We start from the raw sequence: 116172 nt of genomic DNA, 5'->3' as shown, positions 1-116172 counted from the left end.
TGTTTCTCAACATGTTTTACAAATTGAAGAATGTTGACCTCGATTCATGCCGACTTATTCTTTGCAATGGCGACAGAATTCTTAAAGTGACACTCTTATTCAAAATCAATACATACACAAGTTTAATAAAAATAATTGTTGAGTGATTAACCTTTAACTTCTCACAAAATAATGCGTTTATGGAAAATATTAATAACTGATAACAAGATTGTAACCGTGAATTAAATAGGGGAAAGCACAAATATATTAAATGATTGGTGAATGCTAAAAGATTTACTGTAATTTACTATCGTCTTATAAGGTAGAACTATCGTGTTTTCTGCAAATTTCTATCAAATTAATCTATTCATCCTTTTTTTGTATTTTTAAAACAATTGTATAAATTATGGTTAATCTTATTTGGGAGTAAGAGTGCATCTTTTATGAACGTTTTTTCATTTCTTAATTATTTTTTTCAAATATAACAATCTCTGATAACTGCCTTCTAAGTGCGTGAACTTAGCCTGATAGTGGGACAGCAGTATTAAACTTCCGGCTGGAGCAAACATTTTCGGGTCGGATATATTTACACCCAGCCGTGATTGTTTCGCTGCCTAACGAGTTTAACTGGTTCTGAGTACAATACACCTACGTACCACACATTTAAAGGCCACTACTGTAGAAAACTCATTTACTCACTACAGTGAAGTAGAAAAGCTCTTAGATTCGTTTAAAACACCCGCAGAATTGGCCCCAATTAGAAACAAACCCAGTTTTTCGGCTAGGTATGATACTTGATATAATAAAGTAGTCATAACCTGATGAAATCATATTAACTTTAACGCACATACTTATGAGTTTTGAGGTATATAGACACTGAACATCTAAGCAATATATTGAATAGTTTGCAAGTTTGCGATTCATAACATGTCGACCCTTATATTTCCATATTCTTTCAATTAAAATTATATATATATATATATATATATATATATATATATATATATATATATATATATAGATAAAACCCAACTTAACTTTTACACATGAATATTTTCATAATTATGCCTTAATCGAGACCAATTTTTATAATAAATTGATATCGCAGTTTTATAAACAGTTTTTCTATCCATACGCAAACACATTGAACAACTTGTGAATAAATTTCCTTTTTGGATTTAAATATTGTTATAATGAATTTCCTGACATTGTTACATTTGTTACATCTAGTAGTCATATTAAGTATCTCTTATTGTTTTTAGTATCTCTTAATAGTTCTTAGAAGCTCTAAGTAGCTCTCAGTGGCTTTATAGAGGACCGTTTGTAGCTTTTCAATTGATACCATTGTTTTACAGCCGTGTTTTATTAGTTAGTTTATTGTCTATAAAGCATTTACTAGAAAAGTTTGTGATAAGGTTTCTGTGAAATTAAAGTACTCAGAAATACTTGTACAAGAAATCAGACCAAACTTCGTCTGATACAAATAACTGTTCGTAAATCCATTGAGCAATTGAAGCGCTGCAGAAACATCGCAACTAAAGTAACTGTGCGCTGCAGTCAGCAGTTTAACTTACCACACAAGAAGATGCATTAATTGTACCTACAACTGATCTTATAAGATACACAAAATGGTTAACAATATGCGAATGTGCTAACTGCCTACTTTGGTAACTTGTGAGATCCACCCTTTATAGGGATAATTTGTATAACCAATATTAATTCCTTATTCAATTTAAGTACACGACTAATTTTGATACACACATCAAACTCGCTGCGAATGTTTTCGAAACACGACTAAAAAAAGCAGATGCAGTTCACCAGGATACCAAGTTTGAGGTATCTGGATACAAGCTTTCTTAATTGAACGAATTCGGACTTTCAGCTCACGGTCACCACGACCTTGACTCTTGACCAACTGACGTCAAAATAGTTAGGGTGCTGGTCATGTTTAAGGGACCTCTACCAAGTTCGAGGTCTCTGGGTCTAAGCGTTTTCAATTATTGATAGGAAACCGCGTATTTTCAGCTTACGGTCACAACGACCTTGACCTTTACCCCACTGACCTCTAATGCAATAGGGTTATATGCTGGTTATAACCAACCTGCCTACGAAGTTTGAGGTCCTTGGGCCATAGTGTTCTTCATATATTGATTGAAAACCGATTTTCAGCTGAAGGTAATCTTAAGGTTACCACGACATTCACCTTTGACCAACTGACCTCCAAATCAAACGGCTTTATCTGCTGGTCATGTCCAACCTGTCAACAAAGCTTAAGAACATGGGCCAAAGCGTTCTTCAGATATTGATCGAAAACCGTGGGGATGGACGGACAGACGATCGGATAACCATATGCCACCCTTGGGGGCATAAAAATCCCAGGTGCTGTTATACTAACAATTATTGGTGAATAAGGGAAAATTCTATACACTTCCAGTTTATAAGGAGTATGATAATAAAAACTGAGCTGGTATTCATAAAACATCTTAACTTGACTTAAGTCGATTTCCTTAAATGTTCATGGTCAAATAAAAAAGTTATTTTTAACATAAAATTATGTGTATTACATAAAATTTACACAATTAAAACGGTTGTTTAAATTTAATGAATAGAATAAATACATATAAAAAAGGGTCTAATGTAGGAAACCGTGTGAAGGTTGAAAGAAAAGTGCAGAAAACACTGTTTTTTCTACATTATTAGACGATAATAGATCACAGTTAATCTTTTAGCACTCACCAATCATTTAATATTTTTGCGTGTTCAACTATTAATTACACGGATACAATCTTGTTATCAGAAATTAATATTTTCCATAAATGCATTATTTAGTAAGTATTTAAAGGAGTATCACTCAAAAATTATGTTTGTTATAAATGTGTTGTAGTGATTTTGAATAAGAGTGTCCCTTTAATGAAAATAAAGTGTTTGAATTGAACGCTAAATTATATTAATTGAAGAAAAGGAAGGTCATAAGACAATGATACGGCCATGATTATTGTATAGCTGGGTTACGTACAGTTCTTACATTATTTAATTCATCTGTTAAATGTAATGAATTGTAATTGAATTTTCAAGTCTTCGCACTTATTAAATATGCAAAACATCCTCCGAAACAGTCCTACGTTTCGAAAACCAAGCTAAAAAAACCCTGTAACCTACGAGTTTAGAGCCAGTTATTTAAATGCCCTTGATACATATCCGAACGTTTGTAATAACGGTAAAAGACATTCGTTTTTTGTATTGATGTTTCTCTTTTCTTTTATCAGTTTATACAATTGGTTGTTCATAAAGGTTTATTTTTATCAAAAGTATTTTATAGTTTCATTTTACAATAATAATGTTGCCTTGTCCATTTTGATTTCGTGACCCTCCATGGTAATACATTGAAACCTATTCCACCGACGTCAATTAGACATTTGATCCGCCATATCTGAGGTGTCTAAGAATTAGGACAACATTAAACCAACATTTGCTCAAAGATTACGGCAGTTAGGTTATCTGGAAATATACAACTGAGAAGAGACAATACCTGTTAAAAATTCCCTGAGATTGCCGGACCGCTGGCACAGCGAGGCTGTGGAGGGGAAGTGACGTGAAACAACCCAGACGGCCCGATGCAAGGGGGCGTGAGATTGGTGGAAAACGAACTAGAGAGAATTAGAAATGCGCCCAGAATATGCACCATCGGCCGTCGTTTATGAAACAGCTGACAATCGCATTATTATTTGCGCTGTATTTTGGAAAAAGATGTATTGAACCCCTCCTCCTCTGATTTTTAAGGGAATCAACACCATAAGAAGCTTAATGAAGGTCTAATATTAGTTTGAGCAAACAAATATAGTATAAGCAACAATTAAAAAGATCAGAAAACTTTGACCCTAGGCAGTTTTATTTCATCTGCTGCCTACAAATAGAGTACGGGGACAGTTAGGTTCACTTTATCTTACGTTAAACTATAGAAAAATATGTATTGTACAATCAGTGTTATCTTTGTAAGGACCTATAATCTGTCACTCTACATCAATTACATCACATGCTAGGCAAAGCTGAGACACGCCCTGTGTTTTCAGGGAATTGTTTATACCAAAATAAATGAAATTGCTTATCACATTTCACATATAATATATGATTAAAGGGATTGTACGTTAATTTGGCGGGCTTTTTTTCTGGCACGTTGTTTTCGGGCGGTTAACCTCTACCTCAATCTCAACCTCAGTTAGAACGGATAAAACGTATACACCTACTACTAATATAGTCACGACATTATGTTTCTAAAACAGGTTCGTAAGACAACCTGGTTACCCAGACAGCCATAAGAGTTTTCCGGGCGAAGCATACATATTTTTCTAATCGGAGGTATTTTACTTCCGGACCAGTTTATAAAGTTTCCGTCCGGAACTAACAATTAATTATCGGTCAGGAATTTGTTCTTGCATAACTGGATCCGAGTACCACCTAGGACGACACGCTCACCTACTTCCCCGTACAAGTCACCAAATTCGATAAATAATCGACCTCGTAAACTCCTTTAAAGCAATCGCAATATTTTGGCCATGACGATAGAAAATGCTTTATTCGGCTGTTTCTGGTACTCAGTACAGTGAAGTAAGCAGAGTACTTCCTAGTGGGTAAGTAGCGGTCACGCCCACCTACCATCAAATATAGGTAGCATTCTGTGAAAACTTGTTAACTCATTAAAAATCAATAATAAAACTAAGTCTAACACGATGAAACACCCGTTTAGCGACTGGGCCATACCCCCTGTCAGCGTTCGACACTAACGGGAGTACGGTTCGGCTCGGACTACCGGATTTTCCGTCTAGGCAGTCCATCGGACTCCTCCATTTCAAAATCCAATGTACACAAATCGTATCCGAAGGTTAAAAGTATCCGAAAGCTCGTATGTATTTATTTTGCGACTCGTCAAATCGTTATCATTTGGACGCTCTTTAAAGTAGTAAGTGACGTCATAGACTGGTATTCATGTATCTTTTAATGTTGGCAATATGGTAACTAAATCGTTACAGCCCGTCAATCGGTGTTTGCAAAAAAATATTCCTCGTAGATTTTAGATGTAAACAATGTTTATGTCAACGGTAAAATGGATTTCGCCACCGGCAGCGAAAAAGAAAAGTACTGAAAAATAAAAAAAAATAACATAAAGAGTTTGTAATTTTTAGAGAAAGGAAATTCAGCAAGCATGGTTAAAACAATTGTCTTGCCTGATGTTTGAACTGACATCTGTATATGAGTATTATGCTGTTGGGAGCTTTGTCACCGTGTGCTCTTTTTTCAAGTTATATTAGAATTTATTAGACAAATAGTTTCAGTCATGTTCATGTTATTTGAATAAAACAATTAAAAGAGAACTTGAATGTGCTCTCAGAATACAAATCTCTAGTAACATCGAGGGGTGAATCCGAAAATGTTTTAAGTGACTTTAAATAAAGAAGGAGATAAAACCTTTTCACTTTCAACCCTCGACTGTTGGCCCTTCAGAAATGCAATTCCAAAGGCTTTGTGAAATCACTTTATAAACAATCATCAGTGCGCCAGCCAGGTTGTTGGTCAGAAATGACACTTTTGATGCGCATTAAATGAGCCTTAATGGGGCACTTGCAAGGGACACTCCTCAACTTTTTATGTAATGTGTTGCTACTTTTTTCAATACTAACAGTTTGTTACCTCAGCTGTTATCTAATGTTAGTGTAAAAAGTATGTACAATTTTTACTCATTTCTGGACATTGACTGGCAAACAAAAGGGCACAGCAGGGTGTAGTAAAAATGCAGCAGGGTACTGGAAAAGGGCAGCGGGGTGTCCCAACCTGCTATTTAGGGCTAGCTGGAGCATTGAGTCAATAAATTTGAATAAAGTTTATTATCATCCTGGACTCCTTAATTTTATGCCGGACTCCTTGATTTTGGAATTAAGGAGTCCGGTGGACTCCTTCTCCAAAAGTCTTAGTGTCAAACACTGCCTATTAAATATTGTTGCTGACACGTCCATTTACCATCCCCAATAGATCATTTCTGGTACAACTCGTTTAAAGCATTCGCAAAATTTGGTCCAAAACAGCAGGAAACCATTTTCCGACTTCGACTGATAATCACTTAAGTGAAACAGGCGGACTACCACCTATCAAGTGTTATAGGGGCCACATCCACTTACCACTTAATTCCACTTAATACTAGTTTAAACATATTTGTTTTACAACAATTTTGAAACAATTTAATACAACATTAAAGTAATCATTACACGACTGTGTTGTGGGGAAAACCGCAGTACCAGGAAGAAACCCACTTGCCCGGCATTGAAATCAAAAACCAAACTCATACGCGCCCAGGCCAAGAATCAAATCCGCGTCGTCTAGATGAGACGGGAGTTCGCTAACCACTGCGCTTAACAGATCACCAAATAAGGTTACCACTGTGGTGAAATTTGTTTACTCGTTTAAAGCACTCAAAACATTTGACAAGAATTGGCACAAAATAGACACAAAACCGGGTTTCCGACTAGGTCTTTACAAGAGTAAAGTGGCCGGCGTGCCACTTAGTAGATGTGTTAGGAGACAAACCTACTCTGCACCCCATTTAGGTCACTATTCTGGTATAACTCGTGAACTGTTTTAAAACACTCGCAAAATATGACATAAAATCGATACAAAAGGCGTTTTTGAGCTGGGTCTGTTACCCCCTTGAGAAAAGTACGCGGAGAATCACCAAGAAGGGATTGCAGGGACAATCCCACATACCACCAATATAGGTTTCTATTCTGGAAAAACTCGTTCAATTGTTTAAAGCATTCGCATAATTGGAACAAAATTGGCAAAATGTGGACACAAAACCAGTTATTCGGCTTGGTCTGGTATTTGCATGAATAAAGTAGGCGGTGTACAACCTACAAAGTGGTGTAGGGGACGAACCCATCTACCTTCCCTTGCAAGTCACCATTCAGGGAAAACTAAGTAAATATTTTACAACACTCGCAGAATAGGTTAAAAATTGGAACAAAAACGACGCAGAACCCTGTTTTGCTGGATCTGGTAGTCACTTGAGTGAAGTAGGCGGTGTACCACCTAACACGTTATAAGGGAGACGACGAACGACACCCGTCATATAAGTCACCATTATGTAAAAACTCATTAACTCGCTTAAAGCACTCGCAAAATAGGCATTGGGCCCTAATCCCCAGAATATACTTTAATATATATGTGTGTTATAACATTTTAAAAAGATACATGGGTCCTGTCAAAAGTAATTTAACGGTTACCTTTATCTCTTTTTTAGTTACAAACGACTTGACCCAATCAGCCAATCATTATAAAACAAAAACGGTTTCACATGTACTGGCTTCATACCGAGTTTAATCACTAGACGCCAATCATTACTAAATACAGTAGCGTAAACAATCATTTTGCCACTCGCTTGCATTCTAGTAAACCAGATTTCGTTTGAAGCCTGCCTTTTAAGAATCAAGAGCCAACGCAAAGGACAAGTTCAATATGTTAACTAATAAAGACCGCTTAAGATTGTTGTTTTAGAGACTTGCTGTACATGCACACTCGTGCGTTGGTTGAAGTTAAAACTTAACCGAGAGAATGTGATCACAAAACAGCATATAAACAAGATCCATTCGGTTGGCACTGAACAACACCATGTGTTTAATGCAATGGAAAGGGTATAAAATCAACCGGCGGTGCGAGGAGGCAAAACTAAGGATATAAATATCTAAAATAAATCAAAAGTAAAGTCAGCATTGTTCGTCATATTTCTTTTATTTAAATTTTAACAAAAGAGAATCTAATCGGTTTAGATATCAAACATCAGCAAATATTCAAATATGTAATGACCGTTAGTAACACCCCACCTTAGAAAACTATTATTAAAAAACGAGAGCAGGGCATTTATGGATGTTCTTAACTAATATAAGGGATACATCAAATGATCGTTTGAAGTTTATTGGAACGAAACAAAAACAACTCAACTCTAAATGAAAACGTTTATTATCCTTAACATTCATATTTTGTATACACCACAAGGACATTGCATTCACATGGTATGCATGTTTTAATTAGAAACACTATTAACATCATGCTCTAAAAATGTAAAAACATGCTTAAACAATAAAACATTTCCTATCTATCCTTCATACTTCCAAAGTATTTCTTTTGATCATATACTGCAGTACATGTATAACGCATTTAGAAGATAAACATTTGTATCGAAACCGTTTCTGATGTTCACATTAACATGCATTTGTATACACACTACAGTATATAATGGTTTAACCATGCATATCTACTAAGTAAATGTAATGTTTTGTCTTTAAAATAAGGTGTCGTTATCACGGACCTAATGCACCACAAAACACTTAATTTATATAGCACATTTGATAGATCTTATTTTTCTAATACACTTCACACCACTGACCTTATATCACTCATCATGTACTAGTATCAAATATAACAATTATGTTTGAACTTATCCAAATATAACGGATCTTTTACAGCACATGGTACATGACCGAATAATTATACAAAATCACCGATCTTAATCATCACATTCCACGAACTTAATTAATTCACAACATTTCATTTAGCTTATACAAGTCATCATTTCATATAATCGAATACACAGCATTTCATTTAGCTTATACACCCATTATTTCATATAATCGAATACACAACATTGCATTTAGCTTATACACTCATTATTTCATATAATCGAATACACAACATTGCATTTAGCTTAAACACCCATTATTTCATATAATCGAATACACAGCATTTCATTCAGCTTATACACCCATTATTTCATATAATCGAATACACAACATTGCATTTAGCTTATACACCCATTATTTCATATAATCGAAAACACAATATTGCATTTAGCTTATACAACCATTAATTCATATAATCGCATACACAACATTGCATTTAGCTTATACACCCATTATTTCATATAATCGATATATACATTTCATTGAATTAGTACAACAATGATACTACTGATGAATAGAGGAATTTTATGCCTTGATACTCATATTCAGTTTAACAAACACTTCTTCAAACCTAAATTAATTATCGAACAGATTCTGCTAATTTGAGATCGCTTGTACATCTTAATACGATTTGTACCAGGATCTTCGACGTAAAGTGAAACAATTTGTGTAGCATTTTCGTTATTTTGCTCTGAAATTGTGTCAATGGATGCTTGAATGCATTCAAATTGCAAACAAAGGCAGGTAAATAGATAAAATGTAAAAAAATGTAAACATTGTGAAATACCTTCGAAAAATATGGCAAATATCAGCCACCATTGACAACTGTTGTACAAGAGTTGGATTTGTTTTTCATTTTAACATCAAATATGAAACCGACGATTAATCGGGATGGCCTGTCTGATTATATCCGATAATCGAGTATGGTTTTTGTCCGACTTTGAAACAATACTCATTACCTTTGATTAGCTCTTTTGAAGGAGATCTCTCTTTCTTTAGAGTTTGACTGGTAACTCACGAAAAATACTTAAAGTCAACGACAATCCTTTCCCCATACTCACTGTAAACACCACTGTAAAAAAGCATAACGATGTCAACAATAAACAAATGAATCATAACTACTCGTCTACCTTTTATCCTAATATTAAATTATAATTGCATTGTCGTAATCGTGTGGCTTATAAAACTTTAATTTTAACCCTATAGTTAACAGGAACGTGACACTCTTTCAAAGTCCAGCAAATCCACATAAGAATTTCTTCAGGGTTTTACTTAACCTCAAACTTAGCTTAACACTTATTTTTTGAATGACATATTTTTTAATTACGTTCCAAATAGTTTTGTTTATGTAAACACTAATTGGAATACAACTACAATGTGTAACTGATTCAAACATACTGTTCATTATAACCCATACGGATATCCAAGGAACCACACAAACATAATTACCTGTTTATCATCCGTCCGAGAACAAACAGTTTCTCTATAGACGTTCTTAGACACTTCACGTTCTATGCAACTGTCTAACTTTTCAATTGCTGCTATAATAGTGTTCTGTTTAAGGGCCCACAGTGTGAAAAGCACAGTGTCCGAATCTGCATTTAGATTAATAGTTGACGTCTTAAGAGGTGGATACAATTCTGTGCCAACTCCTAAATAAGAGACGAATAGTCATATACTAGTAATACTATTTATTTGTATAAACAAATAACCACATACATGAACATTATTTTAACATCAGTAGGTTTTGAAAGAGATTTTTCTAAGTGTGAATTCTTTCGAAGAATGCACGTTCAAAACAAACAAACAATAAGGCAAATTCTCGGCCTAAACACTGTGGCTCTATTACATACAATCTCCAGGTGTATCTTATGTAAGATCCCAGCATTATAAGAGGCTGTCCGTTTTGCGCAAGCGCTTGTTATTAATGCGCCTCGAGTTCGTTTCCCGACCTTGGGATGATAGTTTGGCTTGTTGTCACCAAAACGAGTGTTTTTTCTCCGGGGTACTCCGGTCACCCCATTTTCACAAGACCGAATTCCCGTGCAACATCATATTAAAGAGAATGGCTCTGCATAAGTTAATGAAATTTCATAATCGTCTTAATCTGAATCTCAAATAGGGCAAAACAATTCATAACCATATATGGGTGGCTGTCTTAAAGACTGAACTATTTTAATTTAACAACAGTTATTTTTTTAAAGTTATATTTATAAAAATAACTTAGTTAATCTTATAAATATAAAATGAATTCGAAAAGCCAGTGGAATATTCCACTCATTTTTTTGCATTAACGAACTTAAAACATTCCACAGCAAATGGACAACAACCTTAGTTATTGTTTTATACACATTGAAAATAAAACATGTACCAGGTTTTCGACGTTGTGCTGCAATTGAATATCTTATCACATTCTGGGCACCCCATTCCATCTGTAGAGCTTCAGTAAAAGCATCAACTGTGCCATCCTTTATATCACATAGGTAGATCTCTTTCAAAGAGCTATCTTGTTCCACCCGGAAAAAGTTATTGACGGCCGCTACAATAATGCCTGTTGCTTTCTTAACAGGAAATCTGGCAACGAATTGCAATACAGATAACACTGGTTGAATTATACAGTTAATACAATTGAAACTACGCAGACAAGCCCATCGGCCATAACGTTAACCAAGAACTTGTTAAAGGCACAATCAGTGTGTGTACACCACGTGATAAATTGCGTCATAAATGCTACGTCGGAGGCTAACATTTGTTTCAAATGAATACTTGAAACAAAGATAACTTCACTAATTTTTTACCATTTTAAATGAAACATAGCGCACTCTACGCCGCTTACGGAGCCCCGCGTTCAGTTTTACCAGGGTTTGATTGAGAGTTTAATTTCTTAAAACACTTCGACAAACCTTTTCACAACGGCCGTCTGACGGAGCACTATCAAAAATTATGTTGGAAACAGGTTTGTGAAAGTGTTTGATGAAACTAATCACCTTATCAAACTCTGGTAATAAAACGAAGGCGGGGCTTTTCAAGCGACATAGACTGCTCTTTGTTTCATTTAAAATGGTGTAGTAAAATTAAAGTTATATGTGTTTTAAGTCTTCATTTTAAGCAAAACGACTTAGCAAAATGTTGGGTAAACCGCCTTTGCACAGTCAGTGAGAACTAAGTTGTAATTCAAAAAGGGCTAAATAATACAGAACACAGTTATAGGTCATCGCATATACAGCTAAATAGTTCAAACCGAATGTTGTTTTATTCCTTCAAGAATGAAACGAATGCCATTATTTAAATTGAAAAGTAGCTAACTTTTAGATTAAGGAAAGAACAATACATACAAGCTGTGATACATATCAATCAAAGTTTCAATTTATTTCCATAGCGCCACGGTACGTTAATTTTATTTAAAAAACAACAACAATCAATCCTCATTCACGACACAAGATATTTTGATAAGGTAATACTGACCCATAAACACCACAACTTATAGCAGGCATGGCAAGTGATTTCAGGTTTTTCATAGATGCCTGTTTCATTGCCATGAACACCACCTCTGTCAGCTTTTCATCCTCTTGGTGAGTACCGTCCTTCCAAGCCGGACCAACCACATGAATTATGTGCTTTGCTTTCAGGTTTCCTGCCGGGGATACAAAAACCTCTCCCTCACTCAGTGGGCCGTTGTTTTTGATATAATCTCTGCAAGGGCGTTCAAGCGCTAGTCCTCCTGTAATAGTTTTGTTGCAGTTCTGAATATAAATGTTAACACTTCATTCTGGAATGAAATTATGCAAGTGACATTTCATATTATACAACGAATATTACTCATGTTCGCTTGATATGCAAAAACACATTTTAAGACAACATACCTTTCATTTTTAACACTTTTCCTAGTCCTCCGGATAAACCTATTTTGTCATCAGAAGGGTTAACAATAACCTCTACGTGTATTTCTGACATATCACCAACGACAGCAAACATTCTTCTATTTTCATAACCAGTACAGCTTGAAATCACACAAATTTTGTCACTTCCCATGTCCAAATCGTCATCACTGTCGTCATTCATGGATATAGCACATGGAAACGCTGTTTCAACAGATCGCGTAATTTTACTTCCCTTCTCAGTTTTCATATATTCTCCAAGACCTGGTTTTCGGACTTCGTGCTGCTTCTTGTTTACCTTTCTCAAAAGTGCTTCAACTTGAGTCTTTGCCTGGTCCATTCCATCCTTTGTACCAGATATTTCAAAACCATGTGCAGCATCTTTTGAAAATATACGAACTTGCTCTCATAATAGCGTTTCATCAACCTATACACATTTTTGGGTACTTTGATGGTGTCTTTCAAGATGGAATGTGCCCTTAGGAATGACTGAATAACACTTTCGACTTCATTCGCAATATCATCTGTGGTCCCGAAAACAAGTTTGCCTAAATCGGTTGTGTCAAAAACAAGCTTGTCTCTATATTTTGAATTCAACTCGCTGTGTTTTTCCTCCAAAGAGTCTGTCTGCAATACATACATATTTGCTAAGGATAATAGAATAGTTTTACTCGACACTGATTCTCGAACAACTTTTGCAGCCATATCTAGTGTTTCCTTATTTGCAGACATTACATTTAGTTTGCTTCCCGTGCTTTCCCATACTGCTACTATGCGATTGTTTTTCAATTTTTTCCCGATATACTCCTTCACTGTTTTGTTGGATATGTCGTACAGGCAAAGCACTTGTTTCTGGATCCGAAACTCTTGTGAGCAAAGCTTGTCTTTCAGTTCGTATATTTTTAGTAGCACTTTTTTCACATCTTGATATATACCTTCGATAATAATTTCGTTCTTCCCTTGATTTATTTTAACTTTGATGTCAGGAAAAGTTTCTTCCATTTTTGTCGGAAATTTGTCCGCAAGAAGCATCCGTGTTTGAATTTGTTGTAGTCCCGTTACAGTTTCTCTTGTCCAATGTTCCTCTTTAACAAACTCATCTGAAGCCAAGTCAATGATGGCACCAATGCTTTCGATGAGAGGTTCAGCAACATGCTTCATGCCAACAACGGTTATTTTACCGTCTTCTTTTGATAAATAGACGGCAGCCGCTTCGGGATGCTCTACAGAAACTTCAGAGAGTTTTGGTGTGATTTTCTCCCAGATCTCTTGCATCACAGGTATGTCTTGTTCACATAAATTATTCATAAAACCATTGAAATTTTGTTGTACGTTGTGATTCCAGTTGGATGCCAATTCAATACAGTCTTTCATTTCATTCGTCAATGTACAAGTTATTTCTACTGATAGAGTTTCTTTTGACAAGGCAAATGCTGCAAAGCACATGTTCATCTGCGCATCAAGCGCTAATCTAGCAAATTGCGAAGTTTCGATAAATCGGATTTTTAATGGACTCACATTGATCACAATAGGGTCACTAAATCGATGTATGCAATGAACAGAATCTTCTTCTGCTCTCGCAACACATGGAATGTATCTTTTCACTTCTATTACATTTCCACACAATGTCTGCCTTTTGTTTAAAACGTATCCCACAGCTGTAAAAAGCATTGAACATATATTTTAAAGATATCAAAGAACAGATTATCAATACAATCAATTCAATAGTAAGTTGTCTTATAAAATCAAAGCACTAAATAAATATTGTAATTACTTTTGTAATCATTAAAGTAAACCAAACAAAATCCTTGGGGTTTGAACATCACGACTTTGCTTACTGGTCCACCATTGCTCCTCTGTGTACTTTCAAAGAAAAGTTTAATCATCTCTTTGGTGACATTGTCGGAAATGTTTGAAACGAGGATGCAGTTTGATATTGGAACAGAAAAGACATTAATGTATGAGCCTTCCAGTGGTTTATCTCTGCAAACCCGTTCCAATGTTTCAAAATCTAATAAGAAAGTTTTGTTTTATGAAACTCTATATGAACGTCAATGCTCAATAGCACAGTCTGAAGTGGTATTCTAGTTCAAAGAGTCATTAAGCCTTATTCTCGCGAAGGACACACACAACTACACTGTGGACAATGTTAACAAAAAACTATACATTCAATCATAATGTTGTTCAAAATATATTATCTGCACAGTACCTTTATCTTGCTCTATTGTTACTAAAGCAACATCATCACGGACAGCGTGGTAGGTAAGACTTCCATTTACAAGTGCATAGTTAGCTCTAGCTTCTAAATATAGTCCAAGTAGGCTCTCTGTTATGTTTTTGTTCAGCCCTTAGTATCTTGTTCATGTAGCAAGGCGTTTGAACGTCCGGAGAGTTTAGAGATACCGTAAGGTCAACTCCATCCACAACGTGATGTTCACGGTCTGCTACAGCTTTAGCAACTGAAAAAATAGCATTACTGTCATATGGACACATTCTAATGATTATATCATAATAAATCATAGCGCCTTGAGGTTTAAACAATCGCTGGAACATAGTGTGTTTATGATTCATCATTGTGAACTGTGTAAAAAACACATGAATTATTTTCTTTAAAGAACCTTTTATTCAGAAACAAGCATGGTATAGGATTACCGGTTTCCTCCTTAAATGTAATGTAGACTGTATCATCGTCCTCCCTATCTGTGTATCCCGCTTCAATATCTCCACCTCCAGACCTAGTACTGTTTTCGAAATACCTTTTGACAGATTCCCTTTTACTTATCGCCTTCATCCCACGGACACGTATCGTCTTATTCAGTTGTTTGTGTGGGTCACGAGTTAGTGTTTGACAGTTTGTAAATCGTGTTGGCCTGAATAGTGTGACATGAAGTTGTTTCTTTCTTAGGTAATGATTCTGTCGTGGAGCCACCCTCTCAGCAACTTAATAGAGCAACATCATCATTTTACTAATCAGACGTTGTTTAGCATCTGCACAATATATTTAGTAATGTTTACAGGTACATGCTTCAATTGCGTTTTTGATATACATGCTATAACCCTTTAATTAAAGAAAAGCTCAACAGCAAACTAATGAAATGACAAAAACATAAACTGCGTTCTGTTTTGATCCGATCAGTTTAGATATAGAAATTTAATTCTGTTTCTAAGGGGACAATTGCATTTTTTGGAATAAATGTAATGTATTTAATGTTAAAATTTTTATGGACTTACCTATTTGCTCTTTATATGTCACAAACGCAATTTTGTTTTCAGAGTCAAATGTAGTTTTGCTTTCTACGATACCGCTGCCTCCAGATTTGTTCTCGTTGTCAAAGTAAAGCTCTAATATGTCTAACGAGTTTTCGTTAACAACGTCGGCCGGCTCTTTGATCATGATCGTGTCTAGGGGCTTGGCTACGTAGATTTGAACCGACAATTCCTTGTTTCTCAGAAAAAGTGGACGGGATTCCAATACCATCTGTGCGTCTTTTTGGAAATAAAATATTGAAGAATAGTCAAGGGAATAACATTTAGGAAAAAATCTGTATCACCGTAAACTGTTGAGTAGTGGAAACAATCTAGTTATATGAAAGGCAATACAAATCTTTCTGGCGGGAGGAAAACGACAGGTCTCATGACCTTTGATCCATCAGTGTGGACTTGATATGCATGTTGTGTAATGAACATGTGCCATGTTATATTTAAATCCGTTAGCTAACAATAAAAACCAAATATTGGGAGATTAATTTCTTAGCGCGACCGTTACCCTGAGGGTACAACGTGTCGGAATGCCCTCTATGCGTCGGTTTGAAGAGGATAAAAGTGTTTTCTCAAGTTACTTGAAAAAGCTTAAAGCGCTTATAGAATTATAGGCATACACCTGTGATAGACGTACGTGAAAGAGGGTTAGATGGCTTGACGTCAAATTGATTTACCTTCGGCGAGCACTATAAACATCAAACACATTTTATTTTAACCGACATACACACAATTAACCTTTCAAACGATATTTATTGATCATGGCCAAAATTGTCATCCAATATGCAATATGAATCTTTTAAGTACACATTGATACCATCAGCAACACCGTACGAACTAGAATACTTCAGATTTATCATTATTAGGTACTGTAAACAGAAAATTTCAATACAATTCTTACCTTCTGGTTTTGCAAATCGGACGAGAGCATTTCTATCTTTCTCATCGAAATCAACATCAATCACCCCACAGGACTTAAATCTCTTTGATTCAAAGAACATCTCAACAAACTCCTTGTCAACATCTTTAGGAATATTTTCTACAAGAAGTTGTGTTTGTGCTTTATCGATTATACTATCAGCTATCATTTCGTCTGAACCCATAGTTTCATCTATCGGCAGCTTTTTTAGTAGCAATTGCCTTCCACGCATTTTAATGGGCACCGATTGACAACAAAAGAAGCACCTGCAACAGTGTAACCCGTTTAAATGTGCAAAAAATAAAGATTATTATCACCATACCGGCGTTAGTTGAATACGCGTTAGGAGAACGATGAAGCTTAAAATCAAATAAAAAGATCAAACAAAAACTACACGTGTAGTCGTGTTTCAATTGGGTTTTGCTATGTAATGATACCATCGATGATATTATTAAAGGTGCGATAGAAGCATAACGTAATTAACTACAACTTACTTGATTCTGTATCATATGTTAAAATAGCCGAATGATCCCCTTCGTTGAACTCAATATCCAAAGGTTTTATGTCTCCAAATTTGTGTCTATTTTCAAAAAACATTTCGACGTCTTCGTAATCTTCATTTTCAGGTAGTCTTGAGACAAGAATCTTTGGCTGTTCCATTGACTCATGTAATACGACATAAACATTTCCCCCGAATATTGTCAAAGGACTTTTTGCAAGTAGTGTATCAAGTACTGTCAGATGAAATGATAGAAAACACGTCGACATGTAGACTGAATACGAAAAACTGTATTTTCTGAATGCATAAGGTCAAACCGGTTTGAAATATGTGATCAAAGGACAACCATGTTTAAAATATGTTATAAAAGATCAACCATGTTTGAAATATGTTATCAAAGGACATACTCATTTCAAATATGTTAACAATAGAAAAACACACGTTTGTATTATGTTATCAAAGGATAGAAATATTACGAATAAGTATATAATAGATGTCATACTAATAAAATTTAAAATGGTGATCATGGGTTCGTCAATTGAGGTACACATTGTTTGCTATACAAATGCATTTTTAGTTTTCATCATTCGAGTTCTTAAGCTCTAAATATAAATGTTATCATTATATGGTTCTACTTGTTGAAATGTGAAATGAATATATATAAAGCATATTGGAACAATTAAAGAGACCGTAAATTATGAAAAACAAATCATTAAAATATAATTAACTATTCAATAACTTCAATCTAGTTCATATATCGGATGTTAAGAATTCAGTCAGAAAATCATGTTTTTAAAATGAGTTCCCAAGCCTTAAGTCATTTGTAAACATCGATTTAGTCCACATATGTAAAAAAACAAAAGTTGCATTGGTCAATTATAATAATAAATGTTAATTCAATTGATAAACGCTTTTGGAAATCAATCAAGTAAATTATCAACAGTTGCAGACAAACACTTACACTCCTGATTTCCAAGTGTCACAACAGCGATGGAATTATTGTCATTATAGTCAATGTCAACCACTTCTATATTTCCAACACGTTTCTCGCTACATAACAACATTTCTATATCCTCTCGGTCTACAGCATTGGGCAAATCTTTCAGAACAACTCTAGGCAGTTCCGTATTTTTTTCAGCTTGTGTTACATCTTGTGTTTGTTGCTCGGGGCGATACGATTCAATATGCACATTTGCACGCTTCATGATGATACATTCTTTTTCCAAAACGACATCGGCAGCTGAAGAAATAAGAAATGAAAGACATACAAAATTGGAGATTATACTTTTGCTACCCACTTTATTGAAGCACTTATGTACAACTTTTAAATACAACATATCTCATGTTCAACTTGACTTATACTAGAATAATAGTGAATACTTATATACCTCGCTTGTCCTTAAACTTGACTATAGCTGTTCTAGCATCTCTGTCTATACAAACAGAGTACACCGTTACATCTGTAAAGTTCTTGTTGTTCTCGAAGAACATTTCAATGAATTCCTCGTGAACGTTTTCGGGGATGCCTTTCAACAAAACTGCTGTGTGTTTTCCGTCCGCAAAATATGATAAAGAGTCCTCATTTGCTGATGATCTGATGATAACTGTCAGAAAGACAAACTTTTGATAAGGTATGTGTTAAAGTAATTCCAATAATACCATCGAAACTACAGGGACAAGCCCATTATGTATATTTCATAACCAATTAGAGTGGAGCAACGTTTTATGTGTATATATGATATATACTATTGAACATTTTGACAATAACAGTTACTTACCTGTAGCAGTTTTATATGCAAATCGTTTGTATTGTAACATATACGCTAGTTGTGTTATATGACAATATTTATAAGAAAAACAAACCTCCACGTCCCGAAACTTCGTCATCAAAAGACGCCGTTTGGCAACGGGCCGACGCCATGTTGGTTCAATGTTTCAAAAGATCTGTGTATAAAATAGATGATTTAAAAAGGTGAAGATTGAAATTAATAGAAATTGTATACATGAGGGATGATCTTATGTATTTCATGTCAGGGAGTTTTGCATACTTTAGGGACTGTTGCATGTGTTCTTCACATCGGGTATTTTTGGGGTTATTTTCCTTTATGTGGATATTATAATATTGTAAATATTAAATTGCAAGTAGTTAATGTTATGTGCATACCAGTCTATTTTACTTTCTTTTTAATAAAAGGCAACTTTATACACAACAATACTTGAGGCATAACAGGTCAAATATTCCCTGTGAAGGTAATGAATGAATTGTTGTTGTATATATTTTATCATTATCATAAAGAGATCTACGTACCTGTCTGCGAAAAAATATTTTGAAAAATCCCTTTTGTCGAAGCATATTTTACAACCGAAAGTAGATTTGAACATACTTTATGGGGTATCGGAATTCAAAAGTAGAAATAAACAAACTTAAAAAAATAATTGAATCAGTGTCTTTTTCTTTGATATTTCCATGAAAAACATGAATCTACTTACAAATGACTTCATTCTTTTACGCAATCCCTTAATTTATGATACACAAACACATTTGTTTCCAGAAAACAAGCATATCGATTCTAGACTTGTCTCATTTCGTAAAATGAATTGATCACATAATTTGCTTACAAACTATATTCACGATCTGTAAACGGGTGCACAATGCCGATTTACGTCAGTGAAAAGGGTGTAAACATTTTGTGAAATGTTTAAAGGTTTATCAAACACTGAACAATTGTGGCAAGTTTATGAGATGTGACATTGGTATAAATAAAGACACCTCAATGATTGAAAAGAGATTAAAGGTTTTACAGCAAATATTGCAGTATTAAACTAATACATGGTAGTTTACTATGGCTAAACAGCCAGAATTGTTTTGATTAAACAGTCAGATTAAAGGCAATATAAAGGAGCAATTAGTATACTTCATTATAGTTCAATACTAATTAACAAAAAAGAATATCAATTATATATTCATTCAGATCCAGAATGTTCAGCAAATGTTTTGAATCACAAACTATTCAGATTAAAAATCTGCAAACAAGTTGCACATGGTTTGGCAAGGTGTAACCATGCTTTTATTAACTCAAATGCGCTAATGGAAAGAGAAAAAAACACATATTTATCACTGAATAGTCACTTCCAAATTGGAATAATATGCCATTTAAGAAAACCCTTTATATTGTGTATTACAAAATGTTACTATGTGTACATTGTTTCAAAATAAATCAAAGTTGAAATTATATTATAAATAAATTTTAGAACTCCTCGCGAACAGTTATCGAACCATTTAAAAAATGGTATTTAAAGTCACGCAATTGAATTAAATATTTCAAAATAGCACTCCAGTTTAATGCTAATTACAACGGGCTTCTTTATTTTTACCGAAAGTGATAATATAACATATACGTTTCTAGTGTAAGGTACATCCAAGTTTAGTATTATAGGTTATAGAACACTAACTACGTTTTCTTTATTTTATGTATAAACTATAAAGTTATTTATTATACAACTTCAACTTACTAGACAGATTATATAAACATAGGATTTAAACTCTAAACAAAAGTCATTCATCAACAGTTTTATTGAATGCATGTATTATTGGCTTATAAGTGTTGATTTTTTTTATAACAGAACTTGATCAAGTTGAACGAGTTCATTTACAATTCTGTAAACGCCTCCCGGTGTAAAAAAGACGGCACAAAATGACTTAATTTCCGAATAGGTAGGGAGGCTTTTAAGACAATTAGATGCATGAGTATATTTAAATACTGGGTGAAACTGTTGCAGAGTAATAAAACTAAGTATTATAAAATGGTTTATAACATGCTGAACAGATATGAAACAGCATCCTAACAAACAAAATTGGTGTTCACTCACAAAAGACCTACTTTGTAGTTTAGGTTTATATTATTGGTTTTATCAAGAAATTGGAAATGGATATTTTTGTGTCCTGTTAAACAAAGGTTAAAAGATAATTTTATTCAAGATAGGCAAAGTAGATAAAACATGTCCAGTAGGGATATATTTTACAAAATTGTGTCAGGATTTAGAGTTCAAACATAATAAATATTTCTAAATTTAGAATGTCGGTGTCCAATCTGCTGTTATTTTCACATAGATTAAGCATTAAACCGGGCAGATGGAATAGGCCGCAATCGACGCCCCTAAATGATCGTATATTCACTGTTTGTTCTTTATTAGATGAATACCACTTTCTTTTCGAATGTACATGTTTAATGAACTAAGAATGAGATGTATACATAGGTATTATTGAAAACATCATAGTATATATAAAGTATATTGAAGCAATGAAATATAAGATTTCTATGTTATTTTTCCTTTTCATTAACAAAATATTTTTTTCGAAAGTATCAGGTAAAAGTTAATATGCACTGCATGTCTTCTTATTGCAATTTATACACCAAGTTTTCTTTCAATACAATCAATATTTTCGAAGACAATGGCGTGGTAGATGGAGGGAGGGACACAACGGCGACTATAGTTTCCTCCGTTCTGGAATCTTTAAAATCTAGCACGAAAAGTAAATCACATATATAAGACCTTTATCTTACGAAATGACACACCAGAACATAAAACAAAAACCACAAGAGATGTAAAACATAATGCCCTCCTTGAGCGCCATGTTGTCAGGATTATATGGACAATTGAATGATATATGCATGAACCGCATCGAGAGCGCTGATTTGTCAGTCACATTGGAAGCCGTGGAGGCAGTTTTAAGATTATGACAATTCAAAGTTTGAGGTTAGAATGTGTTTTGACCATGACCTTTGACTCTATGACCTCAAAATCCATAGGAGTCATCAGCTGTTCACCAAAAATCTAAATGTCAAGTTTGAGGGCCATGGGTGCAGGCATTGACAAGTAAACACACAGACAAGCTTTTTTTGTTCAAGGTCACTGTAACCTTGACCTTTGACCCGATGACCCCTAAAATCATAAGGGATCATCTAAATGTCAGACACAACTCCAAGTCAAGTTTGAGGGCCTGTAACTGTGACCGTGACCTTTGACCCGATGACCCCTAAAAACAATAGGGGACATCTACTGGTCAGGCCCAACCTCCAAGTCAAATATGAGGGCCCTAGGTGCAGGCATTGTTGAGTTATATCCCAGACAATGTTTTACCATTCAAGGTCACTGTGACCTTGATTTTTGACTCGATGAGCCCCCAAAACAATAGGAATCATCTACTGGTTAGGCCCAACCTCAAAGTCAAGTTTTAGGGCCATATGTGCAGGCATTGTCGAGTTATCACTTAAACAACCTCTTAAAATTCAAGGTCACTGTGACCTTGACCATTGGTCCGATGGCCCCTGAAAAATATAGGAATCATCTCCTGGTTAGGCCCAACCTCCAAGTTAACATTGAGGGCCATAGGTGCAGGCATTGTTGAGTTATCACTCGGACAACCTTTTACCATTCAAGTTCACTGTGACCTTGACCTTTGACCCGATGACCCCAAAAACAATATGGATCACGTACTGGTCAGGCTCTTCCTCCAAGTCAAGGTTGGACCTTGACCTTTGGCACGATGGCCCCAAAAACGAAAGGGATCATCAACTGGTTAGGCCCAACCTCCAAGTCAAGTTTGAGGGCCATAGGTGCAGGCATTGTCGAATTATTACTCGGACAACCTTTTACCAATCAAGTTCACTGTGACCTTGACCTTTGGCCCGATGACCCCTGAAATAATAGGGGTCATCTACTGGTCAGGCCAAACCTCCAAGTCAAGTTTGAGGGCCATGGGTCCAGGCATTGTCGATGTATCACTCGGACAACATTAAACCATTCATGGCACATGTGACCTTCACCTTTTGGCCAATGACCCCTAAAAACAATAGGGGTCATCTACTGGTCAGGCTCAACCTCCAAGTCAAGTTTGAGGGCGATGGGTGCCGGCATAGTCGAGTTATCACATGGGCAACCTTCTACCATTCAAGGTCACTGTGACCTTGACCTTTGGGCCGATGACCCCCCAAAATAAAAGGGGTCATCTACTGGTCAGGCCCAACCTCCAAGTCAAGATTGAGGGCCATAGGTGCAGGCATTGTCGAATTATCACTCGGACAACCTTCTACCATTCAAGGTCACTATGACCTTGACTTTTGGCCCGATGAACCCTAAAATCATAAGGGATCATCTAAATGTCAGACACAACTCCAAGTCAAGTTTGAGGGCCATTTGTGCAGGCATTGTCGAATTATCACTTGAAACATTTTCGCATTCAAGGTCACTGTGAACTTGACCTTTGGCCCGATGGCCCCTGAAAAATATAGGAATCATCTCCTGGTCAGGTCCAACCTCCAAGTCAAGTTTGAGGGCCATAGGTGCAGGCATTGTCGAGTTATCAATGGGACAACCGTTTACCATTCAAGTTCACTGTGACCTTGACCTTTGCCCCGATGACCCCAAAAACAATATGGATCACCTACTGGTCAGGCCCTTCCTCCAAGTCAATGTTGAACCTTGACCTTTGGCCCGACGGCCCCAAAACAAAAGGGATCATCAACTTGTCAAGCCCAACCTCCAAGTCAAGTTTCAAGGCCATGGTTGCAGGCATTGTTGTGTTATCACTCGGACAACCTTTTATCGTTCAAAGTCACTTAGACCTTGACCTTTGGCCCGATGACCCCCCAAAATAAAAGGGGTCATCTACTGGTCAGGCCCAACCTCTAAGTCAAGATTGAGGGCCATAGGTGCAGGCATTGTCGAATTATCACTCGGACAACCTTCTACCATTCAAGGTCACTATGACCATGACTTTTGGCCCGATGAACCCTCCCCCCCCCAAAAAAAAATAGGGATCATCTACTGGTCAGGCCCAACCTCAAAGTCAAGTCTAAGGGCCATTGGTGCAGACACTGTCGAGTTATCACTCGGACAACCTTTTACATTTCAAGGTCACTGTGACCTTGACCTTTGACCCGATGACCCAAAAAACAAAAGGGGTCATCTTCTGGTCAGGCCCAATCTCCAAGTCCAGGGTGAGGGCCATGGGTGCAGGCATTGTCGAGTTATCACACGGACAACCTTTTACCATTTCAGGTCACTGTGACCTTGAACTTTGGCCCAATGACCCCTAAAATAATAGGGGTAATCTACTGGTCAGGCCAAACCTCCAATTCAAGTTTGAGGGCAATGGGTGCAGGCATTGTCGAGTTATCAATGGGACAACCGTTTACCATTCAAGGTACATGTGACCATGACCTTTGGCCAAATGATCCCCCAAAACAACAGGGGTCATCTTCTGGTTAGGCCCAACCTCAAAATAAAGTTGGAGGGCCATGGGTGCAGGCATTGTCGAGTTATCACATGGACGACCTTCTACCATTCAAGGTAACTGTGACCGTGACCTTTGGCCCGATGACCCCTAAAAACAATAGGGGACATCTACTGGTCAGGCCCAACCTCCAAGTCAATTATGAGGGCCCTAGGTGCAGGCATTGTTGAGTTATAACTCAGACAATGTTTTACCATTCAAGGTCACTGTGACCTTGATTTTTGACTCGATGAGCCCCAAAAACAATAGGGATCATCTACTGGTTAGGCCCAACCTCAAAGTCAAGTTTTAGGGCCATATGTGCAGGCATTGTCGAGTTATCACTTAAACAACCTCTTACAATTCAAGATCACTGTGACCTTGACCATTGGTTCGATGGCCCCTGAAAAATATAGGAATCATCTCCTGGTCAGGCCCAACCTCCAAGTTAAGATTGAGAGCCATAGGTGCAGGCATTGTTGAGTTATCACTCGGACAACCTTTTACCATTCAAGTTCACTGTGACCTTGACCTTTGACCCGATGACCCCAAAAACAATATGGATCGCCTACTGGTCAGGCTCTTCCTCCAAGTCAAGGTTGGACCTTGACCTTTGGCCCGATGGCCCCAAAAACAAAAGGGATCATCAACTGGTTAGGCCCAACCTCCAAGTCAAGTTTGAGGGCCATAGGTGCAGGCATTGTCGAATTATTACTCGGACAACCTTGTACCAATCAAGTTCGTTGTGACCTTGACCTTTGGCCCAATGACTCCTGAAATAAAAGGGGTCATCTACTGGTCAGGCCCAACCTCCAAGTCAAGATTGAGGGCCATAGGTGCAGGCATTGTCGAATTATCACTCGGACAACCTTCTACCATTCAAGGTCACTATGACCTTAACTTTTGGCCCGATGAACCCTCCCCCCCCCAAAAAAAAATAGGGATCATCTACTGGTCAGGCCCAACTTCCAAGCCAAGTCTAAGGGCCATTGGTGCAGACACCGTCGAGTTATCACTCGGACAACCTTTTACATTTCAAGGTCACTGTGACGTTGACCTTTGACCCGATGACCCAAAAAACAAAAGGGGTCATCTTCTGGTCAGGCCCAATCTCCAAGTCCAGGGTGAGGGCCATGGGTGCAGGCATTGTCGAGTTATCACACGGACAACCTTTTACTATTTAAGGTCACTGTGACCTTGAACTTTGGCCCAATGACCCCTAAAATAATAGGGGTAATCTACTGGTCAGGCCAAACCTCCAATTCAAGTTTGAGGGCACTAGGTGCAGGCATTGTCGAGTTATCAATGGGACAACCGTTTACCATTCAAGGTACATGTGACCATGACCTTTGGCCAAATGATCCCCCAAAACAACAGGGGTCATCTTCTGGTTAGGCCCAACCTCAAAATAAAGTTGGAGGGCCATGGGTGCAGGCATTGTCGAGTTATCACATGGACGACCTTCTACCATTCAAGGTAACTGTGACCGTGACCTTTGGCCCGATGACCCCTAAAAACAATAGGGGACATCTACTGGTCAGGCCCAACCTCCAAGTCAATTATGAGGGCCCTAGGTGCAGGCATTGTTGAGTTATAACTCAGACAATGTTTTACCATTCAAGGTCACTGTGACCTTGATTTTTGACTCGATGAGCCCCAAAAACAATAGGGATCATCTACTGGTTAGGCCCAACCTCAAAGTCAAGTTTTAGGGCCATATGTGCAGGCATTTTCGAGTTATCACTTAAACAACTTCTTACAATTCAAGGTCACTGTGACCTAAACCATTGGTCCGATGGCCCCTGAAAAATATAGGAATCATCTCCTGGTCAGGCCCAACCTCCAAGTTAAGATTGAGAGCCATAGGTGCAGGCATTGTTGAGTTATCACTCGGACAACCTTTTACCATTCAAGTTCACTGTGACCTTGACCTTTGACCAAATGACCCCAAAAACAATATGGATCGCCTACTGGTCAGGCTCTTCCTCCAAGTCAAGGTTGGACCTTGACCTTTGGCCCGATGGCCCCAAAAACAAAAGGGATCATCAACTGGTTAGGCCCAACCTCCAAGTCAAGTTTGAGGGCCATAGGTGCAGGCATTGTCGAATTATTACTCGGACAACCTTTTACCAATCAAGTTCGTTGTGACCTTGACCTTTGGCCCAATGACCCCTGAAATAATAGGGGTCATCTTCTGGTCAGGCCAAACCTCCAAGTCAAGTTTGAGGGCCATGGGTCCAGGCATTGTCGAGTTATCACTCGGACAACCTTTAACCATTCATGGCACATGTGACCTTGACCTTTTAATCAATGACCCCTAAAAACAATAGGGGTCATCTACTGGTCAGGCTCAACCTCCAAGTCAAGTTTGAGGGCCATGGGTCCAGGCATTGTCGAGTTATCACTCGGACAACCTTTAACCATTCATGGCACATGTGACCTTGACCTTTTGGTCAATGACCCCTAAAAACAATATGGGTCATCTACTGGTCAGGCCCAACCTCCAAGTCAAGTTTGAGGGCGATGGGTGCAGGTCACTGTGACCTTGACCTTTGAGCCGTTGACTCCTTAAAACAATATGGGACATCTACTGGTAAGGTCCAACCTCAAAATAAATTATGAGGGCCATGGGTGCAAGCATTGTTGATTTATAACTCAGACAACCTTTTACCTTTCAAGGTCACTGTGACCTTGACCTTTGACCCGATGAGCCCTAAACAACAATAGGGATCATCTACTGGTCAGGCCCAACCTCCAAGTCAAGATTGAGGGCTATGGGTACAGAGGTTGTCGAGTTATCACATGGACAACCTTTTATTATTCAAGGTCACTGTGACCTTGAACTTTAGCTCGATGACCCCCAAATACAATAGGGATAATCTACTGGTCAGGCCCAACCTCCACTTCAATATGACGGCCATAGGTGCAGGCATTGTTGAGTTATCACCCGGCAACCTATTACCATTCAAGGTCACTGTGACCTTGACATTTGACCCGATGAGGATCGGCTACTGGTCAGGTCCAACCTCTAAGTCAAGTTTGAGGGCCATTGGTGCAGGCATTGTCGAGTTATTACTCGGACAACCTTTTACCTTTCAAGGTCACTGTTACCTTGACCTTAAGCTCGGTGACCCCAAAAACAATAGGGGTCATCTACTGGTCAGGCCCAACTCCCATATCAAGTTTGATGCCCATAGGTCTTGGCATTGTTGAGTTATCACTCGGACAAGCTTTAAAAATAATTACCATTAAAGGTCACTGTGACCTTTAGCTTTGACCTGATGAGCCCTAAAATCATTAGGGCTCATATACTTGTCAGGCCCAACCTTCATGTCAAGTTTGATGACCATACGTCCAGAAAATGTTGAGTTATCGCTCGGATAAGCTTTGGTCTACCCACGGACCGACCGGCCGACCGACCTACCGACCGACATGTGCAAAGCAATATACCCCTCTTCTTCGAAACGGACATAAATATAACTCCAACTTTCGGATATTTCTGGTAAGCTCAGTAACAAATGTAGTGCCAGACACTTAGACTCCTCTCCTTTTTAATTAATGAATAGAAGGCGTGTAGTTTTTTTAACACAGATCTTGACCTCACCGATCCCAATCTCAAAATGAGAGCTGGCTACACACACGAAGATTAGACACCACTCCTTAGTTCTAAAAAAGTTATAAATGGAATTCACTTTTTCTATTTTAAGCAACAGAAACCATGACCTTGGCCCCTACAACCTAAATATACTTCAATATATATCAAGTAGATTACTATACATGATTCCTGTCTTTACTAACTGTAATTTTTATCGTATTTTTATTTTTATTTTAACAATGACCCTGGCCCCATCATCCTCAAAAGCAATCCAAATAATAATAAATACGGGTCCATATGAACTGATTTAAACTCGAAAACAATCTTAACTGAAAAAGTAGCTGAAACACTCAATTCGACGCTAGCCTGCCTTCTAGAAACAAAGCTTTCGTTTAAAGCCTGCTTTTTAAGAATCCGTAAACGACATGTTCAATATGTTTGCTACCAAAATCCCATAAAAGTCGCTGTTTGAGAAAAATCCTTTCGGCAGGCAATAAAAAATACAACGTCTTTAAGGCAATAGAAAGGGTATGAAATCAGTCTGCGGCTGGAGGAAGATAAACTAAGGTTATTATTTATTTATTATATCTAAAAGTAAAATAAGCCTTTTTCGTCATATTTCTAGAAATGAATCTTACACAAGAGTAAATCTAAACTAAAAAACAAAACATTTAAAGAATATGTAATGATTGTTAGGAAATCCTCCACACCAACACCTAAGGAAATTTATTATAAGAAAAAAAGGGCAGGGCATCTATGAATGTTGTTGACGTGGATATAGATTACCTGATCGTTAAAAAAGTTATTGGAGCAAAACAGCAACACTGCAACTCTAAATGAAAACGTTTATTATCCTTAGCATTCATTTATTTACAAACCACACGGACGTTGCATTGACATGACAAACATGTTTTAATTTGAAACACTTTTAACAGCTTGCTCTGAAAATATACAAACATGCATGAACAGAAACACACCGTATCTTTCTTGTTTCCAGAGTATTTCATCATATATTGCTGCACATATTCCGCACATTATGTGTATAAGCGTTTGCAATGTAACCATATATAACATTCAAATCAAAAAACACTTTTCACAAAATACAACATATCATAATTAGGCCATGCATTCATAAACAGTGGCTACAGTTTGTTGTCTTTAAATCTTGATTGATCAAATTGTTCGAATGCACTCTTCATTGAAATAATATCACATAGCATGTATCTAATACATGTCAATATCTTTAAATTGCTAATCCACATATCACGGAATTTATACAGCTCATGTGTTTATCGTCAAAATAATACACACTATATCACTGATCAAATACCCGTTAGTTCACGAAATTAATACACCACATTTAATTAAGCTAATGCACCATACATGCGAATTTAATGCACAATGATAATACTTATAAAAGAGAAATTGTATGCCTCGATATTATTTATACAATTAACGTACTATTTTACTGACATTAGGGATCGTCTGTACTTATAATTAGTTTTTGACAGGGATCTAGTGTTCCATTTAATTGATGGTCTTAGTCTTACAGTGTAATACTGTAAATGTAGTGTTTTCGTTAGTTTGCTGCATAATTGTGTTAATTGATGTTTGTAGCATCAAAATTGATCACAAATGCAAGGAGATACAAACGGTCAACATGTTGAAGTCTGTCCCGTATCTACTATTGGACCATTTTATCGTATCATATATCGTTCACTCAATTTTTCAATTTAATAATTTTAGATGACTAAGCTATACTATATATTTAACTAGAAGCGCCGCAATTCGACGAAACCAGGTTTTTGTTATAGGCAATCAGAAATTATAGCCAATTACTTTGTTGTATGACTTTATCTTTACTTTTATCAAAAAGAGACGCAACTGAAAATTACTGTTGGCGGAAACCATTTTTCTATTTTTAGTAATAGTGACCTTGACCTTAGCCCCTCCCCATTCAATAGCAATCTCAAGCTAGCTCTTCACATAAGCTACATACACACTAAGTTTCATCAATATCTATCAATGCTAACTTATGTTATTGGGCAGAAACCAATTTTCTATTTTTAGCAACAGGCGACCTTGACCTTAGCCTCACCCCCCTCAAAAGCAATCCCAAGCTAGATCTGTACATAAGCTACCTACACACAAAGTTCATCAATATCGGTCAATGCTAACTAAAGTTATTGGGCAGAAACCATTTTTCTATTTTAAGTAACAGTGACCTTAACCATTTTTCTATTTTAAGTAATAGTGACCTTGACCTTAGCCCATCCCAACTCAAAAGCAATCCCAAGCTAGCTCTTCACATAAGCAACTTACACACCAAGTTTCATCAATATCGGTCAATGCTAACTAAAGTTATTGGGCAGAAACCATTTTTCTATTTTAAGTAACAGTGACCTTGACGTTAGCCTCACCCCGTTCAAAAGCAATCCCAAGCTAGATCTGTACATAAGCTACCTACACACTAAGTTTCATCAATATCGGTCAATGCTAACTTATGTTATTGGGCAGAAACCATTTTTCTATTTTAAGTAACAGTGACCTTGATCATTTTTCTATTTTAAGTAATAATGACCTTGACCTTAGCCCATCCCAACTCAAAAGCAATCCCAAGCTAGCTCTTCACATAAGCAACTTACACACCAAGTTTCATCAATATCGGTCAATGCTAACTAAAGTTATTGGGCAGAATCCATTTTTCTATTTTAGTAACAGTGACCTTGACGTTAGCCCCTCCCCCTCAATAGCAATCCCAAGCTAGCTCTTCACATAAGCTACCTACACACTAAGTTTCATCAATATCTATCAATGCTAACTTATGTTATTGGGCAGAAACCAAATTTTCTATTGTTAGTAACAGGCGACCTTGGTCTAAGCACCACCCCCTCAAAAGCAATCCCAAGCTAGCTCTGTACATAAGCTACCTACACACTAAGTTTCATCAATATCGGTCAATGCTAACTATAGTTATTGGGCAGAAACCATTTTTCTATTTTAAGTAACAGTGACCTTGACCATTTTTTCTATTTTAAGTAATAGTGACCTTGGCCTTAGCCCATCCCAACTCAAAAGCAATCCCAAGCTAGCTCTTTACATAAGCAACTTACACACCAAGTTTCATCAATATCGGTCAATGCTAACTAAAGTTATTGGGCAGAAACCATTTTTCTATTTTAAGTAACAGTGACCTTGACCATTTTTCTATTTAAAGCAATAGTGACCTTGATCTTAGCCCCTCCCAACTCAAAAGCAATTCCAAGCTAGCTCTTCACATAAGCAACTTACACACCAAGTTTCATCAATATCGGTCAATGCTAACTTAAGTTATTGGGCAGAAACCATTTTTCTATTTTAAGTAACAGTGACCTTGACGTTAGCCCCTCCCCCCTCAATAGCAATCCCAAGCTAGCTCTTCACATAAGCTACCTACACACTAAGTTTCATCAATATCTTTCAATGCTAACTTATGTTATTGGGCAGAAACCAATTTTTCTATTTTTAGTAACAGGCGACCTTGGCCTTAGCCCCCCCCCCTCAAAAGCAATCCCAAGCTAGCTCTGTACATAAGCTACCTACACACTAAGTTTCATCAATATCGGTCAATGCTAACTATTGTTATTGGGCAGAAACCATTTTTCTATTTTAAGTAACAGTGACCTTGACCATTTTTCTATTTTAAGTAATAGTGACCTTGACCTTAGCCAATCCCAACTCAAAAGCAATCCCAAGCTAGCTCTTTACATAAGCAACTTACAAATCAAGTTTCATCAATATCGGTCAATGCTAACTAAAGTTATTGGGCAGAAACCATTTTTCTATTTTAAGTAACAGTGACCTTGACCATTTTTCTATTTTAAGTAATAGTGACCTTGACCTTAGCCCATCCCAACTCAAAACCAATCCCAAGCTAGCTCTTCACATAAGCAACTTACACACCAAGTTTCGTCAATTTCTATCAATGCTAACTAAAGTTATCGGGCAAAAACCATTTTTCTATTTTAGTAACAGTGACCTTGATCTTAGCCCCAGCCCCCTCAAAAGCAATCCCAATCTAGCTCTTCCCATAAGCTACCTACACACCAAGTTTCATCAATATCTATCAATGCTAACTTAAGTTATTGAACAGAAACCAATGTTTGACGCCCGCCCGCCCGCCCGCCCAACGACAACCTCATTCTAATAACCCGGTTTTCGTTGAAAACCTGGTTAAAAATTAACAGCCTTATATATCAGTCTAGAAAATTCTGCAATTATTTTGCAAGTAAGATTAGTTACTCTCGTTTAGTATTTTACTGACATTCCTGAGCGTTCTATAGGGTGTCGTACACTTTTTTGAATTATTGTACTTAGCTAAAATGTTGACATAACTGAGTGAAAAAGTCGTTACCAGTTCATTGGATTATCGATACCATTTAAGAAAGTCATTATATACAAAAACCAAATCGTATGTAGCATCTTGGGAAAGCTGTATTCGTTCACTTCGTTACTGTAACTCCCTAAATGTAGGCTAAATTTATCATATCATTATTTTATTTAACGAACGTATTCAAATATCGTACATAGTTGTGCATATGACGTATTCCCAATGCAATTTCTAACACTCACTCCAACAAAACTGCGAACATGGCTGTATATTATGTAGTTGGATCAATTATGTGCGCTTTTCCAAGCCTTAATATTTGTTGTTGTTTTTTTCTAATGGACAACTCCTAATGTATTTTATAAAAATAATTATGACACATTCACATACTATGAAATCACCCACACTTTTTACTACCATTCATGAATATTACAATTATTGAAATATTGCATGCTCAAAATATTGTTTTCAAGATAAAGATAAAATTTTTTTTAACATATTTGAATAAAATATTTTTTGGAAAAACAGATTTTATTTCACTTATGATAATAAACATTTCTGCGGATGTAATTGACCTTTTGTCTGCACGTCTGTAAAACATACCCAGGCGTATGATCTTAAATTTGATAGACAGTGTATGGTGAAAACAACATCTCGGCAAATGCATACATGATATGGGACTTCATTAATCAAATAGAGACGTATTAACAGAGTCTTGTATAGATGCAATACATAACGAGGGAAGTCCCAATAGGTAAATTGATTTATAAATGATTACCTGTTACCATTCTTTATTAGGCGTAAATAATTAACAAACAATCGTTAAACAAAAAATTCAAATATAAGTAATAATACTATTAACATACATGCACGTTTTAACAAAATTAAAAATTTCAACGTCTGCTTAAATGAGTTAATTGTAGTCAAGCTATACAATAACGGTATTCCACAATAGCATGACTTGAATTACAGTATACTAAAGCAAAAAATGTAAATAGAAAATGTAAAGAACTCTTCATAAACGTTACATATACAATATTCATAATAATTTGTAGAGCGATGCATTTGTTACACCCACTGTATAAAGGTAATAAACGTAAAAATATAACAAAAGGTTTGAATATCGCTTTCAAAAATGTGTGTTCAACAGAACAGTTTACATGAATGTAGTAATAAACTCGTAAACATTTGGGCGTCTATTTAAGCACACCATGGTTTAATTATAGAATAATACATGGTTGACCATGGCTTGTGGTTGATAATTGCCCCAGTGGAAGAGAAAACTATTTTCACTGGGTCAATTATTAACCAAAAGCCATGGTTAACCATGTTTTATCCTGTATCATACATATGTTTTGTCATTTGTCAATGATTTCAAAAGGATTTGAAAACATGTGGAATAATGAAGGATAAGTCATATAAAAAGCATATAGTTAGAAAGTCTTAAAAATGAGAAATAACAAAATGGTTTTGAATAGCATTATCTGCGAAAAATAACGAGTGGCTGGAAATCAAAATAGCAAACCTTTTCGTGCGTGTTTTCAGAATAAGCCTGCAGTTTTTGCCATTCTTAAAATATTCCTGTTTTACATCGGCTGATTGTGATGTTAATTTCAATAGGTGAGCACAGCTAGGGTCGATCAAGCCAAGGAGAATCTCGGCTTGGATGACCCTAGCCATTTCGCTGGAAAAATTAACTTCCTCAGCGAATAAAGTAAAACAAAACATTTCTTTGTCTTACTGCTTTATGACCTTTACCGAATGAAAACATCCGGTATGGTTTCTGGTAGTACTCGTTACTGAAACACGGAAGGTGTCATTATTGGTAAAAATTATTTCACTATTCTTACACCGATAGTTCCATTTTAATCGCTTTAAAGCTTTTAGTGTTTAAATGTTGGCCTACCAAGTATATGGCGGCCATTTCTATTTTCGTTAAAATGACGTCTGTGCACACGTACTCGTCTTCGTCAGGCAATTATGCTATAATTGCTCTGGCGTGTCGTGATAATCTCACGGGCGGAGATGATACTCATATTTGCGGGAACGAATTTCTATAGTACATGTTACTATTTATAGTAACATTTGTATTATTTAACATTAAAATTGAAACAGTTAAGCTAAACAGAGATTGACGAAAATCCAAATACAATGGGTTAAACAGAAAACACAACAATAACAACAAGTACCGAGAATAGTCCAAGGAGATGGACACTACGACTATTTCCAAGAACTCTGTCCGATTGTCGTCAATAGACTGAAACGTATTCAAGTGATCAAGATAAATGTCTTTCCAAATACATCTACAGTGATTTAAATGTCACAATGTAGAGAGGGTAGGCCTGGGTGTCGTTGAAGATTATATGCAATCCCGGATTCCTAACGTTGTTAACCACCGAGTCGTACAGGGCATTCTTTCCTCCGTTAGGATTCGGCGGCGGGAAACGCATCCCTTGCTTTCCCAAGATAAACACACCGGTAAGGACAGCGCAGTAGTATACTCGTTTTAATCCTTCTTTTCCTGGTATTGAATATGTATTAGAGCAAGGGTCGCTTGCATGTACTGCAAAGTAAACACCATCTCCGTAGGCCACTCTAAAATTAGCAAAAACGTGATGCTCATTTATACCATGGCCTACAGTATCATTTGTTTCCAAGTTAAGAACTGATTGTTAGTGCAATTAAAACAATAGAATAACAATATTTCATGAATATAGTTTATCTAAAGTATAACTAAAGACAAAGAAATATTAAAAACCCAACAAGAATCATTTACTTGAATAGTACAACCAAATGCTGCTTAGTACGCGTTATACAAATAGTAATGTTGTTTGAAAGATTGTTAAGTTCATGGTCAATCCAAGACATTCTTTAACCTCTAGAGATAGTTTTATAATATTACCGTTCCTTCCACAGTAGCTTCTGTTAAAGCCATGAGCGTTGACACTGTCCACGGTGTCTTCAGATGTACCGTGCCACAGGAATTGCTCGCTTTTCGTTCCTGCAGGATTTTGGCCCTCGAGTTGTTTCTTTTTCGCCTCATACTGTAGCCATAGTGATTTGTTTTGAACTTTCTCGATCTGAAAAGGCTTGTTATATAAAGCAAACAAACCTTTGTTTACTTAAGATGGTGTTTAAAACTCAGATAATTTGATTAATTATTTTAAGTAAAGATAACAGGTTTAAGAACTGCCGTTTAAAATAAACCTTTTTATTGTAGATATACTAAAGGCCACACCAAACTAATGTTTCGTTCTACTGATTTTATATAAACAAATTAGAACTAGCGAGCGAAAAACAAATTAAAATACATTTTTGTCAGTTTCCATTGAACCGAAGCGAGCGAAGGGCAAACAATATTGTTTTCCTTATCATCAATATGAATAAGAAAGATTGTTCAATATGATTGCCCTTAAACCAATTCAAATGCAATCTTGAACTGAACCTCTAATGGACATTGGGAACATGTCGGAACACATACTATTTATCATCCGTGTCTAGTACAAACATTATATGGATAAATTAAATTTCTAATATAATTAAAACCTTTTTAATATGGCGATCATTATAATAAAGTAATCCTGCTTTTAGTATAATATGTTTGAAAAGACTTATATAAATCTACCTGAATCACTTTAAAATCATTTGCAACTGTATTTTGACATACTTAGGATTGATTTTGGATTTGTAAAAAATGATTTTTGACACAGGCATCATCAAACATCAGACTCCATATACATTTAAATTTCTAGACTTAATTTTGTTTTTATTATCACAGATTATGCAATGGTATATGCTTATCAAAACAAAAAAAACAAGGGTATTTTCAGAGTACTTTTATGGTCATTTAGACGTTTTCAATCATACAATATAATTAGTTTACCGACTTGGGGGTTTACCGAAAGTACCGGTTACCGTTTTTAAGGGAAGCCGCCAGTTTGATTAAATTGATTATTTTTCAGCCTTTTAAAAAATTGATAAACCTTTAACTACTTACTAAATGGTGCACTTATGGAAAATATTTATTACTGATAAGAAGATTGTAAGCCCTGTATTTAATAGCCACAAGGTTAAACGCAAAATTATCAAATAATTTAACTCGGTATCCTTCATAAGAACTACTGTTTTTGACATTTATTCACCCTTTCGGCATATTAAAACAATTGAATTATTTGTTGTCAATCTTATTTGGATGTAAGAGTGCATCATTAAAGAACGTTTCAAAACATGTATGATATAAACACAAATGTAGGTCTCTTGTTTAAGAAATCATACAATATTCAGCAAGACTTGCCACGTCTTTATAGGTACATTTGAAGGAATAGTGCACGAAAGAATGTAACAAGGTATGTTTTAGTAATTGGATAAAATGCATTTTCGACAAAGAAAAAAACATGATAAAAAGTTGGATATCTTGAAAATCGTTTACGTTTGCAAATACGATTTGTGCTTTTAAGCTCTTCAAACCAAATGCATGTATGTGAGTATTTATTTATCTATTTCAGGATAATTGAAAAATGGTGAAAGCAGAAAAATGACCAGCTCTGACTAAAACTGCCATTTAAATGCGCTAATGAACATCTCTTTAATAATATCTAAATACACTTAAGTCACATCGACGTCCAAATAGTATTGTAATTCACTCATATATGTTTCAACCTGAACTTACATTATAATAATAAAGCATTGATTCGCACGCAAACAAACATTTTATTCTGATATATAATATTCATCTGTATAACCTAATGTGTTTTTCTAAAACGAAGGAGATTCCATTCGATACACCATTAACAATTACATGGAGCGCAAGTTTAAGGGTCACAGCAAGTCAACCGATAATTGTAGTTGCATAGTGCGGGCTGTATATGCCTTTTTGGTGGCGGTACAGGTCCCCCCTTCCAAAATGTGCTCCAATTTTCGAAAAACGTATCACCAGCACAATTAATGATGTGTTATGTAAGTTATCATGATATCTGAATGTCTTTGCCAATGAAGTCCTTATGATCATTTGGAACTCCTCGGCCACTTTCTATCAAAAACAACCTTGGATGTTTGCCGGTACTTCGTAAAATTAATTAAAGTTAATTTAAGTTTGAAAAAATAGAATTAATTAAGTGAAGTATTTTAAGATATATTTGTATTTTTCAGTTGAGATTGCCAGTAAAGTGTATTATTGTAATCAAAATTAACATTTTATAGAGTTAAGTTATTCTGGTAAACTGCTAAATTGAAATTACTACGCGATCTACTTGCAGCTTAGTTGAAGTGTTTAGATTTCTGATATTGTAAACCGTCAATATATATCCAAGCTTCCTTTTTTTTAGAAAAAGGCCGGCCGGTGAGTTCCGAATGAATTTTGATATAATAAGAGACCATAATGTTTTGTAGTTTTACAGACTCATAAAGTATGTATTATGCGGCGTCATCCTCAACTGTTATAAGCAAAGCAATTTATTATTACCATTTATAAGGCAAACTGGCAAGGAAAATTATTGCCATGAATACTGATAGTTTACCGCATAAATAGTGAAGCCTGCCCCACTTGTAGCACTGAATTTCCCTGCAATATCCGTGTACTCCTGGGATGCAGGGGCCATCTTATAGTACAGTAAATTCCCCTTCATGGGTTTCCAAATGAATGGAACCTCTCCGCGAAATTCTGCAAGCAAAACAGAGTTCCAAGTGCAAAATTTTAAATCTATTGTCATGATTGACATTAACACGCAATGTATCATTTTGCGCAGATTGAATATAAAGCATTTGATGGACTCACGCTTTGTTTAATACAAAAAGTATATTATGATCGGACGCTTTTATGTCGTGATGTATCACGTCGATTTCCTTGAGACCACTACGGGCGGATGACTATTTAAACACCAAACGAAGTTCGAACTAAGTTAAAGCACCTAGATTTGACACAACATTTCTGAAAAATTCCAATCCGGAAATAACGCCAAAATTAGTTTGCGATTCCTTGAAAACTAACAAAGTTAAGCATTTTCCTTAATTTGGAAACGGATTTTTTAAGTAATACAGTATGTTCTTGACAATTGTCCTTTCCGATTTCTTTTTCTCATCTTCTACTGGAATACACTTGAACCGGGAGATTTAGTCTCCGGAAGTAGAAAAGTTGTATTTCAGACGTCATGCTTCAATTTTAGCTTATTTTAGTGTAGCATATGTTTTTATATCCTTCTTGTGTATATAAAAACATTATTTCATTTTCATGAAACTCAGTGGTCTCAGTTTGAGTCAATACTAGAATTTCTTGAAACCGTGGCCATGTATCGGCCAAAATGCCCATTGTCAATAAACAGGCAGCAATTGTATTATAATTCCGATAAGTTATTTATCTCTCCCTGAAATACTCTTAACCCCAGAAGGAGAAGTGAAATACATTTAGTTCCCAGAATAGGAAAACACATATATTCGAAATGTCTTGCTTGATGGGTGACAGCCCAAGTTTTTTTCCCCATAATTATTGAAATCCCAATAAAACTAACAGAAAAAGAAGCATAGGCTACATCCAAAAGTACCAAAATTTAAGCACGGCATTTATGATATAACTTTTCTAGTTCCGGGGACTTAAAATCTCCCGGTTGAAGAGTATTCAGGAGCAGTTGAATGAGTTATTGGAAAGGTCCTATTTCTACAATTATTTAAAAAATAAGTGTGGATTCGTTTTAATAATCCGCTAAAGGCAGCACTCAACAAATTTAGAAAACGACAGAATATTGTTAAGAACGGCATGAAGAATGAGATGAATAGATATTTAATAAAGATAGACATTGTTTCTGACTATGTTGGGTGGAGAGTATAACTGTAACCATTTCTTTAATCAAAAGTGCAACGTGTTTATGAAAGCAAATAATAAAGGGTATAAGCATGAAAATGGTAGCGTTTATGTACTCTCATATATACAAACAGAGCCTATAAGAATGCAAATAACAACGTTAAATACTACCTTTGATCAAATCTTTTCGAATAATGACATCCTTTTCATCAGGTTTTGACTGGCAATACTCACTATAGTCTTTAAAGTCTACGACGATTGTGTCACCCCGATCGCTGTAAAAAGACATGCGCTATGTTAATATTGACAGGTTAAACAATTCTGGCATTTTGTAAAGATAAGTACTAATGATACATATGCTATTTTCGTAATTATGTGGCACATTAAAGGTTTTATTTCAACTTTTAGGATCAAATTGATTAGGAAAAGGTAATATGAATTTGTCACTGAGTATTACTAACAATACAAAAGTCCCCAATCCTCTTTGTTGCCAAAGTCACACTAGTTTTAACAGATGTGCAAACTTTCTATATTGGTCATCTACCACCTGTACACGAAGTTTCATATACATTGATGTATATTTCTCGAGTAAAAGCAGGATATTCACACTATTTCTGCAATAATAGCAACCTCATTTTATCCCACACAGAAGATGACGTGCAATGTTTGTACTGACCCTTTATCCGTATACCAAGTTTATCCGAGCAGACGGATATGGACAGACCGATGAAGGATTACGTTGAGGCCCCTGCAATGAAGCCGGTCGGAACGACTGGAACCAACTAACGTTCGGTCAGTACAATGGCTGAAATCCAGCTTAGAAATGCTTACATGTAAGTGAACTTGTCGTTCAGTGCATTGAAAGCCTGCTCTATTTGAAAATTCAACATAGACTCGTAGGGTTTAAGATCATCATCCATTTCGGTCTGCTCTATCCAATACCACTGGACGGCATCCTTGAGTATCATCGCGGCATTCTGATCTTGCTCTATCTTTATAGCATCTCGTAAACAACTGTATATATACAAAATCATAGCAAGCCACTTTCTCTAGATTGTGTATAACAGTATATTGAAATGTAAAAAATAAAGTGTTTGCAAAAAATCAAAAGCATTGTAATCTGACATATCTGATGAATCAAACGGTATAGATACGTATAGCCATTATTGTATAAAGAAATGGAATTGAAGTATTTGTTAAATATTTGTGCAGCTTTCCTATTAATACTTTGAATATATATTTATTTATTAATCTATGGCCAGACAAATTTCTTAGATAAATTTCAAATCCATATACGTGTATATATCATCTGTAGCTTTGATCACATTCTGCATAACACCAAAAATCTGAATGGTTCCATCAAACAATTTGCACTCGACATGGTATTCTTCCACTTTCCGCTTGAGTTCCTTTAGCTGCAACCGAAATATGTATTTTTTTCAATATACACTATCCCAGTGTGATACTGTTAAGTTGCACATGTCCAAATTACAAATATATATGAAGACAATGTAATAAAAATCATACAATACATTCATATCAATTTACACTTATCAATAACTGGATTTCCCCGTTTATAAGAACAAAAGTTCCAAGTAAACTATGTTACAAATTTAAAAATATTGTAGATTATTACAGCTTACAGATAATCACGGAACAAACACATAAAGAAATACCTGTCTGTCATCCATCCTTAAAATGATGGAGTCCATAAACTCTTTCCTGGACACTTCATGTTCTATGTAACTCTTGAGCTTATTAATTGCTCCTGATATAGCTTTCTGATCAAGAGCCCACATTGTGAATTGCACAACGTCCGAACCTGTATTGCACTTACCAGCCGTTCGAAGGGAAGGCTGTTTAGATGGAGGCGATTCTTTGCCAATTACTGTACAAGAAACAATCAATATAATATCATGTGTTCGTGTGATGGTGGTTCCCGATAAAGATAAAATACAGGTTGGAGCTCTTGTCCCAACAGAAACACACATAGACTGGTGCGTGGTCAATTCAAGTTTTACAGTTGGTTTATCTGAAGCTGAAGTATACTGGTTCAGAAAAAGCGCTTAGCGACCAAGGGATAAAATATTGTTTTCTTCTATTTTTCCACATTAATATTTTAATGCGACAGTGTCAGAAATAAGCAATCATTGCACAAATGAACAAGCATTTCACAAATACAAACTATATTTAATGTAGAAATACAAATGAATGAAACTTGAGCATGTTGCATTTAATTTTACATTCAAAAACAATTTCACAAGATTTAAATTAACAAATATGGACTTATTATAGTGTGTATGCGTAAAATAAACGGAATTCTGTGTTCAGTGTTTTGTAATGTATATCTATTTACTCTCGTTTTCAGACTCTGGATCTTACGTTATTTTTTCGGGAGAGGGGGGCAGAGAGGGCAGCCAAAGGGTGTTTTGTTGTTGAGATAGCCAGTTAGTTTCATATCTATTGAAGTTAAATGTCACGTTTCCGTTATATTTTGGATTTTCGAAAACCCCAGAGGAAATGGCGAGGATGTTACCGAAAATGCTTTTGAGAATGAAGGAGCGCAGACTTTGGAAATTTTCTCAACAAAATGTCGGGAATCTCCATGACCTGGTTGGTTTTCAATCTGCTTTAAATTTGTATGGCCGATGATCTGAACTATTTGATAAGGCGAGACTCCTTTGTTTAACTTTAAGCCAAGCATTTTCGGAGCATTATTGTTATAGAAAAACTGAAATTATGAAAAGATAAAGGTAAACATTTGAAGAAAATTAGTCAAATTCAAAATGCTTATGCATACATGTACACGGTTAGAGTTTGTAGCGGGTAAATTGTAACAGTATGTTCCATGAAATAGTTAATACATAAAATGGTAACTTCATTCCTTTTTAATAGTGATTGCAAATCGCAAAAATATTTGTTTTATTAAAAATATTGCATTATGTGATATTGAAATGATCAAGTTGTCATTCACCAATAATTTTCATTCTTTTACCGATATGCATGAACTAAAAATATATCACATCTTGTTAATTAAGTAGCTTGGATATTTTGTGCTTACCTTCAAAACCTTTACCTAGGAGTGACGCCAACGACGACGCTCGGTTGGTTAGTATAGCTCCCCTTAACCTCCGAATACTCCAGCTTAAGACTACGAATTGCAGCCTGACTATGCATTATGAACCATAACCTTACTAACACCGTCGAATTCAAACAATACGCTCGTAATGGGGTTCAACCATGGCTGACATAATTTTATTTCTTGGCTGTCACGGTCAAGTGTAAAGATTGTATATAACCGTTGTTTTTTAGTAAATAATATTAAGCATTGCGTTATTATACAAAGTCAGGGTTGGCATTGATTGTTCTGTTAGAATTTTATAAATAAGTCATCAATATCAATAAGCTTCATTCAAGACTTTTATGGCATATAAAAAATTACACATATAATGAATTACCAAATTATAATACACATTCAAAGTGGCGTTCATTAAGAGTTAACTTGCATGACTTTAACTAGAATATATATTTACATGCATCGGCAATACTTTGACACGCTAACAGGTTTTAAAAAGTAATTTTGTTAAGGTATACTAATCATCGACATTGACTATGACCTATTGACCTAACAATGAGAAGGTGAACATATCATCAATGTACACACATAGCGTTGAATCTACACCAAATTCCTATATTCCTGGGATGCATTGCAATCGGCACAATAAGGTACAAATAGAACAAATAAAGAGCAATGCACTCCAGTTACCCTGTAAGCCTTTTGCCTTGCGAACTGCACTGTGAAAACTTTCAATCATCTCTTTCTGAAAAATTACTAATCTGATGTCTACTAAGCTGCCACAGCCATCCGCTGCAAACTCCTTTGTCGCCTGAACCATTATTTGTGCAGTTGCGGAAGCGACTCTAGCACTCATGCCTACAAGGGTCATACATGTAATACACAATGACACAGGTCTGTTAACATTTTAACATAATTGACATTCTAATTGAATAATATTTCTTTCCTAATTTTGCACTTGAATATCTGGAAAGATTAATGTAGGAAAATGACATAGGAAGTTAATAAAAAATGCAGTTTTTCATAATAGTTCGATAAGGGATAGAGACGTGCGCACCATAATATCTTTTATTTTCTAGAGTAACAGTTTTCAAGTTTCTTTGCGAGAAATCGAGCATTAAACGATATGGATTAAAATAATTCAATTATGATATCTGGCAGTAACATTACCAGTTCCTAATGCAGGGAATGCAAGGCTACGGAAGCCCTTTTTCTTGGCACGTTCTAAGCACTTGACGATAATCTGCTTCCAGGCCTGCGGCGACTCTTTAGCCACAAAATGCATAATATGACGGCACTTCAAATGCGGAGCTTTCGTTATAACCACTTCGTAATTCTTCATGTCACCCTCTGGAAAAAAACCAGTTGAGCAAACACAATAATGACAATTATAAAATGAATTTAGTAAGTATATATCGAACGAATAAACTGAATTAAGTACGTGAGTGTAAAAAATATTCGTTAGGAATCGATCATGTCGCGAATTTAAACCTAGCTACATTGTTTGCAAATTTTAACCTTAAAATTGCGGAGTCGGATGTTTCTCTTATCTTGAGCGCCAATCAGAGTTAAGCCAATTTTAAAATCAATTGAAATGGAAGGAAATAAAACCTGATTATTATAGCCAAAATTTGATCCACCTCATGCCGTAATGACTAATCAATAAGGACTTCATGGCATTATGTCTAGCAAATATGGCTGGTGCATTTGTAAAACCACATGGCATGATGTCTAAAGAACATGGCTAGTGCATTTGCATTACCCCATGGCCTTATGTCTAACCAATAAGGTTGAAGGACTACATGGCATTATGTCTAACAAATATGGCTGGTGCGTCTGTAAGACCACATCCATGGCTATAAGTGTAACCAATATGGCTGGTGCACTTGCTTTACCATTTGGCATTATGTCTACCCAATATGGCTTGTGACCTTGCAAGACCACATGACAGTATGCCTTATAAATATAGCTGGTACATTTGCAAGACCCCATCGCATTATGTCTTTCCAAGATGGCTGGTGAATTTGAAAGACCACATGACATTTTGTCGGTGCCATAGGATTGAAACGTATCTATGCTTGCTAACAATATAGTGCGGGTATTGCAAATTCGACACTGCCTTTACGTGTCAAATACATACATCGAGTTATTTCAAATTGCATCAGAACATTAAACTCCCACCAGTATTTGGCTAACCTGTCGAAATGTCATCCAGATATGACAAACACATGTGGCAAGTTATTTCAAAATTTGACCATACAAGAGAAAATTACAGCCATGACACGACCAAATATACTATATGTCCTTAAATGAAGCACTCCATGGTAAACAAACACTAAGTGTCACCCTTTTAAGTAGGGGCATAGATATGGGTCTTGCACGCATCATGCTGTCTTGGTTTCCCAAACACAAAATCTGTCCATTCATGAAAGGTAACAGCCCATAAACAACCACCTATGCGCTATGTCTCTTTTGCAGCCTTCCATTGTATTCAAACACTAAGTTTGACATTGACCTTAGGGATAGGGACACGGGTCATGCACGCGACAGGTCGTCTTGGTATGTCAGACACATGCCGCAAGTTATTTGAAATATGTCCCTACATCAGAAAGTTTCAGCCCCCAAACGACCATCTCTCTTCTATGTCATGATATGCAGCATTTCACAGTATTCAAACACTAAGTGTGAACTTGACCTCAAAGGTAGGAACAAAGGGCCTGTATGCGACACATTGTCTGTATATGCCGAAGACATGTTGCAAATTATTGTAAAATATGTCCATACAATAGCCCGAACACGGAATATTTCGGACACACGGACGGACGAACATTGAGATTTTGTAATATGCCCAGCTACGGGAGTATAAAAAAGAAAGGGTAAAGGCATTTACTCTTTGAGTGTGCCTCCTGCAAAAGTGACTTCCCGCACTTCTTCATCAACGCCTGTGAAACTTTTCCTAAAATGTAAATATACGGTTTGGAAATTAATACAAAGTGAAATATGTGTACATTGCAATGCTGATATGTTAAGAGTGGTTATAAATTATTCTTGGTTTTGGAGTTGGTTTTGAAATACATGCCAATTTAAACATGTTAACCTCTTTTGAAATCCAATTCCTCATTTGAACTGTTAACAATGCACTCAGCATCCTCAGCAGTAATGTCGCCTGACTTGATTGTAAGTCTTATGTTCCCAAAAGAATAAGGGTCAATGGACATTGCTCCCGGAAGTTCCTCGTATAAATATTCGGCATCTTCATTAGAATCCTCTGCTTTAACAGTATTGCAGTATTAAACACAAACATCACAAGCGGTTTTAAAAAGCATTTCTTCGGGTTTCTTACTTCACCAATGGGACATAATTCAATACATTTTATCCAATTTCATAATTAGAATATCTGAATATGTTTCCGATTGGCAATTTTGTTAATGTACGACGATAACGATCACGTCGATACTATAGGTCGTTGCGTATGTTGTTTTTTTATTGAAAACCAATGATAAATATTCAACATTCGATATCGATCAATTAAAAAAGCTGCAATTATTTATGATTTAGTTCATCAGCACCATCTTGTTTCTCTTCAATATCATCATCAAATATCCAACATAATTTATTACTTTATCGAGTGTTTCACACAAATATTTATCTAACATGGTATTTCTTGTACATATGCTTTGAAAAATGTCTTTAACGATTTTCAATAACTTCCATTGAGAGGGGTTGTCGAATAAAAGTTAACAAACACAGTCTTGATAAACGTAAAACGGAATCTAAACAAACGATGCGATTTAAATATTCCCGTCTTAGGGGGCATAGCAATTAAAAGACATAACTCAAACAGTCGAACTTGACCTATATGTTATGGTTGTATATATGTACTTAAATATTATTTAATCCGTCAACCCTTTCACGAATTATTGTCAGCCCACCGTATTTTTTGTTAATTTATCAGACGAAAAATGGTCCATAACTTCGTTAAAAAAATGAAAGTTTGTAACCGGAGCTTAACTTGTATTTTGTTGTGTTAAAGATGTGAACAAAACTGATCAAAATCCATCGACAGTTTCATGTGTTATTTTCTGGTGTCGTATTTCCACGTTGAAAACGGTAAATTACTCTATAAAAATGTAGTTTGTACGTGGAGCTTGTGCTGTATTTTATGGCGTTAAACATGTTACCCATACAAAATCATTTAATTGACCCATTCATGTCCGGACATCAAAAATTTTGCAAAATTTTATTTGAAACGAGGCTATTTCTCCATAAACAATAACAAAAGTGGAGCTTAACCTGAATTTTAAGCAAAGCGTATTTGTTCAAGTTTAATTTTACTGATTGATTAAAAACGAAAACAATCTTTATGCTACTTTTTCAAATACTAAATAAATTGAAATTACCAGATTTCCGACGTTGTGGCTTTTTATTCACGTTTTGAGCACCCCATTCCTTCTGTAGAACTTCAGTAAAAGCATCAACAGTGTCTTTCTTCATATCACACAGGTAGATCTCAGTCAAAGAGCTATCTTGTTCCTCTCGGAAAAAGTTCTTGACGGCCGCTACAATAATGCCTGTCGCTTTCTTAACAGGAAATCTGGAAACGAAGCGCAATACAGATAACACTGGTTTAATGATATACATAACACAATTGAAACTATACAGAAAAGCCCTTTGGCCAAAACATTAACCAATAACCTGTTGAAATGCAGATAATGAGTCAAAGGAAAATGTTGCTTAAATCGGAAACTTAAGTAGTAACTCAAAAGGGACTGAAGAATATAGATCATATATATAATTTCTAAATATCAACCATCGCATTTGCAGCTTAATAGGTCAAACACGATTTTGTTTTATTCCTTGAAGGATGTAACAAATGCCAATATTGTAATATTAAAGAAGTTAACTTTTAGATGAATGAAAGAGCAGTACATGCACATACAAGCTGTAGGTGTACAATCAACCAAAATTTCAATTTAAATCAATTGTGCCATGATATGTTAAAGTTAAATTTCTAGTAGAGTAAACACTCCTCATTTATGATACAATATATATTACTAAGGCAATACTGACCCATAAACACCACAACTTATACCAGGCATGGCAAGTGATTTCAGATTTCTCATAGACGCCTGTTTCATTGTCATGAATACCACCTCTGTCAACTGTCCATCCTCTTGGTGGGTACCTTCCTTCCAAACCGGACCAACCACATGCATTATGTGCTTTGCTTTCAGGTTTCCTGCCGGGGATACAAGCACTTCTCCCTCACACAGAGGGCCATTGTTTTTGATATAATCTCTGCAAGGGTGTTCAAGCGCGAGTCCTCCTGTAATAGTATTGTTGCAGTACTGTATATAAATGACATCACTTTATTCTGGAATAAAATTATGCAAGTGACCTTTCACATACACAGAATATTACTATTTTTTCCTTAAAATGCAAAAACATATTTTAAGACAACATACCTTTCATTTTTAACACCTTTCCTAGTCCTTCAGATAAATCTATTTTGTCATCAGAAGGGTGAACAATAACCTCGACGTTTATTTCTGACATATCACCAACGGCAACAAATATTCTTCGTTTTTCAAGACCAGTACAGCTTGCAATTACACAAATGTTTTCATTTCCCATGTCATCATTATCATCACTATCGTCATTTATGGCTATAACACATGGAAACACCGATTCAACAGATCGCGTTATTTTACTTCCCTTCTCAGTTTGCATATAGTCTCCAAGACCTGGTTTTCTGACTTCGTGTTTCTCTTGGTTTACCTTTCTCAACAGTGCTTCAACTAGAATCTTTGCCTGCTCCATTCCATCTTTTGTACCAGATATTTTGAACGCATGTTCATCATCTTTTGAAAATATACGAACTTTCTCTGAGTGCAAAGCACTTGCAATTCTTTGAATATCACTCCAATGATGAAACGTTATCAACTTATACACATTTCTGGGGACCTTAATGGTTTCCTTTAAAATTGAATTATTCCTTAGGAATGACCGAATATCATGTTCGACTTCGTTTGCAATATCATCTGTGGTCCCGATAACAAGTTTGCCTAAAAAGGTCGTGCCAAGACAAATTTTGTCTCTATATTTTGCAATCAATTCTGCATGTTTTTCCTCCCAATTGTCAGTCAGTAATACAGACATATTAGCTTCGGACAATGGAATAGTTTTACTCAACACGGATTCTCGAACAATTTTTGCAGCTGTATCAAGTGAATGCTTATTTGAAGACACCACAATTACTTTGCTTCCAGTGTTTTCCCATACTGCAACTACGCGATTGTTTTTCATTTTTTCACGATATACTCCTTCACTGTTTTGTTGTTTATGTCGTACAGGCAAAACACTTGTTTCTTGAACTGAAATTCTTGTGAGCAAAATGCATCTGTTTGTTCATACATTTTTAGTAGCACTGCATTCACATCTTGATTTATACCTTCGATAAAAATTTCGTTCTTTCCTTCATTTATTCTAACTTTAATGTCAGGAAAAGTTTCTGCCATTTTTGTAGGAAATTTGTCCGCAAGAAGCATCCGTGTTTGAATTTGACGTAGTCCCGTTACAGTTTCTTTTGTCCATTGTTTCTCTTTCCTAAACTCATCTGAAGACAATTGAATGATGGCGTCAATGCATTCGATGAGTGGATCAGCAACATGCTTCATGCCAACAACGGTTATTTTACCGTCTTTTTTCGACAAATAGACGGCAGCCGCTTCAGGTTGCTCTAGAGAAACTTCAGATAGCTTTGGTGTGATTTTCCCCCAGAGCTCTTGCATCACAGGCATTTCTTGTTCACATAAATTATTCATAAAACCATTGAAATTGTGTTGCACGTTGTGTTTCCAGTTGGATGCCAGTTCAATACAATCTTTTACTTCATTCGTCAATGTACAGGTTATTTCTACAGACAGAGTTTATTTTGACAAGGCAAATGCTGCAAAGCACATGCTCATCTGCGCATCAAGCGCCGTTCTAGCAAACTGCGAACTTTTGATGAATCGGATTTTTAATGGACTCACATTGATCACAATAGGGTCACTAAATTTATGTATGCAATGAACAGAATCTTCTTCTGCTCTCGCTACACATGGAATGTATCTTTTCACTTCTATTACATTTCCACACAATGTTTGCCTTTTGTTCAAAACGTATCCCACAGCTGTAACAAGCATTGAACACATATTTCAAAGATATCAAATTAAAGATTATAAATACAATCAATTCAATAGTAAATTGTCTTATAAAATCAATGCACTAAATAAATATTGTAATTACTTTTGTAATCATTGAAGTACACCAAACAAAAGCCTTGGGTTTTGAACATCACGACTTTGCTTACTGGTCCACCATTGCTTCTATGTGTATTTTCAAAGTACAGCTCAACCATCTCTTTAGTGACATTGTCAGAAATGTTGGACACGAGGATGCAGTTTGAAATTGGAACGGAGGAGACATCAAGGTATGAGCCTTCCAGCGGTTTATCTCTACAAACCTTTTCCAATGTTTCAAAATCTAATAAAAAAAGGTTTTTATGAAACTCTTTATGAAAGTCCATCAGTGTCAATGCCCAATAACACAGTCTGAAGTTGTATTCTAGTTCAAAGAGTCATTAAGCCTTATTCTCGCGAAGGACACACAAAACTACACTGTGGACAATGTCAACAAAAAACTAAACATTCAATCATAATGTTGTTCAAAAGCCTTTGATATTATCTGCAAAATACCTATATCGTTCTCTATTGTTACTAAAGCTACATCATCACGGACAGCGTGGTAGATTAGACTTCCATTTACAAGTGCATAGTTAGCTCTGGCTTCTAAAAAAAGTCCAAGTACGCTCTCTGTTATATGTTTGTTCAGCCCTTTTATTAGGATCTTGTTCGTGTAGCAAGGCGTTTGAATGGACGGAGAGTTTAGAGAGACCGTAAGGTCAACTCCATCCACGACGTGATGTTCAGGTCTGCTACAGCCTTAGCAACTGCAAAAATATCATTACTGTCATATGGAAACAATCGAATGATTAGATCAGAATAACTTATAGCGTCTTGCGGCTTAAACAATCGCTGATTACCTAGGTCCGCCGAGATAGTTTACCCATAAACATCAGAACATAGTTTGTTTATGATTGGACAAAACGTGGAAAAGTAAGAGAGTGAAAAATGTCAATGAGTGTCAAGTGCGCCAAACATGGTTGAACTCTAAATACGTCTAGTTTTTCAAACGGACGAATACGTATTGTAACCTGTGTAAAAAGCACATGATTTTTTCCATTTTAAAAATTCATTTATTCAGAAACAAGCATGGCATAGAATAACCGTTTTCCTCCTTAAATGTAAAGTAAACTGTATCATCGTCCTCATCATCTGTGTACCTCCCTTCAATATCTCCACCTCCAGCCCTAGTACTGTTTTCGAAGTACCTTTTGACAGATTCACTTTTACGTATCGCCTTCTTCCCACGGACACATATTGTCTTATCCCGTTTTGTGTGTGTGTCACGTGTTAGCGTTGGACAGTTTGTAGATCGTGTTGGCCTATATAGTGTGACATGAAGCTGTTTTTTTCTTAGGTAATGATTCTGGCGTGAAGCAACCCTCTCTGCAACTTTACAGATAAACATCATCATTTTACTAATCAGACGTTGTTTAGCAGCTGCACAATATTTTAAGTAATGTTTACAGGTTCATGCATTTTTGGTAAACATGCTATACAGATGTTTTTGTTTGAAAGCATAATTAAACCCACTAATTAAAGAAAAATTCAACAGCAAACTAATTAAATGACTAAAACATAAACTGCGTTGTGTCTTGATCCGATCAGTTCAGATTAAGAAATTTAAATCCGTTTCTTAGGGGACAATTGCATTTCTTCGAATAAATGTACTGTACTTATATTAAAATTGGTATGGACTTACCTATTTGCTCTTTATACGTCACAAACGCAATGTTGTTTTCAGAGTCAAATGTATGTTTGCTTTCTACGATACCACTGCCTCCAGATTTGTTCTCGTTGTCAAAATAAAGCTCTAATATGTCTAAAGAGTTCTCATTAACAACGTCGGCCGGGCCTTTAATCATGATCGTGTCTAGGGGCTTGGTTACGTAGATTTGAGCCGACAATTCCTTGTTTTTCAGAAAAAGTGGACGGGTTTCCAATACCATCTGTGCGTCGTTTTAGAAAATAAATAATATCGATGGGAACATTGTTATGCTCATTGAAAAATAGTGAAGGTAAAAACATTTAGGAAAAAATCTGTATCACCATAAACTGTTAAGTAGTGGAAACAATCTACTTATATGAACCCAAAGGCAAGACAAATCATTCTTGCGGGAGGAAACGACCAAGGCTCTCATGACCTTTGATCCATCAGTTAGGACTTGATATGTGTAAAGAACATGTGTTATGTTATATTTAAATCCACCCGTTAGCTTACAATAAAGACCAACTATTGGGAGATTAATATCATAGTGTGACCGTAACCATGAGGGTACGACGTGCCGTAAGTGCTCTCTATGCATCGGTTTAAAGATGATAAAAGTTTCTTCTCAAGTTACTTGAAAAAGTTACAAGCGCTTATAGAATAGGCACACACTTGGGATAGATAAACGTCGAAGAAGGATAATGGCTTGACGTCAACTATACGATTTCCCTTCGGCGAGCGCAATAAACATCAAACACATTTTATATTTTTTACATGGTGTCGGTTAAAATAAATATTATATGCATTTTTAACTTATTCTTTATTGTTAAACATCGTATACATTTAAACTTTCAAACCATATTTATTGCTAGAGGCCAAAATTGTCATTCCATATGCAATATATAAATCTTTTAAGTAAACGTTGATGTCATCAGCAACACCGTACAAAATCGAATGCTTCAGATATTATTAGCAAAAACAGAAAGACTAAATTGAATTCTTACCCTCTGGTTTTACAAATCGGACGACAGCATTTCTATCTTTCTCATCGAAATCAACATCAACCACATCACAGGACTTAAATCTCTTTGATTCAAAGAACATCTGAACAATTTCCTTGTCAACATCTTCAGGAATATTTTCTACAAGAAGTTGTATTTGTGCTTTATCGATTCTAATATCAGCTATCATTTCGTCTGAACTCATTGTTTCATCTATCGGCAGCTTTCTAAGTAGCAATTGTCTTCCATGCATTTTCAATGGGCACCGATTGACAACAAAAGAAGCACCTGCAACAGTGTAACCCGTTAAAATGTCCAAAAAATAAGATAATTATAACCATAGCTACGTAAGTTGTATGTTCAGTTAAAAGAAAGATGAAGCTTAAATGCAACTCAAAGATCAAACAAAAACTACACGTGTAGTCGTATTTCAATTAACTTTTACTTTGCAATGGTATCAACGTTGATTACAATTAAAGATGCAATACAAGCATAACGTTATTAACTACAACTTACTTGATTCTGTATCATATGTTAAAATAGCTGAATGATCTCCTTCGTTGAACTCAATATCCAAAGGTTTTATGTCACCAAATTTGCGTCTATTTTCAAAAAACATTTCCACGTCTTCGTAATCAACATTTTCAGGTATTCTTGAGACAAGAATTTTAGGCTGTTCCATTGACTCATGTAAAACGACATGAACATTTTCCCCGAATATTTTCAAAGGACTTTTTTCAAGTAAGGTCTCAAGTGCTGTCAGATAAAATGATCTAAAATTGTTTTGGAGTTAACTTTTAGATTAAAGTTAATCTGATCAATTAGTGTATTTTATTATTTCAGTTCTATTTAAAACAGTTCATAAATAAAATCAAAGAATAAATGAATTCTATTCATACCATATAACATGTGAGTGTTTCAAAATGTCCAGACATATTAGATAAGATATCTTAGTCGTTACGCTGCTGAAGAATGCTCATGGACACATGCTAATGTAAGGGCAGAGTCTATGCTATAAATATTCTTATATAATACATATTTTTTATTAAATCAGAGTTTACACCCAAAACGGGATAATCTTTGTAAATTCACGATCATTAACCGTATGATCTTTATCAATACGGGACCCAGACATTCAATCAAAGTATATAATTTTTATGATTCAGACGTTTATTATTATTTTCCGTATATGGAATGACATTTCGACTTGTATACTAAACAGTTACAACGTATAAAGGACAAAAATACGTTTCTCATTAGATAAAAACAATTGTTAAAAAGTAACTACTATGTTTTCGATAAAAGTTAAACAAATCCGCTTAGTAGTTCAAAGAGTACAGCGAAAATGTAAACAAGAAGGAAATCAATTCATTTAGATCCAGAATGTTCAACATTTTTTTTAATTACAGACAATTCAACTTTAAAACCTACAAGGATGGTAGCAAATGGTCTGATATGGTAAAACCATGCTTTGTATCACTCCATTGTGCTAATGAAAGGAGAGTAAAAATACTAAATAATCCATTCCGAATTCGAATTCGATAACCCTATACGATTCATTGTTAGGACTTGTCATTATTAACATTTGTACATAGTTTCCAAATAAATTAAGGGTACAATTGAAGGTTTATTACAGAGCTTTGGGAATTAAGCCACACCCATATTTAAAATCGAGGTTTTAAGAACAAAACCGAATATTGTGACATATATTCTCTCGAAATGACTGGTAATAGTATGACTCATCTAAATTTAGATATTAGATTATCGATTGTCAACATGGCATTACAAGTCACAAAATTACATTAAATCATGCAAAATAGCACTCTAGTTTTCAATCCTAGTCCCAATTGACTTTTATATTTTTACCAAACGTGGTAATATAATATAGAGTTTCCTAGTTTTAGGTAAACCCAGATATACTGTCCTAGATTTAGGTACACCCAGGTTTACACTCAGGTTTAAAACATCATCTAAATTTCCTGTTCTTTAGCAAAGTGAATGCTTTTCACGCACAATATTATAAGTGTTTCACAACCCTAAACATCAAATAAAGGATAAAAAATCCACTTGTGTACAACATATTAAACACTACTAGAAATCACGTTTCGATAAGAAACCTGAAATCGGTTGTACAAAGCCACTGAGTAGTCAGAACCGTATTGCCGTATTTTGCCCTATTGCGTTCTAAACCAGACGTTCAATCATTCTATATTCGTGTGATACAGACTACGTTGAAAGTAATTGTAAATGGTCAAAACTTAATCATACTTTACGTCGTCGATACAATCTGTTACCAATTGAAGCATCAACAAAAATCATGTCAATGTCAATAAAACATTTCAAATTCTAACCTTCATTTCTAAAAAAACAAATTTGCTTAACCGCTTTTATGTATCGTACATAAAATAATGATTTTTCAAATTACAACTTAAAAGACAATACATAATAATATATTTCCAAGCCTCATGAATGACATTTTGAAAATATTAAGTTAACTCTTTGTGACTCGCTCGCCTAACTCGGCACGCTCTTTTCAATCAGTAAGATTTCACATTACATGTTGATCGGCTTATAAAACATTCACTTTATGTTTTCAGGGTATGATCCACAGCCAAATTCTGTATAATAAATGGGAGATATTCATTGAATGCTTTCTATAGAAATCTGAACTGTTTGAATATCGGTGCAGGGATAACTCACACTAACAAGTCTCACTTATGAGCTTTTTGAAGAATATAGAAGGTGTTCTTATAAAAGGTCAAGTCAGTTATTATATAAATTCAATTTACTAGACAGGAAATATATATACTACTGCACTAAACTCTAAACAATAGTCATTTATCCAGAGTCAAGTCAATACTGTTGAGCATTGATACACATGACGTCATCTCAGAAAATGAGTCATGCAGAGGGAAAAGTGGCATCTTCATTTTTGCAATATATTGTGTCTCATTAGCAGGCAATTGCGCCTATTTTGATGTATTTTGTAAATCATTTCTTATTCAAATGTTACACTTCATAAAAGTATTTCCTTATTACCAGACTGCTTGTTAAAATCTATGATGATTTTAATATGAATGCATCCAAAAGGACTCATTTTCACAGACGATTGATTTGCAGTAAGTAGGCCAAAGGACTAGGTCAGAGCCAACACTAATTAAATATTTATTTTTTTATTTAAAAAATAATTGTACATAAAGGCATGGGAGCTTAGAAATATACAGTTTAACTTACATTATTTAAAATTTAATAATTGCAGTCACATGCAGCAATGTAATATCGTCGTCTACTTAGGTAAGATAAATGTTTTGACAACCATCTCCTATTAAATGTGCACCCTGACAAACATTGTGAGCATTCGGAAACAAGTCTTTACTCCCTTGCCATCCAGCAAAGCAATGTGTGAACCTCATATCTTCCTTACATACACACTGCTTAACGACATTGCATAGCATACACGATTTTATTTTTGTTTTATTTTTTAGAATAACAAGACATTCCTTTAAAGTTATCTGACAACATCTAGCACCAGTGTTGGCTGGGTACCAAACTGTCCGCCCGTCTGGACGACCAGCTATACCTGGTTTAAATCTAAATATGATTTTTCTTTGGTACATTGGCAGCCTTGAGCCTGTGTGTCGGATTGAAGAACGATTTTATGTAACAGAGTTCTCTGTGATTCAATTTTGTCGACGGTTGTGTAAGATGTTGTTAAAACATTTCAAGCCTAAATATTTCAAATGGCCACATGAACAACAGTGGTAATAAATGCATACAGAGGTATGTTTTTATCCCAAATGTAATTGGTGCATTAGATAGTACCCATATACAGTTAAAGCATCCTAAGGAACATTCACATACCTATATTAACCGTAAAGTTTACAACTCGATCATTTAGCAGTGTGTATGTAGGGAATATATGAGGTGCACACTTTGTTTTGTTGGATGGCCAGGGAGTTGTCACGAATCCAGAGTGTCAAAAACACTTAATTGTTTCAGAATACTCACAACCTTTGTCAGGGTGCACATTTAATGGGAGATGGGGCTTTTCTTTTTAAGGAGTTGTAGATGACTCCATACAGAGGCAATGGAAAGCTGACAGCGTAACAAACACATCACAATTACAGTCTTTTACTAACCCGCCAGGTGATCGAAATATCTTTCGGTTTTTTAAAGGGACGTTTTCTACGTCTGCAAAACATTGACATTTGTACTGTTGAGGTGTGGTGTGGAAGGTGTGGAAGACTGTATTTCATGCTGCTTTTTGCATTAATATATGTACACTTGAAGCAGACGATTTTGATGATCATGTCAATGACAACTAAGGCCAGATGCAGAATATATTGTTGAAAATCAGGACAATGATGCTGCATGTGTTCTCAAGAGAGATCGCGTATGTCGTTTGCTATCATTAATACATTAATATCATAGCGGGAAATTAATGTATTAACAATTAGAGTTCATGTATACTGTTTCCTGAACTAACATCAGAAAAAGAGTGGCTTGAATTTTAAAGCGTTCTTTCATAATTTGTGGCGCTTTGTATGACATATCATTTAAATTCCATTATGATAATTAACCTAAATATTGTGTGTGTTAATACAAGTTGTGTCATAAGCGTAACTGCTTATCTGTTCTCGTCAACACAAGGTTATAACCCAATAAAGCATCAATTAAAAAGAAGTAAGCTTGAGGTTTTGCATGCAGAAATAATCCAGTTCAGAAGTGCATTTCTTATGTAAAATGTAAGTGACCCACACCTTCAGGGTGGGAAATATATGATATTGACCACTGAAAAGCTTTGTAAATTCATCACTACACGCTTTGGCAGCTTAGGCTTGAACCCAATGCTCGATAGACAGTTTAGTTTTGCCCCTCATTTTTACCATAAGTAAAAAGGAGATGTTTATCAAACATTATGCTCCCTGAGCGCCATTTTGTCAGGATTATTTTTTACAATTGAATACCATATGCATAGATCAAAGTGCCAGCTGATTTGACATTTTACATTGGACGCCAATGTTCATTAAAAAAATTAAAAAAGTATATACGAAAAAGACACTGTTATCACATTCAATGTCACTATTACCTTAACGTTTGACCTGATGAGATCAAAATCAATAGAGTAAACCCAACTTCCATGTCAGGACCGTTGGTCAATGCGTTTTCTAGTTACACCCGGAGACATGCTTTTTGCATTCAAGGTCACTGTGACTTTGACCTATGGACCTAAAAATCAATTGGGCTAATTATTTGTCACCCCTTAACTCCATGTCAAGTTTGAAACCCATAGGTGCAGGCGTTGAACAGCTTTTCACATTTTAGGTCACTATGACATTGATCATTGACCTCAAAATTAATACGGTTCATATACTAGTCACCCCAACCTCCAGGTCAAGTAAGATAACCATATGTACCACCCTACCGACCGACATGTGCAAATCTATCTAACCCCACTTCTTCGAAGGGGGGGGGGGAGGGGCATAAATAATAAATATACTTATAAGCTTGTTTGTTTTGTTTGTATGGGTTTAACACATTCAAGGTTACAGTCACTTTTTAGGCCATTTCAAAGGCGAGCAGACTTGAACCGATTTACCTGGATGCTTGATCTTTACAAGCGACTATCTTTTCCTTATGCGCCTCTGATCAACTGTTCGTGATGTCTCCAGCAGGCAATCGTGGGGTTCGGGCCAATGACATTTCGACTCAGACTTTGCTGAGCCATTAACTGTGACAACCGTTAACATCACTTGACTCATCTTCAATATCATCAGTTGTGGCGCTACTCATTACGAAGCGAGGTTGGATGTTTGGGCCTCCTTTAAATTATTGTCCAGCTCGTTCTCATTAACAGATTTGTATTGTATTATAAGCGTTTTCATGCGTAACGCACACTGTACACCAGTAAAAAAATACTGGTTCTTTTTTGTATAACTTCAGAAATTTGCTCACAGGCCCTCTTTTTTCAGGCGTACTGTGTCAATACGCTCCTGCCTTTTTTTAAATTCTGTTTGAAGCATAATGTTGGAGCCCGGCTGCGTTGCAGCACTCCTTTTCTTCTTACTGTTTCACGCCTAGCTGAATTTCTTCCTCAGTTCTGATTTACACCGGTCACATCACTGGCTACTGAAAAAGAAAACTACTGTGTTAAATAACATGTAGCTATAGCTCGGAAGACCTGAGGCAGACAGAGAAGTGAATAAACAGAAGTTAAGGTTCTACACTTTACACACTGGTTTATGTTTGGTATAGGATACTATCGTAAACAAAAGACCCCTACCGTTGAAAGCCACTATCAATAATTCGTGACCTTTAGTTGAAAATATAAGGTCATGCATAATCTTTACATTGCCACTTACATGTATACAAGGATTCATAAACATATCTCAAGTATGTTCTAAGTTATCGCAGTATTATTTTTGTAGTACTAGTCACCTGACCTTTGACCTCATGTAAAATATAAAATACCGTACATGACTCTAAGTATATTGCCTTTATATGTATACCAAAGTTCATGGACATATCTTAAGTTATCGCAGGATCGAGTTTTTGTGGCGGACTGACGAACAGACGGAGGGTTAACCTATATAGTCCACTCTGGTGCAGCACAGGTTGGGGATAAATAATGAATTTAATATGTGTTTTACTGTTTTTAGTATTTTTTTTCTTTTTTTTTCTTTTTGAGACATCAATGAAGTCCCTTTTATTTTCCCCGAAACATATGTGCTACCAGGGATCGGGGCACCCCTGACAACACTTACAATTATACATAACAAAAATAACCAACCAGTGTTTCGACAAAGGAAATGTTTTAAAGAAATATATCAGATATACATATATATATTATCAGCACTACATCAATGCATGCAGTGGAATAAATATGGTGTAGTGTAACCCCCATTCACGGGTTACTTCCCTTATCTTGAACATTTCTACTTCTGTTAAATATACATGTGCTTCGAATTTATACATTAATCTTTTTGTCAAGTTCTAGATGTTATTTTCGTTTGTCATGCAAAGATTCAATTGGAATACGTAGGAATAATATTTGGATCTACTTCATCCATTAAAATCTACTGAATATCTTTGTGAGTAATGACTTTAATTGTAATACGAAAAGTATCAACATTTAACAGTTTAACATTGTCATAGAGAATGTACATTGTATTATTAAGACATTGATATTTTTCAAGCTGTAATAAAATATTTACAGAGTATCATAAATATGTAAGCTAAGATCAGATTTTGTGGTTTTGCATCATTTTAAGTGTTAAATTTTATTTTAATTCATTTTTTTCTGTCTTTCATTAGAGTCACAGGGATGTTTATCTTTGATTCTTTTCGCCATTGTGTTAGTTATCAAAAACAAAAGCAATGGTGAAATTATCAAATTTACTTCATGGAGTATTGACACTTGTCGCTGCCTTCAGGTATGGAACGAAAACAAAAAAAAATGAAGGCGTTGATGTGTGACTCTTAACCTAAATTTAATTGTGAGTATTTAAAGTATTACCAGTAAAGAAAGAATTTTACACTCATTTTTTAGAATTTATTTTTTAGCTTATGCATTTATCTTTTGTATGAGTGTACATAAATGAATTCTTTAATATTTGATATTTCGTACGACTTATTATGCATGTACAATATTCTAATAGTCCACCTTATTTTTTTGATACAGCTTCTTCTGACAGTCCTGTTGCCCCATTAAATTTACATTCATTTCTCTGTTTCCATATTTGCCATTTTGTTTCAAAAATAATTGTATTTCTAATGTCTTTTATTTAAGATTTTTCAACCCCTAGAACAATACAGTCATAGTTCAGTTGAATACTGTTTTCTTTGTTATATTTGAGTATCTGATTCACTAAGTTGTTAATTTTGTTCCAAATTATTTTAACAACTGAACAATCCCAAAAGAGATGAAATAATGTCTCTCTTTTCTTCAGACATATATTACATAATCCATATCTAATCTTGATACTTTCATAAGAGCAAGGCGATGTTCTGTGAAGATTATATTTAATAGGTACTTCCATTGAAATTGCCGGGCACCCAAAGATGCATTGGAGCTATAAATATGGTTCCAAATTGTTTTCCAATTTAGGTTTGCATGGTTTAAACTCGCTTCCCATTTTATTTTACTTGGGATTGTCTTACTTTGCCGTTGGAGGTTAAATTGTTTTATTATAGTTTTAACTCTAAGTTCACTTCCTTTAATGTCCTTATTTATTTTGTTTAGTATTTTAAGAGTATCCATGTAAATTTTTAGGAAAACATTCTGTGTTGATTCAAGCACCCCACATTTTAGTGTGTCAACAACTGCCTTGGGAATGCTCTTTTTTATCATTGTCCATTCTGCTATCCAATTTTGTTTGCTTTTTAGTTTACTGAGTAAATTTTCAGAAGATACATAATCACTTTTTGTTAAATCCCATACATCTTTAATTCTTTTAATCCCACTTTTACTAAAATTTGCAATAAAAAGTGGCTTTTAAATTTTATTATGTGATTCCCAAATAATGGAGTGATAAGGACTTCATCCGTAGTAATAGCTGTAAAAGTCTGTAAGAATTTTCCCCAAGATTCCATTGCTTCCAAGTAATATTTTGGTATATTTTTTTTTATAAACCTATTTTCTATTTCTGAGCATTTACAAATGAAAAGATTTGAATTGAAGCTTTTATCTTATAGTCCAAAATAATATTTCCCTTTGTTGTTCCATATTTCATTCTTTGAGTGAATAAATTTATATATCATCTACCTGCGGCTTTTTTTCATTCCAAATGAAATTATTCATTATTTGTTCTAAGTTGTTCGATTTTTTGTGTGAAATACCTCTTGTTTCTATTTCAAAGTTTATTGCTGAGAAGATATATGTTTTGACGAGAAGTAGTTTCCCTTGTAAAGTTAGCTCTCTTGACTTCCATACTTGTAAACAAGATTTTATCTTATTTAGTTTTTTGAGCCAACTGTCATTTTCATCTATATCATATCCATGACAAATCCCCAGTGTTTTAACATATTTTTTGGTCCAAGTTATTTCTTTAAAGTTTGGAACTTTATCTTTTAATTTTCCGATGAATAATCCTATTGTTTTATTTTTATTTATTTTTTCACCTGATGCTTTTTCATACAGGCTTATGTCTTGAAAGATATATGGTAATGAATTTTTATTTTTAGCGAATAGCTGCGTATCATCAACATATTGATTTACTTTTGCTTGTTGGATGTTATCATTATAATCGGGCATGCTTATGCCATTTATATTTATGCTGTTTCTAATTCGGCACGCGATTGGCTCAGCCTGAATTATATACAAATACTGTGTTACTGGAGCGTGATGGAGGAAAAAATCTGATACAAAACCATTTATTTGGATTGCTATTTTTGCGTGCTTATGGAGCATTGTATTCCATCCTCTGAACCCCAAATCCAAATTTTTCTAAACACATGTTTATCCATGGCCATTCAAATCTGTCGAAGGGTTTGGTCGGATCCAAAAATATTATTAAGCCTTCATTTTTATTTTGATCTGTGTATTCTATTAGATCTTGTATGTATCTGTTTGCTTCATTAATGTTCCTTCCCTCAACATACCCTTTTTGGTCAGAATGTATTATCTTTGATAAAATGGGTTTAATTCGGTTTGAAAGAGCTTTTGCGATTATTTTGTAATCAACGCACAAAATGCTTAATGGGCGTCAGTTTTTTAGATCCCCTCGGTCTCCATTTTTGTAAATTAATGTCTGCAGTACTCCTTTATACTGTGTATCACACAATTTGTTTGTGGACAAAATTTCAGTTGTTAATTCTGCAGTCATGTTTAATTATATACCAAAATTTCTGGTACCATTCTGCTGGTATTCCATCTATTCCTGGAGATTTTGATTTCTTATAGTTAAATACTGAATGTTCTAGTTCTTTTATATTTAGATTATTTTCTAAATTATTGCTATCATTACACTCCAATGATGTATTTACATCAGTCAAAAGTTCTGTTGCTGCTTGCATGTCAATGCCCTCCGATTTAAATATTTTTTTATAAAACCTTTTTTGCTCATGTAGTATATTTTGGATACCATATTTAGTTTCTCCTGATTCAGTCTTAATTTTTGACCATAATTTTTCTTTCCCTCTTATTTTTTTCCAAGTTAAAGAAATACGCTGTTGATTTTTCATTTTCTGTTATAAATTTAGCCCTTGACCTCATTTGGGCAGCCTTTGCCTGATTTTTATAATGATCTTTGATTTTTTTCTGATAACAATTGTATTTCTGAGCAAATGTCATCTGTCAGCTGTTTTTCTTTAACTGTTCCATAGTTTTTTCTAACTGTTTGATGCCAGTTTTACTTTTATTAAGTTCTTTACAGAAGTCTATTGATATTTCTTTAATTCTTATCTTTGCAATTTCCCTCCATGATGTTAGTGTTGAAAAGTTGCATTTCTGTTTTTTTCAATCTTTTCCAAAAAAGTTCAAAACGTTTAACATATTCAGGATTTTCAAGTATACTAGTGTTCATTTTCCATAAGCCCGGCCCTCTTGTTTCAGTTTCCATTACTAATTTGATTGAAATAGCATCATGATCTGAAAGAAGAAACTGTTCTATTGTACAATGTCTACTTCATTACCTATGGATTTAGATGTTAAAATATTATCAATTCGCGACTATGATTTGTTTCTATTAAATGTGTACATTTTAGTTTTTGGATGCCACCTTCGCCATATATCTTCTGATTCATTATCAAACATTATTTGATTCATAGAAAGGAGGCTTTCATCTTCTTTAATGTCTATGGATACAGTTTTCCTGTCTAATGTTACATTTTGGGTACAATTGAAATCTCCCCCAATGATATGTTTGTCATTTTGTATTGCTTTAAGTTCTCTATTGATTTCAGTGAAAAAAATTTTTTTTTATATTTTTGAATTCTATTCTTTGACAAAGGAACGAGCTGACTGGGGTACGCATACAATTTTTCTATTTCACCGGTTAAATATGGCGGTCATATATTAATTACATTAAATAAAGACATAAATAAACATATTGTATCATTTCCTACACATTGTTGTCGTTCAAAACCCTCCATTGACATGAAATATATTTTAAATCATTCACATCGGAACATCATATGCCTTTGACTACAGGGGCCCGTCATCTTGAAACGACGTCACACTCCCTAGTTCCCTGCCTGTTCGATGGAAAGTGCGGCGTAAACTTCGAGAAGTTACTCTAAGACTCTTGATTAGAATTCGGATGAAAAAGTACAGACTTGGTAAAGAGAGTTGTCCAATCAAGTCCGCCCATGAACAGCCGTGCGTTCAGTTACCGCAAACGTGAGCCGATAACAGCTCGCGTCGCTAACTAGTGTATTGACTGCCTTGTTCGCCGCTAACGATTTCAATATGGCGGACTCAGACAGCGTCCTTAGCATCCTAATCGACGAAATTACTGACGATAGTATACTTGAGCATGTAGAAAGGAATATTACTATCGCAACACAGTCAATGTCCGATTTTTCATGTAAGTTTATAGTTATGTTACGTGTGTACGTATGTTTTATGCGTATTTTCATGTTTTAGTATAAAAAAGTATACCCCACCCATATTTTTGTAAACATTATTTTACCGATAAAAGTTATATCGCCTGATACATATTACTTAAAGATTCAAAATAAATGCAATTGATTGTTAGTAAATGTAAGATTATTATACAGTTAAATTTGACATTATTTTAATAATACATTTTATAGTACTTAACGCTATACTGTAGTGTTGTATCTATATATACAATATCTATTTTGCTGAATTTGATTCCTCCAAAGATAAGCCCCCTGAAGAATATCTTTTGTCCTCAGGTGTAATTAAAGTTCTCTTAACCACAGATACTTCCTTGATGCTGACGTGTAGCAATCCTGCTCCGGTTCGAGTTGAAGGTTATGTTCCAGACGTAGTGTCAATGTATTCTGATGTGGAATTTCAGTCCCACTTTCGAATGCATCGGTCAACTTTTGAGGTAAAAAATTAGTTAAAATGTAGAGACTTTTATTTTTAAAACATTTGTCCATATGTTTTCAATATGCCAGTATGTCACTGGATGTGATCAAAACAGTAGAGAACTGGTATTCCAAATCGCTTACAAATGTCACATATTTGCAACTTTGGATTCGGTTGTCCGGTTAGCGCAGTAGTTAGTGCACTCGCTTCTCACTAAGGTGACCCATGTTCATTTACCGGCCTGGGTGCATGTGAGTTTGGTTAGTGGTCACCAAGGCGGGCAAGTGCGTTTTCTCCTGGTACTCCGGTTTTCCCCACAACACAAGACTACACTCTCGCGTAACATCGTGCCAATGAAAGTGAATGATAGTTGCAATAGCTTGTTTCACAATCGTTTAAAAATTTCAATAATTTTAAACTAAATTTTGACCTTTTCAATCAATGAAGATGCTTCGCAATCTGTGCTTGGATACCTAAATAACATATAGACACTAACTTCATTGGGTTATAATTATGGTGAACACAGGGATTACTGAGAATGTTATATTTTGAATAATGGTATTTTGTACAAAACCCATTTGTCTCTCTTTCCTAAAGTCCAACTGCACCAGCATCAAAATGGAAATCAAACATTAACATACATTTCGTTGTAGAATTGTGTGCATGTTATTAAAGCATATATATATATCTGTTTCTACTCACCTACATGTAAGTGTTTAATATACATGTATATTCTCTGTACTTTATCAATCTTTTAGGAGCTGTGTAAAATTGTTGCCCCAGATATGGCCAGGGAAAGATCCATTTCTTTGGAGACGAGAATGCTGGCAACACTTTGGATGTTGGGCAATATGGAGTGTTATCGGAGCGTAGCAGACAGATTTGGCATAAGTAAAGGTATATATTAAAACAGTTTCTGTACTTTAACAGGGCATGTTATTTTCAACTGACTGACACATAATTTAAGTCCATTTCAATTCCACAACATATTTTTAAACAAGCACTCTTACTCCCAAATAAGATGTCCCATAATTAATTATACCCATTACTGTTTTAATTTTCCAAAAAGATAGAAATAATGTCGAAAAAAATGGTTCTTATGAAGAATACCGAGTTTAATTTGAAAGAAATGAGCATAAAACATGATGTTTCTACCTTATGAGAATACACAATATATCAGGGCTTTAAAATACATGTTCACGGTTATAACCTCATTTATCCGAGTAATTAATTTTTGCATGAAAGCATTTTTTAATATTAATTGAAGATTTATTAGTCAAAATTGATGTTTATTATACATGTGTATATAATGATTTTGATGAAGAGTGTCACATTAATAAAAATCATTAAAATGTTCATTTAATTTACTGGTATTATTTATTTAATGTACATAATATTTCCATATGGAACTAACAATCATAATTTTGTTACAAACTTGCAATGTATATGTAATACTTTCAATGTCATCTTTCACTGCCAAAAGATAGCTCTCTTACATTCAATAAAAAGATTTGCAAATAACACATGTTATATTAATATTTATTTAATTGTCTATTGAACTTTATGTTTAAGGCACTCTCCATCTGACTGTGATGAGTTCTTCTAAGGCCCTTTGTCAACAGAAGAGCAATTTTATTAATTTTCCCACCACGAGAAGGGAGATGGATCAGGTCGCAGAGGGGTTCAGTGCCAGGTGTGGGATTCCTGGAATAGTTGGAGCTGTAGATGGCACACACGTTCCAGTTCCTGGTCCACGATCACAGCACAGGGCTTCTTTCATAAATAGGAAGGGCTATCCTAGCATTCAATTGCAGGTTGTTTGCGACAGTAAACTCCGGCTGCTGGATACATACACCGGTTGGCCTGGCTCTGTGCACGATGCAAGAGTTTTCAGGAACTGCCCATTACTAGATGTATGCCAGCAGCTCCCTGCACCTTACCACTTGATTGGGGACTCGGCATATCCGCTATCCAGGTATATGCTAGTCCCATATAGAGACAATGGCCATCTTGATGCTCAACAGAAGAAGTTCAACAAGGCTCACTCGTCAACTAGAGTTGATGTTGAACGTGCGATAGGGCTTTTAAAAAGCAAGTTTAGACGATTGAAAAATCTTGATATGCTTCTGGCTGAACAAATACCAGAAGTTATAACGGCTTGCTGTGTCCTACATAACTTCATTTTGGACAGGGAGGGCGAAGATGTCGTGGAAAATGTAGAATATGATTCTGCAAGTGTAGAGGAGGAGGGATGTAGCGATTCACTTAATGCAGCTGGAGAGGAAAAGCGCAGGAACATTGCTAATTTGTTGTAATATCTCTAGCTTAACATGTTGTCGATTCTGTGACATAAACATTATCTTATTTAATTCAAATAGATTTATGGAGCTTTTTCCAACATATTCCATGGAATTTGTGAATGTATATTCATTTTGAACCCATGCATTCTGTTTGATTCTTATTACTTTAACAGATGTAATTGAAAAATAAGTTGTAGTAATAAAGGTCAATGTATGTTATAGCAGGGATAGAAAGCGATAGTTTCTTCTTTTTGAAACCTTTTGACTTCTTGATCGATGGCCACATTTAGCTGTCAGTACATGTTAATTCAAATGCACACAATTTAAAGGCATGAGTTGATTATGTTCTATGAACCTAACAATAATGTTATGAGATCTAATTAGGCTCAAGTAGCTTAGTTTATTTATTTTTTAACTTTTACTTTAAGTTGTTTCAACCTATGAGGCCGGGAAAAATTACATGTAGAACATATTACCATCATTATGTAGCAATATGTATATGAAACTACAGAAACAAGCTAAATAGCCAAAAGTTAAAGCTGCACTCTCACAGATTTACTGTTTTTCCCACTTTTTTATTTTTTGTCTTGGAATTGAAATTTTTTGGCGTAAATATCTGCTAACCAGTGATAAAAGACTTCTGACAATTGATCAGATCGCAGATCTTCATATTTTCAATCCAAGTGTAATGTTATATGGCTTAAACTGTTACTAAAGGTTTAAGAAAAATGCATTAAACATAAATTTTGGGACAGAAATATGTAAAGCTGCGATCTGATCTTTTGTCAGCAGTATATTATCACTGGTTTGCAAATAAATACGCAAAAATTTGCTTGTTTCAAGACAAAAAATAAAGAAGTTGTCAAAACATTCAATCTGTGAGAGTGCAGCTTTAAGACATAAACATAAAGTTTGTTATAACAAACTTAGTATTTAACCACAGTAAAAGCATGACCTTCTACCATATTGACGCTATGCCCAAAGTGTAGATGCCTGAACTATCCGCTCGTTTTTGTTTTTAAATCCTGTATATGGACCTCGTATTGTTTCTAATACGAGATGGGTTACAATTAAAAAACAATAACAAAAGTTACAATTTCATAATTTTGTTTTATTTCACTTTCAATCATTTACTTATTAATACCTTATGAAATTAATTCATCATGCAAAATAACCTTATTTGCTACCTTTTAACATTCAGACCAAACCAGAAGTCTTTAATTGTTGGAACACATTTAAGAATAATGGTAATAGCCAAAGAGTCATCGTTCCGCCATTATCATCGAGCTCATTTACGTATGTAACAGGTGGACGCAAGTTCAACTGCAGACATAAGAGAAACTGCCTATATTATTTTACATTAACTATCAGCAATTAACACAAACATGAGAACAGTTCTTGTCTAAGGACACAAACAGAACTCTAATCTCAACCTCAGCATCAACTCATTTCACTTCAAAACATCTTAAGAAAATATAAAAAATGCATATGTCAATAATTTGCCAGCCTTCTTATTTAATAATTAAAATCAATAGGATAAGGTGTATTTGAGAAAAATAATTATCATTATCAATGAACTTGGTTCATGCACAGATACTGAACATAGTTAATGAATTTTTTAAAAGCATTGTATAATGTATTAATTATTTTAAAAGCATTGTTTAACATAAGAGTTGAGGTGGCTTTAAAGAGTCATAACATAAAGGATTTTGAGAATGGTTTCAGTTTATGTAATATAAAAGTTGAATTAGAGAATGAATTATTTTATATGATACTGGCTCATCAATGTTTTTCAAAAGAGAACATTTCCAAAGAAAACATTTACAAAAATTTATAAAGCATGAGACAAGATTGTTACAACACATTTTTCATAAGTGTTAATATTTGTTTTTCATTTTCAAGTATTACATTTATAATGCAAGAGCTGTCGTAAGACAAGGGGCTCGACTACGCCACTCTGACTGAGATGTGAATACAATAATAATAGATGTGCTTGTCATAAGCAATAAACAAAATCTTATGAAAGGTCTCGATAAACTCTTAATGTATACTAAGTTGGCTTTCAATATGTCGACCCTTACTTAAGTTATTCAATACCAACCATTGTTCTACAGATATTACCTTTGTCCTTGATCTCGATCCAAGGGACCTCAGATGCAATCCCATGAAGTCTCATTAAACTCTTCCTTTATACCAATTTTGGTCAGTACATGTGAAATCTACCGAAAATTATTTGAGCCATAAGGTTGCTTTGAGCTGCCTTCACACTAGACCGCCCAAACAATGATGCAAGACATTTTAACACAAAAAGGGCCATAGTTGGTATTAAGGGTTAAAATGGCCCTCAAACTTCAACCTGCAATAAGCTTGAACATAAGTTCCCAAGTCAATCAGGTGCCATAACTTGTATTAAGGCGGGATGGTATTGAATAACTGTGTGAAGTTTACAAATAAATTGAATGAAGGGTATAGAAGTTATAAGTATCCCAGCCTGCCCTAAAACGTGATTTTGTGAATAGAATTGAATGAAGGTATTAGACTTATAAGGGAAAATCCAAACTTTCCCTAATATAATAACAATATCATCTAATTCAAAAGACAGAGGGCCATAATATGCCTTAAATGCATGATAGATTTAGCTTACTTGCTTATTTCAGTTTGTATGATGGTTGGGAAGCATTGTATACGGTTTCAATGCAATACATCATGTAGTTTAAGAGATATGATAGAGTTGGTAGTTGCCACAAAATAACCAGGTGAGAAGTACAGTATAGCTCTCCATAATCTTCAAACAATCAATTTTACTTTACTTATTCTTCGTTAAATGATTTACAAGGGTTTTTAAAATGTCATTTCGTTCCTGTGCAATTTTTATCAGGGAGTTGTTGGCTGCTTCTAACCGGTCCATCCTTTCATTCTGCTCAGTCCTAAAAGCCTGAAACCATTCAGGTGGCTCCTGTTGAACACGTCGGCGTTTTCGTGTGTGAGGTGTTTGGTCACCGGGAGTTGATTGTTCATTGTGTTCTTCATTCTGCGGCCTTATTGGTGTAGCTGTAAATAGCTGCCTTTTTGGGGGACACCGTTCTGAATGAAACAATGTTCATATAAAGTTTTAATACACTTCTTTCAATGTAACAAACAAATAATTTTTCATTAAAGCAATAATAATTCAAGGAGGATGTTACTTAAAATACCATCACATTATTTGATCATAAAAAAACATGTTCAGGGTAAATGTATTAATGAATACAAAGGAGGTGTATGCTGAATGTTATAAACTAATGTCCAATTAACATAACTGAAATAATGAAAGACATTTCGTAAGAACAACACAATTTACACAAGCCGAAAACAATTATCTGAGCGCAAGTACTTTGCACTCAGGTAAGGTAAAAGATACACCATTATAAAAGTTCCATATCATGAGATTAGTAACATGTTTACCTATGTTTTCAAGTATTTAAAAAAACTAAATGAATACCAAAGAATTAACATGTGTATCAAAGGCATTTATAAACTACAGCTTGAAAACATGAGTACACCTTGAGCAGTCAATGCTGATGCCACAACTTTGATGGGCCTAACAGCAGGGTCTCCAGCCATAACCTCTTCCATGGCCTCATAGAACTGCCAACTTCGTCTCCCCCGCCCACTCTTGGCATTACTGTCAGTAATCACCTTATGTCTGAAATGAATCAAAATTAAGAATAGAAATAAAGAATTAAAATGTTTTTTTAATGAAATATATTAGTATCAATCAATTCATTACCATGAACTCAATCACAGTGCAGGAAAACACACAGTTGAATAGAAAGATATGTTTATTGTACACAAAATGTGTCATGTTTACAGCATACACAATAATGTAATTGAATAATTGATAAGTTGTGTTATAAATCAACAGAACTGCATGTTTCATTATTGTATATAGCATTTGTTTATAAAAAATAAAAAGTACCCACCGGACAATTGTCCTTTCCGATAACTCGATTATCTTTCCCTGAATACTCTTCAAGTGGGCATGCGCAAAAAGCGGAAATTTACTTCCGGGGACTACACAAACCAGGAAGTAAACAGCAACAAGTGAAAATGGAAAGTAAAGATTCAAAACTAATAAAGAAAACGGGCAGGAAAACCCCTAAGTACTGTTGTATTTGTAAAGGAATTTACAGAGGAAAGGTTATTGATGGGAGAAAAGTGTCATTGCACCGTTTTCCTCAGAACAAACGTTTAAAACGTGTGTGGGTGCAGCGATGTAAAACGGTCATGAGATCGTTCCAGTGGAATGAACACAGACGATTGTGTAGTGAGCATTTTGTTGGCTTCAGAGGACCTTCATTCCAGCATACACTTCCATCTATGTTTCCAACTGAGACTGGTGCTACCAAAACCTTCCAGCCAACGGTATTTTTTATTTCTTATATTAGTTTAAGTTCTTCCTTACATGCACCTCAAAATGAATTATGTTATATCAACGGTGCTTAAAAACAATGTCACAGCACTTATTTGTAAATTTTGTAATTTAAGAAATGATTAAAGAATTGTTTTCAAATACAGCCTGGAAAAATGTGTACCATATAGCCTGGCAGATTTTGTACTAAAACATTTATCTTATACAGTTTCATTTGCAATTTCAGCTCCTTGATGAAGACGTAGGTGATGATGATGATGGTGATACGGTCAATGACGATTTAGACCTAGAACTGTCAAATGATGATAGTATACAGCCACAACTGTCATTTGTATCCCCTTCCGGGCATGCCATTGATACCTCTGTCCACCTGCATGATTACTGCATGGGACCAGTACTACAGCCACAGAATCAGTCCTTTAGGTATTGTTCAATATATATATATATTGCTTCTTGTGCTATGAAATCGATCTGATAAGTTAATTACTTCTGATCATTTTTCTTCATTCTTTAACAAAAATAGGAAAATTTAAGTGTTTGTAAATGTTTAAGGCCAAAAAAACAAACATTTGGTTAGGGTTACCAGACTGTACATGTAAGATGTGGTAAATGGGTACATGATCAATTTGTATATGTTTCAGATGTTGTGACACACAGACTGAGAACAACTGTGCAGTGATGGAAGTACAAACTGAAGAAAGTTTCCTGGGAAAAACAGCAGACTTCAGTTCACAAACAGAACATTCTACTAGAGACTTTGGTGTACAATGTCAGCTACCTATGCTCACATATGATGACGTAAAATACAATGACGATTTGGTCAGTTTTTACACCGGAATCCCTAATCGAGTTGTGTTTGAAGCTTTGTTTGATGAAATCAAGGATGAAGCTGAAGTGCGGACATCAAGGCGGAAACTTAACTATAAAGATTCAGATGGAGGACGGCCAAGAACTCTAAGTGTTCTGGATGAATTTTTCATGGTGCTGATGCGCCTACGTCTAGGTCTGTTATTTGAAGATCTAGGTACTAGGTTTTGCATATCCACTTCACAATGTAGTGACATTGTTGAAAGATGGATCAACTATTTACATGTACAATTATCCTTTCTTGTTCAATGGCCATCTCGTGAGGTAGTGAAAAATAACATGCCTGAACAATTTAAAGAGAAATATTCTAACACTAGAATTATTATCGACTGCACTGAAATTTACAGTGAAACATCCAGTTCTCTTTCTTTGAAAAGTTTAATGTACAGTGATTACAAGTCTCACATGACTCATAAGATTTTGGTGGGTATAAGCCCAAATGGTGTTGTAACTTTTGTTTCTGACTGTTGGGTGGGCTGTACCAGTGACAAGAAACTCACAGAAAAATGTGGACTCTTGGACTTGCTTGAAGAAGGAGACGCCATAATGGTTGATAAGGGTTTCACTATTACAGACCTTACTACTCCAAGAGGCATTCATCTCATTATTCCACCATTTAAACAGAAAGGAAAACAATTCTCTAAACGTGAGGTTCTCCTTACAAAAGATATTGCAAGTTTACGAATACATGTTGAAAGGCAAATGGAGAGAATCAAGAACTTTCGAATATTGCATGGCAATATTCCTATAACACAGTCAAGGAGAATTTCTAAAGTGTTCAAAATATGCACATATTTGACAAATCTATGGCCACCACTTGTTCAATAATAACTCATGTGTCAATGAAAGCGTTTGTATATATCAAGCATTAGATTTAGGGATAAAAACTTGTATACTTCTAACTAGAACAATGAAATTACAATTTTGTTTTAAAATCATTTTTTCGAGCAAGTTATATGATAACATATGAGATTACACATTTGATTCAGGTTTGACAAAAATGGATAAGGAAATATGCTCATGTGAATGGATTTCAAGATTTGATTTGAAACATGTATGCATTAACTGATCAATTTATTGATATAATTTTTTGTTTGTGAAACATCTGCTTTGTATTTTGTGGTTTTATTATTTGTAACATTTCTAAGAATAAAAGTCAAAGATCACTTATTAAGTTTGGCTCTGAAATGAGTTTTTTTTTATTTGCCATGTGTAATTGATCTACCACGTACTTCAAATCATTAGTATTGAATTGCTTAAAGGATTTTTCAGTATGAACCATTTTCATATCAGTTTCATAATTGAACTAAGTGGAAATAAGAATAGGCAAGAGTGCCATAGATCAAACTGAAATGCCCGACAAATGTTAACTTTAAGATACATTAGATTAAAAAAACTAGCCCCATGCTAAATATGTCCCAATGTTTAAAGGGACTGTACACCAGATTGGCACCAATAAAGTTTTTTTCTGTAACAAATCTCAGGACAAATTATTTAATAAAATGTTTTACTCTTCTGATATGATAATGGTAAAGAAATACCAAAATGTAAAAGAAAATTGAGCTATGGATTGAACTAGTGTCACCAAAATAGCTGTCCAGTGTTGTATCCACTTTGCTACGAAGGCTTATCCGAAACCATATGAATGCTTAAGCTAATATACCTTACTTGGTTATATCCCATGATATCATCAACTAGCAAATCACGCATAAGAATGAATTCTACTAGGTATACATACCCAGTAAAAAAAAATTAATGGAGAAATATGGAAAAAATAATGCGAAAATAAATTAATTGTATACTACGGTATGTGGTACTTCAGTTAGTTAGTTTCAATGCATTGTACACATTGATACCAAGTTTATGTCAGTTTTTGACAAGTTTCTTTTTTTTTTCGATATTTCATCACACGGTGTATAGCCCCTTTAAGTTTTGCACCCTGCAAACATAAGAAAGTAACACTCATTTGTTGTTTTTAATTAGCAAGTCAGAAAAGGAGAACAACTCGACAGTCTTGAGTTATGGGCCGTGCAGTAGCTACATGCAAACCAATATTCAATTGAACATCTTCAATTGTTTTAGAGTAAAACTCAGCTACTTCTTTAAACAATGGCAATATAAACGCTATCACTATCCTGCACACAAAATGCAATAATAACACACTTGAAAGGTTAAACATATGTCCATTTATTAAGCTCAGAAATACATCCCTGAAAACTAGATAAATGGAAAGGAAAAGTAGAAAAGGTCAAACATAAAACAAGGAAATAATTAAAGTAGATTTACAGCATCGCATAATCACAATATGTTGACAAAAGTACACATACTTTCAAAATACTGCCCAAAATTTAGATTTACAACTTTTTTATTCATGGTTTCAAATTATAGTAACAATACAGTCATTTTGGAGTTTCATTTTGAATATAGTTATGAAAATAACTGAAAGCAAACAAGATATTCACATAAATTGCCATTATTGATCATTCAAATGTACATGTATAAACAACACATAACTAGACGATGTACAAATCAATTGAACAGACTCATTCCCCTTTTAACACGTTGTGCGTACAGTTCAGGAATGTATGATTCAAGGCAAAATCTGTCAAGTTGACACAACATTTTCAGCCAAAATGATTCACAAAATGCAATTCTCTGTATAGAAAGACCTACACATGTCCAAACTACAAAATCACACCATTTCCTCCCGGTGATTCCCATCTGCCCTTGGACCTGGTAGTAATATTTGTGTGTTTCCTTGAGTAACACCTTGCCATTCTCTAACTGACAAAAAAAATCATTGTCTTCACAGCATTCCTCAGGCGTTTGCATCCTCCATTTCTTAGAGGCAGGACACTTAATCTCAACCAGACCAACACTTTCTGTACAATGTGAACAGAACACAAGCCCATCTGGACTGGCACCAAGGTAGGGTCTGTCGGCACATACAACTAGACCACTGTCTTTAACTGCTAGTCCTTTGTGGTCAGTTTGCATTGCTTTCGCATACATTCTCTTTGCAGCCTTCTCATGTTTAATTCCATATTCTGTGTACTTGCTTGTGAAATTGGAATACAACATCTGCCGCAGGAGTCCGTCAGGTTCAGTTGATTCTTTCCTACGACAGATGCTGCCAAAGTTTGAAGCTGTTAGGCGTTCTTTTCTGGCCTCTTGCCATTTCCCACTTTTTTGGCCCCTTGTTAAGATTTCAGTTAATTGAATTTCTTCAGCGCTTTGCTTCAAAGAGTCAAAATGATCCAAAAACACTGTCTTACTAGAACTGTCCCTCAAGTTTACACTATCATGGTAGTTGAATGGCACAGAATGTAACACAGGGAGATCTGGTTCATTTTCAGTTGTTTCAATTTCAAAGTTTTTTAACCAGCCTACATTCAACTTCGAACCAACCAGTTTCTGCCTAAATCTGTCAATGTTAACAGTGCATCCATTGATAGAGTTCAGTTCATGGTTTTTGTTTACAGAAACTTTACGTACTGACACGTTGTACAGTTTCTTCTTTGAGAACATAAGATCTTCAGATTTCCTAGGCGACAGCTTACGTTTCCGTGGTGCAGACAGCATGCTGAAGTTGTTCCAGGCACAGGGTTTGGATGTTGGAGCAAGGGTTTTTTTACGCGTCAGGTCTTCAAGTCCATACAGCAGGGCACCAATATGGTTGCAGCATTCACCTTCACTAGATGAAAATAAAAAAATTCATTTACATGTGTGCCTTTTTACTTGTTATACTTACATGTATATTCCAAAACATTAAAGTTTGAAAATGGAGGTGAATACACAGTATTTTACACTTAGTATTTCCTGGTAGGCCATGAACATACAAAACACAAACAGTGCCATAAGTAAACACCAACACGGTGAAGGGAGTTCATTGAATCAATACATAAGCTCGCCTGTTCTTTCATTCAGAAAAAAATAGCAAAACTCAGCTAACCATGAAAGCCAAAATTATGACAGTTATAACATGTGCTTTTTTGTCTCTTGTAACAAGTGTACCAAGTTTGATAAGAAGATATGAAATAGTTTGAAGAATGCCCCAAGTTTAAGTATTTGATAATACTGACAAAATAGCCTAGCGTGTGTGGGTTTGACACCTTTCATCAATGCAGATCAGAGACTTTGATTTATCACAAATTAATTCAACTTACCCAGCTGGACAGTTGCAGAACGCGGAGTGTATGCAGCCAGTCACTTTCGACAGAAGGATCCAGGGTTGGTACTCTGGTGACTTTCTTTTGTCTGCAGTTGGAAATGATGGCAGCACGGAAGCTTGAACATAACAGTGGCTGCACTCTTCGCTTATGAGATGGACCTGAAGAATAAATTATAAATAATATTTTAATTTAAATGACAATAAATAAACAACATACATCATAGAACATATGAAAATTGTACAAAATACATTATTTTTTTTAAAATTAAGATAAGTATATAGTCAGTGTGGTTCGACACATACATGTGCTTGCATCCACCACACCCCCCTTAATTGTGGCTAGCCCCGCCTACATAAAAATGTTGAGTACATTTTTCACACCAAATTATTTTTATGTCCAAGTCAAAATAGTCCCCTTGAGCTAATTATATAACTAGATGAAGTAAACATGGCAGAAAAAACAGCCTCAGACTTATTATAAACTCACTATTTGACATACCTCAACTTTCTGTACATGTCCGTCCACATAATAAGTCCTCGCCTTCAATTGACGTTTCGAGTCTCTTTTCAGTACAATGTAGTTGTATATATCCTTTTCCTCTACAGCAGGAAACAGATCAATAGTGGACTTCCATGCCTTCAGTGTTGATGGCGGTGGAAGACCCTCGCCACATGGGAGGATAAAGCGTTCGGTTGCTCTTCTCTCTCTTTCTTCCCGATCTCTCTCCTCCAGCACGCGTTTGTCAGTTATAGAAAGTCTATATGCGCCTTTTATCCTCTCAATCAATTCGCATTTAAGACCTGATACATTCAATTTCCGGTTCGCAAGGTATCTTTTCAAATCGACGACCTTAAATGGTGTCAACTCATTGTTATTCATACACGCCCCAGTGATCTCATTGTCTACGTCGGCCATCTTGCAAAATGTATTCCCCGGAAGTAGGAAATGGAGTAGCCTCCCTTAGAAATCAGGGGAAGTAACCAAGTTATCGGAAAGGACAATAAGTATTTGATGTGAAAGTGAAGGTTTTTCTCAAGCATAACAATACATGAATAAATGCACAAAACCAAAATACATTTAACATATACAAAAAATGTAGACATTGTTACCTATACTTCAGGGAACGAAATTTCTCGTTACACTGAACGCCATCAACAGTGTGCCCACTGTCTTTCATTTTTTCAGAAATGCATTGCCAGATGTCTTTTTGTTTGAAGCAGGAAGATGCAAATTTATCCTTATTTTTGCCGAATAAATCAATCAGTAGCAGCACTGCTTCATGTGTCCAAGTATGACCTGAAATATGAAATCATCATGCAAAGTAAACTATCACTTTAAAATGTACTCCATTTTGTTCCATGCATATATTTGTCTTAAATAACATCCACATCTGTTTTATGACACCTTGGATGACCCTGTTGCATCAGACCTGCAGTTTTTATGACAACAAATCTATTGAAAGTCCATATTTCAAGTACATGGATCTATTTATGTCATACTGATAAAGCAATAAGTTAAACAGTAAGTGATAAAAATGAATAAACACACAAATTTAAATTTACTTGTTGCAAGATAGTAGAAAATGTTATAATTTTAAACAAGTTGTGTCTTTAATATAGAAAATAAAGCAAAAACATATTCTTAAAATGTAATATATGACAATTCTACAAATTCTAAAGAAAACACTTAATATTTAAAAAAAAAGAAAGTAATACCTCCAGTGCACTTCATGCTGTTGATCGGCTGATCATGGCTTCCCAGCTCATCAACCATTTGGCTTTCTAAAAGATATCATATCTTACAATGAAATGCATTTCAACATAAAAATGTGAAAACAACAGCATTATGATATATATGCAAGAAGAATTCCAAGAACTTCAAATATTGATGTTATTTACTTATACAGTACACAAAATGATGAACACAATAAGTAAATAACACATACATATTTTATAAATGTTTGTATTTTTAGTTTTACATCACAGGTAACAACACCCCAAATGTCCATAAGTAATGGTACAGGTGAAATCAAGCACATATAGGTATACACATTTTACTGTTACATATTATTTACATGCAAATTAGCCAAAAAAAAACACTTAAGATAATTACCTTCATCTACAACATCATCTATAACATTATTGTTGCCATCAACGTCAGTTACTTCACCAATGACTTCCAGTGAAACTATGGATTTATCTCTTCCTGTTGAAATCAAATATGCTGAGAATGATAAGCAATTAACTAATTGGCTTAAAAGTGAACTAAATATAGGTAATAAAATCTTCTAAAAGGGAATTCTTGTCTACTAATTTTCGCTAAAGCAAAGTGGTTCGAATCCTGGCCTGAGCACATATCATTTGATTCGAGGTCACAACTCACAAACATGGCCTACTTCATTTTAACCGGTTTCTCCAGCTGATGCCACATAAAATACCACATTCCCATGTTAAATGTTGGCATTTTAAGAATAGTACTTAATGTAATGTCCTAATAACTTGTTTCCAACAGCTGGAAAATTTGAGGTTTTGGTATAAAAGCTATCTGTTTAAAATAGGGCATTTTAGCAAAAAAATCATTTCAATGTTGTTTGATACTGTATATGCTTCATTTTGATAATGTGTTCAGTAATTCTATGCATGAAATCACTCACCATAGGCTTCCTTGTAACCGTCCACAACCTTTTTTGCAGTCCCTTGATCTATAAAAGAATATAAAATGAAGACGTTATGCATGCTAATTAAAAATTAAAAGAAAAGTAAAATGAGGTATATTTTTAACATTATCACGTTAAATATAGCGGCAATTGCCCTTACATAGGGTCCCTTGGTGCAGGGGCATTTGCCGGGGATTTTACCTTCAGTTTGTCCCCATAAGTCAAGGAGTTTACCTGGGCTATACCCCTAACCTGGGGGGTGGGGGGGGGGCTACAATTGACTGGTGCATTATCAATTACTATTTTGATTTTAATTTAGATCAATGTTCATCCTCACCTTGGTCATAAACTATACTTCGGTATGCCTCAGCATCAACCTGAATGACATCTGTTGCGCCATCATCTAACACAACCCTTAGTTTCATCCAGCCACCAGCAAAAATAGGTTTTCTGAAAGAAATAAACAACAAAATGTCCATGTAAATTACCTTTCGGACAATCACAACATTTAAGAAAACATGAAAATTAAAAAACATACCATTACTGTATATTTAAAAATCTTGAATTTTACGATGCATTATTTCTAGACGGTATAAGAAACTAATTATTGAAATTTAACTTTCAAAACAATAAAAGTATAACATAGCACTTTAAAAATGACAAATTAATATCATGATCAAAAAGTACAATAAAGAAAAAACATGAGTAATATCCCAAATGTCGCATTTTAACGAAATAAACAAACTCGGAATAACGTTTGACGGCATTATATACTATTTTGTGAAGTTTAATAACAGAAATCGATATGTTTACTTACACGGCAGCCATTTTGTTTTCTTCGCATACGATCCCCGATTGTAGGTAGCGACCGTTTGCGAACGTACACGGCTACCGGTGCGTTCAATACGACTTGTTTGCAACCGTTTGCGAATGTTAGCGACCGTTTGCGGTAACTGAACGCACGGCAGTTGGACTGAGTACCATTGAATCTATTGGTAAGTTAAGCAGTAAATAACCTTCAATGGTATAGGGTTAGCAGGACAAGAGAACATAACATTTCGTTTCGACCATCTTAATGCAATTAAACCCTTCTTTCTGATTTGAAAAGTGGTTATTGAATTTGTTTATAAATGTATATAAGTTCTGATATAGTTATGTAAATGAAATCGAAAATGATTCTTCTTCAGTCACTTGTAGTCGTAGTAATTAACTACCACAAGGACCATAATGGACATAAGGGATGTATAATTTCTTTATAACGATATCCTTTGTGTATACTGTTGTTAACATGGTCTATCGATTTATGTTTGTTGTACTCATAATGCTTTTACATGTCCATTTTACATCTGTGAAATAATACTCAATGATTAGCATTTAATATGATACTGGAAATTTAATCATGGGAGTCTAGCTCACCCAGACACCAACCCTGACTTCACACTATCGTTTTCAAGACGTTTCCATGAAAATTTAAACATATCCATAAAAAATTGCTAAATTTTAAAAGCAGGATTACTACATATACACTCTTTTCATAAGAAATCATTTGCAGTCATATGCAGTCAGAGTTTTTCAGGTATCTTCCTAGAGAAAACGTTCATTGCCCAAAGTTACTCTATATTGGTCAGCTCAACGCAAACCTTACATAAAAATGTAACAGAAACCATCAGTTTGACGCCCGCCTGCATAGTAACATAACTTTCATTTGAAGCCTGCCTTTTAAGAATCCAGCGCCAACGCAAAGGAAAAGTTCAAAATGTTAACACGACGGAATTATCTAGTCTAATTAAACATGCCGCTTAAGGTCGTTGATTTAGAGACTTTCTATACATTACACTCATATTTGATGCCAACACAGCAGAAAACATAAAGATCCTTTTGGAAGGCAATGAAACAACACCACCGTCTTTAAGGCAATGGAATGAGTATGAAATCAGTTCGCAGAGGGGGTTAAACTATGGTTATTATTTTCTGAAATATTAAAAGTGAAATACGCATTGTTCTTCATATTTTTCGTAATGAATCTTACACAAGAGAAAATGTTATTATTTAAGGAGTCACATATAAGTAAATATTTAATGATCATTAGAAAGTCCTCCACACCAACACCGAAGAAAATTGATGATAAGAAAACGAGAGCAAGGCATCTTATGGATGCTATTAACTTGGGTATGGATTATCTGATCGTTAAAAAGTTTATTGGGGCGAAACAGCAACACTGTATATCTAAATGAAAACGTTCATTACCCTTTACATTCATACTTTAACACACCACACGGACGTTGCATTAACATGGTATACATGTTTTAATTCGAAACACTTTCAACAGCCTGCTCTAAAATGTACAAACATGCACGGACAGAGGAACACTTCCTGTGTGTCCTTTTAGATTCCTCATATATTGATGTACATGAACTACACATTTTGATGATAAGCGGCGTTTACCTTATCTGTTGTTCACATCAACAAACACTATACAGTATTTCATGGTTTAATCATGCATCTGTAATCAATGGTTATAATGTGTTGTCTTTAAATGTTGGTGTCGTAATCATGGATTTAAAACAACACATAACAATGATCTAATACAGCACATTCGATTGATCGTGTGTTTGGAATGCACCTCACAACATTGAAATAATATAACAAATCATGTATCTCATACATTAAATAGCTTTAAACTTATACTCCACATATCACAAACTTCATACAGCACAAATGAACATCCCCGAATCAAAATACAACATATCACCGATCTAATACACCGCTTTCTACGAATTAGTTCATCAATTTTCATGGAACTAACTTATCCAAAAATTCCGAGCTAACACAACACATTTCCTGTATCCGAATCTAATACACCAAATTGCTAGAGGTCATACACCCAATATTATGGATCTAATACACTACATTGCATTGAGCTTATACACCCAATATTACGGATCTAATACACCAAATTGCATTGAGCTTATACACAAAATATTATGGATCTAATACACCACATTGCATTAAGCTTATACACCCAAAATTACGGATCTAATACACCACATTGCATTGAGCTTATACACCCAAAATTACGGATCTAATACACCAAATTGAATTGAGCTTATACACCCAATAGTATGGATCTAATACACCAAATTGCATTGAGCTTATACACCCAATATTATGGATCTAATACACCACATTGCATTAAGCTTATACACCCAATATTACGGATCTAATACACCACATTGCATTAAGCTTATAACCCAATATTACGGATTTAATACACCACATTACATTGAACTTATACACCAAATATTACGGATCTAATACACCACATTGCATTGAGCTTGTACACCCAATATTACGGATCTTATACACCACATTGCATTGAGCTTATACACTCAACATTACGGATCTTATAGACAACAGTTTACTTATCTAATACACCATACCAATACAAATACATCCGAATCTAATACACCATGATAATACTGATGACAGGATAAATGGTATGCTTAGATACTAAATATGGATTTTCTTAAAAAAATATTCAACAGCAATGATTTGGTCCTAAAAAACAGTCAAAGAATTTAATATGATTGAACTCAACAAAACTTAAAAAGGAAATGAGTGGAAAATCTTTAGGAATTCATAATATTTTGATGACATTTTAGTAACGTCATTATATACCGGAAACAAATCGCGAGATGCTTGTAAAGGGTTTAATCATTCATGACGTCAACGTTACTCCCAAAATTGCAATTGCAATTTCGCACACTCTTTCCAGTAAAATAAGTACATGTATAAAGTACAATTGTAATGATAAAGTACGCGGTTCAAGACTGATACACACACAATGATAGCACACATATAATAACCATTGTTTTACCGCTTTAGAAAAAGCTGATCATATCAAAATGTATAACAATAATCGTAACAGCTTATTCAAAATGTTGTTAACATAAAAAAGATAATACACTGTCACAAAGGCAGTCACTTATAAAACACGTTTTAGCACATTTGTATAAATTTTGCCTGAAAAAAATTGACTTCATTTCATTAAATCGAAATATTCTAGCTGGTTAACCGATTTTACGATAATATCGTGTGTGGCCGTTTGCAAAAAAAGAAACCCCAATTCGTATGTACTTATTTTTGATGAAAAGTGTATGGTAACTAGAGCATCTAGGCAAACATATGCATGGTATGGGACTTCATTAACTAAATAAAGACATAGTAACATATTCTTGTATAGAGGCAATACATAACGAGGGAAATCCCAATAGGTAATATTGCTTTATAACAAATTACCTGTTACTATGCTTTACTTGGCGTTAACATAATTAATACAAGATCATTCTACAACGATTACAAATATGAGTAATAATACGATGAGCATACATGTATATGCACATTATAACAAAGTCACAATAGTATAATATATTTTTATTAAATGAGTTAATTGTAGACAAATCATACAAGAAAAAGTTACACAAGGGAATTTCTAGTTAAAAATGTTAATATATTTAATCTTATGACTTAAACAAAAGGATACTTAAAAACAATAAATAATAAATCATAAGCTTATAGAAGAAACTGTTCATAAACGTTATATACAACAATCAAAATAAAATAAACATAGATGTTGCTGGCATGGACTTAAGTGAATGCCTACACACCACTAGATATCAGGGAAATCAATGAAATTAACACATGTGCACGCATTTGTTATGCCCAAAGTACACAGGACATAAAGGCAGAAGTAAAACAAAAACGTTAGAATATCGCAAACACAATTCTGTGTTCTGCAGCAGAGTATCACAAATAGCAAATCTATGTGTTGGAGAAAGCTCGAAGATATTCGGGCACCTGTTCAAACACACCACGGTCTGATGAAGTTTAACATTTAAACGGTTATGCATTGCAGAGCTCTATGATAAAGCAAATGCAGTTTATACGGAAATACAGCAGCATAAAAAGTATCTTAGAGTATAGTCCGAGGAGATGGACACTACGACTTCTTCAAAGAATTGTGTTTTTTTGTCGTTGAAAACCTCCAAGATTGAAATCCTCTTCAGATATATGTCTCTAGAAAGCATGTGCTCCAGCAGAAAAAAATATTTCCGCCATAGACTAACTACTGTTTCTTAAACGTTATTATGTAAAGAGGGTAGGCCTGTGTTTCGTTAAATATTATATACACATCGGGACCAGCAACATTATTTACGACGGAATCATACAAGGCATTCTTTCCTGCGTTAGGTTTCGGTGGCTGGACGCGCATTCCAGATTTTCCCAAAATGAATTCACCGGTCAAAACAGCGCAGTAATACACTCTCTTTAGTCCTTGGGTATTCGGTCTTGAATACGCATCTTGACAAGAAAATTTTGCATTTACAGCAAAATAAACGCCATCCCCAAAGGCCGTAGCTTAAAGAAAAAGAAGACACATTTGAGCAATATTATCAGTGTTGTTAATTCAACTGCCTTAGCCCTTGTATAGTGTAAATGCTATGGGTTAATTGTGAGCACAAACTACTTCAACATCAATAAAACCTAATCATTATCATAATATTTCGACAAAGCAATAGTATACTTAGTTCCTGTTACGAGGAATAAGCTGGTGGTTTTAATTAAGTGATTACCGTTCTTTCCACAGTTCTTTCCCTTGTTAAAACCATGTGCATTGACACTGTCCACGATGTCTTCAGATGTGCCGTGCCACAGGAATTGCTCTTTTTTCGTTCCAGCAGGATTCTGGCCCTCGAGCTGTTTCTTTTTCGCCTCATATTGTAGCCATACTGATTTATTTTGAACTTTCTCGATCTGAAAACATCCTATACTTTTATGCAAGGATACGATTTTAGTACCAAAGTTGATAACATTCATATTACTACTTAAGAAATTACATTACAATGTGATACTCGTATTTCAAATCAATACATGTATAACAATAACGAGTGATAAACCTTAAACTTCTTACAAAAATGCATTATTAATTACTTATAACATATGTGTAATCGTGAATTATATACCTAAAAACGCACATATTTAAAATGACTGCTAGGTCCTAAAATTTACTGTGTTCTTCTACCGTGCCATAAAATAGAAATAACGTGTTCATTGCACAGTCAAATTTAACGCATATCCTTCATAAGAACAATATTATTTTCGATATTAATCTATATTTTTCGGTAAATTAAAACAATCGTATCAAATGTGGTACTGCTTATTAAGGAGTAAGAGTGCATCTTTAATAGAACAAATTAATCAGAAAAAACGTTAAATGAGCCGGCGCGAATGAACATATCAATAACTAAACTAAAATTAATTCAAGGTTCATAACTCCAGAGTGACTGAGGCGAACTGGCCTGTTATCGAACCCGTCTGTGGTACCATATTTGATGATTATTCGACGAATGATTCATAAATAATTGATCAGACAATACCCATTTCAGGTACTTACTAATAATAAAGGGTGATTACTCTCTAGTGACACTAGCAATGTGGGTGGTTATCAAACTTGTCTGGAGATGTAATGCCCATACACATTCTGATGGAATTTGGTAATGATTCAGTAAACGATTATAGGTTGTTGAACGCGAAAGATCAATTTTAGGTAAATTCTATTTTCAAAGGACGATAACTCTCGAATGACTGAGCAGATATGGATGGTTTTCGGTTTTTTTTAAGATAGTATGCCTAAACAACTTCTGGCTCAATTGGTAATATTTCGACGATTTTTTAATTTATCGGACAAACCGAATAACACCCGCCTGCCAATCCGTGCGCCCGTACGCCGTAGTTTAAACTATAAAATGAGCCGTTCTATGAAAGGGCTCATAACAAAAGGGTACAACCGAGTAGGTCACAAGTTTGTATCGGTCGATGATTTACCGAGTGAATAGTGTAGCCTCCACCACTGGACGCGTTGAATGTCCCGGATAAATCAGTGTACTCCTTGTCAGCAGGGGCCAACTTATACACCAGTAAATTCCCCTTCATGGGTATCCAGTTGGCAGGGACCTCTTCGCTGAATTCTAGACTCGGGAAATATTTTCAAGTGCAAAATTGAACACCAAAAGTACTTGAGTAAATATAGGAAACTCAAATACCAACAACCACGATATTATTTGTAGACGCCAATTATCTTCTCTGCCTGCTTTTGGCAAAGACAGATTGCAGCGAGAAGGAGCTATAAAGATTAATATCTCTTAACCTTGATTATTTGGCATCACAGTCCAGTTTATGATTATTCGTAATTAATTTATAATGAAATTGTAAAATGTACAATACAATATACAAGCAAACTGGCATGGTACAGAATCAGGAAAGTACAGCTATACATTGTACTCTCGGTTATAGTAAAACAAAGGAAACAAGCATACACATTCTATAAAGTATTTCAGGACAATTGACAAACTTATTACTCATTGATTATCGCTTACAGTGACAACATGTTTTCTTTCAATACCATATACGAGAACAAAGTAATAATCAACTTTATATCGGTATGATTTGTCTTGGAAGCCTTTTTGCAGTTTCCCTTGAAGGAGAAATGACAAAACATGTGCCAATTATCGAGTCGAAAAGTCCCTAATGCCAACTGATAGAGGGACAAGCGCTAATAAGCCCGACGAAATGCGAAAAAAATGCATTGCATTTCTGCCCATAAGTTGGAGCATTTTCGTAAATTCGCTCCTCCGCTTAAAGCAATTTCGCTCCCCCATGGCGCCTTTGCGCCCCAACACTTTTCACATTTCGCCTTCAGGTGAAACGTTATGAAGACAAAAATACCAATGATTCATGCCTTCCGGACGGAGAAACATCGAACACGACCAAGCCAAGTACGACAAATCTTTGGCGAAAGTGTGCCGCAGCAGTATTTCACATTTTCGCCACCACGGAGGAGAACACACAAAAGGGCATAAGTCAAAGATAATTAGTGTACATGTATTGAAAAAATGTTTTCATTGTTTTCAAAAATTATGTTTTTTAAAGTTGAGACTTTAAAACAATCTTATTACCTTTGATTAGATCTTTTCGAAGAATAATATCTTTTTCATCAGGCTTGGACTGACAATACTCGGAACAATTCTTAAAGTCAACGATCACCATTTCTCCATTGTCACTGTAAAAGACAATAACATATTTCGAAAAATATTTCATGCTAATAAATATTTGTTACATAACATTGACTCGTCGAAGTCATGTGAATCAGAAAAGGGTAATTTTAACCTGTAGTTTTCAGGAACATAATAAAACAGAAAAAGGCTATGATACCAACACCGACTTGACGACTATAGTGGTATTTCTAGCATTATACTCTAATTGAATACCTCCGAAAGCTTACGTGTAAGTGAACTTGTCCTCTTGTGCCTTGAAAGCCTGCTCTATCTGATAGTTCAGCATCATTTCATAGGGTTTCAGTTCATCTTCCATTTCGGTCTGTTCTATCCAATACCACTGGATGATGTCTTTAAGTATCATAGCGGCATTATGATCTTGCTCTATTTTTGCAGCATCACGTAAAGATCTGATAAAAATAGAAAAGCGAGTCGAGATACATTCATCACAGCATTACCTAATATTTTAGATACTGTTCAACTGTAAAATATGAAAATATTAAAGAATTATGTATCAATAAAATAATTTAGAAGTTAAATCTATATGCTACTTTTCTGAACTGGCCTGTTTATAAGTAATAACTTGATTTATTTATGTCGAGGAGAATGTTAAGCTGAATTGAAAATCATCATACGAGTATATATCATCTGTGACATTGATCATATTTTGAATAAGACCAACAATCTTGATAGTTCCACCACTTAGTGTGTATTCGACATTGTTTTCGTCTGCCTTCTGTTTGATTGCCTTCAGCTGCAGTCAAAACATATAAACGAATGTTATATAATAAACAGGTCCAAATCTAACAACACAAATACTATGTGATTCTGTTAAGTGGATCAGACAAATCGGAACAACCTATTTTCGACCACAACCTATTTTCGACCGCCCCCTTAAAATAGGTAAAACACTTCTATTTTGCGTCACTTCCGATAAAAATAAGCTCCAATTGTTAACCAAAGCAATAGAACTGTCAGAAAACTTCATTTGAAAAAGAATGGGAATGCTAGTGTTAAAAAAACTTTAGTTTTACTTGTAACAACACCAATAAGTCATTTTTAATTAATGCCAAATTAGACCCTTCATATAGAATGATTTCACATGTAAAATACTTCTTTAAAATCGTGTTGTTTTTGTTTGCCAGATCTTACATATCTACCAAAGCCTAAAACCTATGCCCTATCGTTTTCTAAGTATAGTGCACAACATTAAAAGCGCATCAAAATATGGTATGTTGCTTATTCTAAAATTAATGAAATTTATCTACAGGTAACTATATTGAATTGCATTTGGGCTCTCAGTTATCATAAAATTAGATATATTGCAGCCTAGGCAGGTCATATGAGGCTCATTCAGAGTTGGACCAGTGATACCAGGGCTCATGATGGGTGAATTTATCATTTTGTATCCATGTGAAAGCCATTAGAAGGGATGATGTATTCCTTTGCCTCTCTTGTGGTGATAAGTAACTGAAAAGTGACTGTATGGCAAATATGTAGATATTTAATTACTTTTTAAATAAAATAAAATACCATAAACAGTATAAACAAGTTATACAAATTAAAATAAAAAATATTGTGCACAAGCTTTTGTTGTGAAGTATAGTTAAAGGTCATGGTCGAAAACAGGTTGTATCTAGGTCAAGTACAAAATGTGACAGCCACCTTTTTGGATTCAAAATGTAAACAATAGACGATTGAAACAGATTTTATTTTTTTGTTTTTTGAAAGATGAATGATTGCTTTAAATGGTACACACACACATTTAGTTTTTATTATCACTTATTTATGATGAAATGTAAATAATCCTTAGGCGGTCGAAAACAGGTTGTTCCGGGATATATATACACAAGACAATCACAAGGTTAACACTATTTATATTCATTTCAATGAGGGAGTTTCAATAACAGGCTGGAAACTCTCTCTAAAAAACTAGCAAACCCTTATGGTCTAGCATTGGGTTTTAAATGCGGTTCGGACATTCAATCATCTAGGCTGTTTAAAACAATTGTTATTTAAATGGCATATCTTTTAAGATTAGCTCATTATATTTTAATTACACATGGATAAACACACACATACACTTACCTGTTTATCATTCATCCGGGAAATAACACTGTCTCTAAAGACTTTCGTAGACACTTCACGTTCAATGCAAATATCTAAATTTTCAATTGCTGAATCAATAGTTTTTAGTTCAAGGGCCCACAACGTGAAAAGTGCAGCGTCCGCATCCGCTTTAAACTTCCTAAACCTACGACTGAACGGCAATCCTTCGGCAACTCCTAAATCAAAGACACATGATTTAACTAGAATATATATTCACATGCAGAGTTAAACAATGAACGAACCTATGCGGCTTGAGTTTAGAAAAAAAGGGACATAAATTTAAAAGATTTTTTTTCATCTACAAAATGTACAATGAGTGCACCACCAATGACATATAAACAAAAGCATAACAGATCTGAAACACTCAAGTATTAATCAAACGATTAAATTTTCACAAATGCGATTTATCTCACACAAGGCGGAATATTCAGAACAACATGTATTTTATTTTGTAAACTCGTCAGTATACAATATATTAAGAGTCTTTGACGTAAACAATTACAATAAGAATACATTCGCCATAATTTTATAATCATACCAAGTCTTCGTGTTAACGCAAACAGTTTAAAAACGAATTCGTTTATATTGCCAATGTATTTAATATAAGAAAGCAAGAACAGGAATACAATTTAAAACTATATTAGGCGAAAATGGTACTTTGATATTTATTATGTTTAAGTTGTTTGAATATTTTTTTTGTCCACTAAAACACAGTTTCGATACAATATAACGTAATATGTTTTTGTCTTAAAAATTGATACTTTCTTGTATCGAACCGATTCGATTAACAACTCTTCACTGTAACTCTAAAAACAATAAGCGTTTTGTTTTAAAAGGTTTATAACTACTTTGTTTTGTATAGGTTAGATATAACATGATACCGTTGGAAAAAAGCAATAATATACTCTGCAACATTAAAATAAAGGTATTTGCTTCTGAAATTTACCTTACGATATCTAACTATTATACACTGGTTGTATTTATAATGGTTATTCTATTTACAATAGGTATTCTAACAATTTGATCGATTCTTAAGATGTTTAAATAAAAATGTGCATCTCTTAAAATAGGTATAGCTTATTTGCTTTTAAATGCCCCGATACAACCATATAAGCAATTCTTCTTTTTCATTTTTATAGCCAAAGATGGCATTTCTATATATCTAAAATGCTAGTTGTAATACTGACGAGCTTATCGAGTCGCACACTTTAAAAGGATTAGATTGGTTGCTTCCGACAGCGAGCGATAATGCAGCAGCAATCGCAAATACACCACAATCTGCTTTGTCTTTTCTGTTTTTGAAAATTAGCTCGTTCGACTATCAAACCCTCATCCTCCTTATAATTATATAACCATATTTAATAGATTCAATCTTGTCCATCTTTTTGTACATGCTATCAAACACCCTAACCCTTCCATCAGCGCAACCAACTGTGAGTGCAACCACCAAATGTTGTCTATGAGAATGCAAAATTTGCAGCATTGGGTAACGGACTTTAACACCTTCACCGACCGTCACTACACACACTTCTTGTAATCCATTGAGATACGGATACGTATTCTTTATCAATTTGCAAGCGTGATCTATTTCTTCGTCTTCAAGTCAGTGCCTTACGTTAAGAACCTTTTGCAATCCATTATGGGGCGAAAAGTAAAGGTCAGCTGAATCCTTAAACAAGGTATATTCGTCATCGGAGAAGAACTCTAAGGAAGCTGTTGAACAAAAGAAGAGACAAACACATTTCTTTCGAGCAATATGTGACAAGCTTGCACAATATGTTAATTTAAGGAATTAACATAGAAACAGGCTTAAATCACGCTTACTTCAATCAAGAATACGCAATGTGTTTATCATTCCTTTTGGCAACAGCAGTAACGGAAACATTTTCGAATTTAATCCCGTCGGTTTTAACAATCATATAAAAACGAAGTATTCATGAACACAATGATAAGTTTTTGGTACAAAGGTAATCGTCTCAAGCATGATCTTAACAGACGGTCGGTGAATGTAACAAAAACAAGTCAGCTATATATGCCATTTATCAAACCATTCCCATGCACCAGATATTATTAAAATCCACTGACCCATTCATAACCATATGCCTACATTTAGAAAGAGCTATCAAAAACACCATATGCCGGCCCCCATGATATCTGTCGTTAGGAGGATAGATGCAGTAAGAGGCAGGGACATGTGTCTGCCCTCTACCTGCCAATTATATCTACCGAACACATGTGCTTATTAATTACAAAAACTCAGTTAGAACCCGTACATTACCAACCATTCTGTATATGCATACCAGCAACTTTTCATGTTGATCAAACGCGTATTGTTTTAGACAGTGTTTTACATCTTTGTCTATTTCGCGTTTCGTTTTAGACAGCTTATTATTCTTTGTCTATTCCGCGTTTCGTTTTAGACAGTTTATTACTTCTTTGTCTAACCCGCATTTCGTTTTAGGCAGTGTATTACTTATTTGTATATTCCGCGTTTCACTTTAGACAGTGTATTACTTCTTTGTCTATCCCGCGCTTCGTTCTAGACATTTTATTTCTTCTTTGTCTATTCCGCGTTTCGTTTTAGACAGTGTATAACTTCTTTGTCTCTTCCGTGTTTTGTTTTGGATAGTGTATTATTTCTTGTCTATTCCGCGTTTCGTTTTAGACAGTGTTTTTCTTCTTTGTCTATTCCGCGTTTCGTTTTAGACATTGTATTACTTCTTCGTCTATTCCGCGTTTGGTTTTAGACAGTGTATAACTTCTTTGTTTATTCCGGGTTTCGTTTTAGACAGTTAATTACTGCTTTGTCTATTCAAATTATTGTTTACATCAGGCTAAAAACATACTTTTGTTTTCTATTACCTGCTGAAAAATTAGGGTCGGTAGGTCGGTTTTCAACTTGTTCATGCACTATTTTTTAACGTTAAAGGTAGTTTTCCTATTAAACAAATAAAAACGCATATATGTGTTGCGCATAGATGAAGTATTGATAAGAATACAACTAAATTCACAAAAGAAAATCAGAAATATAACGTTGAATTAAAGGTTAGAAATCATTATCAATCCTATCTCGGACAAGTTTATCACTTTTATATATTTCTGTTTAGCTAAACAGGAATTCCGTAATGTTATGTTACCCATTGCATTATTGTCAAAGTCAATTATACACCATCAATTGTGCAAAGACATTTTTCCTACATTTACTTTCAGTTCCACTTAGGCGATATATGCTTTCCGGAAATAAAAAAGATAGTATTCGTTCCAAATGCCACAATTCTGACATTGGTCTTTATGGTAAATGGCTTAGCAATCAATCTGTTATTTTATAGAACATTATTTTTAACTAATAAAGATTTACGTTTGACGATTTTCTTTTCACGTTCATTAAAATTGTAAAGGAAGTAAGAGGGCACCTGTTTCCCGCGCTGTTGAGACCATGTGCTACAGAACGTTTTTTATGGTTCTGTTACGCATTTAAAACTTAAAGATTATTTTGAAATTTAGATGAGCAATAAAATACAAATAAAACAAGAAGAATCTTTATTTTTCAATTATAGTATTGTTGTTTTTCAAAGACATCGCAGTCGGTTAAAACAGCCGAAGGTATCCATTCAATTTGCAAAAGCTAATTGTAATACATAAATAATAAATAAAATAATAAAGTATTTATCACTCTTCGCTATTAAAGATAAGGATCGACTAAAAATTATTGTTTGCGTCACTGTACATAGTCAGGGTTTGCATTGCTTGATTTGTACGAATTTATTATAAAGTAAATCAATATCCATGTCCTATTATTTATATGATTTTTTGGTGTCTCAGTATTTTACTAGCATTGTCTCGTTATCGCCAAAATTACGTACCATGGATTATAATAGTGAGCTTGTCAATATTCGGGACATAATGTTTTATAAAAACAGGAAGCTGTAACTATTATTTAACATGTATTTGTGTTTGCTTTTATTTTCTGACAGCTGGGTCTGTCCATGATGTAATGAATCCATCTTATGAGTAGTTTGGGATTAATGGTTTGTAAATAATAAATTTACAGTTAAAAAGCGATACCTATAACATTGTTGCAATCAAACAAGACAAGCATATCGTAGAATGTTATTTGTTAAACATGTTGGTAGAAAGAGTGGTGTTAAAACATCATGCGACATTTCATGAAGTACTTATATAACAACTAACAGGATAGTAGTAATATTTTATAATAGAAGTATAATATCAAAACGTACAGGACCTTAAATGATTAATTCTAGGTTGTTTTCAAACTAAACTCGAGAGACTAGGTCCTTATTGAACAAAGTCAAGAAAATATTACAACTATCTAGATGGCCGTGGATGTTCATATTTGAGTTGACGTGACATTTTGCACACCGAGATCAGGTTTAACTTTGAAGACATTTGAATGGTTAAACCCTTATTTCGACAGTATGTGAAACACACAAAAACGTGTAAGAAATAAAACACTTTACAAGTGTTACCTTGAAAGTATTGCGCTTCGCCAACTGCACTATGAAAACTGTCAATCAACTCTTTTTGGAAAACCACAAATCTAACGTCTGTCAAGCGGCCGCATCCATCCGCTGCAAATTCTTTAATCGCTTGAACTATTACGTGTGCAGTTGCCGCTTCGACGCCAGCACTTATACCTGCAAGGAAAGTATAGTTCTAACACAATAGATCAGGACGAAAACTCCTTTACACCAAAAAGTTAAATATAACTTTCTTTGCATAGTCTCTTACGAGTTAAAATATATCAAACAAATATATGCGTCTACATACAAGTTTAAAAAAGGGGCTATACAGTATGTCGCGTTATGGCCGGACTTCTCAATTTTACGATGGATGGATTATGTTGTATGGTTAGTTTGCAGTAATTAAAAATGTTTTTTACTTCCATTTGTCTTGGGATTCAAATATTCTTACCAAAGTTATGAAGATAGGATAAAAAGGTTGAACTTATGAAATAAATCTTAGTTCAAGCTTTAATGCAGATTTAATCTTAGGACCTACTTCATATTTTATTATATTTAAATGGTCTAAGATATCATGCAAAAACAAGTCTACATGTTTCTTTTTTTTTAAAAGTCGAATCGATGAGGGTGATTTGTTTCTTTCTAAGGATTGACTTGTGGAAATCTATAATCGAAATTGTTTAACATACAGACAAGAATTCTGGCCAAGTTTTATAACAATGGAAAAAACTCTTACATTTATGACGGCATTTATTCTTCTCTAAGATTACACCTAGTTACCTAGTTTTTACTAGGCGACATTTTTTCATAATTGTTCAAGACAACATGCAGACAAATCTTCTGACAAAGCTTCTAATATTTGGATGAAATATCGTTAAATTATGACGTTGATTGTGTACCTTTCTAAGATTTTACATAGTGACCTAATTTTTTACCAGAGGTGATCCATGTTTATTCTTGTTCCAGACAAAATGCGGATAAATATTCCGACCAAGTTCCATTTCAATTGGATAAAATAACTTTTGAATTCAATACATGGAATTGAGACGTTTACGCATAATTGTTAACGACATCCGAAAGCCCGCCCGCCTGGATTTCGCAATTCTATAACCCGTAATGTTTTCTTTGCAAAATCAGGCTACTGTTTCTTCTAAAGTATAACAGTCACCACCTTTAATTGCAAGAAACTGTGGACACGGAAGTCGATCCGATCTCACCAAGCGGACAGTAAGGTTTCATACAAGTACTCAATTTTCTCCAGCAAAACAAAACCACACTCTCGCGTAACATTGTGATAACCAGAGTGATTTGAATAATAATATTGTAAAACGCATTTCACAATCGTTCAATATAAACAAGGTAATCGTTGGATTACAAACGTCTGTTCCACGACGTATTACACATTCTGAAGAAAGACACAAATTGGAATGAATCTATTCAAGAATTATTTAACAGCTACAAATACGCAAAGGGAGTTGGTGGTAGGTCGGCACCCCAACACTAAAGTTTATAAATGTAAAGAGGATTGTTGTCGAGGTACTTTGAAATAATGCATATCATTTGCAATGTAAAAGAGCGAAAAACACAAAATATATAACATACAAAGGGCCAAAACTCTTTAAAAATTACACTGAAAGGTAATATGCGTTTTTTGCTATTGATTGTTCCTTTGTTATATCGTATAATTATATTTAGTAGTTGCAGAGAAATATCCAAGGTAGTGCTCTATATGTTATAATAAAAAAAGCCGTAACTCTTGAAAAATGCGCGCCGGAGCGAACATAAAGATCGTCGTTATTTTCAGTCGACCAAAGCAATAACTCGATAATCCTTAAAGCCAGCGTTTAAAACCTAGCAATACTTGTGCGTTTGGTCGATGGGAACATGTGTAAAAAATAATTGAACTGTTTGAGTTATGGCCAAAGTTACAGTGTTTGTACAACAAAAACAACGACAAAAATCACAATACATTGACACTTTATCCGAAAAGCTGACAAACTAAATATCATCCAGCAAAACGTAATATGCGTATATTCTCCTGCTAGTGAAAAGTCTCATAGAGTATTGTTTAATTCGAGCATAAGCCCAAACACGAATTATTCTAAAGCGTTCTACGAGTAAAGGTAACAACAAATGTCATACACTTTAAGAGAAGACGACGTAGCATTTCCTTGTTCTCGTAGAAATTTCTATGAAATTTAGTTGATTTCCAACAAGTGGATGCTGAGAAATAGCCTGCACAAGGTGTGACGGACAGATGGCTGCAACAATGGATGAACAAAGCGGCGACTTAATCTTCCCAAAATACGTAGGGGAGCATAACACTTTAAAATTAATTCGATTATGATATATGACAATAAATATACCGGTTCCTAAGGCAGGAAACGCCAAGCTGTGCAAGCCCGCGTTTTTGGCAAGATGTAAGCACTTTACGATAATCTGCGTCCAATCCTGCGGCGACTCTTTGGCCACCACATGCATAATATGATTGCACTTCAAATTTGGAGCATTTGTTATCACTACCTCATACTTCTTCATGTTAGCCTCTGTAAAACATATTGCTTCAACCAAGAGTGACTTTCCACAATTCTTCATCAAAGCCTGCGAAATCTTTCCTAAAATGTAATTATGCGATTTGAAAATAAAGATGCATGTGTTTCAAAAAAGGAGTTGTGTGCACATTGCAACATTGATATATAAAGATCGTTTTGCATATAAACTTGTCATTGTCGTTTCTTCGAGCATAATGCAACGGCTAATATCAACTTACCTTTTTTGAAATCCAAATCCTCATTTGAACTGTTAACAATGCAATCAGCATCATCAACAGTGATGTCGCCTAACTTTATTGTTACTTTAATTTTCCCAAACGATCAGCATATGTTGCTCCCGGGAGTTTGGCCCCTTCATCGGAAAAAAAGTTGCAATTACTGATTTGATAATTTTATAACTTCCATCAGCGCTTTTTGGTCTCTTATATCATTATCAAATATCCACTATTAGTGTACTTATTTACTGGGTGGTTTGACATATGCAAGTTTTTCTGATTGTTTTATCAATTATGGAATTTGGTGTACATTTGCTTTGAAAAGATCATTAACGAACCATAATAACTCGCATAAGAAGGTATATCGAATAAAAGCTAACGAAACAACATTAAGAAACGAAACAAGTGTAGTCTATATTTAGTTTTCAAATTAATAAATTGGCTAGATATGTTCCGATGGTGATATCCATTTCTCATGTCAACTCTTACGTCATGCCCTACAATCAAATGAGTTTGATCGACAAAAGTACGGCTTAGACTTATACTGAATGTAACCATTAAGATTTCTACTGTCCGTATTGTTGAATTATGATGAAAGCTTACTGAGGCTACACTTTCAAGAAGCAAACAAAGCAAATTATCGCCATATACAGTCTGTTTCTCTAGCTCACAATCGTCCATTGTATCGGACTTTCAGTCCGATCATTAAAATATAACAGCATCCGGTATAAGTTTTCAATCCGGATTATTTCCAAATTTAGTTTTTTACTATGTACAATATCATCTTCAAAAGTGGTAAACAGTTAATTTACACGGTAAATATGAACTATTTAAATAAAACTCCAAAAAGCGGTATGAACATTTTAATTCCGAAAGTGATTTCTCCTGTTGGCTACGAATTGGACTTTAGGTCCCCCCGGGGTTCTGGCAAACTCCAACTGGATAATTTTCCATATGAAGTGCAATAGGGGAAATAAGTATTTGGAAAAAATAAAGAATTTGGAACAGAAAATAACACTTATATTTATGTTTTTGTTCTAGATAATTATATAAATATTATTAAAATCTAAATTTGCTGTTACACATTGAAACACCTTTGCGCACTGGCCCTTATGAGGTTTAAGCATCAGACACTTAAAAGTTACCAATGGAGATTACAGAAGCTTGGGATCACAGAAGTTAGAGATAACAGCAGTTGGAGATTTTCATAGTACAACAGCTGCTGGGGGGGGGGGGGGAAATAATGTTGAAATGTATAAATGTCTTCTTATTATTGCTAATTAATTGTATATTGTAGATTATTCAAGAAAAAAAAACAATGCAAGATGTGATACTTGTGACGTTGTGTGCCATCTAAAACAGTGATATTATATACAACTGCGTCAGATTTGAGATTTTTGTATCCTTTTCTGTAGCCAGATGGTCCTAGATGCACGAAAACATTACACAATTTTAAAAAGAACAACTTGCTAGCAAGTGGTCATATTGGAAACGAAATCGAGTATTTAGGGGATTCGATTTTGGATTTACGTAAACCATTCTTAAGGGTGGTGCGAAAGCCCGGTATTCTCAATCACTTTCCTGTAGGACTGGTTTAGTTAACATTATATTAGTCCGATCGCTGTTGTGGAGATATGATTATAATTTTTTCCTTTAATAACTTTAATAACTTTTGACTGAATGCCTTGATAACATAGTTTGTAGTCATCCAAATCGGAACCAATTATAGATTTTTGGCATATAAGGCGATAAACCGAAACTGGATCCTTTTTTGTCAATTGCACACTTCAATAAGGCTAAACATGTATTAAAAAAATAAATTCAAAATGAAATGAAAATGACTTTCAACTGACCCACGTACAATAAATGTTAAAGAAATGTATTTATTTTATTTAACAGACGTGCACTAGCTTAAGAACTTTAGCGAACAAGTTATATATTACCTTATGGGACGAATCCAAACCGAACCAGAATTCGTTATTTTATGTCACGCTGTTATTTCACTTGTAGGGATTGTACAGACAAAATAACTATATCATCAGGTAAATGAAGTAAAATGTAGTTCACAAACGCATTTTCAAACCTAAAAAAGCTTAATAGATAGGTGTTATACCTCTATAATAAATCTGATTATAAACATTCCTTAATTAGGTCATAGTTGTGTTCAAATTTAATCACTTGATAACAAGATTTTCAGAAAATACCCACGTGACCTACATTTCACCACCTCACAAATGTAAAGTTTATTTTGCTGCTATTTTTCTATTTTGAATGATTAGAGATCTAACAGATAACAAATTTGGAATATATTAATTGTTTTAATTATTAAAATTTATTTTCAACCTAACTGCAATTGATTTCAACTAAATAAACAATGTGAAACCGATGCTAAAATCAGAATCAATCGTCGGCATCACGGTAATTGCCGAGTCATGTAATGGACTCATCGTAGTCAGTTGATTCTTGTTGACTTTGGTATGGGGGTTACGCCGTGACTTTAATGGGTAGTAAACATCAAAATAATAAATACTAAATTAAAGTTATGGAAGCCAGGCTTAGACGTGCACAGGAAGGTATAGAATTCTTTTTTTGGTACTTTTATCCAAAAATAAATTTTTTGGCTAAGTATCTGTATTTGTTGACATACATATAAAATTAACTTTTTTATTGCTTTTACTTCAGAGTTTTAATTAAATTTCATGAAATATATTTTATAATATATATCAATATAATTTGCATGTTCTTATTTTTAATAATGATATAGACTATACTAATTAGTGATGTTCCGATGATCGATTATAATACAAAATAAAGGTTGTTCCTGAAATCAGCGAGCAAGATGTTTTTCTTCTTTCCTCTTCATATAAGCGTTTATCAATTTTCACGTTTGAGTTAGTTTATACATTTAAAAGTGTTCAGTTGTTAGCATAAACCATATGGCTAAAGCAACAACAACACTAAATATCTTCAAACATTAACATAACATAAGTATAGTAAAGGATGATGAGTTAATGTACGAGAATAAATCTGCAATTAAGGTTTTGTCAAAAACCATTTGTACAAACGATAATCGGCATCTTGAGTGGAACAATTACCAATAGTCAAACTGGAACCGATTCCAAACACTAATAATAATAGGCCCTGAATTTTTGAAGTTCTTAAGGGTTCCGTATAACTTTCCGAACTTGCTCCCTCTGAAGTAAGAAAATGAGCTAATAAACATTCTGCTGCATGTTATAAAGCGCTTGCTTTATGTGAATTTTCTTGATAATTTGGAAATGATTATTAGAAACCCTGGTTATAACTAACAGCATCCGGTTTATGTTCAAACGTTTTTTATTATCTTAGATATCAACTTCAAAAGCGGCACATAGAAAGATTGCGCATTTAATAAGAAATGTTTTAAATAAAATTAAAAAAAAACTTTTTAAGATGTATGATAATTTTAATTCCAAAATTGATTTCTCCCGTTGACCACCAATTGGATTTTAGGTCCCCCGAGGTATTTTGGCAAACTCCAGGAGAATTGTCCACATGAGCCGAAACGGGTGAAAAAATCAGCAATTGGAAAAAAATCAAATATTTCAATTTGGAACCGAAAATTACATTTCTATTTATGTTTTTAATACTAGATTAATAAACATTATTCACCAAAATCCACCAATTGGAGATTACAGAAGTTGGGGAACACATAAGTTGGAGAAAACAGCAGTTGGAGATTTCCACAGTATAACAGCTGCTGGGGGAAAATAAAGTTGGGAAGAAATAAAGTGGGGATGTAGAACTGGCCAATACAGTGTGATTATCTTTTAGGTAGCTATCTTGTTAATTCAAGTTAATAACAAAAATAAACAGTGTAAGCTGTAACCTGATTTCGGGTATAACATCGGCTTTCTCACTTGTATGCAATCTTAAGCAGTTTTAATGCTAAACTGCGTCAGATATGTGTTCCTATTATCCGTTTTCCGAAAAAACCCAATAAATCCAACTGTACAATCATTGCGAAACTTTAAAAATAAAATAATTTGCTTGCATCAAGGCAATTTTACATCAACTTCCTGGTATGCTCACTTCTAACATTTAATTGAATCGATAAATGAAAGGTTAGATACTACTATATGCTCAAATAGTTCAAATTGGATTGTTCAGTCAAGAAGTCAGTCAAATTATGTACACCCGTCCTTCATCTTTATGAAAAAACACTTTTAAATTTGATAATTCCTAAATAATGCATGGTAATTCCTAAATCATACATACATGCACCCAAAACTAACTTAATTTGAAAGACTGTGTAACGTTTCACAGTTTTAATGCCTGTCATCTAATCGGTTATGCGTCTGAATTCACAAGGCTGTTTGGCCCAATATGCAATTTGACAAAAGCTTTTTTCATCCGAGCCTGGTCTCAATTGACTTTTAAGCATCAATTGGTATGGTTCGACTCATCTACAAACACATTGAAAATATTTCGTAGGCGAATTTTCATAGAATTTGGATTTTTGTGTTTATGTGTAGTAGTGTCCGCAGACAACCCCCATACACATTTTTTAAACTCTATTTCAGCACCTCGTCCATTTCCGATGTAAGACAACCTCAGTTATATTATGACGGTTTACAATGTCAGAAATATTTACATTTAACTATGCTGCAAGAAGTTAGCATTATAATTACCAGGTTTCCAACGTGGTGTTTGGCTTTCATGTTTGTTCACGTTTTGAGCACCCCATTCCTTCTGTAGGGCTTCAGTAAAAGCATCAACTGTGCCATCCTTCAAATCACATAGGTAGATATCTGTCAAAGAGCTATCTTGTTCCTCCCGGAAAAAGTTCTTAACGGCCGCTACAATAATGCATGTCGCTTTTTTAACAGGAAATCTGAAAACAAATCGCACTAAAGATAACACTGCTTGAATTATATACTAGATAACACAATCGAAACTACACGGACAAGCCAAAAACGTTAACCAATATCCTGTTTAAATGTACAATTATGATTCGTAGGAGAATGCTGCTTAAACCGCCATGGCATTGTCAGTGAAATAACTAAGTAATTACTCAATAGGGACTGAATAATATATATATAATCTGAATCGAGCATCGCATTTACAGCTAAATAGGATAAACCCAATTTTGTTTCATTCCTTCAAGAACGAAACAAATGCTATTTTTTTAATATTAAAGAAGAAAACTTTTTGATTAATGAAAGAACATTACATGCCCATACTAGATGTAGGAATGCAATCAATTAAAGTTTCAATTTATATCCATAGTGCCATAAAACGTAAATGTTATGGAAAAAACAGGCAAGTAGTGTAAACATTCCTCATTCATGACACAAGATATTTTGATAAAGACGATACATATATTTTGATACTGACCCATAAACACCACAACTTATAGCAGGCATGGCAAGTGAGTTCAGGTCTTTCATAGATGCCTGTTTCAATGCTTTGAACACCACCTCTGTTAGCTTTTCATCCTCTTGGTCAGTACCGTCTTCCCAAGCCGGACCCACCACATGAAAAAATTGCTTTGCTTTCATGTTTAGTGCCGGAGATACAAAAACCTCTCCATCACTCAGTGGGCCGTTGTTTTTTATGTAATCTTTGCAATAGCGTTCAAGCGCTAGTCCTCCTGTAAAGGTTTTGTTGCAGTACTACACATGAATGATAAAATTTTATGCCAATTATCTTTTATATACAAAAATAAAGTAAACTCATTTTTCCCTTGATATGCAAAAAACATTTTAAGACAACATACCTTTCATTCTTAACACTTTTCCTAGTCCTCCAAAAAAACCTATTTTGTCATCAGAAGGGTTAACAATAACCTCGACGTTTAATTCTGTCATATCACCAACTGCAGCGAACAATCTTCGATTTTCATAACCAGTGCAGCTTGCAATTACACAAATTGTGTCACTTCCCATGTCATCATAGTCATCACTGTTGTCATTCTTGGATATAACACATGGAAACGCCGATTCAACAGATCTTATCATTTTTCTTCCTTTTTCAGTTTGCATGTACTCTCCGAGACCCGGTTTTCTGATTTGATGCTGCTTCTTGTTAACTTTTCTCAAAAGTGTTTCAACTTGAGTCTTCACTTGCTCCATTACATCTTTTGTACCAGATATTTCAAACGCATGGCCATCATCTTTTAAAAATATTCGGACTTTTTCTGAATGAAAAGATTTTGCAATCTGTTGAATATTACTCACATGATGGCGTATCATCAACTTATACACATTGTGTGGGACTTTAATAGTATCCTTCAAGATAGAATGGGCCGTTAGAAATGATTCTAGAGCCTTTTCAACTTCATTCGCAATATCATCTGTAGTCTCAAAAACAAGTTTGCCTAAATCGGTTGTGTCGAAAAGAAGCTTTCCCCTATATTTTTCATTCAACTCTCTGTGTTTGTCCTCCCAATTGTCAGTCTGTAATACAGACATAGTTGCTTCGGATAATGGAATAGTTTTACTCAACACGGATTCTCGAACAACTTTGGCAGCTGTATCTAGTGTTTGCTGATTTGAAGACATCACAATTAGTTTGCCTCCCGTGTTTTCCCATACTGCAGTTATACGACTGTTTTTCATTTTTTTCACGATGTACTCCTTCACTGTTTTGTTGCTTATGTCGTACAGTAAAAGAACTTGTTTCTGGAACTGAAATTCTTGCGAGCAAAAGTTGTCTTTTAGTTGATACATTTTTAAAAGCACTGCATTTACATCATGATATATACCTTCGATAATAATTTCGTTCTTTCCTTGATTTATTTTTACTTTAAAGTCAGGAAAAGTTTCTTCCATTTTTGTCGGAAACTTCAGGAATCAGCAAGAAGCATTCTTGTTTCTAATGGACGTAATGTTGTTACGGTTTGCCTAGTAAACTGCTTTTCTTTTGCGAGCTTATCTGAAGTGGATTTTAAAATGGCTTCAATCTCACTAATGAGTGGATCAGCAACGTTTTTTTATGCCAACAACTGATATTTTCCGTTCATTTTTGGAATTATAGACTGCAGCACACCCGGCTGATCTAGTGAAACATCAGAAAGTTTTGCAGTTATTTTTTCCCACAACTCTTCCATAACGGGCATGTTTTGTTCATATATCTTGTCCATAAAATCTTTGAAAGTGTGTTCTGCTTTATCTGTCCAGTTGGATGCTAATGCAATGCAATCTTTGACGTCAGTCGTTAAAGAACATGCTAGTTGTACCGATGGTGTATCCTCAGACCAGGTAATCGTTGCATGACACGCTGCAAGACCTGTTTTAGCCATCTGTGAGCTTTGGATAAATCTTTTTTTTCAACTGACTTACAGATATCGTAATGGGTTCAGGTATTCGAAACCTTCTATTAACTAAGTCCCCTTCTGCCCGTGCAATACACTCAATGTATCTTTAAACATCAACTGTATTTCCACTCAACGTTTGCTCCTTACTTAAAACCGAATCCACAGCTGTAAAATGGGAGGATTAAGTCATGAAATTTACAAAGAACACATATTAAAGAAAAATGACATTAACGTAGTAAGTACATAATTGAATCGGATCAATTACATTAATTAGTTATATACTTGTGTAATCATTGAAGTAAACCAAACAATAGCCTAGAGTTTTGAACATCTCGACTTTGCTAACTGGTCCACCATTGCTCCTCCTGTTATTTTCAAAGTACAGCTCAACCATGTCCTTGGTGACATTGTCAGGCATGTTGGACACGAGAATGCAGTTTGATATTGGAACAGAGGAGACATCAAGGTATGAGTTTTCCAGCGGGTTATCTCTGCAAACCCGTTTCAGTGTTTCAAAATCTAGCAAGGCAAGTGTTATGGAACAAGTTATAAGATAAAAGTGTAAGTTTTATGCATCATCTTCATTTACATTCTTCACAAAAGACTGTTTACAGTGTGTTATATTCAGTACAATTTACAACACTAACAATAATTACCGTAGTTGTTTCGTACGTTAAAAGTTGAATATTACAAATAAGCATTATGTACAATGAATTTGCAAAACAAATACCATCATCTCCATTAAGACAAGTAATTTGGCAAAATCAAAATTATTAGCTCAAATTTTTGTAACTTTGTTTCTTTGAAGTATTCACTGAAAATAGTGATAATAATGTTTTTCAGTATATGTTAAATCCTATAAAAAATTCTTGAACGAAGTTCATAGGAAGCATAAGTTATATCCAAGGTTTGAAAGTTTTTGTTTGATTGAAACTGTTCATTGAAAGCTTGAAAGCAATGAAATTGCAACATTGTCAATGTACCATGGCTTAAGCGGTATTTAATTAAATAACTAGAAGCGCCGCAATGCGACGAAACCAGGTTTTTGTTATGGGCAATCAGAAATTATAGCCAATTAGTTTGTTGTATGACTTGTTACCCAATAAAGTAAGAACGTTTTGTTTTTCTATAAATCAACAGAAAAATTAAATTACCTTGTAAAATATTCTCAAAAAATCAGTTGTCTGCTATTTGAAAAAAACCTTAAGTTTTAACTTACACTCAACAAATCAAGTATCTGCAGATTGAACTTGCTTTTGAGGGTGGGGAAGAAGGTCTTTTTCCCCACCCTCAAAAGCAAGTTCAATCTGCAGCTTCATATAAGCACACTAAGATTCATCACTATCCATCTATTTTAACTAAGTTGTTGGGCAGAAAAACATTTTTCTATTTTTAGGAACAGTGACCTTGACCCCCACCTCCCAAACTAACTCTTCACATAAGCTACCTTCGCTTTAAGTTTCATCAGTATCTATCAATGCTAACTAAAGTTATTGGGCAGAAACCATTTTTCTATTTTTAGTAACAGTGACCTTGACCCCACCCCCTCAAAAGAAATTCCAAGCTTGCTCTTCACATAAGCTACTAGTACCTACACACAAACTATCGTCAATATCTATCAATCCTAACTAAAGTTATTGGGCAGAAACCATTTTTAATTTTCTAGTAACAGTGACCTTGACCTTAGCCCCACCCCCATCAAAAGCAATCCCAAGCTAGTTCTGTACATAAGCTACCTACACACTAAGTTTGATCAATATCTGTCAATGCTAACTAAAGCTATTGGGAAGAAATCATTTTTCTATTTTAAGTAACAGTGACCTTGACCATTTTTATATTTTAAGTAATAGTGACCTTGACCTTAGCCCCTCCCCACTCAAAAGCAATCCCAAGCTAGCTCTTCACATCAGCAACTTACACACCAAGTTTCGTCAATATCTATCATTGCTAACTAAAGTAATTGGGCAGAAACCATTTTTCTATTTTTAGTAACAGTGACCTTAACCTTAGCCCCACCCCCATCAAAAGCAATCGCAAGCTAGCTCTTCCCATAAGCTACCTACACACCAAGTTTCATCAATATCTATCAATGCTAACTGAAGTTATTGAACAGAAACCAATGTTTGAAGCCCGCCCGCCCAAAAACGACAACCTCATTCTAATAACCCGGTTTTCGTTGAAAACCTGGTTAAAAAGCAATCATATTCATTGATTTCGAAGAAAACAAACTACTCTATGGAAGACGTACACAAAAGTCACTGAACATTAAACCTTATGAAAATGGCATAGCACCGGCTTTAGTGGTATTATATTTCAAAATGTCATTAAGACATGTTCAATTATCCCGAAGGAAAACAAAAGTGCATTGTGGAGGAAGTACACATACAACAGAAAACCATTATGCTGCTTTAAGGCAACCATATTTAGCTGATGTTTAATTTTACATTGTACACGTACACAATGGCTACCAGTACCATAACACTTCTTTTTTGCACCATACCTATATCTTGTTCTGTTGTTATTAAGGCAACATCACCACGGACAGCTTGGTAGGTTAGACTCCCATCTATAAAAGTATAGTTAGCCTTTTCTTTTAAAAATAGTCCAAGTAAACTCTCTGTTATTTTTTCGTTCATCCCTTTGATTAGGATCTTGTTCGTATAACAGGGCACTGTTTGAACGGACGGAGAGTATAGGGATACTGTAAGGTCAACTCCATCCACAGTGTGGTGTTCACGGTCTGCTGCAGCTTTAGCAGCTGCAAAAAATGTAATATGTCTACATTTTAATGTATGTCGCTGAATAAAAAAATGATATTAGCTGAGTATAACCTTACGCGCCCTGAGGCTGAGCATATACGACCGTCAACGAGGGAATCTACAGACAGGTATCAATCACAGAGAATTCATCATAAGGTATAATAAACTATTTGAGATAGTGAATATGTTCATACGCAATGTTTTCTTTTTCTTTAAATATTTGAAAATTGCAAAAGTAAATTGTGTCCAAGACATAGTTGCATGTTCAAGAGCAATAAATAGTGCGGACAAAGTGAAATGGCCACAGATCAGAAATTACGAAAGAAATCTCGCTGATATAGTGTGCCCATATAAACATTTGTCACATAGTTTGTTAATACATTGCAAAAAAAACAATAACAGAAAAATAAGAGAGTGAACAATTTCAGTGGGTGTTAAGTGCGCCAATTACTCAAACGGACGAATATGTATCACTTCACTATGGACAATCTTAGAGTAACAGAAGAACATAATTTGTTTCTCTTTGAAACGAATTGTTCCCTCAGAAACAAGCATGGAATCGTATTACCGCTTTCCTCTTTAAATGTAATGTAGACTGTATCATCGTCCTTCTCATCTGTGTATCTCGTTTCGATATCTCCCCCTCAAGCCCTCTTCTTGCTTTGAAAGTACCGATTCACAGATTCCCTGGTCCTAATCTTCTTCATCCCACGGACTCGTATCGTCTTAGTCGGTTTCTTTAGAGTGTTACGTGTTAGATTTTGATGTTTTGTAGATCGTTTTGGGCTGAATAGTGTTACATGTAGTTGTTTCTTTCCAAGGTAATGGTTTTGTCGCAACACAACCCTCTTGGCAACTATTCAGATCAACATTTAATAAACACACATAGTCCAAAATCTGAACAATATTTTAAAATGACACTCTTATTCAAAATCAATACATACACTGTATAACAAAAAACATAACTTTTGAGTGATAAACCTTTAACTACTTACTAACGAATGCATTTATAGAAAATATTAATTAATGATAACAAGATTGTAACCGTGTATACAATAGCTGAAAAATATTAAATGATAGGTGAGTGCTTAAAGATTTATTGGATTTACTATGGTCTCATAAGGTAGAATTACCGTGTTTTCTGCACCTTTTTCAATTTTAACCTGGTTTCCTTCATCAAACCTTTGGTTTTCAGACTTTTAGTTATATTAAAACAATGGTTTTAATTAAGGTAAATTTTATTTGGGATTTAAATGTATTAAAAAAATGTTAACAGGAACATGATTCAAGTGCAGTTTTGATATACACGCGTCGATAAAGAGGTATTTGTTAAGATTAAACACTTTTAATATAAAAGTAACTAATATAATGACTGCAAAATATACTGCGTTGTGTTTGGCTCAAGTAGACCAGAAAGAGAACCTTAAATCCGCGTCTTAGAGGGGGAAACATTAATTTGTTCGAATGTTTAAATCCACTTAATGAACTATGGCGGTTATCATATGTATATATGGCAAATGCCTTTTGACGCTATGTTAAAATAGTTTCATTAATTTTTAAGTATGTATGGACTTACCAGTTTCATCTTTAAATGTCACAAACGCAATGTTGTTTTCAGAGTCAAATGTAGTTTTGTTTTCTACGATACCGCAACCGCCAGATCTGTTCTCGTTGTCAAAATACAGCTCTAATATGTACAAAGAGTTCGCATTGACAACGTCGGGAGGCCCTTTAATCGCAATCGTGTCCAGGGGATCGGGTACGTATATTTGAACCAACCATTCCTGGTTTCACAGGCAAAGTGGACGCGATTCTAATATCATCTGTGCATCTGACAAAACAAGACTATCGATGGATGCAGTGTAATGCTCATCGAAAAGGAACGAATACAAATAATATTCAAAAACAACTATTTCTGTAACACATGATTAAGTAGTCAAAACAATTTAGTAAGAGGAACTCAAAGGCAAAACATGTTTTGAAATATTTCAAGCGGGAGAAGAACGTCAAAGGCTCTCCTGACCTTTGAACCGTCTGTGTAGCCTCGATCTTAGCATCGCCGTTGCATGATTAACGTACACTTGCGCCATGTTATATAAAATATATCCTTTTTGAAAAAAATGGAACGGAGACCAAATTATTGACTTGATCATTAAGTGCGACCGTAATCATGAAAGTACGACGTGCGCGTAGGTTTAAAGGGGATGCACTTATTTCTCAAGTTATTTGAGAAAGTCTTCAAACAGTTGAAAAATGAGGGACAATTAAAAAATATGTACATAAAATAGGGACAGACAGCTTGGTGAATCAAATATCAACTACATGTTTTACCATTGGGGAGCACAATAAACATCAAATATATTTAATGTCTGCCGACACACCTTTGGTGTCGGTTTGTAGAAAAAAATCTTATAAACTTTACATTTGTATTTATTGTTTAACATGTCGTATACACAAAGCCATTCAAAATATGTGTATTAATTCGCGCCAGATATTTTACAAAGTTGTCAAGCCGTATTCACAGTAGACATTGACGCCGATAGGAACAATGTAAGAACTATAATACTTCAGATATTATTAGGTAGAAAAAGAAAACAATTCAACATATTTATTACCTTCTGGTTTTGCAAATCGGACGACAGCATTTCTATCTTTCTCGTCGAAATCAACATCAATCACCTCACAGGACTTGAATCTTCTTGATTCGAAGAACATCTGAATAATTTCCTTGTCAACATCTTCAGGAATGTCTTCTACAAGAAGTTGCGTTTGTGCTTTATCGATTCCATTATCAGCTATCATTTCGTCTGAACCCATTGTTTTATCTATCGGCAGCTTTCTGTGTAGCAATTCTCTTCCACGCATTTTTAATGGGCACCGATTGACAACAAAAGAAGCACCTGAAACAGTGAAATCAGTTTGAATGTGCAAAAACTGAAGATAATTATAACCATAGCGTCGTAAGTTGAATGTTCCGTTAAGAAAAAGATGAAGCTTAAATGCAAATCAAAAGATCAAACAAAGACTACACATGTAGTCGTGTTTCAATTGGGTTTTGCTATTTAATGGTATCATCGTTGATGTTAATTAAAGGTGCAACTTAACAGAAGCATAACGTAATGAATTACAACTTACTGGATTCTGTATCATATGTTAAAATAGCCGATTGATCTCCGTCGTTGAACTCAATATCCAACGGTTTTATGTCACCAAATTTGCGTCTATTTTCAAAAAACATTTCGACGTCTTCGTAATCGACATTTTCAGGTAGTTTTGAGACAAGAATCTTAGACTGTTCCATTGACTCATGTAATACGACATGAACATTTTCCCCGAAAATTGTCAAAGGACTTTTTGCAAGTAGTGTCTCAAGTGCTGTCAGATAAAATAGTTAATATGTGACATGAAAAGCAGATTGGAACAATTAAAGAGATAATAAATTATAAAAATATATAAATTCTTAAAGTATAATTTACTGTTGCAATACCTGAATCTAGTTCACCGCAGCTGGATTTTTACGATATCGGATGGCAAGATTTCATTAAAAAATGTTTGTAAAATGAGTTATTTGTAAACATCGATGAATAGATCTAGTCCATATATGTAAAAAGACAGTGAAATTTGTTAAAGGTGATAATAAATGTTTATTCAATTGATAAACGCTTTCGAAAACAACCAATCAAGCCAAATATTAACTAGCTGCAGGCAAACACTTACACTCCTGATTTCCAAGAGTCACGATAGCCAAGGATTTCTCGTCATTATAGTCAATGTCAACCACTTCTATGTTTCCAACACGTTTCTTGCTACATAACAACATTTCTATATCTTCTCGGTCTACAGCATTGGGCAAATCTTTCAGAACAACTCTTGGCAGTTCCGTTTTGTTTTCAGCTCGTGTTACATCTTGTGTTTGTTGCTCGGGGTGATACGATTCTATATGCACATTTGCACGCTTCATGATGATACATTCTTTTTCCAAAACGACATCGGAAGCTGCACAAATAAGACTTGAAAGGCATGCATCGGAAATTTTACTTTTGCTACCCCCTTTATTAAAACACTAATGTACAACCTTTAAATACAACATATGTAAGACACAAAATTGAACTAGTACTAGATTTAATAATGTACACTTATATACCTTGCTTGTCCCTAAACTTGACTATAGCTGTTCTATCATCCCTATCTATACAAACGGAGTGAACCTTTACATCTGAAAAGTTCTTCTTGTTCTCAAAAAACATTTCAATGAATTCCTCGTGAACGTTTTCGGGAATGCCTTTCAACAAAACTGCAGTGTGTTTTCCGTCCTCAAAATAGGATACAGAGGCCTCATCTGCTGTTCAATGATAGTTGTTTTAAAGACGAAAGATTTTGATTAAAGATCTTTCCAATAATACAATCGAAACTATAGGGACAAGCCCAATAAGTATATATTTATTTTTACAAATTATGGTAGAGAGGGCAGAGTTTTATGTGTCTATATAACATGACCTACTGAACATTTGACAAGTACATTCATTCACCTGAAACAGTTTTATATGCAAATCGATTGTATTTAAATATATACACTAGTTCTGTTAACTGATAACTTAAAACTAACCTCTTCGTCCCGCAACTTCGTCATCAACACTTGCCGTTGGGCAACGGGCCCACGCCATCTTGGTTCAATGTTTCATAAGATCTGTGTATGAAATAGATGATATCAGAAGGCGAAGATTGGATCAATTAGAAACTGTATGCATGAAGGATGATCTGATGTATTACATGTAAGGGAGTTTTGCCAACTTTATAGACGGATGCATGTGTTCTTTACACCTGTGAGTGTTCGAATTATTTCCCTTTTGGTGATTTTTAATATTGATATTATACCATAAAATGCAGATATTCAATACATGAGCATATCAGGTTTTTTTTTACTTCCTTTAAAATAAAAGGCAACTTTAGACACACCTATTCTTGAGGCATAACTGGTCCAGATATGACATTATTATTAAATTCCATAAACCTTCAATCAAAGGACTTTCGGGTGAGGCGATCGTTAAAATGATCGAATATTCAGTGTTAAGTTAATAGGTACAAGTACTGTTATACATATTTTATCATAATCATAAAGAGATCTACTAACCCTTTAACAAAGAAATATTTTGCATAAAATCCTTTTCATCGAAGAACATTTTACAATTCAAAATATAATTTAACAGACGGTATGAGATATCGGAAATCGAAAGTAGAAATAAACAAAACTAGATCAGTATCTTATTTCCTGATATTTCAATAAAACGAATGAATCTACTTACAACTGATATCATTTGTTCTATGAACTCCCATAATTTATGATACACAGGCACACTCTTCCAACACACAAGCATAAACTAGATCATTTCGTAATGAATATTGATCACATATAGAGTTATTCACAAACTTCCTTCACCTTCTCTAAACGGGTGCGCACTGCCGCTTTACGTCATCGAACAAGGTGTAAACATTTTGCGACACTGTACAAATATGGAAAGTTTATGAAATATGGCACTTATATAAAGAAGACACCTCGATGTTTTAGGTGATGTATAGGATGTAGAGCAAATATTTGAGTATCAAAATAATGAATGGATGTTTTCTATTACTAAATATCTAACTTTGTTTTGGATTTAACTGTTAGATTAATCTGAAGGATCAATTAGCGCATTTTTATCATTTCAGTTCTGATTGAAATAGTTCATTAATAAAATCAAAGAATGAATTAATTCTATTCATAACATATAACCTGTGAGTGTTTCAAAATATCCAGACATGGCCCTATTAGATATCTTAGTCGTTAACTTTACGCTGCTGAAGAATGCTCATGTACACACGTTAGTGTAAGGGCAGAGTTTATGCTATAAATATCTTTAATACATACTTTTATTAAATCACAGTTTATACCAAATAACCTTATGATCTTTATCAATACGGGGCCCAGAGATGCAATCTTAGTATAGATCCCTTTGATACAGACTTTAAGGTTATTGGACACTAAATTATTTTCCATGTATGGGATGAAAGTTCAACTTGTAAACTTAACAGTTAACAACGCATATAGGACAAAAATACGCCAAGCTCTCATAAGATAAAAACAATTGGTGAAAAATAACCGCTATGTATTCGATCAAATTATGCAAATCCGCTTATTAATAAGAGTACAAATAGTACGGTGAAAATGTAAACAAGAAAGAAAATCATTTTATTTAGATGGAGAATGTTAAGCAAGTTTTTTTTAATAACATACCATTCAGCTACAAAACCTACAATAATCGTAGCAAATGGTATCATATGGTAAAACTATGCTTTGTTTCAATATATTTTGCTAACGAAGGAGTAAAAACACTGAATAGTGGAGGGGCGTACCCTACTTTCGAGCTAGTGAAATACTTGCCACAAATGTATGTGGACGCCAGCTATATCACAATATTCCGTTTCAACTTCTTGTGAGCCCTGCTAACAAGCTCATTTTAGCTCAGGTGACCGACTCAACTCTGATATTAAGTAGACAGTTCTATAGTCCGTACCAATTCCAGCCATGTATTGAAAACAGTTTGTAAGTTTAAAAAGGTTTATCATATCAGGTAAAACAATACTCTAACTGAATACAATTGTTCATACAGTAATATTATTTATTTACATCATAATATTTATTAAGGGTCACTATGTTTTCGTTGATGCGCACGTTCAATAAAACCGCAATATATTACATATATAATATAATATAATATAATATATTTCTTATATTAACAATGAATCTCGCGGAGTTATCCATGCAGTATAACGCGATTTTAATATTGTTCTGTAATGGCAATCTAAGCGAGATAACACACACAAGTAATCCTACTTGCTCAATACAGTCGTCTGTTATCGTATTCTTGTTAATACATGTATGTTCGGTAAGAGTTATAGGGCTATGTCAAATTGATCAAGATTGAACGTTTGGAAAATACGAATAAATGTTTGATATATACAGGGTCACAAAGGTTATATGTTTACTGAGTGATTATTATATCAAACAGTTCTATAATGTAACTAACGTTATTATTTTAGTCAAAACTCAGCTTTATAACTTGATCGAGCGTAACGTGGTTCTGCTCTAAACAAATGCTTGACTCTTAGACTGCCTGCCAACGAGAAAAGTGGCGCTTTCATTCTAGCACAGCAACCGTAGGTTGGCGGAACGTTACTGCTATAAAAATGAAGGCAATGCCACTCAAAACGTTGGCAGTGTCAACTAAAATAATGGCAGTGCCAGCAAATATAATGGCAGTCATGCGACCGCCACAAAAACATGTTTAAAGAAATTAATGCAACCCATCTTGAAATGTATGCAATTGATACAAAGGAAGGCTCTGAACATAGCCCTAAGTGTTGAAATGTAAACATGAACAATTCTAAGGGATGAGTCACCTTATACATGACTGTTCTTGACCTTAAAATAGAGGAAATTGCCCAGAATAACAAAATGACTGATATTGTGCGAGTACAGAAAACTAACGATCAATAAATGCAAGAAATACGGATACAACGTCGCACCAGCGGTAAAAAAAATGCATTTTAACACCAACATATCTAAGGAAGCTATAATTGAACGTTTTAAATCTTAACGCATGTTTATGTTGAAAACGTCCCCTAAATGCTGGTAATTACCGGGTGTTTCTGAATTGCACTTTTGACAAATGCAAATCTAGAGTCAGTTCATGATATTTTCACCTCTCTGAATTTAAACATGTTCTGAATGGAATTGGGTGTAGAAGTGTAGAATTAGATCAATTCTTATATAATATGTCATCTTTATAATTTTCAGGTATGTATTTAACACTAAAGTTAATAACACGAACAATTTTACCCTCAAATTAAGGTATCATGTGTCAAAATATCTGGGCATAACATAAGTCACTTAACAAAAAATAAAAAAATAAATGTCAAAAGGTTCAATCTGTGAGAGTGCAGCTTTAAAGGGCAAAGTATACCAATTCGGAAGTGACTAATGTTATGCTATGTTCTTTGTTCTGAATCTTCATTATTAACATTTGTACAACGTTTCCAAATAAATTATATATAAAGATACAATTGAATTTTCTATTAAAAAAAGCCACACCCATATTCACAATCGAGTTTTAAAGAACAAAAGCGATTTTTGTGACATATTTTCACTCGAAATGGCTGGTTATAGTATGTTTTATATGAATATAGATATTAAATTATCGATCGTTTTGAAATGGCATTTAAAGTCGAAAACAATCTACATTAAAGCATGCAAGATAGCTCTTTAGTGTGAAATGCTGATCCCAATTGACTTCTTTATTTTTACCGAAAATGATAATATAACACATTATTTCATGCATATTGGTGGAAGAATGAACTTGATCATTTCACTTTGGCTCGAGTAAAATGATAACATTTGATCGTTTCACTCTGCGGACAACTCGGGACTACTTTTTCCCTCTTTTATACGATTTGCCTCTCTTGACTTGAAAAATACATGTATGTAACAAAAAGAGTACATGTTTGTTGTCGTTTGTAGTGCAGTAATAGACACATTTGCCGAATTGTATAGAATTGTCAATATCAAAATATGCAAAAGTTTGAAAAATAAAATGCGATTGGTTATAACTATTAATAAATGAACTTGCTATTTAATGTATGAACAATTTTATGGAACATACTGAACATTACAATTAACCCACTTGGTAGTATCGGTTGAATATTTTCTTGGCCGCATGTGCTAGTAATAGAGTTGATAGATCATTTCTACCAACAAAGTCTAACCGCGTACATGTATGCACAAGCATTTTGAATTTGACTTCTTTACTTCAAATGTTTGCCTTCATCAGTTCAACAATACATTTTTCTTCTTAAAAATAATGCTCAGCTTGTCCAGAAGCTAAACGATAAAAGAGTCCCGCATTATCAAATAGTTCAGATCATCGGCCATAAAAACATGAACAATTATAATTATATGAGATTGAAAACCAACCAGGCCATAGTGATTCCCGACATCTTGTCTGCGCTCTATCCTTCTCAAAAGCATCTTCGTGCACATCCGCAACATTTCCTCTGGGGTTTTCGTAAAACCAAAATTTAACGTTAACTTTCATTCAACTTTAATAGATATGAAACGAATTCTCTGTCTCACCACAAAAACTACGCCACTCGTGAACATATTTTTTCTCTGACCACTCGTGAAATAAATATGATCTTACACTGAATTCAACAAATATCCTCTATTACTTTCCTAGTTTAAGGTTCACCAAGGGATACGTTCCTAATTTAAGGTACAATTAGGTTCACTCTCAAGGTTAAAACACAATCTACATTTCCTGTTCTGTGGCGAATTGAATGCTTTGCACGCAAACTGTAGTTAGTATTTCACAACCTTAAACACCAAATAAGGGATAAAAGTTCTACTTGTATACAACACATAAAACATTATTAGAAATAAAGTTAGGTTTCTTATAAGAAACCTAAAATCGGTTGTACATAGTGATTGTAAATGGCTAAAAGTTAAAACTTAATCATACTTAACGTTGTCGATACAAACCAGTCGTAGTATCAGCAAAACTCATGTCAACGAAACAATATCATTTCCGATTTTTACCTTCATTTCCAGACAACGAAATCTCCTAACCGCCTTAAATAAATATCCTGCTTAAAAGAATGACTTTCCAAATTAAAACTTAACAGACAATACGTAATAATAGTTTCAAGCCTCCTGAAAACAGGTTATACTTTAAAGACATTTTGAAAATATTAAGTAGACTCTTTGTGACCATGACGACATTTTATTAATATTTTTAAGATGTTTGTCTGCAACCCATCTCAAAAACAGTTTGACTGAGTGCCATTGAACTTATCGGTAAGTTAAGCAGTAATTAACCTTTAATGGTATGGGGTTAGCAGGAACATAATAACTTCAAGAACATAACATTTCGTTTCGACCATCTTAATGCAGTTTAACCCTTCGCTCTAATTTGAAAGTGGTTATTGAATTTATCAAGTTTAAATGTATATAAAATCTGATATATAGTTATGTAAATGAAGTCGAAAATGATTCTTCTTCAGTTACTTGGAGTCGCAGTAATTAACTACCACAAGGACCACAAAGGAAATAAGGGATGTATAATTTCTTTATT

At 34.8% G+C, this 116172-nt stretch overlaps 11 protein-coding genes across 18 annotated transcripts; 2 read left to right on the top strand and 9 right to left on the bottom strand.

The window, feature by feature from the left end:
- Positions 1-7967: 7967 nt before the first annotated feature.
- LOC128212500 (macro domain-containing protein lmo2759-like) lies at positions 7968-13460 on the bottom strand. 3 transcript variants are annotated; one of them, XM_052917983.1, is made up of 5 exons: positions 12347-13460; positions 11949-12204; positions 10855-11057; positions 9933-10135; positions 7968-9555 (listed from the first exon to the last, which is right to left on the bottom strand). In XM_052917983.1, exons 1-5 carry the CDS (start codon positions 12699-12701, stop codon positions 9541-9543), a joined length of 1032 nt encoding a protein of 343 aa, XP_052773943.1. In that variant the 5' UTR covers positions 12702-13460; the 3' UTR covers positions 7968-9540. The 3 variants fall into 3 exon arrangements, 2 of the variants coding, with proteins under 2 accessions (XP_052773943.1, XP_052773944.1); XM_052917984.1 differs by lacking the exon at positions 7968-9555 and having other exon boundaries at positions 9994-10554; XR_008257466.1 differs by lacking the exon at positions 7968-9555 and having other exon boundaries at positions 9996-10135; positions 10337-11057.
- Positions 12942-14695, bottom strand: LOC128210693 (uncharacterized). Its single transcript, XM_052915047.1, has 4 exons — positions 14571-14695; positions 14136-14372; positions 13297-14019; positions 12942-12988 (listed from the first exon to the last, which is right to left on the bottom strand). The coding sequence occupies exons 2-4, from the start codon at positions 14245-14247 to the stop codon at positions 12942-12944; spliced, it is 882 nt and encodes a 293-aa protein (XP_052771007.1). The 5' UTR covers positions 14248-14372; positions 14571-14695.
- LOC128212499 (uncharacterized) lies at positions 14571-19664 on the bottom strand. The gene is made up of 9 exons (XM_052917982.1): positions 19528-19664; positions 18901-18981; positions 18426-18641; positions 17999-18277; positions 17033-17272; positions 16521-16804; positions 15593-15847; positions 15014-15301; positions 14571-14820 (listed from the first exon to the last, which is right to left on the bottom strand). The coding sequence occupies exons 6-9, from the start codon at positions 16768-16770 to the stop codon at positions 14657-14659; spliced, it is 957 nt and encodes a 318-aa protein (XP_052773942.1). The 5' UTR covers positions 16771-16804; positions 17033-17272; positions 17999-18277; positions 18426-18641; positions 18901-18981; positions 19528-19664; the 3' UTR covers positions 14571-14656.
- Positions 19665-34577: 14913 nt separating this feature from the next.
- LOC128210692 (protein mono-ADP-ribosyltransferase PARP14-like) lies at positions 34578-48943 on the bottom strand. Its single transcript, XM_052915045.1, has 15 exons — positions 48595-48943; positions 47609-48028; positions 47214-47469; positions 46544-46737; positions 45241-45414; positions 45034-45099; positions 43314-43493; positions 42834-43001; positions 40744-40955; positions 40364-40482; positions 39899-40081; positions 39239-39342; positions 37791-37933; positions 35177-35354; positions 34578-34867 (listed from the first exon to the last, which is right to left on the bottom strand). Exons 1-15 carry the CDS (start codon positions 48941-48943, stop codon positions 34578-34580), a joined length of 3036 nt encoding a protein of 1011 aa, XP_052771005.1.
- A 129-nt stretch (positions 48944-49072) lies between these two features.
- On the bottom strand, positions 49073-52268 carry LOC128210691 (protein mono-ADP-ribosyltransferase PARP10-like). Its single transcript, XM_052915044.1, has 5 exons — positions 52076-52268; positions 51072-51320; positions 49883-50128; positions 49434-49670; positions 49073-49317 (listed from the first exon to the last, which is right to left on the bottom strand). Exons 1-5 carry the CDS (start codon positions 52266-52268, stop codon positions 49073-49075), a joined length of 1170 nt encoding a protein of 389 aa, XP_052771004.1.
- Positions 52269-63404: 11136 nt separating this feature from the next.
- On the top strand, positions 63405-66391 carry LOC128210690 (putative nuclease HARBI1). Its single transcript, XM_052915043.1, has 4 exons — positions 63405-63603; positions 63965-64095; positions 64835-64973; positions 65649-66391. Exons 1-4 carry the CDS (start codon positions 63486-63488, stop codon positions 66389-66391), a joined length of 1131 nt encoding a protein of 376 aa, XP_052771003.1. The 5' UTR covers positions 63405-63485.
- A 1553-nt stretch (positions 66392-67944) lies between these two features.
- LOC128211016 (uncharacterized) lies at positions 67945-79412 on the bottom strand. Its single transcript, XM_052915394.1, has 8 exons — positions 79300-79412; positions 78820-78932; positions 78480-78527; positions 77939-78031; positions 77542-77607; positions 76936-77122; positions 69919-70061; positions 67945-69460 (listed from the first exon to the last, which is right to left on the bottom strand). The coding sequence occupies exons 1-8, from the start codon at positions 79308-79310 to the stop codon at positions 69183-69185; spliced, it is 939 nt and encodes a 312-aa protein (XP_052771354.1). The 5' UTR covers positions 79311-79412; the 3' UTR covers positions 67945-69182.
- LOC128211015 (uncharacterized) lies at positions 70499-72614 on the top strand. The gene is made up of 3 exons (XM_052915393.1): positions 70499-70780; positions 71014-71210; positions 71429-72614. The coding sequence occupies exons 1-3, from the start codon at positions 70643-70645 to the stop codon at positions 72480-72482; spliced, it is 1389 nt and encodes a 462-aa protein (XP_052771353.1). The 5' UTR covers positions 70499-70642; the 3' UTR covers positions 72483-72614.
- LOC128211014 (uncharacterized) lies at positions 74153-76799 on the bottom strand. The gene is made up of 3 exons (XM_052915392.1): positions 76325-76799; positions 75821-75984; positions 74153-75348 (listed from the first exon to the last, which is right to left on the bottom strand). Exons 1-3 carry the CDS (start codon positions 76739-76741, stop codon positions 74184-74186), a joined length of 1746 nt encoding a protein of 581 aa, XP_052771352.1. The 5' UTR covers positions 76742-76799; the 3' UTR covers positions 74153-74183.
- Positions 79413-80959: 1547 nt separating the features above from the next.
- LOC128211212 (protein mono-ADP-ribosyltransferase PARP14-like) lies at positions 80960-105889 on the bottom strand. 4 transcript variants are annotated; one of them, XM_052915741.1, is made up of 15 exons: positions 105751-105889; positions 101712-103415; positions 101330-101585; positions 100624-100826; positions 95957-96090; positions 95553-95801; positions 95329-95447; positions 93193-93360; positions 88685-88881; positions 87232-87350; positions 86824-87006; positions 86498-86601; positions 85368-85510; positions 84116-84296; positions 80961-83900 (listed from the first exon to the last, which is right to left on the bottom strand). In XM_052915741.1, exons 7-15 carry the CDS (start codon positions 95351-95353, stop codon positions 83608-83610), a joined length of 1413 nt encoding a protein of 470 aa, XP_052771701.1. In that variant the 5' UTR covers positions 95354-95447; positions 95553-95801; positions 95957-96090; positions 100624-100826; positions 101330-101585; positions 101712-103415; positions 105751-105889; the 3' UTR covers positions 80961-83607. The 4 variants fall into 4 exon arrangements, with proteins under 4 accessions (XP_052771702.1, XP_052771701.1, XP_052771699.1 ...); XM_052915739.1 differs by lacking the exon at positions 95329-95447 and having other exon boundaries at positions 80962-83900; XM_052915742.1 differs by lacking the exons at positions 95957-96090; positions 100624-100826; positions 101330-101585; positions 101712-103415; positions 105751-105889 and having other exon boundaries at positions 80960-83900; positions 95553-95685.
- On the bottom strand, positions 105880-111437 carry LOC128211214 (uncharacterized). 3 transcript variants are annotated; one of them, XM_052915745.1, is made up of 8 exons: positions 111313-111437; positions 110154-110696; positions 109727-110005; positions 109145-109384; positions 108625-108909; positions 107586-107840; positions 106578-106865; positions 105880-106008 (listed from the first exon to the last, which is right to left on the bottom strand). In XM_052915745.1, exons 2-6 carry the CDS (start codon positions 110254-110256, stop codon positions 107800-107802), a joined length of 948 nt encoding a protein of 315 aa, XP_052771705.1. In that variant the 5' UTR covers positions 110257-110696; positions 111313-111437; the 3' UTR covers positions 105880-106008; positions 106578-106865; positions 107586-107799. The 3 variants fall into 3 exon arrangements, with proteins under 3 accessions (XP_052771705.1, XP_052771706.1, XP_052771704.1); XM_052915746.1 differs by having other exon boundaries at positions 109727-110019; positions 111141-111388; XM_052915744.1 differs by having other exon boundaries at positions 111141-111388.
- Between the last annotated feature and the right edge of the window lie 4735 nt (positions 111438-116172).

Source organism: Mya arenaria, chromosome 12, assembly GCF_026914265.1.
Source record: "Mya arenaria isolate MELC-2E11 chromosome 12, ASM2691426v1".
Taxonomy (NCBI): Eukaryota; Metazoa; Mollusca; class Bivalvia; order Myida; family Myidae; genus Mya; species Mya arenaria.
This window is presented reverse-complemented; position numbering and strand designations above follow the sequence as displayed.

Coding starts and splice junctions, on each gene's coding strand:
- LOC128211016 (XM_052915394.1), bottom strand. Junction 77,608..77,938: donor AGATGATGTTGTAGATGAAG/GTAATTATCTTA, acceptor GATATCTTTTAG/AAAGCCAAATGGTTGATGAG. Junction 77,123..77,541: donor CAGCATGAAGTGCACTGGAG/GTATTACTTTCT, acceptor TTCATATTTCAG/GTCATACTTGGACACATGAA.
- LOC128210691 (XM_052915044.1), bottom strand. CDS start 52,268: ATGATAGCTGATATTAGAATCGATAAAGCACAAATACAACTTCTTGTA. Junction 51,321..52,075: donor TGTAAAACCAGAGGGTAAGA/ATTCAATTTAGT, acceptor AAAACGACGCAC/AGATGGTATTGGAAACCCGT. Junction 49,318..49,433: donor GTACTTCAATGATTACAAAA/GTAATTACAATA, acceptor TGCTTGTTACAG/CTGTGGGATACGTTTTGAAC.
- LOC128211015 (XM_052915393.1), top strand. CDS start 70,643: ATGAGATCGTTCCAGTGGAATGAACACAGACGATTGTGTAGTGAGCAT. Junction 70,781..71,013: donor CCAAAACCTTCCAGCCAACG/GTATTTTTTATT, acceptor TTGCAATTTCAG/CTCCTTGATGAAGACGTAGG. Junction 71,211..71,428: donor CCACAGAATCAGTCCTTTAG/GTATTGTTCAAT, acceptor TATATGTTTCAG/ATGTTGTGACACACAGACTG.
- LOC128211014 (XM_052915392.1), bottom strand. CDS start 76,741: ATGGCCGACGTAGACAATGAGATCACTGGGGCGTGTATGAATAACAAT. Junction 75,985..76,324: donor GACATGTACAGAAAGTTGAG/GTATGTCAAATA, acceptor TTTATTCTTCAG/GTCCATCTCATAAGCGAAGA. Junction 75,349..75,820: donor TTCTGCAACTGTCCAGCTGG/GTAAGTTGAATT, acceptor ATTTTCATCTAG/TGAAGGTGAATGCTGCAACC.
- LOC128211212 (XM_052915739.1), bottom strand. CDS start 95,781: ATGAAGAATTGTGGAAAGTCACTCTTGGTTGAAGCAATATGTTTTACA. Junction 86,602..86,823: donor GAGGACAAGTTCACTTACAC/GTAAGCTTTCGG, acceptor TGTCTTTTACAG/TGACAATGGAGAAATGGTGA. Junction 84,297..85,367: donor GAGGCTACACTATTCACTCG/GTAAATCATCGA, acceptor GGATGTTTTCAG/ATCGAGAAAGTTCAAAATAA.
- LOC128210690 (XM_052915043.1), top strand. CDS start 63,486: ATGGCGGACTCAGACAGCGTCCTTAGCATCCTAATCGACGAAATTACT. Junction 63,604..63,964: donor GTCAATGTCCGATTTTTCAT/GTAAGTTTATAG, acceptor TCTTAACCACAG/ATACTTCCTTGATGCTGACG. Junction 64,096..64,834: donor TGCATCGGTCAACTTTTGAG/GTAAAAAATTAG, acceptor TCAATCTTTTAG/GAGCTGTGTAAAATTGTTGC.
- LOC128210692 (XM_052915045.1), bottom strand. CDS start 48,943: ATGCCTGTGATGCAAGAGCTCTGGGGGAAAATCACACCAAAGCTATCT. Junction 43,002..43,313: donor ATTCCCTGCATTAGGAACTG/GTAATGTTACTG, acceptor TGACCCTTGTAG/GCATGAGTGCTAGAGTCGCT. Junction 35,355..37,790: donor CAGGCTTCACTATTTATGCG/GTAAACTATCAG, acceptor AAGCCTTTTCAG/ATCGAGAAAGTTCAAAACAA.
- LOC128210693 (XM_052915047.1), bottom strand. CDS start 14,247: ATGATTAAACTTTTCTTTGAAAGTACACAGAGGAGCAATGGTGGACCA. Junction 14,020..14,135: donor TTACTTTAATGATTACAAAA/GTAATTACAATA, acceptor TGCTTTTTACAG/CTGTGGGATACGTTTTAAAC. Junction 12,989..13,296: donor GAACGAAATTATTATCGAAG/GTATATATCAAG, acceptor TATGTATTGCAG/ACAGACTCTTTGGAGGAAAA.
- LOC128212499 (XM_052917982.1), bottom strand. CDS start 16,770: ATGCGTGGAAGGCAATTGCTACTAAAAAAGCTGCCGATAGATGAAACT. Junction 15,302..15,592: donor GACATATAAAGAGCAAATAG/GTAAGTCCATAA, acceptor TGCTCTATTAAG/TTGCTGAGAGGGTGGCTCCA. Junction 14,821..15,013: donor TACATTTAAGGAGGAAACCG/GTAATCCTATAC, acceptor CTATTTTTTCAG/TTGCTAAAGCTGTAGCAGAC.
- LOC128212500 (XM_052917983.1), bottom strand. CDS start 12,701: ATGGACCAGGCAAAGACTCAAGTTGAAGCACTTTTGAGAAAGGTAAAC. Junction 12,205..12,346: donor AAAAGTGTTAAAAATGAAAG/GTATGTTGTCTT, acceptor AAACTATTACAG/GAGGACTAGCGCTTGAACGC. Junction 10,136..10,854: donor AGCACAACGTCGAAAACCTG/GTACATGTTTTA, acceptor TCTCTTATTTAG/GAGTTGGCACAGAATTGTAT.
- LOC128211214 (XM_052915745.1), bottom strand. CDS start 110,256: ATGTTTTTTGAGAACAAGAAGAACTTTTCAGATGTAAAGGTTCACTCC. Junction 108,910..109,144: donor AACATATGATACAGAATCCA/GTAAGTTGTAAT, acceptor TCACTGTTTCAG/GTGCTTCTTTTGTTGTCAAT. Junction 107,841..108,624: donor CCGATTTGCAAAACCAGAAG/GTAATAAATATG, acceptor TTGTTTTGTCAG/ATGCACAGATGATATTAGAA.